The sequence below is a fragment of the Quercus lobata genome, chromosome 2, assembly GCF_001633185.2.
Source record: "Quercus lobata isolate SW786 chromosome 2, ValleyOak3.0 Primary Assembly, whole genome shotgun sequence".
Taxonomy (NCBI): domain Eukaryota; kingdom Viridiplantae; phylum Streptophyta; class Magnoliopsida; order Fagales; family Fagaceae; genus Quercus; species Quercus lobata.
In genome coordinates this window covers 19,961,393-20,083,288 of record NC_044905.1, presented here as the reverse complement: position 1 = coordinate 20,083,288, position 121,896 = coordinate 19,961,393, and the positions used below count along the sequence as shown (strand labels likewise).

The following is a 121,896-nucleotide window of genomic DNA, read 5'->3' as shown; positions in this document are numbered from 1 at the left end:
CTTTTAAGCCTATGGAAGCGAAGCAGTCATACCTGCAGAAGTGCACATGGCTAACCATAGGGTGATGTCATATCAGGATAAGGATAATGAGGAGCAACTCCGTTTGAACCTCGATCTTATAGATGAGGTGAGGGCAGATGCAGAGCACAGGGCATCGAAGTACAAGAACCTCATGGCTAGGCAATATGATGCAATGGTGAAGTTAAGACGTTTTAACATAGGAGATCTCGTCCTGAGGAAGGTCTTTTTGGCAACCAAAAACCTAGCTCATGGGAAATTGGGCCCCAATTGGGAAGGACCCTATAGAGTCATCAACTTTAAAAGGCAAGGATCCTACTACTTGGAGGCCCTGGACCGGAGAAAATTGGAACATCCTTGGAACGTGGAGCACCTGAGAAGGTACTATCAGTAAAAGTGAGCCTGGACGAGTATCACTATGGACGAGATTGGAGCATGCCTTTCTACTTACGTTCTACTTATGTTTAATGTTGTTTGTGTTTGATACTACTGCTTTGTTATTTGTGTTATGGTTATTTGTCGTGATTGTGGACGAAGTTATGGAGTTTGTACTTATTAAATAAAAAGGCATTAGCATGTATGTGCCTTATCTGTAAACGATATTTATGTTATGTACAAAATGTTGTGTAAATTTCACATCTCCATGCTATTCTCGTTCAAAGCTAACCTACAAGGTGGCTAAGAACAAAATTTTTAGTAAGACGAATAAATTCTCTGGACACGGAGATGTAACGTCTAAGCTTTCCTAAGGGTGAAGCAAAATCAAGGCACCCTTGTCCAGAACAAAGGACGATGTAAAGCCAATACCTTGAGCAAGCCTAAGGCGTATTCGTCCATAAGGGTAAAGCAAGATCAAGGCACCCTCGTCCAGATCAAAGGATGAGGTAGAGCTTATAACTTGAGCAAGCCAAGCCCAAGGCATACTCGTCTATATAATGGGCGAAGTAAAGCATAATGCATGTCCAAACTATGGACGATAAAATACATAGACGAGTGTCATAATGCACGTCCAGACCATGGATGATAAAGTCCATAGACGAGTGTTTTGAGCCAAAACCCAGTCCGTGGACGAGCAGGGTGCATGTCATCAAACAAAAATCAGCTTAGTCCAAGGACGAGTAATTACCATTTTATAAACGAATTACATTTGGTGAAATTCCAATAAAAATGGTTAAGTACGTATATGAAATATGGACGAGTCAAGCATGAAATCTTGCATATGAAAATGAAAAGTGTCGTTCATGCATATATGAAAGAAAAATAATTGCATCCATTCAATTGTTTTAAGGGCGGACAACTAACGTCCAAACACCCTTATGAAAGAACAAGTTTAATAACTCGTCCTAAAACCATGGACGAGCTTAATGTATTTGAGTTACATCAAAAGATACAAAACAAAGGATCAAACAGAAAAGGAAAAATACAAAGTTTTGTAAAAACTTGTCCTTAAGCAGGGGGGGCATTGGACGGCTGGGTAGAGGCATCGTCCTCAATGTTAACATCCTCGAAGCTGGTTTGGAGAAGAGAATTGGTAGCAGCATTCAAATTAAGCTTGATGGAGCTGAAGTCTACTTTAGGGAAGTTTTCAACAGCATCCAACCTGAAATCCTCAAAACCTGTTGCGTAGTTGCAATCCAATAAGTCCGTAAATTCTTTGGACGCCTTGAACTCCGCAACGACATCTTCTTTAGCCTTAGAGAGAAGATTACTCAACTCTTCATTCTTCTTTTGAATATGATCAAGACGAGTATCTTTCTCCACTATATCAGCTCTCAACTCCTTGATTAAGTTTTGATGCTCTGTTGCCTTCTCCTTAGCCTCAGCAGCTATCCCAGCCCATTTCTTACTCTCGTCCCTCACATTTTGGATGGTCGTCTCTAGTAAGATCCTCGTCTTGTCCAACTCAGTGGCCTGCCTAGACGCTGCGATGAATTTGGACATGGCCTACAAGAGAAAAATGCTTGGTTAGACAGCCAAAAAATTATGAAATAATAAAGACGAGACGAGAATAAAGTTACCTTAAAGAGATCATGAACACCTGAGTGTTCAAAATCTTTCAGGGACATGTCATAACAGGCATTTATGTCTTCGTCCTTCACAGCTTCCCCGAAGCGTTCCAAAGCCAAATCCTCATTTTCAATAATGTTCGAGGATACCTTCGAAGGAGGCTGAGACGGGACAGATGTGATCGTCCTAGGAGGGGTCTTGGACGAGGTAGTCTCAACAGGAGGAGACACATCCACATCAATTGTTTGGACGGTAGGATTGGACAGAGGAAGGTTAGGCTTGGTTACCTTGGACGATGCATGCTTAACCCTTTTGTCACGACGGTTGGGGGAGACTCCCCAAGTCCAAATTTTTTGGTAGGGACTTCCTCTTGTCCCCAGCAGACGGACGAGTCTGGGATATAATCTCAGGACGAGCGTCCCCAACCTCAGGACGATCCCCCTCACCTGCAACTTCTTTTCCTTTGTTTCCTTTCATTGTTGCCATTCCTAAAAAAAGAAGAAGAAGTTTTTAGAACTAAAGCAAAGAGGAAAGGTGTGTAAGGGACGTTCTAAGTTTAAAACTTACTTCTCCTTACTGTTATCTCGTGTGCAAGTGCCTCTTCTGAAGGACTAGGGCCTAATCCCCACTTAGCAAGTCATCTAAGCGTTACTAAAGAATGAAAATTCTTATCGGCGTGTAGACGAGCTCTATGGACGTGGTCACGGTGAAACTTGCTAAGAGAAGGTCGTCCAACAGCTGTAAAGGAACGAGTTAGAATATAAAAATAATAATAATAATTAAAAAAAAAAAAAATAAAGAAAGAAAGAGAGGGACTTACCCTCAGGACGAAGGTTCCCTAGGTCCCCAGTATAATGGCCAAATGTGTCTCGGTCAACATCTGAAGGATTCCCAGCCCAGGAGCCGGAGATGAAGAAAAACTCTATCTTTCATTTTCTGTCAGACGAGGGTAGGGACCTAATCATTTTACAATCTTTGCCCCTGGCAGTGAACTAGTAAAAGCCAAGGGATTGGTGAATTTCTGAGGGTTTATAGCAGTATAGGAACTCGTCCACCGTAAGAGGACGGTCCCCCCAAACACCTCCCTCCATAGAACTTGCATAGAGATGACTAATCTCCATGCATTTGGATTGAATTGACATACTCCTAAACTTAGCCTAACTAATAATTCCCTAGTGAAAGCATTTAAAGGAAATCTCAAACCCCCTAGAAGATAAGCTTCATAGACACCTATCCCAAAATGAGGATCACAGCACCATTCTCCACTGACGGGCAACCTAGGGTTAAGCTTGTTTGAGATCTGGTACCATGTCCTTAGAATACTTAGTCTTTGCTCGTTTGTTTTAAAATGGATATCTATTGCACAATTGAACACGGTTACCTCCTCCGCGTCCAAAGGGACGGACGAAGGGACGTTGGACGAGGTGCCTGCCTGGGACCCCGAGGCCTTTCTAAGCTCTTGTTGTATGGCCTCTAAGGGAAATCCAGGGACGCCAGAAACGTATTCCTCGTCCGTGGAGTTCTCCCCATCACTACTACTAGAGCCACTAGAACTAGTACTACTTTTGTAGTGATACTCGTCTATGGCTTTCTCTAGACTATCGCTAGACGACATTTTTTGAAAAGATCAAAGACAAACTTAAAAGACGAGAGAAGAAGGAATACCTGGCTCTAAGACAAACGAAGGCTATGGACATGAGGAAATTCCTAGACGAGGAATGTCAAAGAAGAAAAATCTCATAAATGTAAAGGGCAGCGGAGGAATTCCCCTATTTATAGGAGATTAACCTGGGGATATAAAATGACACAACCAATTAGGAGATGACATGTGGCGTTCACCCCCAAAAAATGAATCGACGAGACTCATCGCCAATGAAAAGGTGACACGTGGCACCTCGTCGCACACGCATTCAGGGAAGTGACGCCAAGTCATCCCTCCCTCTTAGACGACCCATATGGACAAGGGGGCAACTGATGTGCAATGAAAATCGTTCTAAGTCTTTTCTCGTCCATAGGCGTCGTCCAAAGAAAAGACAGGAAGAAGGGAGATCCTCGCCTAAGTTCAACCTCGTCCGTCCGTCCTTAAAGGACGAACGAGGTTACTACACTACGAACATGTCTCTACCAAGTGTGAGAGAAAACGTACCGTCGCTAGTCAAGTCCAACCGTTGTGAAATGCAGACTTAAATAATCTAACTTCCACAGCAGTTATGGAAGTTACCTCCGAGCCTCTTGGATTCCTCAACAATAGGAACGGTTACCAAACAAGTAACCGCTCCTCGCATGCTATATAAACGCTCGCCAACGAAAGAGTAAGGCATTCTGATTCTGATTCTGAGACTTCTAATTTACTAGGAATCACAAAAAAGGCTAACTTTACCATCAGAGGGTTCTTGGCCGGCTTCCATCGGTCTCCTTTGATTTTTCTGTTTGTTTTCTCAGGATTCAGTCACAAACTTATCAACGCCCGAGACTTTCAACCCACTGATATCACAGGATTCATCAAAGGGTATTTTGGTCATTTTTTGGGTTTCAGGGGTATTTTGGTCATTTTTTATGTTTCGGGGGTATTTTGGTAATTTTCTGGATTTTGGGAGTATTTTGGTAATTTTTAGGTTTCAGGGATATTTTGGTCATTTTTTGGATTCTTGGGGGTATTTGATCATTTTGTAGGTTTTGTGATATTTTGGTGATTTTTAGGTTTTAGGGGTATTTTGGTCATTTTTTGGATTCTGGGGTATTTGGGTCATTTTTTAGGTTTTGGGGGTATTTTGGTATTTTTGGTTTCGAAGGTATTTTGGTCATTTTTTGGGTTTCAAGGGTATTTTGGTCATTTTAAAGGTTTCAGGGGGTATTTTGGTAAATTTTAGGTTTCGGGGGTATGGTGGTTATTTTTTGGGTTTCTGGGGTATTTTGGTAATTTTCTGGGTTTTGGGAGTATTTTGGTCATTTTTTGGGTTTTGGGGGTATTTTGGTAATTTTTTGGGTTTTGGGGATATTGTAGTCATTTTTTGGGTTTTAAGGGGGTATTTTGGTCATTTTTTTGGTTTTGGGGCTATCTTGGTAATTTTAGATTTTGGGGTATTTAGGTCATTTTCTAAAGATTTTAGAGTACTTTGATCATTTTCACTTCAGTAGCATTTTTGTAATTTTGATAATTTGGGTAATTGGGTGGGTTGGGGTTTACCTATAATAATTGGGTTGGATTGGATTTGGGTTAGAAGCAATTAGTTAAATGAGTTTTAATGGGTAAATGAGTTTTATATACCCAACCCAATTATGCCCATTCCAAACCCACCCATTTGCCACCCCTATTATTCATAGATGGTCTTAATCACAACTTTTATTTTATTTTTATTTTTTTATCATAGTAAGGGAGGGGGAGATGGAATTTGAACCATAAATATAGGACATTTAAAAAAAAATGTTATTATCAATTGGAATATCACTTAAACCCTGTTGTCTCAACCTTTTTGGTACTGAGATTGAGTAATACAAAGAACATATATCTATTAGCATTGAGCACCACTATATATGAGTTTCAGCTAGCTGCTACTTCACAATTGCTCCATTGGCTAGATGATTTTAGAGATTTTACAGTTCACTTCACTAAGAAGTGTCCTATGGTTGGCATTAGCGAACATGACCCTTTTTCTTTTAGGGTGTGTGTGTTGTTGTTTGCTAGTTTTTTTATTATTTGTTTTTCAATTCCCTGTTAAGGGTTATAAGTTTATAATGGCGTCTGCATTTGTTTATTAAACTTCCTAAATAGACTTAACCATGTTTAGTGTTTCAGTCCACAGGTACTATTTCTCAGGCAGGTTACTGGATGTTACCTATTTTTCAGCTAGTAGCTTTAAGGTCACAGAACTCATATGCTAATTGATACTTGAATTAAGAGTATCTATCTATCTTTGAATGTTCTGACAGCCCTTTGTTTGAGTTCCTACTTCCTAGTCCATGGATTGAAATTTGAAACTAGGCAATCGACACGCGTGTTTAGTCAGTGCTAAGCAGATAGCATTTGCTTGCCTTGTTTCAGTCTAGATTTTCATCATAAATGATCTGTGCTCCGAAAAGACCTAGCCCAATTGAGATTCATTGGAGCCCAAATTATATGGAGGATTTAGGGGTGCCATATTCTAGGAGACCAAATTATGTGATTGAATAAATCCTCTATCTGTTGCAAGTTAAGGACTACTTGTTCACCTTCTTCAAACTCCAATTCTCTATTGTTTATAGAGAAATGGGCGAAGTCAATGAAAAGCCACATTGCACCAAAGCTGGAAATAAAACAAGCCATGTTGATTCTAGCATTGTTCAAGCTTGACGCTTTAACATTTCAGCGAATCTCAAGTTAAATCAAGGTTTAAATTCAACATGCTACCTTTTTGATTCATGGCTGTGCTCAAAACCCAACTGGCATTGACCCAACTCCAAAATAGAGGGCAAAAATTGCTGATGTCATTGAGGAGAAAAAAAAAAAAAAAACCATTTTTTGACTTTGCATACCAGGCATGAGTACAGGATTGGTTTATGTCCTGCAAAAATGGAAATTTTGATGCTGAAATTTTTGGTAGGAAAATTTTCAAAATTCTATTTATAATTATATATTAAACATTATGATATCCACAGCATCATGATGAGATTCTTCGAAGTACAGATTTTTTTTTCATAGTGATGTTCTTATCTGAACATATTAATGTACTTGAGGGATTTGCTAGTGACAGATTTCTGCATGGTGATGTTTTTATCTGAACTTATCAATGTACTTTAGGGGTTTGCAAGTGGAAGTCTTGATGCTGGTGCAGCATCCGTGAGATTGTTTGCTGCGCGTGGTATGGAACTCCTGATCGGTCAGTCATACAGTAAAAATCTGGGACAGCAATCAATGTTGTTTGCACGTCATGAGCAGATGCAGCAGCAAGGCGCTATGAACAAAATATCCTATGCTTTGTTCATTTTCTGGTTTATGGTCAATTAGCATTCCCACAAAATATATTCCTGATAAAGATAAACAAAGGCACAACTAGCTCTATATCAAGTCGCTTATGTTATATAACTTTTCCATGTCAAACACATCACTGTACATGCCTGCTGGATGTATCTCTGGTTCAAAACTGCTTAGTCTATGTTATGATGATCTTCCTTAGGATATATCATATCCGTGCAGAGGTGGAATTCTTTTAGTTAGGAAGACATTGGAAGTTAGGATGCATGTTTTGTCTGCACAAACACTAAGAGAAATGGTTGTAAAATCAGTTTATCCCCATCGGGGTTCATCGATGACACTCGAATCATAGAGTCGGTGTAGGTTTTTTTATTAACAATTAATGTAATTATCTGGGTTCTTAAAGCCCATACCTTCTATTATTTGGTGGCTTTTATACTTTGCAAATTGCACCTCTTTCCCAATCTTAGATCGGGCCCTAAAGCCTATCTTTTTTTATTGAATTGATGCATGCATGTTATATTGCGGTGGGAAGTTGCTGGAGCGCAAGATATGACTACTACTTGCATGGCTAACACGCATTTCTAGGCAAAGGATCTAATTAATTAATGATGTGATAGATTGGGCGGACAGGCTTCCATAGTCATGTCTAATCCCACTGATGATTTTGTCAATGACTTTAATTGATCAGGCCCGCTCTTCCTACCGTTGATGTTTGGGTCGAACCTAACAATATCTATGTTAAAAAACTTGAATCCCTCTTCCCCCCACCCCAAAAAATAAAGAAGAAAAAAACTCCAGTATTGATGTCTCTAGTGATGTCTTAATTATTAAAGTTTTCTCTTTATTCTAATGGAAACGAATTTGAATGTTGCATTTAAGTTTTAAGTTTTGACATGGACGTGAATTGACAAGCTCGATATCTCTCCAAAAATCTACATGTGGAGGCATGGTCACAAATGTACAATTTATGGAAAATACCATGAGGAAAACAATGGAAGAACAAATATGGAAGTATAGAGACACGAATTAATTGTTTTCTTTAAGATGATATTTGCCCTCAATCGAATTGAGTTTGAGTTTGCCAATGGGTAATGGGTAATGCGTTGTAGACATATTGCTTATAAATCCATCATTTCACTCTCAAAAAACGATTAGGTCGATTTTCCAAAAAAATTGTCCATTGGAAAAACAAAATGCAACAGCACTAAACAAGTCTAGTAACAGGGGATGGCAAAAGGCATCAATCGATCATATGGCTTTTATGTAAATATTAAATAGTATATTTACCCACATAAATATTTAACACCTTTTCACCAAAGAGAATCAGAAAGCATGAGGATTAAAAATGTTATGCGTAACAAGCAAAGACACCAAATTGAGAGCTCCACATTCGGGTACAATTTTCAGAAGTGTCGCTGTAAGTGCCTAAATTTGAGCAATTTCAGCTTCCCAAGGCCTAAAAAATTCATTGAACACTGACCGTTGGAGTGCTCATCTTTATTAATACTTTTTTTTGAACTACTCAATTCTTAAAGTAGTACCTATTTGGCGATGGATAATTTTTTTTTTTTTTTTTTTGAGTAAAGCAACGGGTAAGTTGATCGGAAGGAAAATATTTAAACACGAAGAAATGTTATGTTTAAAGAACTATTGGTGCTTTGGCTTAATAATAAAGAAAAATTAACGCTATAGCAAATCTTAAAAAAACATGAAAGAAGGTAAAAAAATAGAACTTTTGCATTGCAATATGGAATTACAGTTCATCAACTAAACATCATATTATGGGTGTGGGACCTAGTAAAAAACTCCTAAACCTTTAATACACCTATCTATAACTATAAACAAGAACCAAACCACCAACTAAACCCAATAAAACCTTATTTGATTTTGGAAAATTGCACTAAAATCCTCCAAACTTTTATGTTATTGCACTAAGACCTCTATAACTTTGTTTTTGTTTTTGTTTTTTTTTTTTTTTTTTTTTTTTTTTTTTTTTTTTTTTTTTTTTTTTTTTTTTTTTTTTTGCCAATTTGATACCTGATGTTTGATAGTAAACCAAATATACCCTTTTTTCAATACTTCTGTCCAATTGTAAACAGAGATAATGTGATGTGGCTTTTAAAAAAACAACAAAAACAAATTAATAAAATAAAATACAATTTTTTTTCCTGATATGCTACACTCACTTTCTCTCCTTTGCTGTATTTCTCTCGTTCAGACCAAGCAGCATCCCATCCCTCTATTCTATTGTCTAATAGCAACGGATCCACATAGGCTAGCTCACAATGGCATTGTGGCGGAGAGGTTGTGGCTAGATTTTGGGGCATTGGAGGTTGCCCGGCCGGCCACCACAAGCGCTCAACTCCATAAATCTATAGGTTTGACTTTTGAGGTTAGGTGATGGCTCAACTCCATAAATCTATATGAAATATTCTCAATGAGTCTATATATATATATATATATATATATATATTTTTTTTTTCTCCTCTTGAAATAGGTAGATAGTGGGGAAGGGAGGTGAAGTTTGAATAATAAATATAAAGTATTGCAAAAGATATCATTACTACTAGGCTATCATTTAAACCAATAGTAATTCTATACTCTGATTGTTAATTAATATAATATGAAGTGTTTTGTAATCTCAAAATTTTCCATTTTGATTACAATCTATTGATAAATTTCATGCATTATCAAATTAGCCTTGACTTTAGACCTAGCAAAAGTGGACTTGAACCCGTAAACTTACATGAACCCAAACGAAGAAAATAGGGTATAAGTAACAGGAACAGAAACTTGTTTTAATCTAATAAGTTTTTGACTCTTACCTAATTTTGACTTGACCTTGCCCAACCCACTCATCAAGTCTTTATTATAAAATTTTAATTATAATTTTTGCATTAACTCATTATGTTTGTATGCTAACTTTATATTAAATTTTCTATATTGTTGATGAAAATACCAATAACATTACTCCTCAACTTGACAAACTATTCCCAAATACAAATGTTTTCAATAATATTAGATCTACTATTAACATTTATTATTATTCTTTAACTAACATGTTATATTTTATTCTTAAAATTGTATATATTGCATGAGTTTAGATTTTTTCTCTCTTAATTTTTTAATTTATTTACTTATGTACAACTTTTTAAAAGCCTCACTTTTTGTTAGTGCAACTTTAATTTTGCCAAATTTCAGTAAAAAAAAACTAATTCAAAAGTACAATTAGTTTATGTGTGATTTTATTGTTTCATGTATAAGCTGTATATATATATATTTTCTTTTCTTCTTTTGTTAAATTATTAGACTATTATAATTAATTATTGGACTATAAACTTAAGGATTAATGCATTATTTAAATTTTATCTGTATTTTTAATGGGTTAACATTAAAGTTTTTTTTTTTTTTTAAAGTGAAAAAAAAAAATGAGTTATTTCGAATTGACTTGACTTGTCAAAGATCAGGTAAGGATTATAAGAATAACAACTCACTTTAGTCCACTAAGTGGTCAACCCACCCATTTGTTAGGTCTACTCCTCTATGGTCTTGGATGGTGAGTTTCAGTCTTGGTTTAGACGTGACAGTAGGAGTTTGGTTTTAAATTTGTGTTTGGGTGTCCAGAAAAATTCTACAATTTTTTTATTTTTAAGAGATCACATCTTTGCGAGTAATTGGACAAAACTAAATCTATACATAATAAATCTCGTACAATCAGAAAACTTAAACTAAAAACTAAAGAAAATTACTTTAATACACTTGCTTCAGAGTCATAAACACAAACTTGGCCTTAAAACAAAAACTCAGCCAAGATCGAGACAACTTTTTATTTTCCAGGTACATAATTAATCAATAATCATATATAATACTGTCCTACTATCGGATATCGAATCCTTAAAATCTTCAAACATCATCTTTGTTGACAGCAACAACTGTTTTTTTTTTCATTAAGAAAGTTGGTATAGGAAGTGAAGTCGGAGGTGGTGAGGCTGCAAAGGCTGAAGAACCAGCGTAGAACTCAGCCACACTTTTCAGCCGGGCAAGTTTTTCCTTATTGGCAGTGATAGGTATTTTGGCTGGAGATTTTGGTCCCAACACAGCGTTGGAACTTCTTTTCGGAGCCTTTCGGGAGATCCAAGTCTTTTTGATGAAAGGGTCTTGCATATGTAGAACTAGAGCCATTCGAAAAGTTGTAGAGGATTGTTAAGTTGTATATAGAATGAAGTAGAATCTTGAAGTTGAAGCAGAGAGGATGTCAAGTCGAATGTTGAAGAAGTCGAATGTGCACGTTGGATTTGAAGGAGAGGCGGCAAAACAGCGTCTTTGGATTATAGGATGATGGGCTAATGGCTTTGGATTTATATAGTGATTCATATTCCTTTACTTCCTCGATTTGGAGTCCACAGTGTCTGTCTCTTTTTTTTCTTTTTTTGAGAACAGCCCATGTCTTTCCTACTCAGGTCAAGTCTCAAATTGTTTTCTCAAAAAAAAAAAAAAAAAAAAGTCTCAAGTATCAGTTAGGCAATTATTAATAAAGACAAAACGATAGATGTCACTGTGTCAGCTTCCTAGTCATAAAAACACTCACAAATTCTTAATTAAAAGTTAAAAGTAAAAACACAATTTTTCGTTATAATAATATTAGAGGTATTATAAAACCACCACGCACACTTAACACGATGGTTATTCTACAAGTATAAGGATATATTTGTGAAGTGTGAAGAGCCAAAGACCGAAGTTCAAGTCTTTAAAAAAGAGTTTCACTAGAGTGTCATTAATCACAACAAAGTAATTCAGGTTTTTATTTACTATGTATTTAAAATCCAATGGTCATATTCATCTTCTATACTATTAATAATATGATTATCTTTTTGAGTTTCATCATTTTGCAAACTAAAATATCTCCACACAAATTCTCAAACTCTCTTAATTACCCCTATCTTTAGTTAAATAATTTTAAATTTAAAAACATAAACCAATTAAAAGAGCAATTTACTATTTCTAAATTTTTTTTCTAAATTTTAGATTTTTTTCCTTTCTCATCTCCAATCTGAATTACCGCTTTTTATTTTAAATTCAAATTTTCAAACTTTTATCAACTCTCACGTAGAGATCTTAAAAATTAAGACACTATCTCTATCTCACTTTTAAATATTATTTCACATTATCTTACCTCTTTCTCAAATAAAATTTATATATCTTTTAAAAAGATCACTTCTCCTATTTGAATTCCAATGTCTCTACATGGGAGTTGGAAAAAAAAAATCAAGAGTTTCAATTATCTCTATTTCACTTTTAAACATAATGACACTAAACTAAAATAAAAAATAAAAAAGAGTCACATTGCACGCACAAAGCGCTTGTAAAGAGTCTAGTTGTTGTATATTAGTTTGTAAAGATTAAAATTAAATAGTAAATGTAAGAACTCAATTTGTAACGATCCCAATCTGATATTAGGTTCGAACGTTAAAGGCCCAAACAATAAAATTTGTAGAGCGTGGGCTGAAAGGCTAAACCTTGGTCATCGGACAGTGGTTAGTCAAGATATTCATGGTAGACGCACAGAGGTGAACGAAGTGTATCCATGGACCTTGTCCATTGAGCTTAATGTTCTTATTCTTCCTTTTACTTTCTGGGTACCATGGTTCCAGCCCCTTCCTTTTGGCGCATAAGCCCTTACATTATATAGTCATTCTCAGTTGATCCTGACATTCCATCTGTTGATCAGGCAAGTAATTACTCGAGTATCTGTCCCATCAGTCGCCTCTCACTACTTTTTGTTAATTGCAATAACCGAAACCACACTGTTCAGGAGTCTTTTCCCATCAATGTGGGTAGGACGTTTGTTGGCGCATTTAATGCGGAGGTGACATATTTTCCTTGAACCACTCCCACACTGTACCCCCATGCGAGTCCCATTCTACTTGCCTTTTCTTCTGGGAGCGCTTTGGAGGCTGCCTTTGATGACATGTCGTTCTTCCCTTTTAGGCCTTGGGATGCCGAGGACAGGGTCATTCTTGGTTGCATCTCTAGGCTATTTGGTCTTTCACTACTTGTCCTCGGCAACTACTCTCCTTGACGCGGGCCTTGGGCCCTAATGGAAAGTGGGCCGGGATACAAATTCTCTGGCCCCATAGTAAAATTTGTGATATGTTTAACAATTTTCATTTTAGAAACGGTAATGTGGCTTTTTAAATACTATTTAAATAATTTTTTAATACATAAATGATTTCTTGATGATGTTAATAGTTTCTGTTAAGTGGATGATAGCAATGATGAAATTGAAACTAACTCATAAAACTCAAAGACTAAAATGAATGGGGAAAAAAATCAATGACCAAAATGAAAACACCCCATAAATTAAATATAATGACGAAAAAAAATTCTTTCCCGAAATTGATTATAAGAGCATTTTATTAACAACCCCTTTGTATCCATGGTAGTTGAAAGTCATGGATCATTGTAAGGACAAGGGCTGTTGGGATGGTGGTTGGTGGTGTAGCATAAACATGTGGGCGGAGCTACTTTGTGTCGAGTGGGCATCCAATTGTCCCTACTTGAATTTGGAAAAAATAAAAATAAAAATCCTATTTATGATTTGTAACTTGTAAGAGATTTGTAATTTCATGATATAGATATCCTTTACACCTTTTAAATACCGGGCCCTATCAATTTGGTCTCTTGAATATCAAAATTATTTCTACCTTCGAGTACGATAACATTGACAAGGATGAAAGGCCCAATGTCAACATTTATCATTTATCAACATTTATTTATTTATTTTAATTTAGATTATTCTTAAACTTTTATTCAATTTACACTCTTATAATTCTTGAATCAAAAAATTTTCAAAAAAAAAAATCAAATTAGAGGATTATCCTTTTATAGTTACAAAGAATTGTATCACTTATTCATCAATATAAATTCACATTTATAATACTATTTTTGTTTGATTTTCGTCAAACTTGAAATTTGGTTGTTACAGTTTACACCCCATTTCCTTTTGGTAACTATCAAATTTTTTTCTTTTTTTAAAAAAAAAAAGATTTGTTATGCTTACTAGTTATAGCAAATATTTTAAGTGACCTTGTTTCTTTTCTTTCTCATTTTTAATTCACGTATTCCTTCTTTTTTTGTTAATTTGCAATAACTACACTTCGATGATCATTCACATCTTGTTTTGTATAATTTCTCTATTTTGCTTGTTCAGGAAATTACCTTCTATTTTAATTAACTACTTTTACATCTCATTCTATATTCTTTAACCACATTATTTAAATATTTTTTTTATTATATATTTATACTTTCTTTATTATTTGTTTCATCTTCATCATTCACCCAAAGCAAGCCAATAGCAAAAAACCATCTTACCTACCGTTCAGTCGTTCACTATTCTCCCAAATGGTGAAGTACCATCTTCGACTTCGTCCAAAGCAAATCCAAATAGTAAAAGACAATCTTCATTGTTTATTGTTCTATTTTTTGGCTAAATTCATTGTTTATTGACATTGTTCACCCAAATAGCAAAAGACAATCTTAACTATTCATCCAAAACAAACTCAAATAACAAGAGGCCAAAACAATCAGTGTCTATTCACCCACGCCGCACTCCCACTGAGTCACTGACAACTGATAACTTCACGACAAGGGGCCAAGGGGGGACAATAGCCCCTTGATTTTGAATTTTTTTGAATATTAATTTATATATATAAGATCAAGTGTGCCTATGTACATGTGTATTTTGTTTGACTTTATGTAAACTTCAAAATATGTTTGTTACTTATTTGGATTTTTTATTATTCAAATGAGTCGATGTTAGTTGTTTGGAATTTGGGAAAATTAAGGGTCCGTTTGGTACATATGTTTAAACACATGTTTTCAATTTTTAAATAACATTACACGTATTTTCATATATTTTTTTACCCATATGTATTTCCAAAAAAACTAAAAAATGTTGTTTAAATACATGTATCAAACAAACCTTAAAGGTTTGTTTTGTTTTGTTTTGCTTTTAGTTTTTTTGAAGCCAATACTAAATAATTTTTTAGTTCAAAACATATTTGACATATAGTTAGATGATAAATATGAATTATATTTTATTGGGAAATTATGAAAAAAAAATAGCTCAAATATTTGATTTTTACAAAAGAAAAATGTGAATACTTCAAAAAGTATTATTCACCACGTAAGTGTTAAAAATTATTACCATTTAAAACACAACAAAAAAGCAGTTAAAAAATTTATTTTATATTACCAATGTGTCACCAATCACATCCATTGCCGCATTAGTTAAAAAATATTTATAGTAAAATTAGCAATAGTTTTACTATAATTTATTGATTTACATGCTATTGATGTGACATTAATCATGTCCAGTTCATTGCAACAACATTTTTTAAGATTTTAGTAATAATTAGTAGCAACCTTAACGGAATTCAAGGGATAGCCCATTGGTAAAAGTATTCTTTGTGATGCATTATATTGGTGGTTCAAATTCCACTTGCTCCATTCCGACATTCCCCACTATTTACCTATTTATAAAAATAAAAAAAGGCAGTAAATTTAAATATTAGGTAAATTACACTGACACTCGAGATATAACTTTCAAAAATGACACTCTGCTAAATGATTAAAACGACTGACACTTCACCATTTTCCCACAGCCAATTCTATCAAAATAATAGACATCCTGCTAAAGTAAAATCCTCAGTTTTGTCCCAACCCACTCACGTTATCCAAGTTGTGCCGAGAATGGTAGGCCTGGTGGCAAGGTCGAAATCACTCTCCACCATCTCCGCAACTCAAATCCCGTCTTCTCCCCCTTATCAAGCTCCATCGTTGTTCAATGCTTTCCAATTAGCCAATTAGCGAGCTAGGAGAGAGAGAGTGGGAGAGATATTTAGAAATTTTAATGAGAATGAAAGAAAGTGGCGAATAAAAAAATAAAATAAAATAAGAGAAAAGCTTTGCAAAAGCTATGACAGCCAATTGGGCTAAAAAAAAAAAAAAAAAAGTGATTTTTAGATGTCCGTATGTGAATGCTGTAAACTTACCTTTTGAAGTTAGAACAGACTTTTGTCAGAGGAAAGGAAAGACACAGGAAATGTTCCTTTTTTTTTTTTTTTTTTTCCCTTATCCCCTTTTTATTGAAACTTGAAAGTGATGCCTTGCACATAGGTAATTGGGTTATTAAAACTCATCATGCCACATGACATTGCAGCATAGCATTCGGGACTTTTTCACTCCATGAAAGGACAAAGGTGCAGGTTAAAAAAAAGGAGGTTTTTGATTAATGCAAAATTATGAGTAACATTCTTAGCAATATAACTTGAACGAATAAATATGGATTTTAGAGTCATATATGGAGCTCTAGAGTTTAATACCCCTGGCAAATTTTACAAATCCATACACCCAAAAAAGGAAAAGGATATTAAAAAAAAAAAAGGTTCAAAATCAAATCAGCTAATTAATTAATGTTGTCTAGATGCCCTCATATACACAAGTAATTTTTAGGAACTTAAGAACTGAATTGCTTTAATTTACAAAATGTGACAATCCAATACTCTTCTACTCCAAACAGGTCAACTTCCCTTGGCCATCTTACCAGAGCTTTAAGACAAAACGATCAAGTATACATGTAGTGGCGCGACCGAATTGACCTGGATCTGTGATTTAAGCAATGGAGAACCCCCATAATAATGAAGCACCCTCACCAAATATATGGTTGCCCTGTATCAATGTCCAGAAGGCACTCTTAGTGTTGTGCAGGTGGTGCAGGTCGCGTTACTTGTGAAACTCTTAGTGTGCCACCAAGCTCAATGGGAACAAGAGGAATGAGAGAATGCAAGACGTCTGTTATTAGTGGGCGGTAGCTTGGTTCTGGTTGCACACATAGCACAGCTACTGCAGCAACCTATACACATATCATAGTATCGGGTGCAATAAGTTAAGATGGGATGATCAAAGATCAAGTTAAATCTTGAGAAGAGATGTGCTTAAATAAATAACTTTGTCAAGCTTCTAATTGCAATGCAATCCAAAAACAAGAAATTTTTTTTGAGAAGGGCAAGAACTATCAATCTTAATCCATAGCTCACACCAGATTGTTACTCATTCTGCCAACCAAAAGTTAATTTTAAATGGGCAGAGAAATTAAAACAAATATTGTAAAATCAGACCATGTCAAAAGTTTGTTCTGATCAATCAGCTAGTAAGAGTAAATATTAACAGGGAACTATTTCTTTTTTAGTTCACAAACCTGGTATAAGTGCTTCAAATCCATTGTATCTTTTATCACAGGATCCACGATATTTGGAAGTTTAGATCTGTCAGTGAGCTGGGGCATGGCCTGTACCCATAAATAGCTATAGCATTAAGTTCTGAAAATTAAATTTTTTTCTTTTTTGGGATGCACACCAAATAAATTGGAGTGATGAGGTTTAAAGAGCAAGGAAGGAATACCCATGTGACAATAGATTGGCACTGAGATGGGGCCAGTTTTTCCACAGGCCTTCTTCCGAATAAAAGCTCCAGAAGCACTACTCCGAAAGCATACACATCACTCTTATCTGTCAATTTACCTGCAAAATTAAAAATATTGATTTTATTCCAAGAAGACTAAAATGCAAAAATCACATCCATCTTAGAGATGATACAAACAATGTTAAACAGCATGATTTAGAAAACTATCCGCCTAATATTTTCGTTGATTAAGTGCATTCTACGCCTGGCATCACTAATATGCTTGATGAAAATATCAAGCAAGACGGTTTTTCAGATGTTTTGATCATCCACAATAGGCAGGAAAATTTTTATTAAAACTAAAAAGTTAAACATATTAAATTACGATTTATCCTATGATAAAATCAATATTCCAGTGAGTAACCATTTCTAATGACAAAGACCCATTATCTATATTTTTCTCTTTGCCAACCTTTGTTTTTCCCATGTTACTATTTATTTGTATTTTGTTTTCAAAAGTTGAAAACATACTCTTGTTTGTGGGGAACCATATTAAACAACATTTCCAACCGAATTAAACTTACAAGTCCACTGTCAAATCATCCATAATAATACCTAAAGATCTTTGGCTTACAATTGCTCTTGCACTCCCAACTACACAGCACTGATTTTCCCAGGGAATTAATTCCACTTACACAGTGTGCCCCACCCTCAGTGTCAATTAAACTTCAATCAAAATTTGTTGTTATGAAACCTATTGATTCAAACTACCACGTGAAATGAAAACTAAACATTGATATCCTTACCAAGCGCCAACTTTAGGCACAAGTGTTTGTCTAGGAGAAATTCACAACATGATCGATCAGCCCTAAAGTGGCAGTACATGTGCATGTCCTTAAGATAGCTTAATCAAAAGACACACTGATTTTAAAATGTATATCACACTCATCACAGTCTCATAACATTATTGTAATTGTTAGGATCGAAACAATTTTATTATATTATATAGTTAGCAAAGAAAAATTATATATTGGTAGACATTAGCAACCAGTCAGACTTAAGAATACGGGAAGCAATTATTACAATTTTAGTTGGCATACCATCTAAAAGATACTCTGGGGCTACATAACCCAAAGTTCCTGAAAGCTTAATGTTGTTCCTGTTTTGGGCCCCATTGGACACTGCAAGACCAAAATCTGAAAGCTGATTCCAGACAATGTGAGAAAGAGAGAGAGAGCTTCAGTGAGTTAAATGGAAGATAATTAAAATGTTCAGTAGCAATATATATAAGACAAATTCAAGAATTTTATAGAGGAAATCATAGACTTCAATGTATTTTTTAAATAAATTTTACCTTAGCATTGAAGTCGGAATCCAAAAGTATATTAGATGTTTTCAGATCTCTATGGATCACTTGTGGATTGCAGTGCTCATGTAGATATTCTAATCCTCTGGTCAACAGTTGCAAATATGTTAACATTCAAGTGACAAGCAACAATAAAATAATTCAAAAACTGAGCAAACAAGCCAACCTTGCTGTGTCAAGAGCAACCTTCATCCGCATATGCCAAGTTAAAGCCGATCCATGAGAAGGTCCTATATATTATTAAAATTTGAAAATAAAGATATTAGCATTATTTAATTTCACTCTCTTTTTACCATTCATTTTTCAGTTTTTAAAAGCAAACAATAAGATTAGTATGTTTTACCGTGCAATTGAGTTTCCAAAGATCCAATTTGCATCAATTCATAAACAATAAACCTTGACTCGCAGTGAATGCTGCAACCCAGTAGGGAAATTATATTTGGATGTTGAATTTTGCTTAACAGATCAATCTCATTCTGCAAATCCAAATGACAATTCAAGACCAAAACAATAAACTCATAATGCTTATTTTCAAGAAGCATAAACCCATTTAGAATTCGAAAAAAACATTACCTCGAATTCTCTCTCAGCATCATGATTTTCGCAATTGAGTTTCTTCACAGCAGCATACAAGTTATCATCCAATCGAGCCTTATAAACACATCCAAATCCACCCTCACCCAATACATTACTGTCGCGAAAATTGTCCGTTGCTTTTTCTAGTAGCTTATACTCAATCAATGGAACAGATCCTTTCTTACCAACCATTTTAATGGAGCTGAATTTACTAAAAAATGGAGCTAAGGCAAGTCCCTTCTCAACAGCTTAAAATTTAAAACCCAGCAAAACAAAACAAAGAATCTCAGAGTCAGACCATCTCAAAAAATTGATGCAAATTAATTAATTAAACCTCACAAATGGTTAAGTAAAAGAAGAATTAGGCTTTGTTGCAAAAGGAAGTACCTGAGCTCTGAGCACTTCTTTTGTGGGATTTGTGTGAGAACTTCCAATGATAAATCCACAAAAATAAGAAAGACAAAATAATTACAACAAGAGCAGAAGAAGCAGCAACGAGTGCTATTATCATTTTCTTGTGTGTATCCATGTGATGCTGCTCTTCAATGCCAACTTGAATTCCTGCTTGTATAGTGAAAATATATATATAGAAGTTAGCTATAGCAAAACCGCAATAATCTCATCAATTAAACCATTAGATTTTGTAGAGACCAAGTTTAGAGAAAAAAAAATCAAAAATAGAAAGAAAAAGAGATGTATGATGATAACCATAATGGATAAAATCAACAAAAATAAATTTTCATAGTGACAGTATTAAATATACTAATCAATTTTTCGTTGTCAAAAATTTTGAATTTTGAATTTTGGAAATGATTTTGACCCATGACCCATCTAACTAAAACCAAGTATGGCCATGAAGAACACAACTAGAGAGAGAGAATATAAAGAACCTGGGGAGAAAGCAGCCATTGTTGTGGAAATTGGAGAGGTGGGTGAGACTAAAGGTGAGGAAACAGGAACAAGGGGCTGTTGGGTGGCACCAACCCAAATGGGTTTACTAAGAAAAAGAAGAAACAGCAAAACAGGAACTAGAAGAAGCTTCATTGTTTGTTTTTTTTTTCAAATGTAGTAGGAATAACACATGAAGATAGAGATATGTGGAGGCCTGTATTTGTGGCTTGAAAAGGGACGAGAGAGAAGAAAAAAAAAAGATAGAAAATTTGTTAACAAGTCTATGTGAATGGTATGTATGTTTTGGATCTTTTAGGCCTTGTTTCTTATTATAAGTCTTTTGTTTTATTAATAAGTCTTTTTTGAATCCTCCCTCCCTCTTTCTCTCTCTCTCTCTTATAATTTTCTTTTCTTTTTCTAATTCTTCTTTAACTGTCTCTGTCTTTTTCCCCCACATCAGACGTCTCTGCAATAGTAAAGAGTACAGAAGAAAGGTAGTGCAAAGTTAATTTATAGTGAAGTGGGGACAAGTGCAAAACACTCATGTGGGTAACACAGGGAAAAAAAACACCCCAAAAAGCTGTGAGAATTTTTAGATACTCTCCTTTGGAAAAGGCCTCGATTCTATTGGAAGAGGCAACATTCTCAGTCTCCCTCTTTTTGATGACTTTTTTTCTTTCTTTCTTTCTTTTGATGAAACTAGAGAATAGATTGGGCTGAATTCTTATTTTCTGAAAGGGATTATAGGGAAATTTATAGAGAATATATACTATAAATGCTTTATGTTGTCACATATAATGAGATAAGGATTTATATTTATGAGTAAATATGGAAAAACACAATATATATATATAGGAATGCTTTATTTTGATTTGTTAAATTTTAATACAAATGAACAAAAAGGATAGTACAGTAGTACTAATATTTAGGAATGCTTTTATCATTTGTGAAAATGAAAATGACAGAAATTAGTATTTCTTCATTCCTTGTTTTCAATTTATTAATTAAACCACTTAAAAGTTTTTCTAAATGCGCAAATTGATGTTCATTACAATGACACATTTTCTTTCATTTTTATGGGATGACATAAAAGAAGTATTTTTTAAATATATATAATGCAATTGTTACCACAAATGAAGAATGAATTATATGGATTCCAATTAGCTCAACTAGTAAAGTCTCTGATGGTTGTATAAGAGATCCGGGGTTCAATCTCCGCTTACACCAAAAACTGATTGATGTCTTGGTCTGATGATATAGAGCTATCATCAGGAGCAGACGCCATAGGTTAAAAACTCTCTAAAAAAAGAAAAGAAAAAAAGAATGAATTATTTAAATTTCGAATCTTAATTATTTTTATGAAAAAGACCAAGTAATACTATTAAATTACAAGATTTTTGACATTATATTCTTAATATTTATCAAAAACATACTAACATACCCTTAACCTCCATCAAAAGGGATGGATGTATATTTCCTTGACTATATCATATAAATTGCCATATAGATTGTCACCCAAGAGGTCAAGAACCCAAACTTACGGTTTCCAACTTTACGTCTCCAAAAAGAATGAGAAATCATTGGAGAAATCAATCAAAGTCAAGAGTCATCTGAGATTTTTTTTTTTTTTTAATTAAAAAAGGGGAAAAAAAAATTCTGAGAAGTTTTTTAAGAAAGGCCAAGACAGCTTTTGTGTTACTCCGTGGTTGTTGAGCAAATTTATCTAACTTAATGGAGTATTAAACAGTTTCATTATTACCAACAGCCTTGTAGCTTCCATTGTAATTATTGAATTATCAAAAATATATATTTATAAAAAAAAAATATTATTCACATATCAAAACTATTAACTTGGGAGCAACAAGGTATCTTTAAAATAAGTGTGAGTCTCCCACCCTCTCTTAAAAGTTTTTATAGTTTTTTAGTGGAGTTATTGTGTGCCTTTGTATTAGAACCATTTTTCCTCTTTTTTGTGTTCGTGTGTTTGTTTCTCATAAACACAAGTTTGATTCTTACTAATATATATATCTAAAATTTAGTTAACCTCATAATATTTTGTCCCAAAAACTTTTGATATCTCAAAATTTTACACATCAATATTCTAATATATATATATATATATATATATGAATTTAAATTTTATTATATATTTAAACTCTCAATTAGAATCTTCCCAAAATCATATTTTCTTTTAAGGGGTCATATCACCTGCGCTGTGTTAAGGTACAATTTGTGCAATGTGATCCATCTAGTCTAATTAAAGACTTCCACCTCAATTAAAAATCCAACTCAGTGACAACTCAACTAATTACTAACGGAGAGAGCCCAAAAAAATTTATCTCCCTTTCTATTATCCCTCTCTTTTTGTGTAGCATCGATTTGATTATAGTCGGGCTTCTCCTTACAGTATTCCAAATTTGCAACATCATCAAACACCACACATTGTCGATCATAAAGGACTTAGAGAATCGATTTGGAAAAGGTAAGGTGAGCAACCACACATGACTAAGACCAAACAGGCCTTAAGTTATATAATAATAATAATAATAATAATAATAATAATAAACAATATAAGACATGAGTTTCAATTAGCTTAATTAGTAACGTAAAGAATAATCATCATGAAATAAGTGTTATAATGTCATGACGCTATAGGTTAATATTGATCCCTAAAATTTAACTCGTGGTTTCTTCCTAAAGTTTAGTGAGTTAGTAGTGATCATTTTAGTCCTTGAAATTTAAAATGATCTTTAGTCTTTAAATTATTTTTAAAAAGATTATTTTAGTCCTTAACGTGAGAGATGATTTGTCAATTTATAGTTTGTTCATGTCATCATTTTGTTAAATATATAACAAACGTTGACAACGGAATGACCAAAAAAATCACTTTAAATTTGTTAGGAATTCAAAACATTCATTTTAAATTTTAGAAACTAAAATCCTTTATAGGATTTAAATACAATTTTTTGTTTTGGAAACTGTGAGAGTAAATAATCCGAGCTTATTTTAAGGCCATGGGCCCTATCTGAGGATAATCAAAGATCCACTCATATGTTAACCAAAGTTTAACATGTAAACCAAGTCTGAGGAGAGAAGACGTCAAGGTCATTCAGAAACAGGCTAAAGCTATGAATAAGAGGTCCAAGGAGAAGAAGACAGACTTATCCACTGACCGAGGATCTCGAGGAGCAAATGCACCTCGGGAGTATTTTATATAACTCCCTACATTGAAAAGTAAAGTTTTAGGGAAGACAACAGAGTCGTGCAAGCAACGGAAGGGGGAAATATCAGGGAAGGTGACTACTACCTCCACATTTAATGCACTGCACCAATTGAATTGATTGCATTTATGAGGAAAAAACACCTGAACAGTGACTTCATAACTCACAGCTCTCTCTACCACCTCCAGAAGGGTCCTGATGGGACAAGCATCCAAATTGTTTCCTTGAGACGTACAGATGGAGGGTTGGGCTTTTCTTTTTGAGTCCTTACAGAAACCATAAAATAATGGGTCCCACACTTAAATCTATTATTTAGATGATTTTCTCTAAATATAATTTTCAGAAATTTTTTCCTATTTTTCCTATTCAATACAAAATTTTGAAAATAGCTGAGAGGATATTTTTAAGATACAATTTTTTTAATAGTTTTAAATAAATTGAAAACAGTACACCCATAGATTTATCCAAACTCTTTTTATCCTTTAAATTAAGAAGCTTATTTTTATCACAAAATTTTTTTTCACTCTTCAAATTTGAAGCTTATCATTAAAAAAAGGGTACATAAGTTTTATTCCCTTATCATTATCCCAAAAAAAAAAAAAGTAATCTACACATTACTTAAAAAAAATTTAAAAGAAAAATCTCAAAAGTAGAAATGGTCTTCTAAATATATATATATATATATATATTTTTTTTTTTTTCAATATTTTTAAAATTTTTCTTGAAATTGGGAGCCAAAATCTGAAAACTAGTTTTAGGCTGCATTTGTTTCAACTGAAAACAAATTTCGGAATTACTTTTACACCCTTGTGTGTGTTTGGCTCCAATAGAAAATATGGTCAAATGGAAAATCAATTACATGTTGACTATAAAATCACCCACTTTAGTTGTAAAACCAATGCAACCTTCATTTTACCTTCAAATTAATTCCAGGACTCACAGACAAAGAGAGAGAGAGAGAGCTCGAGCACGAGCACACAGTCCAAAACCCAGATCATGCCTCATCTCAGCCAAGCTTCGGCCAGCCCAGATTGTGTCGCCCCACCACCCAAATCACACTGCCTGACTGCCTAGATCACGCGCCGACCAAGCTTCCTCTTTTTTCTCTCTTCTTCCTCAACGTTGCCGCCATCTAGATCATAGCCTTGCATCTCGTTCTCATCGTCACCACCCAAGACCATTCTCGTTCTCGACCCACCCAAGACCAATCTCGTCGCCACCGCTGAAGATCATAACTGCCGCTAAAGACCGATCTCTCTTTCTCGATCCATCTCTCTTTCCCTCAATCTCTCAATCTTTCTCTCTTTGATCTCTGATTTTTTTGTTGTTGTTGTTGTGGTGGTGTGGGTGGTGGTGTTTTGGTGGTTTTTGTGTTGTGTGGTGGTGGGTTTTGTATGGATAGTGGTGGATTTTTTGATATAAAATTTGTTTGGAAGCTGAGAAAATTGCTGAGAAAATGTGAAAAAATTTGTAGGAAAATAGCATTTTTAGAATGTTACCAAACATTGGAAATCATTTTTCGGACTATTTTTCATTGCACACCCAAACGCTCGGATTTTATTTTCCTTACAGGAATTCATTTTCCCTGCATTCATTTTACACTCGGAATTCGATTTACATTGAATCAAACGCAGCCTTAATTTCAATTTTTTGAAAATTGTTTTCATCATGTTTTGAAAACAAAAACAAAAATTTTCTTACTAAACAGAATCTTTTTTCTTACTAAACAGATTCTCATAAAGATGAAATTTTAAGGGGTAAGAGCATTCCCATCAAGATTTTTAAAATTTTTAGCATTTAGTAACTAAAAAAGTCATTTTATAACATTTAACACATCACTTTACAATACATCCAACATCAAAACATCTATTTTTTTACCACTTCATTTAAATTTTTTTTTTTATTCTTCTCTCTCTCTCTTAATTGAAGTGATAATAAAATATTAAAAAAAAAAGATTTTAGCTACAGTAGGATGTCAAAGATGACATTCTCCTATAGCTAAGATGTTAAATAGCATCCTTAATGTAATGTGCATTTTTAGAATCAAACGTTAAAAAATAGTATATTTAACGTTTAAAACCTTTGATGAAAATACTCTAATAAAGTAGTTTTATCCAAAATAACATTAGTGGCAAAAAAAAAATAATACTGCTTTACTGAAAATGTTGAGAGTAGCTGTACCCAATAGACTATGGAGATGATCCTGTAATTGAGTAAAATGAAGTTGTCAAGTGTTGGGTGAGTGATAGGTTTGAAACAGGGAATTCAGGTCCCAATTCCAATAGTCCAAACACGGCACCGAAACAGATTTTGAGCCCACGTATGATATGTCCCCCGTTTTCTGTCCTTAGTATAGTACTTTTTTGTTTCTGGAAGGCCCCCACGTCAGTACGTCACCGTATGTATTATTAGTATTACTCGCTAATTAAGCGCTAAGGATCATCAAGGAGGCCATGTGACATGAACAACATAGTCAGAGATTTAAGGGTCAGTATTGTGTCATAATCAGACCATCAGATCAGTTTCCACGCAGCAATTCACATTCTTTACCAGTTTTTTTTTTTTTCTTTCTTAAAAAAAAAAATGAAAAAATGAAAAAAAAAAAAATATATATATATATATATATACCAGCTTTCACTTAGGCCATGGTAGTTGCACGTGTTGCAAAGCCAAGCTCAAAGGTTTTGGGTTCTACGACCCAATCCCATAGTAAAGAAATGGCATTTGAGACTGTTCATTTATTGTAGAGTATATAAGTGTTGTTAAGATTCAGTCATATATTTTAATCCCATGAAAAAATAATCATATAGCTGAATTTCAAGAAAGAATTTAAAAAATAGCAGTTAAGTACTGTACCTAAGTTTTATCCAAAAGATTTATATATGTATGAGCTACACATACAATGAGAGAGAGATGTAATTAGATAATCCCATCATAAGATATTTTTTTTTTCTTAATAAAAGTATAAGATTTGTTTATAACATTTAAATACAAAAGACCTCAATTTAGTTGTAGCTAACCTTATGCCTCAATTATGTATAGAGATGGACCTATTGCAAATTTCCCTACGAGTATCTCATCCTTCATTTGGGTAAAATTTTGTCATCATTTTTTATTTTTTGTGCAGGAATCTATTAGAGAGAGAAACACAAATCTGTCCATTGGGCACAAGAATTGCAATGCTTCTTTTGTGTGTAGAAAATCATTGTATTTGTATCATGAGGCAAACATCCAAGAGATTCAAAGTATCACTACAAGAGACAAAATTTATCTGAAGCCTACAATGTAAAATACTAGCCTTGATTTGAAAATTTCTTTTCTGGTTTGTAAGTTTTATATGTTTTTTATTTATTTATTCACACGTTAGAACATATTATATTCTTACAAAACCACAAATAATAACTTAATATACAAAATTCCCAACAGAATGATGAGATATTGGAGAAAGTGGTCCATGGGGGGTGGGGGTGGGGAGCGAGAGAGAGAGAAGTGGTTATGATACTCTTGAATTGCTTTCTTACTGTCTTGTTAAGAAAGTAGAGGAAAAAAAAAGGGGGAAATTGTTTTATTTAGAATATTTGATATTGATGTTTTGTGAGTTAATTTTAGTTGATGTGACTTTTTTTTTCTTCTAAATAAACTAATTAGTCATTAAAAAAATGTAATTAAGCACTTTAATGTGACATGTAAGCATTTCATAAGTCATGTCACCAAATTTTCAAAGCTAGAGGACAATAAGATAAATACTTACAGGTATTTGAAAAGAATAAAAACTAAATTGACACCAAAAAAAAATTATTGAGAACCACAATTAAATTGAATATAAAAATTAAAGATAGAAGTATATTTAGGCTAAGACATTTGGGGTTTAAACTTTAAATCCCCTCCCCATGTAACTATCAAATTAATTTTTATATATATAGCTAAGAAAAAAATTATGAATTCTTGAACATGTATAGTATATGTGGGACATGTTAGAGATGCAATCCTCAACAAAGATGGATATGCAAAATACCCATCACTTTTTAAAGACTTTCAACATATGACTGAAGATTCTTTCAGCTTTATTCAAGACAATTACATCTCTACAACTTTTTTTTATATTATTTTATAAAAACATCATGTTGAGCTCTAATAGTTGGGAGTCATCATATCGTGCTAATCGTTAATCACACTAGCAAATTATATGTGAGACCCAATTATATATATTTAAAGATTATAGGAAGTTTCAATTAATTACAATTTATATGGGTTCTAGCCTCATTAACTTCCTGCCTCAAATTCTTGATGGGTTTAACAACAGTAGGGCCCTATAGCTTTATCAATTATCAGTTGTGTAACTATGTTGACAATTATAGCATTACAAGACAAAGATGTGCGAGTATGTGTTTATTTATATATATATAGTATTCGTGTGGGTTTGAGTTAAAGTGGGGCTTTAAATTTCTACCAACTCCCATGATGAGGAAATTTTTATATAGCTGTTATTTTAGCTATTCTGATTCTTGAGAGAGAGAGAGAGAGAGAGAGAGAGATTGTCATGTGTTAATGCTCTCATATTCTAGCAATAATTCTTCTAAAAAAAAATTATTCTAGCAATAATTAAAACCCTCATCTCAAAGCATGTGAGTATTGGAAAAGTCCATGTCTAAATGATGTCGGAAATTTGATTTATATTAGAGACAATATTGAGTGTTATCTATCACTTATCAGTGCGTAGTTAGCCAACGGTTCCAATATGGATAAAAAGAAAATCTGATTACCATTAAAAAAATAATTTGCACCGACGGATCAAACATTATATTCGCACAAATTATTGTCATATCTTATATATGTTAATGCAATTTGGGTTATTGACGTCTTGGACTCATAGCTATTCTTCTAAATAGTTCATATTCTACAGAAAAATGTCTATTCATAAACGTTTCACTTATATTACATGGAAAAATTGCATATTTATTAGGTGTCTAGCAACCTAACCCTCATTCATTACGTGAGATGTATTTGGATTTGGACATGATATTATAGTAATTAGTTGATAGCAATTTGAATGATAGTTTGGATAAAAAAAGCTTAACTAAAAGCCAATTCAATTCCATTCGACTTGATGGCAACAAATAACAACAAAATAGAGATTCATTTTCTTGATTGAATTTGTAGTCCACGGTGTAAAAATAAAAATAATTAGAACCCATTCATTTTTTTTATCATCTTAACCTTTATCAACCAAAGAGTAATTGCATAGTGTAATAGTTGTGCTATTGCACTGAATCCAAATTTTATTATTCTAGATATAATGTATACAAAATAGATTAATTATTTTTAGATAACTTTATAAATACAATATGATTTGAACATATGATATCCACTTCATAATAACTACTTTTTACATTATACAAAGATACCTATTTGACTAATTTGCCTTATAATTTGGGTGATATTTAAAATCTATACCAATGTATAAGTGTTAGGATAATATTCCAACCTTCAAGTTGAAATGGAATGATAATGGGCCGCCCTAATTAGGCCGAGTCCATAGTCCATGGCTTTAATCTGCGCATTAGTAGTTTATTACTTTATTCTAGGACAAAAACGAAAATCTTAATGTATTCAATCAAATAAAAAAGAAACTACTTAAAATACATTCTTTTTAATTAACTTAACACGAACCGCACTGAATTTATTTAATTCACCCCTATGGGAACATTCTTTTTCCCCTAACATGTTGACAAATTTGGATTCATCGAAACAAGCACATAATTAGGTTTTAAAACACATGTGAGTTGGTTGGAGCTCCCCTCTCATTATTTTCTTTAAGGCTTGTTTGGATTGAGGGGGAGAAGAAGGAGGGGGGAGTAGAGTAGAGTTGGCTGAAAATAGGTTAATTTCTAGCCAATTCTACCCTACTCATTTCCACTCCTCCTCCCTTCTCAATCCAAATAGACCATTAACCTCAATATGAATGGAACCGTTATGGGTAATCATGGGTTAATAGAGTTTAAGGGCCTCATCAGTGATGGTTATCAAATATCACAAGTGAAACTTGATATAAGGGTTCTCAGAAAATATAGGTTTATGCACTTATGTAGTTGCTTTGCTCTAGATCATATTTGGATGGTCTCAAATTGGCTTGAGTTATGACCTCAACATTTCCCATCTTGTTCTTTAATCTAAATCCTAGGTGGCTATTAATAACTTATTATCCAAACACACTTTTGATTTAGGTCTTATTACTCACCCTTCAACAATTGATCATGATATTACTTGGCCTTGTAGTTCTCTTAATTTTTATCACACATGGATGTTGGATTGCATGGAGTATCATTGACTACTCTCCCTGTCACATAAATCAATGTATCTATATATTGACTCAACTAGTAAAGTCTCTGATAGTTGAATAAGAGATTTAGGATTTGTAGGGGCCTTTTTTGTGTGATATGGTATGTTGGGCTGCCTCCTGCGGTAATGGACTTGGCTGCCTCCTGCGGTGATGGGCCCTAATGTTTCTGAGTAAGGGAGTTGGGGTCGGTCCAATTGCAACTCAACTTGGGCCGATTTGTGCACAAACTTATGCCTTGTCTGCCAGGAGCAAATTTACGGCAAGCAGAATTGTTGCAGACGAGTTACGGCAGACAGATATAATAATAACTAAAACAGAGTATTTAGACTTATTTAAATAAACGGCTACGTATTCCCTGCTAATAAAGCACGATTACAGTCATAATGATATCAATCACAGAGAAGAATGAAGAAAATAATACTGGCTAATTTAAATGGTCATAAATTAAGTTTTAGGCTTAGTCTGCTGCGGCAAGGTCAAAGAGGAGAGAACGCCTCTTCTCAATGCAAATAACCTCCCCAGGAAAAGGATCCTGCCGTGGAGATTAATGGCTTTGAGGGAGTCGGTCCTGAATGGTTGTTGCCCAAAAGAAAGAATCCTTGTTTGCGTTTTAGAAGAAAGTAAGATTTGAAGGGGGAGAGAGAGAAATCGATCTATAGGTGCATGCCCTATTGAACCAACTCTCGTTTTTCTTGGTTTTCTTTTCTTTTCTTTTCTGTTTTCTTTCTTATCTTTTTCTTTTCTTCTTGCTCTGTTTTTTTTTCTTTTACTCTCCAAAAATATGCTCTGTTTTTAATCCTCTCCTACAGGGCACGACAAGAGCCTCTTTATAGTGCCTGCCGCGACCAAGGTTTTACTATTTTGCCCCTTAACTGCCTCTGTCTGGTCTGGGCGCATTTGCCGACCACCAGAGGTGTGTGCCACTCACTCTTGCCAGACAGAGGCAGGTTTCAGTTCTCTCCCTCCCGTCGCATTTCTATCCTGCCACGGTATAAATACTCTCTCTCTCCACTCTCAAGGCATGCACTCAATGGTTCCCCCTCAAACTTGCCTCTTTTGGGTGGTCTATCATCCCAGCAGGACGTACCTCCCAAAAGAGACTCGGGTAGGAGCCGCAAATAGATCTTTTCCCCTCTCTCCACCACCAAACCATACCCCCCTTTACCTTTTACCTCTGACCCATGGCCCTACCATGTCCTATATTGGCTCGGTACAGGCTGATAGTGCCTGGGCCTTGCGCGTGCTTCCCTTTTAGATATGTCAAAGAGTCTGCCTGCTACTCATGCGTCTGCCGTGTTTTGGAGACTCTCCGTCTGCGTTTCCTGACCCTTCGTATGGGCTTTTTCTTTGGTTTCCTGCTCCATTCAGGAGCTGGACTTCGTACGATGATGGGCTTTACATTTCTTTGGCCCACCTTTGATTTTCTTTATTGCCTATCACGTTGAATTGTTATTCTTGCCGTAATAATTTAATCCTGCTGGACCTCTTTTTGGGCCAGCCGTTTATCCCTTTTCTCAGTGGCCTATCATGGGCACTGTTTTGCTTTTACTCATCGGCTCCTATGTCCCTTTGGGCTTTTCCTTTGTGCATCCATGGCCCGATTGCTTTCTTTGGGCTTCCTCGGCCCGTTTGCTAATTCTACACTCCCATGAGTTTTTTTACTAACTTCATTGGGCTTCCCCGGCTCAATAACCTTATCCTTATCTTTGGAGTTCATGGGCCTGCCATAAACTCCTTACTCTCTTAGTTTACAATTGCCTTGGGCCTGCGGCGACCCTTTCTCACTTTTCTACCTCATACTCTACCCATGGGATGCTACTTCTTTCTTTCCTGGCTTCCTTGAGCCCGCTTGCCTCTTTAAGACCCATTTATTCATTTATTGGGCTTGTGATCCATTATTTCTGCCGGTTGGGCCTAATGGTTTTTTTTGCTATTTGCCTTGTCAATTCTTTGTGGCCCTCATTATTAGGCTTTTCTTGTTTGCTGGGCTTCCACAAATGGCCCTCAACAGGGTTCAATCCCCGCCTACACCAGAATTTGATTAGTGTCTTGGTCTGATAATAAAAGAGCTATTATTAGTAGCAGACGTCATAGGTTGAAACTCTCAATATATATATTGGCAAATAGTAATGCCATGATCATAACAATTTCCATAATCTTTTTTACTATAGCTAATATGGTAAATTATTATTAAAACAAATCATTTTTACATGGTCCCATTATTGACATTTACTTTTTATTAAAACAAATCATAATATGTTACCTAAACAGTTGTGAAAAAATATTATAATTTTTTTTTTATGTCTCTAGATTAATTGTTAGATAAAAATGGGCAAACAATAAGGATTTTGCAATAAATTGAAAGTTATTTAGTACAAATTTTAAATTACAAGATATATATAAAAGTAAAATTACAAGGATATAAATAAATAAAAAATAATGTATTATAGTTCAAAGTAGAATGAAGCTCATTTTTGCATTCTCAATAACGTATGACTTTAATTTGCGTCGATGTATGCAAGTTCTCTCTCAGCTCTAGGCTTCGCAGGTAATTCTCTACTAGCTGGCTCAACAGCTCTTGTTAGTTCGTCAAATTCAAGTCTTGGTCCAAGGCAACAATTTAAAGAGGCCTATAATGAAAAATTATTAGTTTATTCCAATATCTCAACGATGTTACTCGATGACACTTCTTTGTAAAGTCATAAATTATATATATATATATATATATATATTAACAACTCTAGCCTCAATTGACTTAGTTTCTTTGTACTAATAATACTATAATCATGAAATATTAACCATAATAATGGCATGTTAAATGCATTTCATGCAAAATATGACCATATTGCTATGAAGATTTATCATATGTGTAGTGTATTTTAAATTTTAAAAAAAGGTTTTAAAAATGGTAAATTCTCTAAATAGTGTCATTTTTATTAAATACTTCAATTCAGTGCCAAGCACCATAAATTTTGGAGCCTCTGGCAAGAACTAAGTTGCGTAATTTTATATATTTAAATATTCATTAAAAATAAGTTGTTTATATAAAATCTATTCTACTTTCTCGTTTAGATGCAAAACTACTGATTAAATTTTTGTATTCAATTATCTGTATCTTTTTTTTTTTAAATTGATAATATAGTTAATTCACTTAATCTTTTTAATTAAGATGTTATATTTATTAAATAGTAATTAGATATATATTTATTTGATTTTTTTTTTCACAAAATTTAATTTTTAATTTGTTAAAAACTAGTATTATATAGTATCATGTTAACAAAAGCCCGTAAGACATTTGTTAATGGACTATTTTTGGAAAGTTTTAATAAAATTAGTTACTTTTTTCTTTTCCCTTAAAAAATTTCTAAAAATGTGTTCTGAATCAATTCCCTTAATTAGAGCATTCATTAACGTTTTCTATTATACATATATAAAGCAACACCTACTATCAATTAAAAAAAAAAAGTGAAGTTCGATCTAATTAATAAAAAAAAAAACCAAAGAAAGAATTGTAAACATGACCACTTATATTATAATTAATTTTTTTTTTTTTTTCATAAAACCCATGTTACACAACTCCAAACTAAGCTGAAAAATAGTGACAAAATAACTCCATTTTATCCAAATAAAACATTGGTTTCTTTTTTTTGTCTCCTATGATAATAGAAGCGCTCATTCTAAACTAGCAAGCTCTCTATGTCTATGTCTGTGTGGAATCTTGGACAATGCGTAGAACCGAGACAAGTACCATCAAAGTGGAAGGAGCAAGTGCCACTTGGAAAGGGAAAATAGTCTATAACTGCCAATAGTCTTCGAAAGCCACCTGCGGCCTCAAGTACAGATAGAAGAATCATTTCACACAATCAACAACACAACTCTCCCATTGCAAGCCACTCAATGAAGATTTCTCTTTTGATATTGTATTTTCTTTTCTAGTTGGTAGGCTCCTTGTAAGGTGTTCATGAAGTAGATTGCTTGTATTGTTGCTCTTTCAATTTATGAAGTTCTATTAGATTCATAACAATTTTTTAGTTGTTAGTTCAATAGATCTTTAAATTATCCTCATCGATTTTTAATTTTCTCTTTTTCATTGATATACTCTTGTAATATCATGGTTTGATTCTGAATCATTTAACTCTCCCATACACTCTTGTAGTCCTATATTTTAATCCTTTAGACTATAGCTTCTAATACTTCATTGATAGTTGTTACTTATTTAGTGATCTCATTGATTGTCGCAAAATAGTTTAGTAGTCTTAGCATCGATAACCACACCAGAATGGCTAAAAACAATAATGTGACGACGACTCACATGCTCTCCAAAAGCATTCTCATCCACCCACGTCGCAGCCACTTGTGAAGCTAAAGGAGCATTATAGACTTGTTGGTGTAATGCAGCATCCGATCTTATACAAATTTGATGATTTTCCAATTCAGGTACGTATTCGTAAGAGCACGAAAGAAGGCACAATACAGATTAACCTTCAATATGTCTATTATTTGCGTCGAAATGGACGGATTTAGACAATCTGAATTAGACATCTCATACAAATATAGTTGCAAATAAGATGGATCATTATCTGATGGTAATAAGTCATTTATGTAATGATAAACTTTGACCTTGCACTCTAAATGTGTATATTCCATTGTTTCTTTCACAAAAGTTTTTTTGCTATATTTAACACCGAAGGACGTGCATTATCGCTTACTCCACGGGAATTAGATCCTGTTCAATTATCACGGGATTTTACTATTTAATTTTTGATATATGCTTCATTAAAATTAACAATATTTGTAGTAATGAGTAGCACTTACCAACTTCAAAGATACTAAATGAATTGATTTGATCCTTTCCTTAGTTAGAAAAATCCGTTGTGGTAATGTGGCAGCTTTGATTTTCTAAATATCAAATCACACAGTTTTTTTTTTTTTTTGCCTTATTTATGATCTCCGCTCCTTATATTATCTCAAATTGTCAATAATCACCTGAAATTCGTGCAGAATCTTCATTTATCACTATATCCGACAACTCATTTATTTCGAGAACACTTCTTGAAGGAAAATTATTAGGTATTCCCGGAGTACGCATTTATGGTACTCCAGGAGTACACAATAATTTTCCCTTCTTGAATCAACACTATTGTTGGCACATGCTTCTCTCTTTTTCTTGAGTTTTTCTTTTTTATCCTCACTTATGATAACACATTGCTTCTTTTCCTTCCATGTACACCATTCTCAATACCTTTTTCATCATGACATTCAGTTTGGCTATGAGCATTTCTTACTTTAGAAGTTCCCATGGTTGGTGTCATAACCATCTGTTCATTCCTAATAGCCTTTTTTTTGCAAGGGCCATCTTGTGAACTTACTTCTTTCTTGTGAGCTACCAAATAACATGACTGATGAAATGAATCTGCAACTATAGCATTATCATCAATAATGCTTTGCACTTGGTCAACTCCTGATATAGCTTTCCTTTTTCGGATAGATTTATATATATAGGAATTTCCTAACCGAACTATCATCTATATCCTTAGGCTCCATATAATCTTTAAGTTACTAAGCCAAAAATGAACACCGAAATTAGAAAAGGGGGAAAAATAACCAAAAATTACATAGCAATGAGGAAAAAAAAAACGGAATTTACGTGAATGATAATAATTGGTGTGCAAATATACAAAAAAAAAAAAGACAGAATATATTAAACAACATAAGAGTTTATGATAAACAACAATATCAATGATAAAAAAAAAGAAAAAAAGATGACCAAACAGGCAAGAAACAATACGATTTGGTTTAATAAAAAAGCAAATATATAGTTCGTTAAAATAGGACAAGTAAAAAGGTATTCTAAAGTCAATATACCAAAAACATATAAACAGAGAACTTATGTACAATTTGAAGTAAGTATCAACTACACTTTTTACTTTGAAGCTTTAACGCAGATACCATCTGAAGATTAAAGCATCCAACGAATTGTTTAGAAAGAGGCAAAATGAAATTAAAATTAAGGCAAAAATGTAAAATTGACCCTCTAACTTTCACTGTTTTTCATTTCAGTTCTCTAACTTTCAATTTTTGTCAATTCAAGGATCCGTTATTACTCAGTTAGTGTTGCCGTTAGTTATGCTTGAAACGATGTCATTTTGCTCTTTATTTTATTTTATTTTATAAATTTAGAATTAAAAGAAAATAAGAAGTCTCCTAAAAGAGATTTCTCTCTAAATATTGTATTTTCCTTTTAGTCCCTAGGCTCCTAAGGCGTTTATGCAAGTAAGTAGGTTGCTTGTAAGTTGTAATTGTTGCTCTATCATGTTTATAAAGTTCTATTAGCTTCATAGAAAGTCTTTAGTTGTTAGTTCAGTAGATTTGTAAAGCATCCTCGTCATTTTCAATTTGTCTCATTGATGTGCCCTGATAACATCATAGTTTGATCATGAATCAATTAACTATCCTGCAAATTTGTAGTCCTATTAATCCTTTAGACTATAGCCTTCTATACTTCATCGTTAATTGTTACTTAGTGACGTCCTAGATAATCGACATAGCTTGTTCAGTAGTCTTAGGATTGATAACTCTGAAAATTAAGTCCTCTTAGTTGAGGCACCAAACATCATTTTGAACGCATGGTCAAATTACAAAACCATTACCTTAGAAATGGTCGTTAACGCTTGAGGAAGTTCATAGATACATTTGCAATCGCATCAATCTGTTATAAAGTAAAAATCATCTCAAAAAATTATTATTATTATTATTTTAATTCTGCATTAAGTTTTTGGAGATCTAAAATTGGATTTTTTTCAAAGAGCACTAAAGATTACAACAAAATGTCATATGAAATTGCTCAGAGCGCAGGTTCTGAAATTTGTATCTGAATGTGGAGCTCTCAATTTTGTATCATGCATATTTTAAATCCTCATGCTTTCTAATTGTCTTTGGTTCAAAGGTGTTAAATATATATGCGGGTTTATATACCATTTACTCAAAGAGGTCTCAAAATGGTGTCTTTAGGCATCCCCTTTTCTAGTAGACTTGTTTGGTGCTGTTGCATTTGTTTTACCACTGGACAGATTTTCTGGAAAGCAAACCTAGAATCTTTTCTGAGTGAAATTGTATATTTACAAGCAATGCTTATAAATTTGCTATGAGAATCAAAAGTTTCAACCAGAACTTCCTCTTTCAACAATAGATGTAACAAATTGCCTTAAATTGGACTTGACAATACAAAAATGTCTGACATGCAAAAGCATACTTTATTACAGGATTATTGTCAATCCATTAAGCAACTACATTGAATATTATTAGACTTTGAGATATTCAACTTAGGAATTCAAATCACTTCGCAAAAGGGGAACAAAAATGTTGAATAATAGACTCTCCAAAAATTTTAAAGCTGTGTTTCTCATGTGTGTAGCTAATTATCCATTCATCTCAACTGACATTGTGGAATGAATCAATGATGGCATCCGCAAGGTACTCGCATTTGGCCAAAGATAATCCAGCCAATGATATCCTTCCATCTTTTGTCATGTACACATGCCACTTATTTGTCATATTGTCACTCTGATCAGACAAGAAGATAAAACATTAGAAATACAAAAAACAGTTCTATGCATCATTGAAGTGCAATTTCAGATTACAAACGCAGCCACCAATATACAGTTTCAAGGCATTGGATATTGTAGCTTATTTGAGATTGTGCAGACCAGTCTTAAACTCAAAAATAATGACTTGAAGCAACAATTTGGTCTTGGATTAGGAAAACATTCATGATTAACATGGAAGCAGAAGTGTTGAAAGGAAAATTTTGAAAAAGAAAAAACAATACGATCATATGGAGGGAGAGGCAATGCATGTAAAAATGAAGCTGAAGAGGTACATTCCATAATTTGGGAAATATTCACAAATATTATTATATTTGACTAGCTTTCTACAAGTCCCCACATACACAAGATAAGCTATCAATGTGTCAAATTGGGACAGATGAGTCGCTATATTTCAAAAGTGAGATCTGGAAAAGAAGAAATTTTATGCATGTGAAGTTTATAGGTTTTGATAGAAGTTGAGAAGACACAATTACCTGAGCTTTGTTCAAGCCTGTGAATGAGAACATGCCAATCTGCTTAAGTATAAACGACCAATCCTTTCCACTCTTATCTTTTGCAGTGAGGCTATCATATAGTTTCTGTCTCACGTTCTTTATCCTTCCAGCCATCATTTCCATTTCTGCTTTCCATTCGTTGAAGAGAGTTGGGTCCCCAACAACATTGGCAACAATTTTGGCCCCATGAATAGGAGGATTGGAGTACATCGGTCGAGCAAGCCTTTTCAGTTGGCTCTTTACCCTGAAAATATAAATATAACCATTAGGTGGTTCTTAACCAAAATTTGCCACTTGAAAGTAAGAAATCAACTGGAGCCATGCAGCATGATATTTAGGCATGATTCATCTAAAGGAGCCAGGAGCAGATGTATTATTGAGGCAGTGAATCACAAAAGGGTTAACTGAAAGACACAACTCCGTATCAGCTATTGGAGTGTCAAACAATTCTCAATAGGACAACTGCAACCACTTGATATTTAATTCCATGTTTTACATGATCCTACCTGAGTAATACTCAAGTAATGTGAAGAGATGAGTGTATTATGATTTTCAATGAGAAACTTCCATTAATTACTCCATTACTCTCCTCTTTCTTCTTTGAAATGCAAGCACAAACTCAGGGAACTGTGCTCAACATGGTACATTCATCAATTGTGCATGTCCCTATGCCTACACCTATAGATTCCTGGAGAGTTTTCAAGCTCGTCAATTCATGTCCATGTCAAAAGCAACATTCAACTTAATTTTCCGCAGCCAAGAGCCTTGTAACTCAATGGCATTGCCAGCTCTCTCCTCTATGAGGAGAACCAGGCTTCAAATCCCCTCTCTCCCTTTGTTGTAACTATCAAATTATCCAAAAAGAAAAAAACTTTGTTTCCCACAGAATATGGAGAAAACTTGAATAAATAAGACATCAATAAGGACACAGATACTTTTGAGGGTGGGGTGGGCTGGGGGGGATTCAAGATTTTTAACACAGATATGTCATCCAAAAGGAGATCAAAATATAAACTATGCAGTTTTTAACCAGAAATATATCCAGCAGGCCGTGCAGTGATGTGTTTAACATGGCAAAGATATAGAATATAAGCAGCCTAGAAGAGCTAGTTGTGCACTTGTTCATCTGATCATGCAAGCTTTTTTTTTTTTGTGGAAGTGCTAATTTGCCATAGACCAGAAAATAAACAAAACATAGGACATTTTGATCACAGCACCTTGCTGCTGCATCTGCTGATGTGCAGACAACATTGATTGCTCCAATCCTTTCTGCATAAAGACCCAAATTTTTACTGTATGACTGGGCAACCAGGAGTTCCATCCCACGCGCAGCAAACAATCTCACAGATCCTGCATCAGCATCAAGGCTTCCACTAGCAAATCCCTAAAGTACATTGATAAGTTAGATAAAAACATTATTATACAGAAATCTATCTTTCAAAGAATCTCAACGTTATGCTGTGGATATCAAACTATTTGAAATGCCAATGGAATTTTGAAAATTTTCCTGCCAAAAATATCCATATCAAAATTCCCATTTTAGTGGGATGTAAGCCAATCATGGAATCATACCTGGTATGCAACGTCAAAAAATGGTATATGGTTCTTCTCCTGAATGACATCAGCAATTTTCTCCCACTGTTCAGGTGTTGGATCAATGCCAGTTGGGTTGTGAGCACAGCCATGAAGTAACACAAAAGATCCTTCTGGGGCAGCCTGATAATAGAACAAACAAATTATGGGTAAATTGGTCAAGGAAAGTAAATTTACACTGGCATTGAGACTGTATGGAAGATTAAACATAAGTAAAAAGTTTATTAGTTCAACATGTCCAAATTACTAAAGAATTATGCATGCAATACTTGTGTATCATTCTCGAATACTTTGAAAAACTATAAAATACCAGCTATTTCAGCCGGAAGTGCAAAGAGCCACCATTTATTAAAGTGAAAGCTGTCTAACAGTTTAACTGATAAAAGAAAAACGAGCATAACTAAGCCAGGAAGGAACCTTTATGTCAGCTATCATCCCATCAAAGTCCAAACCAACTGTTTTTGGATCATAGTATCGATATTCGGACCATGGAACTCTAGCATCATTGAAAATATTCTTGTGATTTCCTGCAAGACAATTTTGTTTGCCATGAAAAGTGAGTACCCTTGAGACAAATCTCAAATACAAGTTCAAGTGAATGACAATACACACCCCAAGTTGGAGATGATATTAGAACTTTTGCCCCAGGAAAATATCGTTCGATCATCGCTGCAGCTAGTCGAAGAGAACCAGTTCCTGAAAGACCTTGAACAGTAGCCACCTGAAAAACAGAAATATAAGTTCTATTTTTAGTTAATAAGAATCAAGAGAAAATACAATATTCTTTGAAAAAACTCAGGACCATTTACATTTCACGTACTCTTTGTTCCTTTATTACAGGGTTGCTGGCTCCAAATAACAACTCCGCAGTCGCCTTATTAAATGCAGCCAAGCCTTCGATTGGGAGATACTAGACATTATCATCAGATTATTGTAAGTAATCATAATTGAGAATAATGACACCCATACATTTGAGTAAATAAAGATACCTCTTTGTTTTCTCCCCTTTCCACCATAAGATTCTCCGCCTAGAAAAAAACATTTTTCTAATATGATTAATTTAAACTCAATTTGATTGTCAAAGAAACCAGCACTCAGTTTTATCATTAAGAAGTGAAATTGAAAAATATCTAACAAAGACAACACAAAGAATTTCACTAATGAAACATTTACCATTTGATTGATAAAAAAAGTCTTACCTTCTTAACAACATTCAGCACATAAGGTTGTAGCTCCTCTGTTCGATAGGCCCCAACTCCAAGGTTGAGCTTCTTTTCGTCATTGTCTGCTTTAAAAGCTTCAGAAACTCCAAGAATTGGATCGGGAGGAGCCATCGTTACTCCTTCAAAACGAGAGATCTTAACTGCCGCAACCATAGATATCCGACTGAAAGACTGCATATCAGGAACTACCAATTCTCAGACCAACAACCAAACATAGCAGATAAATTCCTGCCTAAGTGATAGTCAAGTTAAACCAAACACAAAGTGAATGCCTTGATTAAAACAAAAAAAAAAAAAAACAAAGACTAAATCCAATTTAAACACATAAAAGAAAGAAAAAACCTATGCTTAACAGGCTTCAATGGTTCAACCACCTAGTGAATTATTTAACTGTGGGCATGGATGATGGGACATGATACAAAAGCTGGAATCAATGTGATGCATTAGCATGACTAACAAAGCAGGACACACGCACAGATCAACAATTTCGAATAAAGGGCTTAATTAATCCACAGAACACGGGCGTGCGCACACACACACACACACAATTATTATTAATAATGTAGGGAACCCTTCTAAATAAGAGCCCTTTAAACTCGCGTCTAGCTAGTAAAACCTACGGGCAATTGACCCCAATATAGATATACCTTTGTGTTAATAAAGGGATTGGCTTTCTCCTTGTTGAAGCTCAAGCTACCACCTCCAAGCTTCAATCTTCCCTGCTCAAATCCACAACATGGTATTGCATTTGATAAAATTTTGGTCCTTTAATATAACTTGTAATAAATTTTGGGTGTTTCCAGAAAATTAAGGGGAAAGTATTAAAAATAGAAATGGAAAATTAGATTATAAGTAGTACCTTCAGGTTTTCATGAACTGAAAGTGAGGCAGTTGGAGGGGCCGAAGCTAGAGAGAGCATCGTCGAAGTCGAAGTCATCTGAATCAACATTGATAAGATGATTAGATTAAACAATATATAGGAAAAGTCACTTCAAAATCCAAGCACTTTAACTGCGTAATCTATGAGAAAATTTTGAGATTAAAATGAAAGACGAAGAAGAAGAAGATGAAAATACGTGGATTTAATTAGAGAAATTTTGAGCGTGTGAAATCGAAGTTTGATGTGGAAGTGGAAGTGGAACTCACTCTCGGAGTTTAGAAGGATCGTTTCGTTTGTTTATAAAAGTGCTGAATGCTGATGTAGCATTAGTTGGTTGAGATTTTTTAATATTTATAAAAGGGTACGATGGTCATTCTCAATCGTAAAAGCTGTGGTCGCGTCGACTGTTCGTGCTGATTAGGGGGGAAGGGCTGCAATTTCAGTGGGGATGATGAGGCTGTAAAATCTGTACTTACTCTAAATAGATCAAAAGTTCAAAACCAGTTAGAGCATCCGCACCTAGAATTATAAATGCCATATCCTAAGCTTTATTTAGCATTTTTCCCTCAAAAATCTCCCACATCCGGAATGCTATATACCAAATATTGCAAAAAAATTTGCAATACTGCTACAGTGCGATTCTACTTCTGTAGAATCGCACTGTTGCACTGTAGCAGCATTGTAAAAAAAAATATATATATATATATATTCTCACCTAATGCGAAATTTCTCTCTCCTTTCTTTCATTATTTCTGTTCTCTTCCTTCTCTCTTTCTCATCTGCTCTCTCCTCTCTTTAAACCCAAACACCATCCTTCTCCCAACATCAACATCACACATTACAGTGGCTCATTTTTTCTGGTGGGTTGCGATCCGACAGGTTATGTGGTTGTTTTTGTTTTTGTTTTTTCTTTTCATGGGTGACAGCGTGGGTGATGGTGTGGGACATGGCGTGGGTGACAACTGGGTTTTTGTTGGCGTCTGTTGTGAGGTTGTTTGTTGGTTAATGCTAGGTTTCTGTTGGCAAGGCTGTTTGTGGGTTGACGGCTGGGTTTCTGTTGGTGAGTCCAGCATTGGTTGTGGGTTGATGGTGGTGGGTGGTGGTGGGTTGAGTTTGGCTTGGTGGTGATAGCAGTGGGCTGTGTGGGTAATTTATCAAGTAGTATAAATTATATTATTTTATTGTGTAGAAATATTATTTTAATGAGTAGAATAGGAAAATAAAAGTTGAGATGTTGAGAGTGATGTAAAATGGTATGGTATAAATGATAAAGTAGGTTTTAAGATGGTAAAATAGAATAGTTTGAAGAAACTTGATGCGAATGCTCTTAGGACTTTGGACAGCGGATCCAAATCATTAATGTGTGTGTATATATATACATGTGTGTATAATATTCAAATAATATTATTATTCTTACCAAAAAAATAATATTATTATTATTAAGAAGGGGAGGCTCAGCCTAAAGAGGGCAAAAATAACTAGGCATCGGAATTAAGGGTCTATTTGGTAAGAGTGTCGTAGTTTTGGTTTTCAAAATAATGTGAAAATTGTGATTTAAAACGTGTATTAAAATGTGTCTTTTGAGTACTTATAATGCAAAAAAATGTGTTTAATCAAATATTTTTTTAACATTCTTTTAAAATTGAAAACACAAAATTGGATTTTTTTTTTTTTTTTTTCTATAGAAAAAGTGTGCAATGCACTGAAATGAATGGTGTAAAATAATTTATTTGATTGAAGAGAGAGAAAACCCCCTCTTTAATACCAACTGCTACTATAACTTTGTTTGTTCTCTCCTTCCTAGTTCCTACTTCCTCTCATCCCATTTTCCTTCCATCTCCTCATTATGTTCTCTCTTCATTATCGATATATAATATCTTAGGTATAGTGTTTTAGGTGTTGTTTCTTAGGTTCCCTTCTTAAGATTTAGTCATGTGACTACTTAATTAAAAAATATTCTTCCATTCCATGAAAAAAAATTCACATGGCATAATTTTAAGAGAGGAATCTAAGAAACATCACCTAAGTACTGTACATAAGTCTTGCCTATATATATATATAGAGAGAATCATTCCTATAGATGGTCAACTATAATTTAAATTAGGATACAATCTGTCATGATCCATTTATTGGCATGGTGTGATATAATTGTTATTAGGATTAAGAAGATCTGGAGAGTTAGATGGGATATTATAAGGAGAAATGAGTGGTAATTGGAAGTTAAGAGGAAAATTTGAAAGATTAATGTTGATTTGAGAGAAAGCAAAGTGGATTTGAGAGAGTGATAGCAGTGAGATGTTGATTTGGTACAAATTTGAGATGAGCACTTGATGAAGAATTAAGAGCAATAATGAGGCAAATTTCAAAATCCAATGAATCTTGAGAGAGAGAGCTTTGAATTTAATTGATGAAGATGAGTCCAAGAAGGGGAAAAAAAAAGCCATTCTATGAGAGAGAGAGAGAGAGAGAGAGAGAGAAGCAATTTTGTTTTGTCAAATTAATTGAATGTGTGTGGATCCCACAGTTTTCACAATATTTATGGTTATATCATTCAAAGTTGTAACTTAAGTATTGAATACACCTTTTTATGGGGTCTCTAAATACATGCTTTAAGCTACCTATATTGAGTATTGCAATCTATATACCCTTGTAAGAGTTCCCCTACCAAAGAACTCACTCCAAAGTGAGCCCCGCTTTTTTAGCATTTAAATCACCCAAGTCTTCAAATGACATTACTAAACGAGCCCTAATCCATTAACTTCATTAGAGCATCCACACCTAGAATTGTAAATGCCATATGTAAGCTTTATTTAGCATTTTCCCCTCAAAAACCTCCTACATCCAGAATGCTATAGACCAAGTATTGCAAAAAAATTTGCAATACTGCTATAGTGCAATTCTAAAGGTAGAATTGCACTGTAGCGGTATTGTAAAATATATATATATATTTTATTCTACTTTCCCTGAAATTTCTCTCTCCTCTCTCTTGTTATTTATGTTCTCTTCTCTCTCTTCCTTCTCTCTTTCTCATCTGCTCTCACCTCTCTTCAAACCTAAACACCATCCTCCTCCCAACATTAACATCACATATCATAGTAGTTCATTTTTTCTAGTGGGTTGCGATCCGACGGGTTCTGTGGTTTTTTTTTTTTTTGCTGTGAGTGGTGCTTAAAGGAAGAGGTAGGTATGGCTGAAGTGGGTTGTGGGTCACAGAGATCGAAGATCGCCAATGTTTGGGTCCAGTGTTGCTAGGTTTATGGGTTGCTTAGATTGGTGATGGGTTTGGTGGAGATCGGCGTCGGTCACGGCGAGGTTAATGTTTCTGGGTTTTTGCTGTGAGGCTGGGTTTCTGTTGGCAAGTCCGGTGTTGCTGGGTTTTTGTTGTGACGTTGGTTTTTTTTTTTTTAATATGAGATTGTGTTTCGGTGGGATTTTGGTAGGCAATGGGCAGTGGTGGCATGGTGGGCATGGTGGAGGTGCAGTGGTGGTGACTAGGTAGTGGAGGCGTGGTGATAGAGGTTAAAGGAAGGTGGAGGAGAAAATTGAGAAAAAACTAAAAAGGAAAAATATATTTTATTGTGTAGATATATTATTTTAATGAGTAGAATAGGAAAATAAAAGTTGGTGATGGGTTTGGTGGAGATCAACGTGGGTCACGATGAGGTCAATGTTTCTGGGTTTCTGCTGTGAGGCTGGGTTTTTGTTGTGACGTTGGTTTTTTTTTTAATATGGGTTTTTGTTTCGGTGGGATTTTGGTAGGCAGTGGGCAGTGGTGGGCATGGTGGAGGTGCGGTGGTGGTGACTAGGCAGTGGAGGCGCGGTGATAGAGGTTGAAGGAAGGTGGAGGAGAAAATTGGGAAAAAACTAAAAAGGAAAAATATATTTTATTGTGTAGATATATTATTTTAATGAGTAGAATAGAAAAATAAAAGTTGGGATATTAGATGTATTGTAAAATGGTATTGTATAATTGATAAAGTGGATTGTTGAGATGGTAAAATAGGATAGAATAGAATTTCCTAATGCGAATGCTTTTATAAAAGACTCGTTGTAGGATGGAAGAGATGAGTTGGGGTTCCCTAAATTGAAGAGAAAGATGCCTAATGGGCCAAAAAATGAGCAAGTATATTAGCACACATGTGAATCAATAGCTAACAGTGAAAGTTTAATATTCATTTTTAGTCTCTAAGAGCACTAGCAATAGTGGTGCTAAAAAGCTATTTTTAGCACCACTACATATAAAAAGAGTGTTGTAATAGTGGAGCTAAAGGTAAAAATTTTATCTTCATTGCTACAGTGCACATCTATATATGGTTGTGCATTGTAGTTGAGAGCTAAAAAAAAAATCATTTTTTATTCTCCACCCGCTTAAAATAATATTTTTTTTCTCCAACCGTGCCAGCCTTTGAAGACAAAACACTTAACTCCTTCAAACTCACTCTCAACTCCCTCAAACAACTCTCTCAATCTCTCACATCTCTGTCTCACTGCTGCCGGCTCGACTCGATCCTCAACATCACCGACCCACCGAAGCTCGACGTTATTGACCCACCAGCTAACCCACTTCATCGAACTCCCAAGCTAATCCACACCTTAGACCCACGCCTTCGATCCGCCGCCGATCCACACCTCTGACTCATCTCAGCCTTCTTTGATGCTTTCAACTCTCTTAAACTCTCACCTCCCTGTCCCACTATTGCCGCCGCTGATCCACTCCTGCGATCCATGCCTTCAACCCGACTCGCCTTCAGGTGAGTTGTCTCTGTCTTCTTCATCTACATGCTTGAGATTTTTGATTTAGGTAATTGGAATGATAAATTTATAATATTTGTTGAATCTAATAATAAATCGTTAAGGATTGGAATGTATTGAGAATTTTCTGTTTGCAGGAATTTATGTTTTTGTTTTTAAATGTTAGTTTGTGAATTTTTAGCGTGCAAGGAAGGCTACAATTTTTTTTTTGTTTTCGTTTTTGTGGTGGTGGCGGCGGTGGTAGTGGAAGAGTCGGATAGTGGCAGCAGTAGCGGTGGTTGTGATTGTTGTTTATTGTAGTGGATATATTATTTTATTGTAATAGATATATTATTTTATTGTGATGTTTATATTATTTTATTGTATTGAAAGGTAAAATAGATTCACTGCTATTGATGTTTTGTAAAGTAAGTAGATAAAATAGATAAAATAACTTTTTGTAGTGTCAAATAACTAAATTTTTAGTTTCATTACTGTAGATGCTCTAACATTTGGGTCAAAATAACCTTCAATTTTTTAATATAATTTTTTTTTTTCCTTTCTAGTTTTTAACCGTCACACCAACACAGCAATTACACGGTGCAATTATTGCATCAAATTCAAATCCTTTTGGGTTGCAGGCGAATTCAGTCTTTGGCATCCATTTTCACACCAACCAATTGTGATATCTAGATAAGCATCACTTTGTTTACTTAATAGAGAAGAAAATGCTGAATGCACGTTACACACATCAAAATTAGCATCACCATTATAAATCAGTTTCTTGATTTTCAAAACTTGTAATCTATAACATCAATTATATAACAATGTCAATGTATCGCTTCCCTTGTAGTTTGTCACATTTTTATCATTAATGGTAAAACTGTAATAGAAATTGAGGAAAATGACACCTCTTCCTTCACCTTCCCTCTTCGCACATATTTGTTCCGATACATTTTAGCCTATTAATCACCATGTTCATAAATAATAAAGGAGTCTCCCTCCTTTTGTTATGACTCTCACTTCGCTTTCCAACACTAAGGCTTTGTTTAGGAGTTCATAAGAAAATAGAATGGAACGATTACAAAGGAATAGAATAAAATGTATTTAAGAGAAAAGAATGAAAAAGAATGAAATTAAGTAACTTTGATTAGATGTTTTAAAATAAAATGAAAAGGAATAAAAATGAACAGAACGTAAGTAATCTTATTTGAAAGTAACATGGAGGGAATGAAATTGAATAATTTTATGACATTATTATAATATTACTATTAGACCCCTATTTTAAAATAAAAGGGTGAATATATAGGAATATTTTGAGAGTTTTAGTAAAAAAATGATTAAATCTAATTTCATTTTCTCCTATTTCTCCAAATTTTGGGAGGAATAAAAATTTGAGATTTTAAAAGAATAAAGAGAAATGAACGTTCCCTTCTACTCATTTTATTCCCTCCATTAAAACTTCCAAATAAGAAAAGAATATTTTAAAATTATTCTTTTCATTCCTTTCCATTTTATTCCATTCCCTCCTCTCCCTCCTCTCAAACGAGGTGTAAATCTTGATGGAATGCATAAATCTTATTTTCTAGTCCAAAAAAGGAGTACAATCTACTTATTCGCCTCTTAGGTTACTAGCACGTTTGAAAAAGAAGACATGGAAGGAAGACAATAAGGTAGCCAAACTCAATATTCGCCTTCCATCAAGACTCACACTCCTTGGCAGAATGAAACTTAGTTGGAAAAATCGAAAACTAGGCTGTGGCCTTTAATTTGCTCAGTTGCTTCTGATCAGATGGCCTAGCTCCTCAATCCATATTGATTTCTTTCATGACCGAACATTCTACCACCTGAGCCAACCTAAGAGTGGACTTAGGACGACTCAATAGAACTAGACTCACAAAATAAGTGGACTTAGGACGACTCAAAAGAACTAGACTAAAAAAATAAGCCAAGCGACCTTAAGCTAGAAGAGATTCTGTTTTCTTTGGACAAAACATTAACAAGCTTTGTCAATTGAAAGTAACAAAATATCATGTAAATTACATGATGGTCTTAATGTATATCTAATCTAATAAGGCGTGCTGTCCAAAACAGAGTGCAAAAAACCTATATTTGCATGTATTCTGATGGACCAGATAGACCATTAAAGTACCATTCACTGTGATTTACCAAACGCTCAAAATGCTAAATTGTATATTCAGTAATTTACTGCTGCCGTATAAGTTGAGTACATAGGAAAAGGAGAACTTCCCAGATATTAGTGCAAAACAGCTACAACTGCAGATAAGCTCATGAACCATGTAGACCCTTAAAAGAACTATTCACTGTAATTTGCCTAAAGTCCGAAATATTAAAGCTTTTTTCACTTAAAACACTTTATAACAAAAAGCTCTGCAACTAAAGCTCTATATATAAAAGGTTCTACTTCCTATAACAATACCAATCGGACACATAGTCATATATAGCACACACAGAAATGAATTCTATAATTTCTATGAATTCTCTAACTGTGTTAGTACAAACTTCACCCCAAGTTCAGTAAACAAATTCATCAGTCAAACATGATAGTTCCAATTATATAGTAAAAACTCCAAATTCGAAATACTAAACTCTAGTAGATGTGCGTTTTGAAAGGCTCTAAATTGCAAGCAAGAAAGAAGAAACTTGGGTATTGCTCACGTTGATCTTTTGTAAGTATTCTTCACGAAACTGTGACAGGCACACCCTTTCAAAACTGAATAAAAAAGGAACCACACTCTAGTCTCAAATCACATACGTAGACAAAGAGAAACCGCATAAACAGACCTTATAAGTAGCTAGGAATGAGAAACACATAGAAATACATAATTAAGCTCTTCATCAATAATCAATCCAAGAAAATACTTTAATCATATGAAGAAATTAAGATTAACCCACAATTCAATATTAGTCAAAAACAGTAAATAAACGTCTGGGAAGGGACTCGTATGAGTTCCATACAAAATTGGGTTCTGAAGGAAATGGAAAACATGAAAGCTCTAAGGCAAATACATTGTTTTGAAACTTTGCTAAAGAAGCAATGACAATAAAGCAACAAAAACACCTCAGAATCCAAGCTTGGTGCGACGCCAGTGCCTGCGCTTTGCATTGTACCTTAAAATTACACAAAACCAATAGGAAAAATTAGCATCAAGCTGAGAATCAGAGACAGAAATATAGAAACAAAAAGAACTATGGAACAAAGAAGTGGGAAATAGAGAGAACCTGATGGTGTTGTCAGTCCTCATGCGGATCCAGTGAGGGATAGGCCTATTCTGCCTCATCTTCTTCGCCAGCTTCTTCTTAATCATGAAGGTCTTGTGGGACGGCTAAGCATACAATAATAATAATTAACACACAACATTCATTCAGACCCATATCATAAAAGTTACTCAGTTTTCAAAAATGGTGACTAACAACTGAGAGAGAGAGAGAGAGAGAGAGTACCATTTTTGCTGTTGGATGTCGCCGCTACAAAACCTGGGGAAGAGAGGAAACCTGAATTTAGAAGAAGATGATGAAACCCTAGGGTTGGACCTTTTATAGGACACGTGGGATGTATTTCTGGGCCAGACAAAACTTCTAGGTCAGTTGCGCAATATTTGAATTGGGCCTAAACGAATCCATTTATAATTGCTCAACATTGTTCAGGTCCAAAATTTTGTTTCATATGATTAAAAAAGCCCAAGATAGAAACAACACAAATAGAACCAAGGATTTGTAGGAGATGATATGGACGAGCGCGGCAGCCACCCAAGTTGGAAAGGACATCATATGGGCCTTGATCACCAAACCAAAACTGGCACATGGACCAAGTTTATGGGTAAATTTTGGGAAAAAAATTTAGCATATCTTATTAAAATTTCGGCCTTTTCGCAACGGCTCCAAATGACAAAATGCATTTGAATCACAAAACATTAAATACTACTTATTTTGTTGAAAATTGGAAATTTATTATTGAAAATACTGTAATAAAATATTTTTTAAAAGCCAAAACACATTGAGGAACTTGTGAATTGAGACTCAATTGGTTGTGAATTGAGGAACTTGTGTCTAACATGTTTTATTGAAGATAGTCTTGTGAGTCTTTTGAGCCTTATTTGAAAACCTATCAAAGTGGACTTCATGCGTGATGTCAAATGTGGCTATGAGGCAAATTTAAAGCCTTCACCATTCCAGTTTCCAACCTATGAGTACAGACTACAGAGTGCAAATAGAAAAGACATTTTGTGGTATTTCTATTGCCAAAATACATATCAAAGCTAAAATGACAGAGACAGGTGTGTCACTGCGGTAAATCAAATATTCAAGAGATTTTTGAAGTTGGCTGGAGATTTTTGGAGTGAAGCGTAAGTGCATCATCCATGAAGGGGTTCATATAAGGAAGAGTTAGAGGTTCTAAACTATAAAAGGTTTTAGCAATAAGTTAATCTACCAAGCAGAATTTAGGTACAAAGATTCATACTAGATTATCAAACTTCTCTTATTATAGTGGATTGTATTTCTCAGGAAAGTTTCCCTCGTATTGGCTTTTCCTTTGCTCCATGTGTTTTAGCACTTTGTCACCATATGACATATGCTTGTGTTGTTTACTTTATTATTATTGCTTTACATATGGTGATTATTAATCTATGGTAATTAGCATATACTAATATATATTCATAATTAGTTAAATTAAATAGCTGATTAATTTTTCTGTAAAATTAACCAAGGGGTTTAAATGGTTACTTTTCATATTTCCATCCGATCTAGTTTTAAATTTAACATTTTCATAAATTGCAATTTAACTAAATTTGAATAAACTAAAATCAGTTTGGTTCAACTTGTATCAGATCTGAACCAGTTTCGTGGTTTGTTTGTTGACTGCCTGTTAGTCTTTACAATTCACTGCCACGACCATCTACTTAATAGGAATCCATGCGGACCAAAGATCAAAAGATATTGTAATCTTCATATAGTATAAAATTTATGTTCTGTTTATTTCGACACTAAAATTTTGTTGGAAAATGAGTCATTTAAAAAAAAAGTATTTTCTTAATAAGTTTTTCATTGATTAAAGATAGTTTTCTTTTTATTTATTTTTTCTGATACTACCAAATATAGGAAGATGTAGAAAACTATTTTCACATGAAATTTTTTATTGAAATAAATGGATAACATAGATTTAAATGTTTTCCTATTCTTCTAAAAAAAAGAAAAAAAAGGATGTTTGCCTATGACATGTCTTTATTCGAATAGGTCACAACATAACCAAAAAACTTGGGGAAAAAAAAAACCAAATCTGAAAATGTCATTTGCAGGAAGACCGATTAGGCAGATATTGTTGCCTAGTAACTCTCCAAATCGCTCCCAAGTTGGACAAATCTGAAAATGTGAAAATGTGGCATTACTTTTGTTTTAGCAAGTGACCCTTAATTTTCTTCTCAGCGTACAAAAGGAATGAGGAAGTACTCGGCATAGAACAACTGCAGAAACATCACTAATCAGTATGGATTTAAAGAATAAAACTTGCTTGCTTTTAAAATCAAACTTGCACATGAACTCTGATCTTACGTATGAGAAAAAGTTAAGCAACTGGTCTTGTGTTCAGAGAGAGAGAAGTTGGATAACCCCTAGAAGTAAAATCATTACATTTGACTGCAACTTTAATAAAAATAAAATAGAAAAAGGTTTTTTAATTTTTGGTGTGTGTGTGTAAATTGCAATCTTGTTTTTATATAATTTTTGTTATGAAAAAGTGTTAGAACCAACAAAAATTTTGTTTACCTTCCTTGTTTGAATTCGTTCCAACTGTAACCCAGCCTTTAATTTTGTTTTAGTACAAGAGCTAGTAGCCTAGTACGTTATGTAGGATTCCAAATTTTACTTGAAGTCGATTTTAAATAAAAATGCTTATTGTACTAGGAAGCTATAGGCTTGCAATGTTGACCTTGACCTATCACTCTACTATTGGGGGGCTTTGGATGTCTCGCACAAATAAACTAGTCCACTACATTTCCAATAAGTACACAAGCATGCTTTGATTGGTGAGTAATAATAAAAGGTATCACTGAAGGACCCAAGTGAAAATGATGTTATTACAATCGCAACATACCGTGTCCACTATTGTGAAAAAAAGTTCTCCCTAACTCCCTATTACTCATTACTCACAGCATTGGAATTTGGATGAGTCAACTTCACCTTAACTAACAAATTTCTCACATAAAGAAAAGGCATGGAGGTGAATGTAATTGCAATGAGCCGATGACTTTGAAATGAAGAATTTACTTTGCAGTTGTCATTACTGCCATTTAAATGTATTTAACCAAAACAAAAGATTGCAGTACTTACCAAAAACGGAAACTGATATATAATCACTCACCTTCCATATGAACATGTAAAAAGAAGTCACTGAGGCTTTACTGGCAAGATCAACTGATTGAGCTTGAACCAAGAGGGAAGAAGCAAGTGCCAAGTGTCCTAATATCTGCATCAACAAATGTTAATAAATGGACATACAACTGCAAAATTAGTTGCCAAGGTACACTTACATACCGTAACTAGCTTGCTTGGAAGGAATGAAGAAGAAGCACCTATCACCACAGCAGCCCCATATGCCAATGTTAACATATTAACACAAAGCCAAAATACCTATCAGGAATATCACAGTACATATAAGGCAATATTTCAAATCTTGCTTTTGAAACACCATAATTAGTTGGGTTGCATGCTTGTTAACATAGCAAAAATCTTTTGTCTTCTACATCCTCTGCTAGGCAACCAAACAAAGTAAGGAAAATACTTTAAGCAATATTGATATACAGACCCTTTCTTGACCAAGTCTAACGCTGAATGATTGAATTCCAAACTCTTTATCACCATCCACATCCGGTATGTCCTGTTAGAATGACAATAAGATGTGAATTAATAACCATTAAATATATGCAGCATGATGACATGCACAAGTGATTTGAAATTTCTAGAAAAAAAAAAAAAAAAAAAAAAAAAACTGCAGCAAAATGGATAAATGAACTGTGGACGGTTAAAGATTCAGGAAAATAGGATAATTCCATTTTATATTCCATGACATTTGAAAGCACAATTCCATGCCCTTTAGTGGAGCCATTCATCACTGAATTTGCATACATCATTGCAAATTACTGTACGAATCAGGAACTGCATCTCATGTAATTGTGTCAATGATCCCTTGTAATTTATATTCTTCCTTTTTGCACTAGGTACGATGACCTTAATTTTCCTCTAGCATCCAATGGATAAGCATTACTTGGCTTTCAAACCATAAATGTTTTGGAATATTTTGACTTTATACTCCTATCATCAGGTACATAAATGGTCTATATTATGTAATGCCTTTTCAAGCTCTCCAAATCAACACTTCACTATTAGGAGCAATACTTAAAGCAACTAAAACTGTAAATAAATTACCTGGTTAAATTACAGTTCTTACCTTGAATAATGCAATGACAGCAGAGAAGAAGCACATGAAAGCCGCAGCAAATACCAATGATTTTGTTATCATGACTGGTCTACCAAGCACATAGTTCTTCAGTTATAGTCACCATTTTTGTAGAAAGCAGAAAATGAGGAACACCAAATTAGAATGTAAAATAAAAGTCTCTTCATCAAATGTAGTAAGAGTGCTATTTGTCTTGCATACCAAGTCCCCTACAAATTTTAGGAGTTGTATATACCTGCGTGTGTAAAAAGTAAGCGAGTTGAACAACAACAGCCCTCACAATGAGGATGCAAGTTGCGGCAAGAACTGCGTTTCTCTTCCACCTGAGAAAGGGTAGCTATAACACAGACAGAGACAAACTTTAATCAAATTATCCACTACTGCAATACACAAGTTACAGTTGCACACACTGACACACGCTTATATTAAAAGGGTAATTTTGCCCAAACAAATAAACAATCCAATGTTGTGTAAGGTCAACAATGCTAAACCATGTATTTTAGGATATGAATTTTGGACACATTTGGCATTCCAACATTAAGGCAATATAGCTGCAATCAAACTTCAAGTGAAAAATGTTCAAAAGTAGCACAACTATGAACAATATGACACTGAATTGCCAGCCACAAAGCTGTTGAGAGAGAGAGAGAGAGAGGTTTGCCAAAAGGGGGACTAATAGGTTTAAGAATTCATAAGGCCTACATTGCATATTCTTCCGATGTGCCAAAATTTGTTTTCAGTTCAATTTACAAATAGCACTTAGATACTAATTTTTGTTTTCTTTTAAAGTGTCTTCTAGACTTCCAGTTATATTGGAAGATTAGGTTATTGATTATATTAATTACTTTGCTTTTCTTGAACTAATGTCAACAAACACAGAATATATAAGCATTAGGAAACTTACATCAATGGAATATGCACTTCCAAGCAGAAAACCCACTAGAAGTGAAGCAAAAAGTGGTGGTGATTTAAAAATGATTCCCATAGCAAAACTCTGTAAAATAACACCAGAAAGATTGATGTGAGAAAATTTTGGAAGGCATATATAATCTACACTACTACTGGTACCTGAGAAGAGGATATTTGTGTCAGTTTGAACATCAATTGCTTACGAAATTGGAAAATTCAGCCGGACAAAAATAACCTTCAACATAATTTACAAAAGGTAAAATATGTACAAATTTGAAAAATGTAGTTTTAGTTTATTTCTCAAAAGACTGATTGAAAATGTTCTAGTTTGCGTCCTCCCAAACTGGAATAAAAAATTTGAAAGAGCATAATTTTGCAACTTCCAAACAGTTCAATAATCTATCTAACTGTCAGTATAATCAGAACATGAAGGATCATGCCTCCCAACATACCATCAATAAAGATGCAGTAACAATTGTGATTCCAGTACTCATTGAGAAGGCACCAGAAGCCACAGGGAGATCAGGTTTGTTAACCTGTAAGCATGTACAACAACAAGCTTTAATCCCAAGTATATGAAGTGCATTTCAGTGGGGCAATCATGCATTGTATCTAAGAAATTGAAATATGATACATATCTTGTACATTTTAAAATTTACTCTAAAGTATATAATGATTTACCTTGTCTATTTCAACATCGAACAATTGATTCAAACCGACAATGTAAATGTTCATCAATATGGAGGGTACCAATGCCTGACAATAGGAAAACAAAAATGTTAATTTAGTACTAGTATGCAAGTTCATCTCTACCTGACCAAAATTTACCTTCAATAAACCCATAAAAAATGTAGGAGTCAGATCAGCAACGGTTTCTACTGGAAGAAGAGAAACTGATACTATCCCTATAACCTGATTAAAAGAAGTAACACAAAATATATCATAGTCAAATTCATGTTATCTCTCAGCCAAAAGAAAGATGCTGTCAAATTGTTTTTTCTCAGGTAACTAAAGATATGTAACTCACGGTGCCAATTACAGTGTGAGGACGTGAAAACAAGTAGAAAGCTTCTAATTGCTTAGATAGAACATTAAGAAAGCTCGTCGAATAATCATCCTCAGGTTTAGATGCATATTCATGTTTATATGTGGCACCAAGTTGGTATTTCTTGGTTATGACATGACTTCTGATGGTTGTTATACTCTCATGGTTTTTACTATCATCTGTCAAAGAAGAAAATCTTGTGGAAGAACATCTGAAACATTTCTTCTGTTGGCATATGATGGATTTGCTTCTTAGTTGCTTCACTGATACCACCTGAAGAGGAATAACACAACCTGAACAAGTTTTAAGACAATTAAGATCATTAACATAAATAGTATTCACTTCTGGAATATAACAAATTCTGGTATGTGTTGTTTGGACTTCGTACACCAGTAAATTGGCAAAGCAAATGGATGTGTTCAGAATCACCTTGCCTACTTGATTAAATAATATATTTTTTTAATTATTATCAAACTTGTTTCTCAATTTCTGACTTATCATGAGGATATCGCTACGGAAAAGTAATTTCAAATAGCTAATCTAAATAAAAGAATAAACATAAATATTTAATGCGCTTAAAACTAAATAAATATTTACATAAATCTCATGTGTATAAAAGCCTATGAAGCGGGTGCATTTCCGGATTCGGGTGCGGGTGCGGGACTCGGCAATTTTTAAAAAAGTAGGGTGCGGTGCGGTGATTAAAAAATTATTAATTTTTTTTATATAGTGAATTTAATATTTTTTATATAAAAAAATTCAAATAAAGGGTAGAGTTTATTATTAAAAAACAATAATTTATGATTTGTTTTTAATAAAATCAATATTTTTGGTAATTGTAAACAAAAAACCACCTTTCAAGAAGGTTCCTTTACTCATTTTCCAATTCTTAAGCCCATCCGCATGAAACAATTGACTTTCCCACCTACTTAATTTATATTCTTTTGTTATATACATTTATTCTTCGTCCAACCATTTTTTTTTTTTTTTTTTGTGTCTTCTCATCTTCTTCTTCCTTCTCATTGTTTTTTTTTTTTTTTCCTTTCACAAGGCCACATGAAGTAGAAGAATGGCGGCCAGTTGCCCATTTCAGCCTATTTCGGCAGCCGTATCGGTCGAAATCGGACCGATTTTGCCGTTTCGGCTCCCATTTCCCCCAAAATCAAGCCAAATCAGCACTAATTGAAAAAAAAAAAGGGGCGAGTCGGATGTCGGATGCTGCGTCGGGACGAGTCCAGTGCGAGTGCGGCGACCTTGGAGCTGCACCCTTGCTTTCTTGATAAAAACTCTTATGCTCATCTCATTAACTAATTATATTTTAGTTTTCTTGGAAATAATTTTACGCATCCTTATACACCCTTGACTTTTTTCCCCATTGAAATAATTTGAAAACTTCTATGTTCCCAAACGTATTGAATTCTCCAATTTAAACAAATTAAATCACTTGATATCAATTTAGTGTTTGATTGGGTATCCGCAATTTTTGGTAACTTATTTACATAATATTAATAAAATAAAATAAAACAAATTTTGGTAATTTTTATATTAAATGTATGACAAAAAGCCAAAAATAAAAAGCTTTTTAGACACATTTGGGACATTCTCACTCCCTTTATTTTATCATTAAAATTTCATATGAGTGAATTTTACATTTTTACTTAATTATCTCCCTTCATACACACTCTTTTAAAGTATTAATGTCATTTTTTTTAAGGAAAATTATATTTTACCACCCTAAATTATACCCCAGATTATACTTTACACTCTAAAATTTTCGAATGCAAATTTTGCACCATAAACTACGATCCATATTACACTTTGTACTCCGACATTAAGTTTGCTGTTAATGTTAACTTGGATAGAAACATATGACATCACGTGAAAAGACTTAATTCCTCCTATTCTCAATACTTTAAAAACAAAAAATAAATTATACTTTACCACCCTAAATTATATTCCTGATTACACTTTGTCCCTTAAACTTTGAATTTTCATCCAAGTTAACAGCAAACTTAATGTTAGGGTATAAAATGTAATAATGGTCATAATTTAGGGTGCAAAATGTGCATTCAAAAAGTTTAGGATGGTAAAGTGTAAATTTTTTTATTTTTTTATTTTATAATATTCACCTCCTTTTTTCATACATAACTCAAAGATTTTATTAGCATTTAAAAGTATGTTCATAAAAGAATATATAAATAAGCGAATCATTTTCTTAAAGGTTCTTTTTCTTTTCCCAAAAAAAAAAAAAAAAAAACTCATTTTTATTTGCATTTAGAGAGTTAGGGATGTGGGATGCAAGAAATTATTATTTTTTCGCTAGAATAGAAGATGCTGAGATTTTTATGGTTAAAAATTTGGGACATGTTCTGCTTTGTCATCCATAAAATTTTTTTTTTCTCTCTCTCTCTATATATATATATTACATTGCACATAAGAATGACATTTATCATTTAATTTATCTAATTTTTTTAAATTTATATACCTATTTATTCTTTTTTAAAAACTATTGCTATACTTAAATGTGTATTCTTTAATTTATTTGAAAAAAAATTTTAAAAATTTAAAAACTATTAATTATAATTAATATAATTTAAAGGATAATTACACATGATTTAATGAAAGAAAATGTTTTCCTTGAATTACATAAAATTGATTTGATAAAAAATTATATACATGAAACTAATATATATATATATATATATATATATGTAAAATAAATCATATTGAAGTCTTTTTTAAAAAAAAAATAAATTCTATATATAATGTAAATATAAAAAATTATCTATACTATTGATAGCAGGATTCCTTGTTTGGTTTTCAACATTTTGGCTACTAAAATACCCTCACACAAATTTTTAAACTCTTTAAAATACCCCTATCTTTAAGTTAAATAATTTTAAATTAAAAAACAAAAACGGGTTAAAAGAGTGATTTACAGTTCCTAAGTTTTAGGATTTTTCCTTTATCTTCTCCCTTCGGCCTAAAACTTAGGACATTATCTTTATTTTATTTTTAAATATTATTCTGCGTTATCTTACCTCTTTCTTTAAAAAAAAAAAAAAAAATACACACGATTATTTATATATCACTTTTAAATATTATAACACTAAACCAAAAAAGCAAAAAAAAAAAGTATCATTGCACGTGTCTAGTATTATATAATGTGTTTTGTGGATTTAAACATTATTGATATATATAGTTTAGGCCCCTTAGAAAAATTCAGACTTGCCATTACAGCATTACCTATTACAAAATATGAATGACACTATGGAACTCAATGCATGCCTACTATGTTCGAATCATTTATTATTAGAATTTAATATACATGCATTAAAGAAATGTACCAACCAGCTTGATCATGTTCACTTTTGGCCTGGGTCTCTAATTATAAACTATATATATATATATATATATATATATATTTATATATCCACCTGAAGAAAAGATTTACTTTTAAAGTTGTCAATTTGTTATTTGAATGGATTACCGAACTACTAACTGACCCTAAAAATATTCAACCACTAGAATTTGGCTGGATGTTTTTTAAATTACAGCTGGCGTATGTTAGTAATATCAGGAGATTTGAGGGCGTAAATCCTGCAACTATGGAAAATCGTTCAAAAAAATCAAAACTACTTTGCCAATAAAAAGTACCAAAAAGAAAAAAAGAAAAAAAAAAAAAAGGAAGTAAAAAGTAAAAACTCTCCCCTTAAAAACCTTGTTCATACTTTACATCCTTTGAGTATTTGTTAGAATACTTTACATACTTTTGGTGCGATGATCACTCCACAAGTATAAGTGCTTCTTCGAGGAGGGGGGAAGGGCTGAGATTCAAGTATTTAAGAAGAAGTTTTACACATATATACACTTAGATTAGACTAGAATAAAATTTCTATCTTATATTAAAAAAAACAAATTCAATGAAAAATATTTCCTAATAGCCTTTTGACATTAAATAATTGTTAATTAGCTTATAGAATAAATTTGAGATCGGATTCTAGCCTTTGGCATACAACATAAAAATAAATCTCTTTAGAAAGGACATTAAGTACTGTTAAGTAGCTTAAATAGCATAAATTTGATATCAAATTATGACAAAATTACGACAATAGATTGAAACATAAGAAATGATTACATATATAATAAAAAAATGATTCTCATCACATAGATAGTTCGACGAAATAAGTGAGGAAGAATGTTAGAATAAAGACTACATAATTAATCTCATCAAAAAAAAGAAAAGAAAAAAGACTACATAATTAAAAGTGTAAGATAAAGTCCAAGAATTAGTTCAAGTCAAGTTTGGAATCTCGACTACATCTCAATCAACTTTCAATCAATTGAAATCTAGTTGTTGATCGACTTTTGACTGAATCTTGATTGATCGAGAATTAGGGTTTATTTCTATTGTAAACTTCAATTCCAAATAGTGTTTAGTGTATGCACTTAAAGACTGAAAACATGTGTGAAAATACATATGAGTAAAAAGTGTGTGTGGAAATATATGTAGTATTGTTTAAAAACTGAAAACATGTGTTTGAGTGAGTGTAACAAACGGGATTGAAATTTTCCATGGTAGGTGATATCCTTAGGAGTTTTTTTTTTTTTTTTTTTTTTTTTTTCATTTGAACGTGTCTATAGGTTTTTCACTTTGTTAATAAATCACTGTATTCTTTACATTATATTACTTTGTGATTTGTTGTTGAGGCATTTTAGTTGGAAACCCATTGACCATTATAAATGGTCAACTTAATAAGTTGAATTATTTTTGTTAAAATAAAACAATGGGGCTAAACTTCTAAGTCTCTAACTTAAAAAAAAAAGAAAAAAGAAAAAAAAAGGATTAATTTATTTCTTTATTTTCATATCATTACTAGAACTGGCTAATCTGAATTCGAGAATAATCCTCTCCAATCATCTTATGTTTGGAACAAAGAGATTAAGGAAAAGAAGATCAGCATAGAGGGGAAGGTAACTAAACTAGTATTAAATTTAGTTCATTTCGGTCACCTTTCCTTCTCCTCTCTACTCATCTCCAAATTAAACTACAAATTCAACCTGAGATTAACTAAACGTTACCCAAAAGAAGAAAAAAAAAAAAATTCTCCCACTACGAGGATAAGCACTGATCAACTGAAAATCTTTCAAAAATTCAAAATTTGATTGAGTGAAAAAGTAATAGTTTGCTTACCTCTTGTTTGGGTTTTCGAGGACCATATTTTTCTCTGCAGCACATCTGTTAAAATTAAGTATAACGCAACTTGAATTTGGCTATTCCCTTGAAGAAAATAACAAATGAGAATGAATATTCACGGAAAGAAGAGAACATATCTACCTTGTTCTAAAATTGGGTATTGCGAAGCAGTGAAACAAGAAGATGCATTAGTGCGAATCATGCTTCTCTCTCTCTCTCTCACTGCAATGGGATCACCAAAAACTTCTCGAGCCAATTGCGTTTATAATTGAAAGATGCTAAGCAGGTGGCAATGAAGGATGAGTTTCCTTGGTTACCAATGGTTTGAGGACATATTCAACTCTGGCTAAATTCTTTACCAGAAAGGAAATTGCTTAGCTATATACTGAAATTGCATTAAAACTTGTCTAAAAATACAGATGCTTCACATGGAAATAGAGTTAGCTGTTTTCTTTACCATATTGATGTCATAATAGCAATTTTTAAGAGTTGGCTTAGAAGTTTTTTTTTTTTTTTTTTTTTTTTTTTTTACAAGATAGAATTTTACTCTAACCTAATCTAAGGCTCCGTTTGGAAGTTCATAAGGGAATGAAATGGAATGATCATAAGGGAATGGAAAGGAATGGAATGGAATGGAATGTATTTAAGCAAGAGAAAGGAATGGAAAAGAATGGAATGTAATAGAATTAAGTAACCTTGATTGGATGTTTTAAAATGAAGGAATGGAAAGGAATGGAATGTAAGTAATTTTGTTTGGGAGCAACATGAAGGGAATGGAATAGATTCATTTTATAAAAATATTACTATTAGACCCTTATTTTAAAATAAATAATTGAATATACAGGGGTATTTTGGGAGTTTTAGTAAAAAAATCATTAAATCTAATTTCATTCCCTCCCATTCCTCCCAATTTCAGGGGGAATGAAAATTTGAGATTTTAAGGGAATAGAGAGGAATGAGTGTTCCCTCCTACTCATTCCATTCCCTTCTACTTAAACTCCCAAACAAGGGAATGAGCTTTCCATTCCCTTCATTAAAACTCCCAAACAAGGGGAAGGGAAGAATATTCTAAAATTATTCTTTTTATTCCTTTCCATTCCATTCCATTCCCTCCTCCCAAACGAGGCCTAAGGCTCCGCTTGGGAGAAGAGAATGGAATGGAATGGAATGGAAATGAATAAAAAGAATCATTTTAGAATATTCTTCCCTTACCTTGTTTGGGAGTTTTAATGGAGGGAATGGAAAGTTCATTCCTTTGTTTGGAAGTTTAAGTAGGAGGGAATGAAATGAGTAGGAGGGAACACTCATTCCTCTTTATTCCCTTGAAATCTCAAATTTTCATTTCCCCCGAAATTGAGAGGAATGTGAGGGAATGAAATTAGATTTAATGTTTTTTTTACTAAAACTCCCAAAATACCCCTGTATATTCAATTTTTTATTTTAAAATAGGGGTCTAATAGTAATATTGTCATAAAATGATTCCATTCCATTCCCTCCATGTTGCTCCCAAACAAGATTACTTACATTTCATTCATTTTCATTCCTTTCCATTCATTTATTTTAAAACATCCAATCAAGGTTACTTTAATTCCATTCAATTCTTTTCCATTCCTTTCCCTTACTTAAAGACATTCCATTCCATTCTATTCTCTTATGATCATTCCATTCCCTTCCCTTATGAACTCTCAAGCGGAGCCTAAGTGTATATGTGTGTGAAGCTCCTTCCTAGAAACTTGAACCTCGGCCCTTCTCCCCCATACCTCATAAACATTTATACTTGTGGAGTGATCATCGCACTAAGGGTGTGCAGTGGTGACTTAGTAGTTTCTAAAATCTTATAATAGGTTCAAAACCTCTTACCGAGATCTTGGAGCCATTCTTAGGATATTTTTCTCTATAATAACTTTTTTTTTTTTTTTTGTGAGAAAATTTTCTATAATAACCTAGTGAGTGTATGATGGGGAAATACATATATTTGAAATGCTTGTAGATTTCTGAACATAGACGTTACTAACAAAAAAATCTTAATAAGCGGCTATTATTATTATTATTGTAAATTTGTAACAATGAAAAGAGAGATATCACTTGACTACACTTTGTATTGATTATGTGAAAGAATATATACAAAAATAAAATAGGCTTACATAATCTGAAAATTTTGAAGTGCACATCTCAAGCAAATAGACATTGAATTAAGAAGATGGACTCTTTATATATATTGTAGGGACAGGATTTTTAACGACCCATGAACGACGTTGGGCTCGCATGCAAAAGGTCCCGACAATATGATTTGTAAAGAGTGGACTTGAAAGGTATGATCTTGGGCATAGGTTAACGATTTAGTCGCAGTTCCTACGGGAATTTCTGTATGGACGGGCTTGGCTTCACTAGCTAAACCCTCCATTAGCATGGGTTGTGAGACCCCGCTTCTTGCTTTGTTTTCTTCTCCTTTTATACTGGTGATCCATTTCCCTTTTTGCGTTCACGTGTCAATTTTACTTTTGGGGTGCAGGCCTGTCCAGTCGACCCATACCTAGAGTGGTTGGGGGTTGCTGGAAAAGCGCATGGGCATGGGCATGGGCATGGGTTTGAGTATGGGCTTGTCAGACGCAGAATTCCGTGTTACTGTGCTGGCGGCTTTTCCCTTGCCCTGCCCCTACACTCGATTTGCTCCTTTCTTTGGGCATTTAGTGAAGTGCCGAACAGGAGGTCGTCCTCAGCAGTGGCTCTCCTCAGCTTGGGCCGTGGACCCTAAGATAAACTGGGCCTGGGCCAGGGCCACAATTTCTTTGGCCCCACATATATGTATATGATTTAAATTTGTATCGTTCAATTCATAATGATTACTTTTCATTATTTGTTGATGTAATATTTTATTTTTAATATTATTATTTTTTGTGTAGGAGAGGTTCCATCGCAACTTCCTTATTGGACAACAATTTTTATTTATTTATTTATTTATAATTTGACCAAACAAAAAATCACAATAACATTGACATAATCTAAAAAAGAAATCCTACAAATAATGCTTCAATTTTTATTCTAGTCTAGGGAATGTTAATAACAAGGCTGTGTATTCATTTGGCCTATTTGGTATTTCGAAGACCAAAAGGTCGAAAAACATACTGTCCATATAGCTACATGATCAGTTTTTTTTTTTTGAGAAACTACATGAAAGTTAGATTGTATTACCACATTGGTAATACTCTAGTTATGTAATGTATTATAAACCCGGTTTAAAACATTATTATTATTATTATTATTATTTTCGTATGTGTTCTAATAAGTATTACTGTTTACTCAAAAAAGAAAAAGAAAAAGAAAATAGAGATGTTTATCCCACATTGGTTGTTGTGTTTAGTGTCCGCTGTTTATAACCACAGTGTACAACTAGAAATGTTAGGCTCGGTTATGTAATGTATTATAAACCCGGTTTAAAACACTATTATTATTATTATTATTATTATTATTATTATTTTCATGTGTGTTTTAATAATTATTACTGTTTACCAAAAAAAAAAAAAAAAAAAAAAAAAAAAAAAAAAAAAAGGTGGTTAGATTGTCTTACCAAGAATCGACGTATTTTCAGATCGAGCTTATGATCCATAACGCTTGATCTTCTCACAAGATGGCCTATAGCTCATGTCTTCTTTACCGCGCATAACAAGTTCATAGCTCATAAAATGGACTTAAAACCAAAATAGTGTTACTTCACGAGATGGGCTTGAAGCTCAAATCTTGGCACTACATAAATTGGGCTCACAACCCACGATGTTACCCACATCACATGTTCAACTCATTTCTCTCTTATCTTATGAATTGGGCTTAAAGCACGTCTTTCTCCTTGGTTCTATGATGGACTCCCTATAAAACACATTTTTTTTTTTACACAAAATGAGTCTTATTCTTCATTTGTTTTGACAAAAAAAACCTTTCTTAATAATAGTTCTTTGAGCTTTCTAGTGTTTTGTAGCATTAAAAAAATATGGGTCATAGGAAACTAAAAATTGGTCAACGAAAAAACCTCAATAAATTTTTTTCTTATTTTCAAGAGGTGGTTTTCTGCTTTTATTTTTTTTAAAACGATGTTATTCTCATAATTTCCCTTTCATGTTTTGAAATATACAAGAAATGTTAATTTGTTGCTTGTATCAAACATCATAAAACATTTTCATTTTCATTTTCAAGGTCGCTATGAGACACACAAAAAATGAGATAGTTTCCAAAAAAAAATGTTTTTAGGATACTCATTTTCCAGAATATGTTTGCCTTAGAAATTGTGAAACTCATACATTTATCTTGAAGACCCAAAGCCTTAGTTCCATTTGAATAAAAGGGTGGCCCGACTCCTGAAACCCAACTTAGTTATTAGCATTATAAAAGAAAGAAAGAAAGAAAGAAAGAAGAAATGACATTTCTTAATTTTTCTTTGCACAATTGAGTATTGACACGAAGGGGATCTATAATCTATTCTATATTTAGTTCCCGGCAATGTATAAGAAGATGTCAAATCGCTGCATAATTTTCCATATGGTTGTTCAATGTTTAAGCTATTGAACCACATGCGTGACTGCCTTATTAATACTCCCTCAATGCATGCAATTCTCACAAGTTAACTAAACATGTGCTTTAGCTTGACTTTTGCGGGGGTCAATTATGGATACTAAATTAGTTTTTGCTTCAAAAACAGAGTCTCTTTTTGAAGTTGGTAAAGTGCGAAGTTAAATTCATACTATTACCAACTTCAGAAGTAAAAAATAACAAATGAATCTCTACAGTCTACACTCTATGTACACAGAGGTTTAGCCTTCAATTTTTTTTTTAAGGAAAATTCTATGTTTACATTAATACTTGCAAATTGCAATGTAAATTTACATTGTAAACATACAAAAAGTGGTAAATATTATATACAAATTTGCCAAAAAAAAAGTACAATTCTTACCATTTTTTGCAAATGTATACAACAATTGTTACTTTTTGCAAATGTCTTTTTTTTTTTCCTTTTAAATTCTAGTATGTGGATTTTTGTTATTTATTTTTTGAGAAGATAGTATGTGGATTAATTCCTAATTTTTCTGCACTTTCCTTGCCCTAAATTATCTCTAGAAATTTCGCTTTCTCTTCGCAAAGGTCTAACTTTATACTATTTTTCTTATGTCTTATGCGAGACAAAACAGGGACATGCACATGGAGACGTATACATCATTTCCTTTTCATGTCAATTTCTTGTGTCTATGTTCAAAATTCAAAGGAACAGCCTGGGCAAAATCCCACGGACTGCGGGGTGACTTGGAGTACAGACATTTCTATCACATCAAACTAAAATACAAAATTTTTCTTGCTTAGCAGCGAAACCGCGTAAAGAAAAATGAAGTGTGTTAAGAATTAAAAATCTCTCCATGGTAAGATAATACAAATTGAAGAAGAAAAACGGAGAAAGAAAAGAATAAATAAATGAGTCGAATCCACCAGTGGTGCTTTATTTTGTCCAAGTTTAGCTTGTTAAAAAATTATACTAGATTGAGACAGAATTGACTGCATTTCGAACGTTAAAACTTGAGTTTGAGCTTGACATGGTCTAAGTTAATTGAGTGGCAGCCTACAAGTGCTTAATGAAAAACAATTATGAGATAAACACCTATCATATCAGTAGTTTGTAAAAATGTTTTTTGGTTTAGCATTTTTAATAGTATTATACTAATAGACTTTACAAACTAACTTCTACGTATTCTAACCAACTGTAACTATCTAAGTAACTCTAACTATATTGGATTTAATCACCAATGTTGTGACTTGTGAGGTGGGCATTTGTTTCGATAGTAAGAACTAAGAAGAGAAATTGTGAGGAAGAGAAGCCTTTGGTAAAAATCTTTACTAACTAATCAGAAGTAGAGACAAACTAACGTTCAAATCTTTGTAGGGGACACATTCTCGAACAAAATGAAAATAAACTTCAATATGTTTGATGTGAGTATGAAAGACAGAATTAGAGGCAATGTCAAGAGCCAAATATTGTCACACCAAATTTGAGGCATATGATGAAGGAAAACACCCAAATCTTTAAGAATGATGCAAAACCAATAAAGTTTAGCTACAGTAGAAGCTAAGGAATGATACTCAGCATCATTAAAAAAGCGAGAGACAGTAGATTTTTTCTTGGCTAACCAAGTGATATGGTTGGACTTGGATCCAAGGAAGACAATAAAACCAGATGTAGAGTTGCTATCAAAGAGGTCACCAATCCAATCAGCATCTGCATAGGCAGACAAATAAGTGATAGGACCAGGCTTGAAGAGAACCAGAATACCATAATCAATGGACCCCTCAAGGTAATGCAAGATCAGTTTGACAATAGCAAAATGAATATCATTTGGGGGCATACATAAACTAATAGATCCGATTAACAGAAAATGCAATATCAAATTTGGTAAAGGTGAGGTATATTGTAGGGCTCCAACAAGGCTGTGATAGGAGGAGGGATCAGATAAAAGGGTACCATCTTGCTTCATGCTTATTAAGGCATTATGTGGGGTGCAAAGAGTCTTGTAAGGCTTGCACTCAAGCATATATATGATGAACGAAGAAATAAATTAGAGTAATATTTGGACTAATGAACAAACAGAGCAGAGGTTGTGAATCTAGCTAGGAGCTGAAGAAGCAATAAAAGAATCCAATATCCTTAAGCTCATATGCATTGAATCGAGGAAGGAGGGATTATTGTTAGTTAGAGTAATGTATATATCATCAACATAGAGAAGCAGTAAAATAACAAAGGAGCAATTACAATAGAAAAAAGAAGAAGAGATAAATCAACATATTGGATGCAAAAAACCAATCTTTCAACTAATCAACCAAGTGACAAAGGCACAATTTATTTTGGAATTCAAGGAGGAAATTTATGGATAATTTGAGGAGATGAGCTGAAGTACCCTAGGAATGAAGGCTCAAATGCAAAGGCCCTCCACCAGTGTCATTTTGACAAGAGACATGCAGGCATGGTTGTCAAAATCGCGATTTGGATTGTAGAATCGTATGATTTTACGATTCCACCTCACCAAAATGTTTAGGATCGCACTAGGATCGTAAAAATGGTAGGATCGTATGTAGGATTGTATAGGATCATATAGGATCCGACCAATCCTACCAAAAACATAAATTTTTGGTTTTTTATTTTTATTTTTTTATGGAATAAATTTTTTGTTTTGATGAAGTTTCAAGGGTTTTTATTTTTTTTCATATTGTGATGGTATGACTTTTTATTTTTTATTTTATAAAATTATGTTAACCTAGGAAAATGTTTTCTAGTTTCTAGTTCACTTGTAATCAAAATGAAGGAATACTTCATCCTTTCTAAATGAAGAATTTGATGTTGGGTTTGCTGCCTTTTAAGTTATAATGTTGTTAAATTTGTTTGATCAATATGCTAATTTGTGTTCTAATATTACTAAAATATTTTTTTTTATATATAGTTTTAGCAATTATGCTTGTATTTGTATATTGATTGATTGATTTTTTTGAGCATGCTCTCTAATTGTTGTTAAGCGGTATAACTTGAATAGTTGAGTATGAAATTGTATTTTGATGTCTTTTGCAGCTCTAGTATACAAATATATAATATTTACATAGATGATGAAATGGATGATGATAATTAGGAATTTAGGATGGTGGTTATAAGAACCTTAGAATGAGAATAATTAAATGTTCACTTCACCTTAATATTCATCTTACTTTTGGATTTCATATTGTAGTTAGCTAATTTCCATTTGCTAACTTATTTTGGATTTCAAACTTGGAACTTAGAACTTGGAAAATATTTTCCATATGTTTTGATAAATATTTTGGTATTTGGTTGCTAATTAAACATGTATTGCAATACATTGGGTCAAAACTTAAATATATTTGCTTCTTTAGTATAGACTTAGTGATGTATGACATGCAAATATCATTATATGATGCAAATCTAAGTTTTTTTATGGATGAATTTATAATTTACATGATTATTCAACATACAAAACCATTATCAACTTTTTTTTTTTGAATTAAATATGAAAATATGTAGAATCTTACGATTCACGATCCGATCCTACAATCTACGATTTCACCTACCTTCAACGATCCTATGTAGGATCCCGATTTTGACAACTTTATGTGTAGGTAGTTATAACATTAAAAACCCTAATTTAATTTTTCACACTTCATTGCATTAGATTTATCTATCATGAGGTGGTACAATGACATGGGATAGAATGAATGGTGAAAATGTGTCCTTAGACTAGGGCTCAAATCTGTTAACATGTTGTTCATAAAAATCTAATTCGAATGATGTATATGATAATTAAAATTTTATTTGATTTATGATAATGTGAAATGATGGATAATAAAAATCTTTTTTTTTTTTTTTGGGGTATTCAAATACTGACATGCTTGATCAAATACACATATGTTATAATCTAAAATTTAAGTGATTAATGCACATGAAATTATAGAGTCATCATACGCTAAAATATGATTTTTTGTTGAATGATGACATGACATAACAAATTTGATTTTTGCATGTTTATACGATTATATGTTGATTTTTGTGAACCTTATCATGTTCATATGCTTAAACCCATGATCACATTTGACTAATTTTACGCTTAAATTTAAAACATCACATGTTTAGACTGCTATAACACGTTTGATTGCTTGAAAGTTACATGACATGAATATTGGACATTATCTCCTAGAAGACCAATTTAGGTCGAGCGGAATGAGTGCCTAATATATTTCCATTTTGTAACTTAGTCCTGAGTTACTTGGATCATTGGTTCTTTATAGTAACTTATCCAATATAATTTTGCATCTTTTAGAATGTAACTAGGAACCAAAGTTGTGTACTTTTCTTAAATTATAACAAGAAACTAAAGTTTTATAACTTCTATTTGTCATTAAAATCATGTAATTTGAATAATTTTCAATGAGATAAAGATATAATTCATTACTCTTTTTTTTTTTTGTTTGTTTTCGACCATAAATAAATTATTCATGACTCCAATAATGTAAAAATATCGATCTAGGAGGTACAATATGATTGGTTGGGTGATCACATTGAGAATCATCATAAACCCCCGTCCCCTATACCTTGCTCAAGTCGTGGTTTCTCACAACACAGCTTACTATAAAACAAACCTTACCAAATTTATAAAATGCTGGTATAGCCCAAACGGACCTATGCTAATGCTTTAGAGACCTATTGTAGTGTTTTTGAAATGCTAGTGTAAATCTTCTTTTTTTTTTCTTTTTTTCTTTTTTTTTTTTTTGGTAGTGAAGAGGCATTAAGAACAACATGTCACAATAAAATAATAACACTAAACCAACAAAACCTAGCGTTGAAAGAGAATTACAAGTGTCGACATATTTTGTTTAAGTGTTTGTACAACAAGAAGAATATACTATAGAGCCTACATAACAAGGTGATATATTTGAACCATGTGTAGTAAATTTAATTCAACCTGTTGAAGACAAAAATATGTTGCTTGTCATGAAGAAGAAAGATTTCTAACTACATGATGAGGATAAAGTTCAACAAAAAGCAAAAATTGAGGATATACCTGATGTGAAAAGTGAATTTGATGCTTATGGCACTTGTCAAACTTCTATGGTGCATGATTTGACAAATACCATATTTGGATGGGACTACACCCCCTTCACCACAAGCCACCACTATTGCAACAGATAGTGATACCTAGATTCTCCAAAATCCAGAGTTCCACCACAAGCATCTATAGGATCAGATGATTCTTAGTGCAATCCTCATCTCTATTTGAGAAAATCCTTGCTCATGTGGTTAAATATCTCACTTCCCCTGATGTTTGGTAGGCTTTGGAATGCATGTTTACCTCATAATCTCATGCTCGAACAATGCAGATTTACTATTAGCTCACCACATTAAAGAAAGGCAACTCTTCAATTGCTAATTACTTTCAACAGTTTACTAATCTAGTTGATACTCTCGTGTAGACAGCACATTTTTTACCCCTTTCGACTCGGCCTCTATTCCCCAATGATGTTGGAACTTTAAGGCCCAAGGTTGGTTTAGAGCCCAATCAGATGAAAATTGAGTTAAGGAAAGTGTTTATGGAAAATATAATAATTTTTTGGAACATAAAATTATTTTTGGAAAGAAAGGCAACAAAAATCCAAAGGCGTGCCACACATACACGCATATGTGTATGCACACTCAAGCTCTACGTATGCATGCTCACTGCATGTGTGCATATACACAGGCATGTGCACGCATGTTAGGGTTTTAGAAACTATGAAAGACAAATTTTTTGCATTAAAACTTGGTTTGGAATGAATCCCACATTATTTGGGAGCCGCCCCAAACTCCTATTTTTCGACTATATAAAGCCATAATAGTTACTTTTCAAGGAGGACGAATTCTAGTGGTAAAACACATAAGATTCGTTAGAAAATAGTGAATTCAAGAGGGAATTTTTTACAAAACATCCTCAAGTCAAAATTTGCTTGATTGGGACCTTTTTTGGTCTTTATCTTTGAGTTCTAAGTTTACTAACTCACTTATGATTTGGTTGAGAATAGATTGATTGAGGATAATGGTCAAAATCAAGCTTTAGAGAGTTCTAATGTTGAGGTAAAGTTTCTAACTTTGGCTTTTCACTTTCCTTGCTTTTCCTTTGTTTTTATGTTTATATATATATATATATATGTTTGAAGTGCTTTGATATGTTTGTTTAGCTTAGGTTCTTTTCATGTTTATATTAGAAGCATGCTAGATTTTTAGTTTCCTTGTTTTTTGCTTTGTTTCCTTTGTTTTCTTTTTTGCTTTTCTAGGTTTAGGGTTTTGGGTGTGTATATGTGCGCACACATACTCGAAGTATGCGTACGCATGCCCTATGTATGCACTCGCATACTCTTGCTCAAAAATCTTAATTTATTTTCTGTTTGTCTTTCCTTTGTTTTATTTATATGCTTAGGCTCTGTTTAACCTAGTTTTCACATTTGTAAACATCTGTTTATATCATTTTGTTTTGTTTTATCCCTTTTATGTTTATTAGGGTTTTACTTGTTTGAATGCTATAAACATGTATATGAATATGATCATGCATTGATGCATAAGTACTTGAAGGGTGGGGTTGGGTCCCCCTTCCTATCCTCATACCTAAACTCCGAACACGTGCTCTGGTAAAGATCAGTCCTTGAAGGGCATTATATTTGTAGTTCCTAGACCTAAACTAGGCAGTGACTCCATTTACACCCTCCGCCATGGTCCACTTTAGGCCAAGGCGTATTCATCCAAAGGGAGGATGACTCGTCGCTGGCACTTGCACCCACCCCTTGCAGCCATCAACCAATGATTGAATGATTTTGAGTTTGTCTCCTTCCTTTTGGCTAGTCTTGTGTCTATGATTCTTTTGTTACTTATGTGACTACACATGTTAACCCACTCTTTCTTGAGGATTTATATGGGCACTTACTAGCCTATGAAATGCATGTTGAACAAAACTAACCTAATGTGGATCTCTCTCTTGCTGGGGCAAATTTTACAAATACAGGAAACTCCTCATGTGGTGGAAATGGTGGTCACCATAACTTTCACCTTAATCTAGTCATGGTTCTCCATCCATAAATCAGAAAAATTATAGAGGCAAGGAGCGTGGTCGTGGCTCTACAAAATCTTCCTCCAACAATTGTTCATTATGCCAAGTTTGCAACAAACCTAGTCATGTAGCTCTCTCTTGCTACCATTGTTTGACAATTCTTATTCTACTAAATTGAATTCAAATATGCACCATTCATCATGGACCTTCTAATCTCAATTGTTATCCAAATTCTGGAACTACTCACCATCTCACTATTGATCTTGCCAATCTGAATGTGTGAGTTGAGGACTATCCTGGCTCCAACCAAATTTGCATTGGCAATGGTATTGGACTATCAGTGAAACATATTTTCTCTACCAAACTTTCTACCCCTTCATCATCCTTTGTTCTAAATAATGATTTACATGTTCATAAAATTACCAAAAATTTAATTTATGCCCATAAGTTTACCCATGAGAGAGAGAGAGAGAGAGAGAGACATAAATAGGAAGAGAGAGAAAGAAAAGAGAGACAATAAAAAATTATTTAAAAAAATACAATCTTGCAACAATAATTCTTACATTTAAGAGTTTATTGTTCGCAATTGCTAAAATTCCTTTACCAATACCCACTTGCGTAAAGCTCAATTTGAGCATGTGTAGTTGTAAATAGCAATTTGTAGGGGGGGGGGGTTGTTACACCCCCAATGCTAATGCTCTTAGGGCATCCTACATTTAATATTGTTTCTCATGTTATTTCTAGATTTTGTATACCTATAATTGTAAATAATAGTGAATCAATTTCCTGCTTGTTTTAGTACTAAAATGGTCATAAATATTATGTTTCATTTTTAGATGCCTTCAATTGATCTACCTGGCTTTATCCAATAACTTGTAAAAATGATGCACTCCCAATTTTCATTAAATTTCAGAAGTATGTTGAATGCAATTTTAATCTCAAAATTGTGGTTGCTCAATCTAATTGGGGTGGTGATCAATATTGCTCTCTTTTCAATTTTTTTTTTTTTTTTTTGAAAATTGTGGGATTTTTCATCGTGTTTCTTGTCCCCATACCCATCAACAAAATGAGACTATTGAGAGAAAACATCGTCATTTAGTGAAAACTAGCCTTGCCTTACTTTATTATGCCCGCGTTCCTTTTCATTGTTGGGGCTTTGTATTCCTACGAAGAAAAGTTTATAATGAATATAATTTCAATTGAATTTTTTTCTTCTTCTATGGCTTGGTTTTGTCTCCATCCTATGTTAATTCTTAAGTTTTCTTCTCTCTTTTATTAGGATCAAGTTCCTTTTTTTTAGAAAGATTGTTTTCATCTTCATCTTCTTGTTTAATGATTGTGGGTACAACGTGTGGTCGGTGCTGCTTTTGGGGAGTACGCCTTGGCCAAGTGGACTGGGGCGGAGAAAAAGGAGTCACCACCTAGTTTTATGGTCTAGGAACCATGAATGTAGCGCCCTTATGTGGAAGGACTGATCTTACTACCAAAGTATGGGTTCGAAGTTTAGGTACGATTTTGAGAAGGTGTTAGGCACAAAAAATGGCCCGACCCGTGGGCCAGCTTCCACTCATTATGTCTTATGTCTTAATCTTATTAAAGGAATGTTCAACATTGTATTCTATACTCTCTCTCTCTCTCTCACACACACACTCACACACACGCACGCACAAACATGCATCTAACAATCAACATGGCATCAAATGTACCACAACCTTAACATACATCTACATCTCATATTAAACCTAGCATACATCTATCCAAAGCATCAAAAAAACATAGCAAAAATAGACTTGGCAGCAAGTTATTGACATCAAACGTAACCCAAACATATAAGCATAGTATCCAAACAACAAACAAACATATTTGTTATGTTCATCACCCAAAATGTATGTTCATGTGAATTCATAACTTACCTTACTGCATTACAACACCTATGACATCAATGCATGATCATATTAATGCATGTTCATGGTATCAAAGTAAGAAATAAAGAGGAAACCCTAATCTAGTATGTTAAATGCAAACAAATAATCAAATAGAGAAATAGGGACTTAAAGACAAAAAAGGGGTCAAAATAGAAGCATATTATGTAAAAGAAACAAAGAAATAGAAGCAAAAAATTTAGATTTAGGGTTTCTGGGCACGAGTATGCATGCGCATACATAGGCCTGTATATGTAGGCTAGTTGTATGTGTACGCATACTTCGAGCCTGCATATGTATGCAAGAAGCATGCACACACAGACACGCTTTAAACCCTAACTCAGAAACATAGAAACGCGGAAAAACAGAGTAGAACTTAAATCTAACAACCTAACATGCATAAAATCATAAAGCAAAGAAAACCTAAGCTAAACAAACATGTTATAATATGAAGAAACAATAGAAACAAGGAAAACAGAAAGATTAAAGCAAGAAAAAGTAAAGAAATGAACAAGAAATGCTTAGAACTCAATACCTCAAAGAAGAAGCTTTTGAAACTTGATTTTGATTGTTCCCCTTAGTCAATCTATTCACAATCAAACAAAGAAGTGACTAGTAATCTTAAAACTCAAAGATCAAGGCCAAAAAAGACCCTAATCAGAAAATATTGACTTGAGGATGTTTTGTGAAAAACTCTTTTGATTTATTATTTTTAGTGAATCTTAGGTTTTCCCTTAGGATTTGTTTTTGAAATATACCATGTAAGGCTTTATATAGTTGAAAAATGGGGGTTTGGAACTGTGAGCGCAACGCGCGGTGTGAGCCATTTTGGGAAGTACGCCTCAGCTGAATGGACTGAGGCAGAGGAAAAATAAGGAGTTGCCACCTAATTTTATGGTTTAGGAACCATAAATATAGCGTCCTTATATGGGAGGACTAGGCTTACTGCTAGAGTCTGAGTTCAGAGTTTAGTTATGGTTTTGAGAAAGTGTTAGGCACCCAAAACCGCCTGATCCATGGGTTGGCTTCCACTCATTGTGTCCTATGTCTTAATCATATTAAAGGCATATTTAACATTGCATCTAAACACACACACACACACACACACACACACACACACACACACACACTAGCATACATCTAAGCATACAACATGACATTTCATCCCAAACCTAACATTCTTCTATCATGCTTATCAATCAACTCTAGCATTCATCTATCATGACATCTCATGTTATCTCATCTAAGGCAGCAAACAAATTATGGCAAAAAGGTAGGCATGGCAACAAAGTGTTAAGCATCAAATATATATATATATAAATCAAACTTTTGGATATGAAAAAAACCATCAAGCAAGCATATTTATCACTAAAATACATGTCTTACCTTACTTATCTCACTGCATCACAACACCTATGACACTAATGCATGGACATGTAAATGCATATGCATGGTGTCAAAGCAAGGAGAAGAAAAAAAAAAAAACCTAATCTAGCATGTTAAAGCAAACAAACATACAAACAAAGAAACAGAGACTGGAAAACATATGAGAAGGTCAAAATAGAGGCATATTGTGTAAAAGAAACAAAGAAACAAAAGCAGAAATACTCAGATTAAGGTTTCTGGGCACGAGTATGCGTGCGCATACATATGCTTGCATATGTAGGCCAGTTGTATGCGTACGCATACTTTGAGCCTGCGTACGCATGCAAAAGCATGCGCACGCAGACATGCCCTGAAGAACCCTAACCCAGAAAACAAGAACATAACAATAAAAAACAACAAATCTAGCAACCTAGCATGCTTTAAAACAGAAAACAACTAAAACCTAAACTTAAACAAACATGTTAACACACAAACAAAACAAAGAAACATGAATAAAAGCAAGATTAAAAGAAAAAAATGAAAGAAAAGAGGTTAGAACATATACCTAAAAAACAAAAGCACTTTTAACTTGATTTTGACTATTCATCTCTTTCAAATCTATTCACAACCAAACAAAAATGATTAGTAAATTTCAAAACTCGGGGATCAAGACCAGAAAAGATCCCAATCAAAATAAAATCGATTTTATGGATGTGTTGTGAAAAACTCCCTCTTTAATTCACTATTTCTAGTGAATATTAGGTTTTTTCTTAGGATTTTCTGTTTGTTTTGAAAATGTGGCATGTATGGCTTTATATAGTAAGAAAATAGGGGTTTGGAATGGCTCCTAGACGATGTGGGATTTGTTCCAAACCTCAACATTAATGCGGAAAAATTGCCTTTTATAGGATTATAAAACCCTAGTTACGTGTCCGTGCCTGCGTGCGCATCGAACCTGCGTGCGCATCGGAGGTTCTAACCTGCATACGCAGTGCAAGGGTTTTCTTGGCCTTTTCTTTTTCAAAAATAGATTTATTTGCTCATAAGAAGTTATATTTTCCATTTTAACATTTTTCAAGTCAATTTAGAATCTGATTGACCCTAAACCAATCTTAAGTTTTAGAATTTCAGCATCATTGGAGAACAGGAACTCGAATTGTAAAGGGTACAAAAAGCAGTGCCTACAGGAACAACTCCCAGATGATGTGGAATTCATTACAAACCTTAGTCTTTAATACATAAAATTTGCCCTTCATAGGTTTCTGGAACCTTAGGTGAGAGGTTCGTGCCTGCGTATGCATGCATCAGACTTGCGTACGCAGGCCGAGGGTTTATTGACCTTTATTTTCCAAAAAATAAATTTATTTGCTCATAAAAAATTATAATTTCTATTTTAACATTTTTCAAGTCAATTTGGAATCTGATTAGGCCTTAAACCAACTTTAGGTTTTAAAATTTCAGTATTATTGGAAAACGAGAACTCGAGTCGTAAGGGGTACAAAATGCAGTGTCTAAAATGATGTTTCCAAAACTCATCTATATCTTGTTTGGTATCATGGATTTGACTTGGGGAATACCGTTCGTCTTCAAAACAATTCTCAAATGGAGTGTTAATTGTTAATGCATTGTATGAGGAAGAACCAAAATGGAGAGAACGTGCACAATGTCGTGTGTTGACAAGGATATCCCATGTTCTTATCCCTGAACACCATTCCAATCCTCTATCGTTATTCGTTAAATCCATTGTATTGCTATATTAAAAAAACAAAAACAAAAATCCAAAGTATTGCGTTTGCATGTGACTTTGGAACGTGTAGTGGGCACGAAACCATGGGAGGTTTCATACAGTTGCACATAAACCGGACAGTTTGCTATCATCACCCATGTTAGATTTTGGGACCCACTTCACGCGTTCTATGTGGGCCCTATGCATTAGATTATGTACTGGACATTAGATTATCTTCTTTTTGACCTTCCTGTTGATTTCAGGCTATTTGGTTAGCTGTAATCCAAAAATGTGACAAAAGAACTCTCAATCTTTCCATTAAATGCTGTTTGTTCGATTGTCCATTTGTCCTCTTTTTCTCCTTCCATCTTACTCTCTAGTTTCAAATTATATATAGTTTAATCGTAATTTTTTTATGATGAAATTCCTCATAAACTTTTTCTTCGTTAAGCTTCCACATTTTGATATTTTGGATTCTTTGGGCTGGTTTTGTATGATTGTATATTGGGGTTCAATGCCCCTCCCTTTTAGGAATAAAATAGGCGTTTGTTAAAAATTGAAAAGGACAAATTACATTTTTCCACCTTAATTTTTCACCCCTCCTTTAATGTTTGTCATGCCTGTCTGTTTTGGTATTAAGCATGACAATTCCTTTCTCAAACACATATACAAAATAGGTAAATTAGTCTTTCAGTGTTAAATTTAGTCCGACTAAACAATAAAACAAACATAAAAGATTAAGGGGATGTTTGGTACATGTATTTGAAAACATGTGTTTTGTTGTTTGAAAACATGTGTGGAAATATGTATGGGTGAAAAAGTGTGTAAAAATAAGTGTAATGTTATTTAAAAACTGAAAACATGTGTTTAAACAAGTCTACCAAACAGACCCTAAGTATAACATATTTTTAAAACTGAGGGGTTCATTTTGCATTTCAATAATTCAGATAGTTAAGTGTAATCAAAGTGATAGTTTAAGGTAAAAAAGTATAATTTATTATAATGAAAGAAAAAGAAAAGAAAAGTTATTCTTAAACCTGTTCAATCTTTTATTGTCTGCAATCTTCTAGTTTTTTTGTCCTGATTGTCAAATCCAAGATTGTTAGTTCGACTTAGCATATAACATGTTTTGAGTCTTGACTATTTTAGGGTGAAAAATTTCTTGGCTCTTTTCCTTGCACCGTAGACATGGCATGCACGAAAGAGATCTAATTGATATTCAATTACGAGGAACCCGGATCCTCCGTTAGTTTATGTTGAACTGGTAGTTGCCGTAAGTAAGACTATGAGATGAGAGCGTTCAACGAAAGAGAGTACAAAGTGTTTATCATGCTCATGTTGGAGTTTGACACAGTCAGAAATAGCTGCTGAATAATTAAAGGCTATGCTTATCTCTCACCACACACCATATGATTGTGTTTAAAACAAACTTGTACTGAGGAAGACACAGAAATTTGTTTCGCTGTCTCTCTCTCTCTCTCTCTCAATATGGGGCGTCATTCTAGGCACGTGGGTGAACAATGAATCTATGGTGGTGCATTGCATAAACCATCCAAATTTAAACATGAAAGTGTGGAACACAGCTTCTCTGTCTCTTCTACGTACTATGTAGCATATGACTACATATGCTAATGTTTCCAATTTTTAACTCCATGCTATGACTATGAGCTTTTAGACACTTGGTTCACAACAAAATCTGCAATACAAACAAAAACCCTCACTGCATTATGGCATCAGTTATCTTATAGAAGTTGCATGAAAATGAAAGCTCCAAAACAAATATCACCTTGCAAGCTAGCCCACCTTTTTTGTTTTTTTTTTTGGAACAAAGATCTAGCCTACCATGTAGCTTCATCAGCATATTTTTTCAATTTATGAAAAATAATTCTCATTTATAAATAAATAAAAAATAAATAAAACACTACCCTCCAATTGATATATATATATATGAAAAACATCAGGACATTGTTGCTCGTGAGTGCAGATTGATCCTATAATAGTACAAAAGGTATGATCAAATGATTTGAATTGTTAGGATAATTATTACGGTCCAAGAATCTTTTAATCAATGTGTCCCAACGCAAAATTGACTCAATCATGTTGGTAACAGTTGATGCATAGAGCTCTCGCTCCCTAGGGACCATATTATAACGTATAATAATTCATCACTCAACTCATAAAAAACAAAAAAACAAAATATTATTATTATTCATCCTTCCAATATGCAATATGTTATCTTGATTTTGGTATTTTGGTCGTCTAGTATGATATGTTCAAAGATTTTTTATTGATCAGCTAGAAGCAAAAATAAAAATATTTTATTCTCCTTATTTTTTTTTATTATCTTTAATAATAATGAACTTGATTGAGTCATTGTATTTGTCTATTCTAAAATGAACCAAACTCACATGAGAAGAATCTATGAGACTATGACCTTAGATTTCCTTGAAGAAAGAATGGGCAAAAGCCAAAAAGGCAAGAGAACAGTAGCATGATATTTTCGATATAATAGCTTGTTTCATAAAAGCAAAAAAGAAATCATGTGAACTGAATTTGGTCACAGTTTGAAATTCTCCACCTATTTATTCAATAATCGTTGCCACAGACCAACTGGTAACTAATGGACACAGAAAAAAGAAGTTTAGACCTCAAAAGCTCCAGTGGGACCCAATTCCCCAAATTGGTTGCCAGAGAAGCCATAGAAAAAGAGCCTCCAGTTGCATCTATATCTGTCAACAAACCCAACTACAAAAACCCCCCTCTCCCCCTCCCTCACTTGGCACAACTTTCCTACCTCATTTCTCTCATTCAGGCATTTTCACAAACACCTTCTCAAGAAACGTTTCTTTTTCTTCATAATGGCCCGACCGCAACAGCGATACAGAGGCGTCCGGCAGAGGCACTGGGGCTCTTGGGTCTCCGAAATTCGCCACCCTATATTGTACGTAGACCTAATTAGTTACTGAAACCTAAATACGTGTGTTTCTTTTTTTTGTTTTTTTCATGCGAGTTTGTTTTCCTTGGTTGCGTACTAAACGAAACGTTTCAATTGCAGGAAGACTAGAATTTGGCTGGGAACATTTGAAACGGCCGAAGACGCGGCACGAGCCTATGATGAAGCAGCAAGGCTTATGTGTGGTCCAAGAGCTAGAACCAACTTCCCTTACAACCCAAATGCATCTCAGTCATCTTCATCCAAGCTTCTTTCAGCAACTTTGACAGCTAAACTCCACAAATGCTACATGGCTTCACTGCAAATGACCAAACCATTGGCTCCAGAGCCTAAAAAAGAACCATCACCACATCTCATTGCCTCCAATGCCTTTGCTGGAAAAACTTTTGAAATGGGTATGTGGTTCCCAGAAAAAGGACCAGAACTAGAGCCCAATTGGGTCGTGAAGAAAGTTAAAGTGGAAAGCAGCCAGCAACAGTTCAAGCCTCTTGAGGATGATCATATTGAGCAAATGATAGAGGAACTGCTTCACTATGGATCTGTTGAGCTTTGCTCTGTTGTACCACCTCAGGCTCTTTAATGTTGTCAGCTTCAAACATCATCCTAAACAACCTTAATTAATTCTTTCTCTACCTATAATCTGGTATATGTATATCATTTCTGCTAATGCCACTCATTCAGCTAATGTTTTAGACTTCTTTTTAATCAGCCTACCCAATGCCTTCTATTTCTTGGACCTAATAGTTCAGTCCTGTTCATAGTTTTCTCCATGTAACCATTTGAATGCTCCCATATGCCATATGCGACATCAAACATTTTATAATTGTAATAATTCTCCTGATATCAGTTTATGCACTAGTTTTGACTTTTGATCATCAATTATGTGCAAGAATTACGTTTTTTTATTCAAGTTTCTTTTGTAGTAACTGGTAAGCATGTTTGGAATTTGGCTAACGGTAAAAAATTACTTGGACCATACCTCATTGAAGAACGGCTCTAGCACAGTACTTTTATTCTTCTTTTTTTTCTTATATGAAATAACTAAAATTTATATAAAATACTAGGAGGGAAAATTTTTAATTTACATTGTACTACTAATATATCTTTTACATTGTAAACTAAACAGATGTATACAAAGTTGTATACATTTGCAAAAAATATATAATATAAAAATATCTATCAATCAGTTTAAGTTCAGCCATATAACTCTTTCCTCTTTTTTTCTTCTAACTTTTCTTGTATTCATGTTAATGGATTTGTGGAAACCCAAATTCAACATTGATATTAAGAAGTAACGAAGAAATATCATATTATTGTACCCGGAAAATAAGTTGTAATTTCCAGTTACTTTTATTTTTTTCCCATATAAAATAACTAAAATTTAATAAGAATACAATCTATTCAACAACGTAGCCCCCACCCCCGCCCCCGCACCCCTCATTTTTTCAACTTTTGTGATATCCATGTCAATGATATTTTGAAAAACCTAAATTCAATATTGAAATTACGAAGAAATGACAAAGAAATACCATATTATTGTACTTCGAAAGTAAATGGTAATTTTGCCTGATATGACAATGCAATTGATCTTGCTTACAAAGGGAAAGTATGTTCCCTCCAATTTGAGCGTTAATCACGGGCAAAATGGGAATGTGCTAGACCTAAAAGATATACAAAATTACAAATATTAGCCCTCCTTGGACATGGTCATATCTCTGGCTTGTGTTTATGATTTTTTTTTTGTTTATGATTGGTATAAATTCCAGCCAGTCATTTTGCGCCACCTCATGTAATTGAAAACGGAAGCGTTTGTTTAAAGTTTAAACTAGTAAAAAGACAAATACCATATAGAATCTGATTTTTTTTCCCCTTTTAGAAACAGAATATTCTGTTTTCATTAGAAAAAGAAAAATAAGAAAAACAAAATGGAAGAAGAAAGGAAGAAATGTGTTCAAAAAAAGAAGAAGTTTTATATAAAGCAATTATATAGTCTCGTAGCATTCCTTAAAGTATTGGCATCAAATATACTAAATGCTAAAATTTTAATATTTAACACACCAATCACCAAAATTTAACCTTATTAAATGTGCTAATTTTTTTATAAAAAAAATTAACACAGCTAAAATGCATTTCTACTTTCTAAAACTCTAAATCTTAAATAAAAATAAAAATAAAAATCATAGTCTAATCACCCCAAACCCATGTCATCGCACCAATTAAAAAAAGCAATTAAAATAAAATAAGATTCACTCAAAAATCAATCTATATTAGATTCACTTAACATATTTGAGGCAACCAAGATCTTTTTGGCCTCATTTACTTATAACTGTTCTTGTCCAGCCTTGGAAAAGTGTGTTGTCACTGGATTTTGGCTAAATCTAGTTGCAAAGCAAAGATCAAGATTTTTGTTTGTTTATGACTCATTCCCATTTTTTCTGCCTTCTGATTAGATTGAATCCTCCCCTATATGTATCCAACCCATTATTTCAAGATTTGATATCAATTGTACTTATAATTCTAAGGGCTTTGTTAGGAATTTGAGAGATTTTAACGTTAGTATTAGCTTTTAGGTTTCATTTGATTGCGGTTTTTGAATGTCGGTTCTAAATTCTTTAAATTGATCGCACAAACATTTAATTAAAACCGCTGATTGACGATTTAAATGCCTAATACGATGAGAGTATTATCCTTGAAGGATTTATTAAGTTTTTATATTTTTAGGGTTATGGTTTATGCACAAATTAGGTATTTTTGTATTTTGGATATTAACCCGTGAAATCGAATGTTTAAGAAAGAAATTAAGATTCAAATTAAAATTAAAAACTCCGAAGTAGGTGTTAAGGTGCTATAACAAGAGTGGTTCTTCTGGTATCATATTTATAACAACTTTTCAATCTAGTACTAGCACTTTTATAACCAAATAGGCTACAATAATATGTAATTGGATCATCTAATTCAGTTTTTGTTAGTTTAATTGAGTGAAACTATAATAGACCTACGAGTAATAGGACTTAGGCTAGATTTGAGGCTTTTGATGATTCAAGAACAAAAATGGGTTTTTGCCCCTTTCGCCTAAAATATGATGCAAAATGCCCCATGTTCTGAAACTATCTAGCAAAATACCCTTATTTTAAAACTTGATTTTCTAAAAATCGAGTTTTACATTGAAACTCAATTTTTAGAAAATCGAGTTACAGGCAATCAAACTTAAAATAATAAAATAAAATAAAATAAAATTATGGAACTCGAGTTCATGGAACTTGAGTTCCATGTGAATTTTTCCAAATAATTCGATTTTCATTAAATCGAGTTTTACATTGAAACTTGATTTTCATTAAATCGAGTTTCAAAATAGGGGCATTTTGCTACATCTTTTGGGCGAAATAGGCAAATGCCCATTTTGGCTATGATTCAAGTGTTTTGATCTCAAAATGAAGATTTCTACATGAAACTAAGGTACCCGATTACTGGTTTGATTGTTTAATTTGGTGGTCAAAAAATTGTGATTGATTAATGATGATGTGTAAATCATCAGTCCTATAGGTTCATCTAGATGGAGCTGAATCCTCGTCAAAATTCCTACAAATGTAGAACAAAGGCTCTCTTAAGTTGGTCACTGGTGTGGTGCCTGCCACAACAACTCCGATGCCAAAGTTAGCGTATAGAAGCTTTTCGAGAAAAATAAGAAAGTTTTGAATATCAGAGTTATTTGTATAAGAGTATATTTAGGTGAAAATTATGTACCTTCTTTGCCTCTGATGAGTGTGTATATATAGCTTCATAGTTTCTAGCTATTGGTGCATTAAATTTGGTTTTAGTGCTCTTCTTGTAACGCCTTAGGGCTTATTAATACGAGTTTTGATGAGGCTCCAACGGTTTGATAGCTAATTGGTAACTATCTGAGGTATTGAATTGTCTTATTAATGACTTGCCTGCCTTCATCCATGCCATGTTGAGGTGGACGAATGTATTTAATGAGATCGTCCAAGGAAAAAGGGCTCGTCAATCCCATCAACTGCCCCCTTAGGTTCTGTGGTCATCGTGGTGTGTCAAGACGATCATCGAAAGATGAAAGGTTTTCTAACTAGACATGGTTCTTGGGGTTTTGTTCCACATTTAATGCGTAGTGGCGATGCCACACACATCGTGGCCACGTGGCGTGTTCTGACCAGTGGAGTTAATGCTCCATTTGTGTGACTCTTGGGTTTCCCGCTAAATTTCAGTTTTTTGTGCCTAGTTTTTAAACTTCCTTTCTTTCCTCTTTCCCCTTCACTTTTTCCAACTCTCAATCAGTGCTTTGTGCTTCTTCTTCTCCAATCTGTTCTTGTGATTTTCTTCAAGCTTTCGCATTTTATGGTTGAGCTTTTGCATTCTGTGGTTGCTTCCTTTGAGGTATGTCTCTCTTTCCCCTTTTTCTTTGATTTTTTATGGCATAGATAGATTGTGCTTGGTTTTTGATTTCTTTTCTATTTTGGGGCTTTTAGGATTATCTTCTCTCTTCCTTTGTTTTTTGGTTTTCCATGGTTAGTAGCACTAAAGTTAGGATAGCATGCCCCTCGATTTTATTCCTCTTTGCGCTTTTGGGGGCTTCTATAGGTGTTTCTCATACCTTTCTCCCTTTAGTTGAAAACTTTGTCTTTGAGGGTAGTAGTTTAGGCGTTGTGTTGGCTGATTTGGTCCCCTTGCTTTGTCAGTCAATTGATTGGTTTAAGGGTTTAGTGAGTGAGCGAGGAGCAATGTTTGAGGTGAGATCGAGTGAGCTTGAGATCGAGTTGTCGTTTAGCGACGACCCTGTAGAGGTGGAGGAAGACACTGCAGTCTCCGTCCCTCGGGAGGTTAGGGCTTTCCATGCCCTTAGGGAGCTAGTCTAGATGATGAGACGCTCTCCAGGTTCAAGGGTAGGTTCCAATTTCCTGATAAGGTTAGGGTTTGTCTTCCTTATGGGGAAGAACGAGCTTGTCACTTCTAGCCTAGGGAGGTATGCTTCTACAAGGCTACTTTCCTGAACGGGCTTAGATTCCCCGTCCACTCTTTTATTATGGAGCTTCTAGGCCATTTCGACATTGCTCCCAGGCAATTTATGCCCAATTCGTGGAGGATAGTGGTCAGCTGTATGGAGATATGGCTGGCTGCTATTGAAGGAGATATGATTAAGGTGAACGAGCTTGTTTATTTGTATCATTTAAAGGAATCCAAGGAACATGGGTACTACGAATTGGTGCCTTAGGAGAGGAAGACTAGGATTGTCCGGGACTTGCCCTCGTCATTCAGATACTGGAAGTCCCGATTCATTTTTGTGTTCGGGGATGACTGGGAGACTCCCTTTGACGAGGTTTGGGGTGATCTCCCTAGGTTGCTTCGTCGGTGGAGAACCCCGAGTCTAGGTGCGTCGTTATTTCTACCAGTCCTTTGTCCTTCATTCTTTTCGTGTTCATTCTGTTATTACTAATTCTTCTGTTCTTTGTCTCGTGTAGTTAAGAGACGACCCAAACTTAAGAGCAGGTACAAGCAATGTGTTGAGGTTGCTATTGAGTATGTGAAGTCAATTGACGACTTTGACGATTTGGTCGATCCTTGCACTTTGGCTTTTATCAGCATTGGCCCGAAGCCTTCCACTTTCGTCCTGCACACTAATGAGATTGAAGAGAAGAAAAGTAAGTATTTTATTTAGTTCGTCATTGATTCTGTCTTCTTCTTCTTCTTTTTATTTTTATTTTTTATCAAGTGTTTCCTTTTTGCAGGAATGACAACGAAATTTAACCAGGACATGTATGTGAAAATAAGGTCCAAGAAAAAAGAGCCACTGTCCAATCTTGGGAAGAGGATAGTGCACGTTGTAGAGAAGGGAGTCTCCGTCACTCCAGTTGCCCCTAGCACTGAGACGACGAGGACAGCTTCTCCAGCTACCTCGGTTGAAGAGATTACTCCCATCTAGAAGAAGTCACGTGTGGTCAACAAGGGGAAGGAGAAGGCTGATTCCCGCTCGACCAGTGTTTGGGACGACGCTGGACTCGTAATGGCGAGGGCACATGAGGTCGTCACTGCTGAGGAATTGAAGGTCTTCTCTGGTATGCCCTCCAACGAGGTTGTGGGTCATCATATCCACAAACTCGTCTAGGTAATGTACATGTGCGATCTTATCCTTTTCTTTCTCTTCTTTTTGCCTCGTCCTGAAAACTTTAATTTTCTTTTCAGGTGCTGGGGAAGAGTCTTCATATCACCTCAGAGTATCTTACTCAGGAGGCAGAGATCCCGTCTGCGATGTCTAGGATGAAGGCTTTGGGGGTGGAGAACTCCAAACTAAAGAAGGACTCGATTGTTGCCATGGACGAGGCCAACACCATCAAGGAAAAGGCTAAAACCTTGGGGGACGACCTCAAAGCTGAGCGGCAACTGACTCTAGAAAAGGACGAGCAACTTCTAGCTGCGAAGGAGAAAATCAAGACCGTTGCTGCCAAGGCCGTTGAAGCTTTCCAGTAGACTGAGGAGTACAACACAATGCTCTTCAATTGGTACTATAAAAGATTTGAGCTTCTAAGGCAATACTTCTTCAAGCACCCTACCAGAGTGGATCTAGAGAACTTGGATCTGGAAGAGGTGGACAAAGAAATGGCAGCTAACGAAGCCTCCCAGTCCACAACTCCTAAGGGTGCTGCTCTTGAGAGTGCTCTTCCGCCTCCCGTTGGTGGTGACACAGCTGCTGATGCTTGAACTTGCTTATGTCTATCTACTTTTTCTTTGTAATCTCCCCTTTTTTTTTGGGTGCCCAGTGTCTTTTGGGCTTTTTGATTCTACTTCTAGAACAATGTTTTTACTCTAATTTTAGAACATTGTTTTTAGCCCAGTGTTTATGGGCTTTTAATTATAATGTTGAAACAATGTTGTTTGCCCGTTGTTTTTGGGCCTTCAATTATAATAGTAGTTTTATACTTACTTGTTTATTTTCCTGCCTTGCATGATACTCTATGATTGCATATAATCCCCGTCTGCTTTGTTTTTGTTTTTGTTTTTGTTTTTGTTTTTGTTTTTTTTTTTTTGTTTTTTTGTTTTTTGTTTTTTGTTTTTTTGTTTTTTGCGTCAGTAACTTGCATTCGTCTATGCGAGTTATTGTTACTTAGTAAAAAATTTTGTTGTGACTCATACCCATTAAAGGAATCTTGTCATCCTTGGATTCGTCAGTAACTTACATCTGTTTAGGCAGAATCCTATTACTTAGCTAATTTTTGTGACTTGCACCCATTAAAGAAGTCTTGTCATCTTTGGCTTCATCAGTAACTTACATCTGTCTAGGCGGAATCTTGTTACTTAGTCAATTTTTATGACTTACACCCATTGAAGGGATTTTGTCATTTTTGGCTTCGTTAGTAACTTACATCCATCTAGGCAGAATCTTGTTACTTAGCCAATTTTTATGACTTACACCCATTGAAGGGATCTTGTCATTTTTGGCTTTCTCAGTAACTTACATCTGTTTAGGCAAAATCTTGTTACTTAGCCAATTTTTATGACTTACACCCATTGAAGGGATCTTGTCATTTTTGGCTTTGTTAGCAACTTACATCCGTCTAGGCAGAATCTTGTTACTTAGCATTTTTTTTTTTTACATACATCACACTGGCTGAATAGTTCTTTTATTGCTTTATTTCAAACATGAATACATTTGTCCACTACATCTATTGATGGTATTGCTTCAAATGCTCAATATTCCACGATCGTGGTAGTTTCCTCCCGTCCAATGTCTCCATGTGATAGTTGCCTTGTTGGGAATAATGGGTGACTCTATAGGGACCTTCCCAGGTTGGACCGAGCTTCCCCTGAGTTGGGTTCTTGGTGGCAGGCGTGACCTTGCATAGGATGAGGTCTCCAATATTAAGTCGTCTGAGCTTTACCCTTTTATTGTAGTACTCGGACATCTTCTGCTGGTATTTCGCCATCTTGCGGGATGTTCTGTCTTTGGATTCGTCCAAGCAATCCAGGTTAACTCTCAATTGATCGTCATTGCTGCCTTCATGGAAAGCTTCTTGTCTCAGGCTGGTGATTCCTACCTCGACTGGAATTACTGCTTCGATGCAATAGGTGAGATTGAAGGGGGTATCTCTTGTTGGGGTTCTCGTTGTAAACCTATATGCCTATAGAACATTGGGCAGTTCTTCGGCCATGCGCCCTTTACCTCTTCCAGCTGAGATTTGATGATCTTAAGCAGGGTTTGATTTGTCACTTCCGTCTAGCCGTTAGCTTAGGGGTGACCAGGGGATGAGAATTGGTTCTTGATTCCTAGCCTTGAGCAGAATTCCCTAAAACCTTGACTATCAAACTGCCGCCCGTTGTTTGATATGATCATCCGTGGTATCCCGAATTGGCAGACTATGTTCTTCCACACAAAGTTCTGGACTTTCGCCTCCGTTATGGTTGACTGCTTTAACCCATTTTGTGAAATAATCAATGGCAACTAGTTAAAATCTTACCTATCTTTTACCTTGGGACAATGGGCCGACGATATCAAGTCCCCACTGAGCAAACGACCATGGTGAGGATATTATCGTCAATTTTTCGGATGGGATGCGTTGGAACTTTTCAAACCTCTGGCATTTATTGCACCTCTTGACGAACTCCTTTGCATCCTTCTGCAGGGTAGGCTAAAAGTAACCCGTTCAGATAACTTTGCTAATCAGGGATCTCAGGCCTACATGATCTCCACAAATTCCTTCGTAGATCTCCTCTAAAACATATTCGGCTTCCTCCTCGCCGACACACCTCCAGTAGGTCATGGAAAAGCCTCTCTTGTACAAGGTATCGTTCAAGATCGTGAACCTTGATGCCCTCTTCTTGACCTTCCTTGCTTCTTCAACATCCTGTACGAGCCGTCCGCCTTGAAGGAAGGATAAGATTGGGGTCATCCAGCTGCTTTCGCTCTGGATTATGAAGGTGTGGCCTTCTTCAATGTTAGGGCATCTATGGACTTCAATCTCTAGGTCTTCACTCGTTGGTCCTGCTTCTGATGATGATTGTTTTACCAACTCGTCTGCCCCCATAGTCTAGCTTCTGGGGATCTATGTGAACTCTACTTGATCAAACTCTTGTGTCAAAAGTTTCGTCAACTTTAGGTATTTTTGCATCCTCTCCTCCTTTGCTTCGAATTCCCCATTTATTTGGCCTATGACGAGCTTTGAATCGCTCTGGAGGAGCAAGCTTTTGATTCCTAGTGCTTTACCAACCCTTAGTCCTGTCAGTACTCCATCGTATTCAGCTTCATTGTTTGTGGTTGGGAATGCTAGCTAAACTCCGTATTTGAGCATCTCTCTTTCGGGGCTAATGATTGGGGTCATCCAGCTGCTTTCGCTCTGGATTATGAAGGTGTGGCCTTCTTCAATGTTAGGGCATCTATGGACTTCAATCTCTAGGTCTTCACTCGTTGGTCCTGCTTCTGATGATGATTGTTTTACCAACTCGTCTGCCCCCATATTCTAGCTTCTGGGGATCTATGTGAACTCTACTTGATCAAACTCTTGTGTCAAAAGTTTCGTCAACTTTAGGTATTTTTGCATCCTCTCCTCCTTTGCTTCGAATTCCCCATTTATTTGGCCTATGACGAGCTTTGAATCGCTCTGGAGGAGCAAGCTTTTGATTCCTAGTGCTTTACCAACCCTTAGTCCTGTCAGTACTCCATCGTATTCAGCTTCATTGTTTGTGGTTGGGAATGCTAGCTAAACTCCGTATTTGAGCATCTCTCTTTCGAGGCTAATGATAATGACCCCTACTCCGCCCCTCTTTTGGACTAACGAACTATCAGTCTAAATTTTCCATCTTTCTGCCCTGTCTGTATCTCCCTCCTCGTCGAGGATTGTAAATTCAGCAATGAAATTTGCTAGCGCCTGTGCCTTAATAGCTATCCTAGGGTGGTATTCTATGTCGAATTGGCTGAGCTCTATAGCCCACTGGATCATTCTTCCTGCAGCCTTAGGCTTGTTCATTGCATTTTTTATAGGTTGGTCCGTCATTACCAAGATAGGATTCGCCTGGAAATAAGGGCGCAACTTGCGTGAAGCGACAATCAAAGTGAATGCAATCTTCTCTATCCGTGGGTGTTTGGCTTCTACCCCTTGGAAGGCCTGGCTAACATAGTAGATTGGGAGCTGTCTTCTGTCCTCTTCTCGAATTAATATAGCACTCACAACTGTAGCTGACACTACCAAGTATTAATACAAGTTTTCTTCCTCCTTGGATAGACTCAGGAGGGGTGGATTGCTCAAGTATTGCTTGAGTTCTTGGAAGGCTTTCTCACATTCGTCTGTCCAAACGAAGGCTTGCTTTAGTGTCTTGAAGAAGGGCAGGCATTTGTCCGTTGCTTTCAAGATGAACTTGTTAAGCGCAGCTATCCTACCTGTGAGCTTCTGGACTTCCTTCACGATCTTAGGTGACGCCATCTCTAGTATGGCTCGTACCTTCTCTAGGTTTGCTTCTATTTCCCTTTGGGACACCATGAACCCTAAGAACTTATCTGACGCCACCCCAAAGGCGCACTTGCTGGGGTTTAACTTCATTTGATATCGTCTAAAAGTTGTGAATGTCTCTTGGAGGTTGTCCACGTACACTTTCATGTTCCTCCCGATCTGTTTACTGAACATCTTGTTTACTAACCTCTGGTAGGTTACTCCTGCATTTTTTATCCTGAAGGGCATCACCTGTGGAAGTAGAGCCCTTGGCTTGTGATGAAGGCAGTTTTCTCTTGGTCTTCCTCTGCCAGCTTTATCTGGTTGTACTCGAAGAATGCATCTATAAAAGTCAGGAGCTTGTGCCCTGCTATGGAGTCCACCATTTGATTTATCCTTGGTAGGGGGAAGCTGTCCTTTGGGCAGGCCTTGTTTAAGTCTGTGAAGTCCGTGCACATCCTCCATTTTCCGTTAACTTTCTTTACGAGGACAACGTTGGCCAGTTAGTTTGGGTAGTAGACTTCACAGATGAAGGCTACTGCCAGTAGTTTATTTACTTCCTCTATGATCGCCTGGTTTCATTCTCAAGCAAACACTCATCGTTTTTGCTGGACGGGCTTTTTCTTTGGATCCATATCTAACTTGTGTTGGATAATCTTCGGGGATATGCCTGGCATGTCTTCGTGGCTCCAAGCGAAATTGTTCAGGTTCTCCTTAAGGAATTGGACTAGCTTCTTCTTCGTGTCTGAATTCATGGTTGTCCCTACTCTGGTAGTCTTCATTGGCTCCTCGTCTACTAGCTCCACAGTTTTCAAGGCTTCCACCTTCTCCTCTTCTTTTTCCTCGATCATCCACGTATGGATTTCCTTGGCTGCCAACATTACTTGGTAGCACTCCCTAGCCAGCACTTAATCTCCTTTTACTTCACCTACACTGTTCTCTGTTGGGACTTTCACCTTCAAGCAATAAGTGGATGTGGCTACTTTCCAGCGGTTGAGTGTGGGCCTCCCGATGATCACATTGTATGAAGAGGGACAATCTACCACCAGGAAATCCAATTGACGAGTCAGCTGCTGCGGATATGATCCTATTGTGACTGTTAATGTCACTATGCCTTTGGGATATATCCTGTCCCCACTGAAGCTGACGAGGGGGGACTCAAAAGGGCGCAGTCTTCCTGGGTCTAGCTTCAACTGTTGGAAAGCAGAGAGATAGATGATGTCCATGGAGCTTTCATTATCCATGAGGATTTTCCTGATGTTGAATCCGTCTATAGTGAGCATTATGACCAAGGGGTCATCATGAGGTTGCTTCACTCCTCTGGCATCTTTTTCGGAGAAAAACATGTCCCTATCTATTCGTTTCTGCTTCAAGGGGGGTATTCTGTGGACACTGTTCACCTACCTCTAGTATGATTTCTTGAGGGATCTAAACGACCCTCCTGTGGATGGCCTACCTGTGATCGTCTTTATAGCCCTGATCACACTTAACAGACATTAGGATATATGGTCCTCGTCCTTTGGTAAGGCTTCGTGCTTGTCCTTGTCATCGTCCTTGGACCTACTAGGTTCTCCCTTCTTCACAAACCTCTACAGTTTCCCTTTTTGTATGATTTCCTTTTTTTTCTCCTTTAGGTTTCTACAATCCTTTATGTAATGGCTGTGATCCTTGAGGAAACGGCAATACTTTTTCTTATCACTCACGTTAGGTGACGAATGTAATGACCTAGGCCATTTGAGTTAGTGCTCATCTTTAACCTACGCCAAAATTTTGTCAACATGCATAACTAAAAGAGTGAATTTTTTCGTTCGAGAAGCTTTTTCGTCTTTCCTTTTACCTTTATCGTTAGTTTGACAATCCGAGCGCTCCCTTTTTGTCCTCTTTGGTTGTCTTCTTTCCTTCCTTTTTCACTGGTTTTCTCTACGTCTTTTATCGTGGTTAAGGCGTCTTCAGCGTTCATGTAATTCTGTGCCTTCAAGAGCATCTCTGCCATCGTTTTTGGAGGATTCTTCGCGAGTGAGACCACGAACTCCTTGGACTTCAATCCAGCTTTAAAGGTTTTTAGCTGCACCTTGTCATCAGCTTCGTCTACCTCTAAACTTTTCCAAGTGAAACGCTTCACGTACGACCTCAGAGTCTCCTTCTCTCCTTGTTTGATGATGAGTAGGTGGTCTATTGGCCTCCTCGGGTGCTTTCCTCCGACGAAGTGATGTAGAAAAGAACTGCTCAACTGCTCGAAGCTGTCGACGAACGATGTTGGTAACTTCGTAAACCATTCCCTTATAGCTCTTTTAAGAGTGGTGGGGAAAGAGCGACACAGTATTTCGTCAAGGGGCTATTGGAGACCTAGTGTCATCTTGAAAGTGTTGAGGTGGTCCAAGGGATCCTTAAGTTTGTTAAACGGTTCAAGCTGGGGCAGGTGAAACTTTGACGGCACTGGGCATTCCAAAACTATCGCCGTAAAGGGGGAATCCGTCATCCTGACCATTCTATCCAGGTTTCGATCTGTTTTCCCTTTAATGGCATTCCTTAGTTTGTCCATCTCCTTTTTTATTTCCCAAAGAAGATTTGTTTTCCCTTTGACTACCTCTCTCGTCTTCCTAATTGATCCTGGACCGGTTCCCCTTTTGTTGAAGTCTCAACCTCATCTCCTAGTTCTGTCTGGTGAGTTCTTCCACACTAGCTGTAAATGTCTAGATTTGCAGGGCTAATGTTGCGGAATCTTGGTTGGACTCCTTCTGAATTTGGGAATTGATTGGAACTACGCTTTTGAACCTAAGTGCGAAAATGTTGTTCCCACAGATGGCGCCAAATTGATGATGTGTAAATCGTCAATCTTGTAAGTTTATCCAGATGGAGCTAAATCCTCGTCACAATTCCTGCAAATGTAGAACAAAGGCTCTCCTAAGGTGGTCACCGGTATGGTGCCTTCCACAACGTCTCTGATGCCAAAGTTAGCGTATAGAAGCTTTTCGAGAGAAATAAGAAAGTTCTAAATATCAGAGTTATCTGTATAAGAGTATATTTGGGTGAAAATTATTTACCTTCTTTGCCTCTAATGAGTGAGTATATATAGCTTTATAGTTTCTAGCCGTTAAGGCCTTAAATGTGGTTTTAGTGCTCTTCCTGTAACTCCTTAGGGCTTATTAATATGAGTTTTGATGAGGCTCCAATGGTCTAACAGCTAGTTGGTAATTGTCCGAGGTATTGAATCCTCTTATTAATGACTTGCCTGCCTTCGTCCATGTCGTGTCAAGGTGGACGAATGTATTTGATAAGGTCGTCCAAGGAAAAAGGGCTCGTCAGTCCCATCAATTAAATTTTAGGTTTGTAATAATAAAAAAAAAAAAAAAGGTTTTCTTTTAAATTGGAATTTTTGTATATCTACGCTTGATTTCAAAATGAACCTTGATGGCCCTAGTTGACTTTAGGCATATTGAATTATCGCTGGATAAAATTTATGTTAGGTTTAATTTAAAATTCTTAGTAGTTACAAGTAGAAAAAAAATTATAATATAGTGGGATTTTGGAGTTAAAGACATTTTCACGTAAAGTGATAGTGTAGGTGTGAGGTTAAACATATTTTTATTCAAATATTATATTTATTTGGTGGGCAAGACTTAGGTACAGTGCCTTAGATACTGTTCTTTAGGTTCCTATCTTAAAATTCAGTCATGTAGCAACTTAACTAAAAAATATACTTCCATTCCATAAGAAAAAATCCACATAACAAAATCTTAAAAGAGGAACCTAAAGAATAGCACCTAAGTACCGCACCTAAGTTTTGCTCTTATTTGGTGAAGGCCCCATGAATCTTGGTAACAAACCTTTTATTTTTTATTTTATTTTATTTTGAGAATCTTGGTTACAACCTAGTTACAAGTGATTTCACTTCATTAGTTGAACTTATAACACATCACTATGTTCTTGTTCTTGATACTTGTATATTTGAACAATCATTAACATCTGTAATTATTCTTATATCATAAGTAATCATTTTAAACATGTTAGAGCATTCACATCTAGCTTTTCAAACTAACTTAGCAAAAAAATTACCAAAAAAAAATCTCTCATACCCAATTAGGCATAATAGTTCAAAAATTTGCAAAAAATTACTTTACTCATAGAGTATTGTGACAAAAAAAAAAAAAAAACATATAGAGTATTGTAGCTTTTTTGTAAATATTTTATCTTTTTTTTATTCACTCTATTGCCCTCAAAATCTCTCTCCCTAATGGTGGCCGATTTGGTTGTGGGGAGCTACGATGGTCGTAGACGTGCACCAATCTGGCATCGAGGATGTTGGTTTAGGTTGTTGGGTTGGGGGTGTGGGTTGTTGGCATGAAGCGTTCCTTTTAAGGTTAGATAATTGTGCGGTGCTAACATGGTCCTTGGTCAATTTGTCTTCGTGAACTTTAGTTGTGGTTACAAGGACCAAAATTGGAAATTAACACTGTTTTTCAAACAATATAATTAGTAGGCACTGTTTTCAAATTATATTTTTTACTAACATCTCGAGTCTTAGAGACTCAATTTAGGCTTATAAATCGAGTTTTAAAGACTCGATTTTCATGGTCTAATTACGTCTGATGTGGCATTATTTCCATGTGACATCCACCTGGAAATCGAGTTTTTAAGACTCGATTTATAAGTCTTACATTTAATATTATTCAAACATTATCAGTGTATTGGAGGGCATGTACCAACGGACACATTAATTGTTTGAAGGGATGGGTGTAATGATGATATTCTTTTTTTTTTTCTTTGTCTTGAGTGTCAGGCTAGTATGTATAGCCCTGGAGCACATCTAAACCCTTATTTACACCTTTGTACTTTTATTTCATTATTTTAATTCAAATTCTACCTTTTCAGTCAAACCAAAAAAAAAAATATATATATATATATATATATTTGTACAGCACAAATATGCATGTCTCTTTTCTCCTAGACATCTCTCCTTACCTTAGTCCTCTCTCCCTTCTTTAACCATGTCTACTCTCTCTTCTTTCAGGAGCACAGACCAAAGATGTTGTGTTACTAGGTGGCGGCGATGACATGGATAGGTGGTGGCATGGAGGGTATAGGTTTGTGGGGATCGGCGTGGTGGAGGGTGTGGGTTTGTGGAGATCAGCGTCTGTGGTGGACATCGGCGTTTGTGTTCGAGGTTGAGGTGTGGGTTACGGTGGTTGCTTCGTTGTGGAATCGATGAATTGATGGTTGGGTTATGGAAATCGGTGACTGGGTTGTGGGATTGATGACTGGGTTGTGGAGTCGGTGATTGGGTTGTCAGTATCGGTGACTAGGTTGTGGGAAACGGTGAGTGGGTTGTGGGTTGTATGGGTTTGGGTTTTGGTGGGTCATTAGGTGGTGGAGTCCAGTCTGTTTGGGTTTGTGGGTATGGATTTGGCGTTGATGGTGTTGTTGGATTTTAGGTGGTGGTGGTGGCTGCTGTGCTATGGGTGAGTTTTTTTTTTTTTTCCTTTCTCTCTCTCTCTCTCTCTCTCTCTCTCTTCTCGGTTCATTGTGCTGGGATTGTTGTGTTTCTAGGATTTCTTAAATTTTTTTTTGGGTATTTTTGGGAATGGCTTGTACATGAGAGACTTAGACTTAAAATTTTTTTTGGCTTATAAATCGAGTCTTAGAGACTCGATTTTCAAGTGGACACCACGTGGAAAATACGCCACATCAGACGTGATCAGAACTGAGACTCGATTTATAAGCCCTAAATTGAGTCTTTTAAACTCAAGATATTAGTAAAAAATATAATTTGAAAACAGTGCCTACTAATTATATTGTTTGAAAAACAGTGTTAATTTCCAATTTTGACCTGGTTACAAGTGAGAAGGGGATTGGAAAAAAAAAATTTATTTTAGAATATTTTTATAAAATGTATTGTAAAATAGAGAGTGAGATGTATGGTATATTACAAAAGTGGACAGTTAAAGTAAAAAGTGACTTTTTGAAGTCATTATATAACCAAAGAATGCAAAACTGGATGTGAATACTCTTATGGTCTTTCTTGAGTATGTTTAATTCTACATGTAGTTTATGGACTAGGACCCGCCCATGCGACCGATGCTTGGGTTGTGAATATGATTACATTAGTCTTATATATGGTGTTGTGAAGATGTGGTGGTGGTAAGTGACTAGGGCGTTGCTCTTACTTGTGGGGTCCAATGCACAAGACATGATGCTATTTTTTGGGAGTAATTATCAGGTGATCCTAAAGCATGATAATGTGGTGCTCCATTTTCTCATATTCATGATAGATCTTACTAATTAAATTCATGGTAAGATCTATCATAAATATGAAAAAAAAAAAAAAAAAAATCATATTATCGTATTTCTGGAGCACCCAATAATTTTCCTTTAAAAAAAAAAAAAAAAAAAAATCTTGAACCTGACTTTTATTATGATTCATTGTGTTGATGTATAAATTATATGCAATTTGGATACTTGATGAGTTGTTAGTTCATTTTACACTAATTTTAAAAAGCTCAACTTATCATTTATTGCTTGCACTATCATCATGCATTGTTGTTTTAAATTGCTACAATTTAGCTAAAAACCTTGTAGTTTAACTAGTTAACACATTCTGGTGTTTTCAATAGAGATATCTAGAATTCAAATCCCTCTACACATCCACGCTCAACTATTGAATTATCAAGAAAAGAAATAGTAACAATTTAATTACATAAGCATAAAAATTAGCTACCGTTATGATTAGTAGCTAGCACGTTCCTGATTTGTAATAGGGTGTTGCAATAAAACTTTGTTGGTGCCGGAATTTCACAAAATCCAAATCCAAGATGTGACTCAACTAGGTCTCGTTCTCTATTTTCAAAACATTTATCGAACATTAACATTAGTTACTTGTTCTCGAGGAATGACAGCAGCACTCTAGTCTTTGCCTCATAACTGAAATTCTTGTTTGAATGATTAGATCAAGAAAACATTTCTTTTGTTGGAAAAAGAGGTGATTGAAAGAGGTCACACAGTTTTGATGCTGGTGGTTGGATCAGGTTACAATGGAGGACTTTGGAGATTCCTATCGATTAATCAAGCTATTCGACATTATTGCAGGGAATTGTAGCTATTCGATACTATTGTATTTTGATTTACCAAGAAGATCTCTCTTTGTGGATTCTAATTAACTCAACTAGTAAAGTTTCTGATGGTTGTATAAGAGATCATGTGTTCAATTCCTGCCTACACCAAAAACTGATTAGTGTCTTAGTCTGATAGTAAAGAGCTATCATCAGGAGCGGACACCATATGTTAAAATTCTCTCAAAAAAAAGAAAAAAAGAAGACCTCTCTCTCTGGCTATTTGGGCCGGGTAAAATGTGATTTCTATGTTGGGCCTGAGTTATTGTTTTCATTACTAGCCATTCGGTTAGCTCTTTTGGGTTTTACCCAACTATGAGTCCTAGTTACCACATGGTAACAAGAGATACATAATGATTTTTTTTTGGGTGAGAAGATACAAAATGAGATTGAACTATGTAAAATGACAATGGATAGGGTTTGCTTCCAAATTGGTTGGAAGAAATTTTCTACAACCTACAACGTGATGATTATAAACTTAAAATGAATATTCACATGTATTTTTAGTTACTTGACATGTTTAATCGTTATGTGACTTTTTTAAATGATTTAATTAATCGTGACTTAATATATTTTAACGGTAGTATGAACCATTACATAATATCCTCAAACTTGATTTTAAGAAAATCTTTATCCATTGACAATGAGACTATTTTGATAGGTTTCCTAACCTATTCCAGTCTTAATAGAATGAGTTTGAAATTTCTTAAAAAGACATTGGGACTAATTTAGGACGGGTTGGGTTATTTTTCTCATAAACCTAATATTATAACCCTAAACACAATATTTGATAATAAAAAATAAAATAAAAAAACTTACTTGAATTGAACTATTAACATTGTTAAAAAATTTCCTCTAAAAAAAAATATTGTTAAAATTTAGTTAGTAGTTTTATGATTTAGTAATATTGTATATTTCTTCTATGGTGAAAAATTCGGGTCTGAATTCTCCCTGTCATCACTTTTTGTAAGAGAAAAAAAAATGTTAAAGTTTGTGTGAGGACTCAATATCGCAAATCTATAGTATTTCATAAACGCTTGAATGTGGTTAAATAATTTTTAGAAGTTAAGATTAAATAATATGAGATTCATCCTACCTAAAATTCAATAAATATAACTGATAAGTTTGGAATGGATTGTTGATATAATATTTTACAAGAATGAAAGGTATACGGAGAAAATGTAGTCCAATGGTTGATTTGTAACAATATTCTTTCAATAAAAAATAATTGTGGTGTAATATTGTTTAGAGTTATACCATGTATAACTTGAACATAACCAAGTTAAACTCGTTATAACTTTAAGCAATACTACACAATTGTATAACTTTTCCTTAACAGAGTATTGAAACTACAGAATAGATTTTCCAGCTGGACTCGTTACCATTCTTAAGCAATAGAGGCCAATATGTTATGGTTTTGTCTACTTGCGACTCACTAGCAACGGTTTTAGACACAAGGGGTTAATTCGATTAACATCTCAGTGGTCTCATCCTCTATCATATGAAGAATCTTGAAGAAAGCCTACAACTACAGTCTACTTCAACGCAGAAACAATAAGATTTGGGTGAAGAAACACAGACAAAAAGGACCGTTTTTCTATTCAATTCCCTGAAAACCCCTTAAAAAAAAAATCAAAACAAAACAAAACATTTAACAGTAATTAAAGTGACTAAAATAGTGACCAATATAGACCATGTTAATGCCCGAAACTCGAACTATATAAATAAGAAGATACAGTAACAGAGACCCAACAATTTGAAAAATAAAATAAACAGTCAATCATAAGAAGATCTTGAGAATTGAGATAACACTCTTATGCAAAGATTTTCGTGACAAAACTCAAAAGGTATCATGGTCATGTGAATTAAATTAGGTAACTTTTACATTATATTATATATATGGAATAATTATTATTGGTCACTTGTAAATTTGTGAAAAAAAAAAAAGCCAAAAGATAAAGGAGGCAAGACATAAAACCCTTATGGGACCCATCGCTAATTGGTTGCCAGAAGGCCAATAAAAGAGAGTCAAGCAATGACCCATCGTTTGTCCACAAATCCAACTACATAAATCCCCCTTCCCCAACTCCTCACTTAAGGGCCACTCTGTTTGCCTCTCATATTCTCATTCAGGCACATCACAAACACCTTTCCATTTCTTTTTAGACTAACAACATGGCCAGACCACAACAGCGATATCGAGGCGTTCGCCAAAGGCATTGGGGCTCTTGGGTCTCCGAGATTCGTCACCCTTTACTGTAAGTTTACTTCACTATTAGCCTATTAATATCAAAATCAAATATCAACTGTGACACTTCATTGACGATGTTCAAATCCTCCCTCTCCCAAATATTGACTTACTAAAAAAAAATGTCGTAATCTACTAGTGAGTCCTAAACGTTTGGAATTGTGCAGGAAGACTAGGATTTGGCTAGGAACATTTGAAACTGCTGAAGACGCGGCACGAGCCTATGATGAAGCAGCAAGGCTAATGTGTGGTGCAAGAGCTAGGACCAACTTCCCTTACAACCCAAATGCACCTCAGTCATCATCCTCAAAGCTTCTCTCAGCTACTCTGACAGCTAAACTGCATAGGTGCTACATGGCTTCACTTCAAATGACCAAACCATCACTTCAAGAGCCTCAAAAAGCGCCATTGTTGCGTGCTAACACAACCAGTGGCATTACTGGGAAGAACATTAATGAAATGGGTACCCAGTTTCCGGATAAGACATTGACGCTAGATCAAGAAACTGAGGCCAATTGGGTTGTCAAGAAAGTTCAAGTGGAAAGCACCCAGCAGTTCAAGCCTCTTGAAGATGATCACATAGAGCAGATGATTCAGGAGTTGGTTCATTATGGGTCTATTGAGCTTCGCTCTGTTGTGCCACCTCAGGCTCTGTAACTTGGGCTCAACACATTTCCATCTCCTCCTCAGCCTGTACTTCTATTCTGCCAATGCCACTAATTGTAACCCATTCTTCTCAGCCCTTTTAGACCCTCTTTTAATGTTTTAGATCCTCTCTAGGTCCTAGAACTAGCTTCTAAGTGACCCAATTGAAGATGCTACTGCTATGTGTACAGTCATTTCCGTTATAATGTATGACATTAGTCTATGCATAATGCATGGTGTCTTTGTTCTAAGATTTTCCCAGATTTTTACATTTGCAATGTCAAGATGTTGAGTCTCTCATGTGAAATAAATGATATTTTAGGTACACTCAAAAAGGAGCTCAAAAAGTAAAACCTTAAAAACCTTGCTACTATTTCCTTCATGCCAAACCATATATAATTAAAAACCTATAATGCACTGAATTTGGGATTCTCAGAACAAAATTTCCCCCTAATTTTCAAAATAAAATAGCCACTATAAACCATCATTTTCGAAGTGCACTTATGCTAATTAGATTTGATGAGAAGAAGAGTAGCACTTCTCTTTAAAATCCAACATTTCCAGTCCTAGGTGAATGGATGTAATTGTTTAGTTCCATCAATGTCAAAGAAACTGACAGAAGGGCACTTGCTTATTGAATCATTACTTTTTTTCACCTTTTATGGTTAAAAATAAAGTACTCCTATGTTCCTTGTTGCTTGCAGTTGTATAACACCCCCCTTGGACTTTAATTTATTTAACCACAAGTCCTGGGGCATCAAATATTATATTCAACTACTTCTATTCATTTTTTGCTAAAATTATTGACAAATATTAACTACATAAGAATAATTGAACACTATTATTATTATATGAGATGTGACAAGAGTTAATGTGAACAAGTCAGTGAGATGACTTATATCTTATGGGATTAATAAATTTAACCAAAAGTGAATGGAAATAGTCTATTGGAAGAGTCGGACACCATTGGAGGTATGATTAAAAAAAAAAACTTGGAAACCTAGGAATAGGAGGTGTTAACAGAACTGCATCAAATCACATGGAGTATAGATGTATTTTATTATATATATTTTTATTTTATTCTTTCACAAAGCAAATCATTTGTGAAATAACTTGCTTTGTAAAAATATAAAAGCTTCATCTTTTTCTTGTTTTTCAAGTTTAATTTTCACAGAATTATTCGATGAAAGATAAAGTATTGTGATTTGTGAATGAGATGCTACATGCAACAAAAACGCTAGATATATTTTCCTAAATGAACAGATGAACTGGTGCAGGTTTAACTATGGATTTCCATGAAATAATGGTACTTCATAAAAAAATTACGAGACATTTTAGGGTAAATAGAATGTCCGAATTATAATATTTGAATATGTACTACATCAAATAGACACGGTAGAAATGACTAAAGAAGAGCAAAAGAATTGACTCATCTAAGATTTCCATGGATGTGTGGAAGTGGAACAGTTCATATAATGATTTATCTACCAGAAAAAGATTGTTGGCTGGTGGTGTTTAGAAAATAAAGAAACTTTATGAATTGTTGGGTCACAAAGGGATTTGGATCCATTTCAACTAATGGCAGGCATTTGTTTGGGATTGCCGCTGTTAAAGAAAGGGGACACTGAATGTGATTGAGTGAGTGGAGTTCTAATGATTTTGGAGGCCATCTTTTCTCTCTGTCTCTCACTCAACAACCACCTCGGCCCACGCGGGATCTGTTTGCTAATTTCTAAAGTATAGGCGGGACGTTGCTAATACTTGCTTTTGCTATACAACTTCGTGTTTTTCTAGTTCATGGGATTGGATAAATTTTCGATTATTCCAAAAGTTTAATGGGAGGTAGAGTTGAAATAGAGATTGAATTTAGAAGCTCATGTTTTGATACCATGATAAATATATGATTGTCTCAAAAAATTAAAAGCTTTTTTTTTTTTTTTTTTTTTTTTGAGAAACAATTAAAAGCATTCACATCAACATCAACTTAAGGTTAAAAGTACAGCTAAAAACCCAAAAAAAAGAGTCCACGCATCAATATGAATAAACTATAAAAAAAAAAATTTAACATTCAATTTTACCTCACTACAACTACAACTAGTGAAACACTATTCTCGCTACTACTAATAAAATCATTTTATATTCTCTCTCTCTCTCTCTCATCAACATCAATCGGTGGTTGGTGCCAATTTGGGTTTTAGCAAAGTTTTGGTTGGGTTCGATGGTGGCTGGGTTTTGGCTAGGTGATTGGCTGGGTTTAGATTAGCATGGATGGGTGGTTGCATGAGGTTTTGGGTTTTTGTGGGGTGGTTGCTGGGTTTTGTGGGTTAAGGTGGTGGTGACAGCTAGCATTGTGGTGGTTCAGTTGTTGTAGGTTGTGTTGGGTTTTGTTGGGTTGTGCTGCCTAGGTGTGTGGTTGTGATGGGTGATGGTGGATTCTAGGATTAAAACCAAACTGGGTGGTGGTGTGGTTGTGATGAGTGGTGGTGCAGTGATGATGGGTGGTGGTAGTGTTGTAATGGTTGGGATTTATGGATTGTGCTAGGCTGTTGTGGGTTGTGCTTGGTTTTGTTGGGTTATGTTGCCTGGGTGTGTGGTTATGATGGGTGGTGGTGGATTTTGGGGTTAAAAATGTGAATACAAAGAAATAATATTTAATTGAAAAAGTGATGTAGTATTGAGGTTGATGTATGACTATAAAAAATATAGATAGCTAAACTAGAAAAATTCAAGTTTTTTATTTTATTAATTTAGCTAAACATTTGAGAAGATTGATGTAAATGCTCTTAAGCTGTCGAGAAATTGTGAATTTAATCACTTAACCATAATTCTAACAATATTAGAGAGCATTGGTATCAATTACCCAAACATATGATAGGGGAGCAATTTAGGGAGAAAAATTTTAAAAAAAAAAAAAAAAAAAAAAAAAAAAAAAAACACCCCACAACCTCCCTATTTGTTCCCCATTTTTGAATTGTGCATATAGGAAAGCACTATTCATTTCCCAAACCATTATCTTAATCTTAATCTTGGTTTTGTCCCTGTCATTGTGGTTAGTATAATTTATCATCGTTATCCTTAAAATATTCTCACTATTTTAGGATAACAAACTACTCTTCCTATTTTAACTAACCACTTTCAAAAATAAGATTTATAACTAACTTTTCAACTTAGTCTCCTATTACAAAAGAACTCAACCTTAGTTTGAACCCTAAGAAGTAGCAATAAATTTTTCTACAAGTCCCTTGCAATATACAAAATCAAAGAGAACTTTAGAAAATCATCTACTATTTTGTTGTGGAATCTAGTTTTGACAATATTAATGACTAGAAAAGACAAATATTGTAGTTGGGTTTCCTTAAAATTTAAAATGATTTAACATATACACACACATACACATACACATACACATATATACTTAAAAAAAAAATTGAAATCTCATGGCCCCCTTAGTCTACAAATTGGCTTTGTCCCTGCAAGATGGTAACAGAACTTCAGGGTTTGAGGGATGAATTCAACCTAGTGAATAGTGTGGACATCCACAAATCATCGATTCGTTATAGAAATATATGACAAATTTGTATTGGATATCCTTGAATTAGTTAGGGTTGTTCATCAATTGACCAAAATCAATGGAGCTAACCATCACTAAGCCAAACTAGCCACCACAGGAAACTATTGTAGGTTTTGGTATAGTTATTTGTATCATTTTTAAGAACCCATGTTGGTTGGCATCATTTTGATTTTTAAGATTTATACAACGCCGTTTAAGCCCATTCGTTATATTTTTTCACTTCTTTTTCTCTCAGCCACACAATCTTCTACATTTTATCCTCTCTCTCTCTCTCTCTCTCTCTCTCTCTCTCTCAACTAGTCCTCCCTTCCTCTCCTGATCTCATTAAATCTCCTCCTCTCATCTCTCCTCTCTCTCACTATTATTCTTTGGAAGTTTCTAAAGAAGATTTTGATACTTATATCGCCCTCCCTATGCTCCTTCTTGTTTTGATCTCTACCAAGTTTGTTCATGTGTTTTGTTTTCAAAGGTTTTACCCCTTTTTTGGGGTTATGTTTTTGATGTGGTTCAGATGTATTGGTTGCAGTGTGTTTGCTTTGTGAGTTTGATACATTCAATGGGCATTAAATACTTTCTTTTCATTGAAGACTTTTCTTTGAAACTCAAGTAGACCATAATATATGTTAGGATATTAGGATATTAAAGACCTTGTTTGCATTGAAGACTTGATTTTGAAGGTTCTGTTAAAATATGTTAGGATATTATATTTTTGGATATTCCTATAAATAAGTAGACCATAATTTTATAAAATATAATGAGTTATTGTTAGGGGTGTTTATCCACCAATCGTCATCAACGAAACTGACCAACACTGAGCTGGCCACACCGCTATAGAAGCCTACCGACAATCACCAATCCTATGGTTGAAACACCATTCCAACCATCAGCTATTGCAGTGGGCGGTAACAAACCTAGGATTTTGGCAATTGCACCACACCACCCATATATCTCGTTCTGCATCTTAGATTTGTATAAAATCAACTTAGATATGTCTTCCTCCATCTTAGATTGAAGGTGAGAAATCCAAAATTGAAAATCTTGTCTCTCTTTTTGTCTTTGATTTGGTGTTGTTGTTGCTATTTAGATTTTAGGGTTTGATGTGGTGTTGTTTGGTTTTGAATGGTTGTTTCATTCTCTCAAACTTTCGATCTATGGGTCAAAAACCTCTCCAAAATTGCCCCGCTTGAAACTGTGTTCACCCCTCGTTTGGTTTTGTAACGCCATGGAATATTGTAATTTTAGAGTTACCACAATTTAGTATATTCCTATTGTCGAACCGTGTGCCTTACCGATCCATCCAACGACCAATTGGTAAAGGATGAGGGGGCACAAATCTTTTATAGCATTCAATCGCAGACAAAGCCTATTGGTATTAGAGCGAATTGTGAAATCCCTCACAATCTCTCCCTTACAATGCAGCTCCAATGACCCGAACCTATGACCGGGCTCTGATACCACTTGTCGGACCGTGTGCCTTACCGATCCATCCAACGACCAATTGGTGAAAGATGAGGGGGCACAAATCTTTTATAGCATTCGATCGCAGACCAAGCCCATTGGTATTGGAGCGAATTGTGAAATCCCTCACACCTATGTATACCCTTTATTGAATACTTTGTAAAATCAATCCAATAGAATAAAGATGTAGCGGTTAAGAATTTTCTATTGTAAATATTGGTTATCAGGCTCAACCACATAAATCCTTAATTAGTTTCAGTTTCCTCTTTTTCTCTCTCAACATAATTTTGTTTTCTTCTTTTTATTTTAACACTACTAATAGTTATAGAAGTAAAGATTTTTCCAATGTTTACTGACCGTACTATCATTGGGCTATAAATAGAGCAGAAAATTTTCACTTTTTAATCTTACCTCAAGTAAGCTTAAAAGTGTGACACTACAATGAAAGAGAAAATTCAACAGATGATTAGAACCGTGTGATTGTTCATGAATCATGATCTCATGTTTTGCAAAAGCAAATATCTCCTTTCAAATGATGTTGCGTTATGTAGCTATTACAGATCATGCAGCTACCTTCTTGTATCTTTTTTATTTGCTACTTCTGTTTGTCTCAATTTTCCTTTTAGAGAATGCTCTTAATGCATTGTGCCTTTTAGGATAGAAATTCATTTTTCATGTCATTTTCGTATCCAACTCAGGGTCTTATCAAGTTAAACACAATAACTTGACAATTCAGTAGTTTGCAGCTATCATACATTGAACCTGAAAGAAAAAGGATCCTCTCTGTTTGCTTTGAAATAGAAAGGTATTTTTTTTTAAATAGGAAAAAGGATCATTTTTGATGTTAAAGATCTGGTGGTTAACAACTCTAAAAGTGAATATAGTTGTCTCAAGTCATTTAAAATATAATATTATCCCCTATTTGGTGAAATAGAATTTTTCATAATTTAATTCGATATACATGCTCGCCTTAATGAAAAATAAATTTGAATCACGAAATGTATCCTGTCCATTTTGCGGCAAAGTAGACATGTTTCAAACTCTATTAAGGTGGCTTATAGCTCGAACAGTAGGAGAATTCATAATTGTATTCTCTCTAATTTTTACATTTTCGCTCAACTGAGTCTCCCATGAATGTTCCGCAAAGTTGCTGCCTTAATTTCATTTCAAAAATGCAATCACGTGCCATATCGCTTGAAACTACTACAATTTCACTCAGACCGTAATCCTATTTTGTACAAATCCAATTTTAGCAGTTGTACCTCAACCCATATATAAATAAACCCACAAAATACACATTACAAAGTAATTTGATGTTTAATTACAAGAAAATTTTGGCCCAAGAAAATTGTCATGTCAAAAAATTTGGCTTCCAATATTTGAGAGAAAGCCCACACATTGAACTAAGCAGGAAAGATAAACATGTTGAACATTCCATTACGATAAAAAAAAGTTAAGCTATTTAGTACTAGTAGCGTAAATTTCAATCAATTTTTTTGAATAAATAGTAATACTTATTAGAACACATACAAAAATAGTAATACTAGTGTTTTAAATCGGATTTATAATACATTATATAACCAGAGTACAACTATAAAATGCCTTAATTTCCATCAACTTTGATGACAAAATGGTTCAATTCATATTGTTGGTCTGGATATTTAACATATACATAATGAGAAGGAATATAATTTGATTAATGTAAGGGTCATATTTTTATGTATTGACACATCCGAGATCAAAATACATTTTTTATCGGCCAATAGAATATGTCTTCTTCTTCTTCTCTTTTCTATTTTGCCCTAATTGAGATACCTTAACTTCTTTTTTTTTTTTTTTTTTTTTGGGTGCAATATTATAAAACATATGTTCTATTTTAGGGGGTCGCTACTCGCCTTCCATTTGGAAGCCTTAGGCCATTGCCTGAATTATATAATGGTTGAACTGCCCCTATGCATGTGCAATGGCAAACTACAGTCTATAGATTATAGAAATATTGACATTTTCCCTGCATTCCTTCTATTTCTAGTGCTTTTCTTGTAGCTATTTCTATTCATCTTAAATCTTAAGCCCGCCATTATATGTTATTTGATATCGTAGGCCTGGAAATCTTTTATCTTTTGGTCGATTTTAAAGTATATCCTTTCTTTTTGTCTTTTGGTGTCCCGTCTTTGTCAATGAAAGTTCATGATTGTTCACCTGTTTGGGAATTGATTTTGTTCCCCACAACCATCAAAAACTAAAGTTGCTTAGTCTCATAATTCTGTTTTACTTTTGATTCACCAAAGGTGTATAAATCATGGCATGTTATTGAGTTTACCATCATTAATAGTTTGAACTTCATGACTTTGGGGACGCTTGAAATTTAACCTGAACAACCACTTTCTCATCTCAGCAAACAAATAGCAAGTTCATCAATCACAAGACTGGTTAATTTGAGAGAGAGAGGATATTTTTTCCCCTCCCATGTAAGAGTGAAAGGGGTTAAATGCTTTATGGAATATTTTTGATTTCTATGAAACCCTTTAAGCTAGTGAGGTTACTAGTGAATGAACTGATAACTTGATAAGATATTCAATTGGACGCATTTTGGCTCTCGACTTATCATGATTACGATTTTTGTTTTCTTTGCTTTGGAATATAAAACTTAGCATTTATTGGGAAGAAGTGGGGCAGCTTAGATCAACAAAATTTCAAGAAATTCATCACTGTACCTTAATGGTTACACTTTATTTTCCCATCATTTCCCAAATCTTCTTATTTCTAGTGTTTTTTTCTCCACATTTGTCATTTGTGTTTTTTTTTTTTTTTCTTATGATCGAGTTGTAATTAAAGTCTCAAACTGATTTCCTCTAAATTCTTTGCATTATGGTTGGCATGATGACTGCCCACAAGGCGCTCCTGAGTCTAATAAAGAGCTAATAAGTTCATGGGTAAACTATCTATAATATGTTATAAACCTAATCTTTTTTTCTATCTTTTTTTTGAGACAATTATAAACCTAATCTTAGTTTTGGATCACATTGTCATTGTCTCCTATGCAGGTTATTGATATAATCATATAATTATTCATATTCGTTGAGTGAATGATAATTTGGTCTGACTGATCACTGATGGACTATCTCTTGTTTTAAGAAAGCCAAGTGAGGGGAAAAAGAGAAACAACCACCAATGTGCCCCCCAATAAAGAAAAACTCCAGTTTTTTATTTTTTTTTAAGTAATAAAAATCCAGAAGTTAGTAACATCAATTGTAAAAAATTCTTAAAAAAAAACAAAATCATTGTACATATAACATCTCCTTCTGCCTATATATATATATATATATATATAAATATATATATATATATTGTTCTGCTATTAATAAAATGAAAACAAATTAATTTTTTAAAATTTAAAATCAGGGATATAAACTAGGAATGACAACTATGGCATGCAACTGCCCAACTCTTTAAGAGATAGAGCTACCAATCCTAGGACAAATCAAGTGCGAGTAAATCAATGGCAATCTGCAAAAGTTTTTATACTAACATATATTCTGCAGAATGTTTTGTACTGCTCGAATTTGTAAAAAGTATGCAGAGAATATTTTGCGAGGTGTAGGCGTTGAAGCAATAGTTATCAACCTAGGATGAATTTTTTTTTTAACGAAAATGCTTTTTACAGAATTACTTTTTCACAAGGACATCCTTGGATTGGATTGCACTCCCCAGTGGAAAAGGAGACAGTAAGACTCTGAGAGTCAAAGGAGAGATCTTCCTAAGAAGAAAAAGCAGTCAAAACCAATGATAGTGTATCCAATCATGGTGTATGGAATCTCATGAGGAAATGTAGTGAGAAAAAGAATCATATGGTCTCTAGCTTTTTTATAAACCTATAAAAGCAGAAATGTTGCAATATTCTTCTTAATGGGGCTTATCATTTGTTTTAGATGCCTTGGATCAAGTGAGTAATGCAAAAATACAAAAGGCAAAGAGCTTTGTTTGGGAGTGAAAGATAATGTTGGTGGCCTACTCCCTGAAAAGCCAAAATACTTTTCTACCTGATTTGATGCACTAAAATCTTTTTTAATATGTTCAGTGGAAGTGTGGTTTTTTTGTTTTTGTAGGGTCTAATATTAGACAAGACCTGAACCAGATTGTTTCTATCTCATTAGGTTTAGGGTTACATGTTATGTCTCATTTATTTTCCTTCCTTCCCTTCATTCACATGGATGAACATGCACTTGTTAAAATCCCACATGACCCTAACTACCCCCTTCACCTTCACAGTGTTGAAAAGAGACAAACAAGGAATGGGACCCATATCAGACCCATCTTCAACCAAGTAATTTTGCTTTCAATTTATACTGGTACCTGTGCCTTTAAGTGACCTACCTACCAGTTAGTGCGCTTCCTAAATTCTCTGAAAAGATAGCTTTCATCAACGCCCCTTACCAATATCAGTAGCCTTATAATTGTAAAAGTTGAGGTTTTTAGGTTTAGCCCTCTATAGATTTAGAATTTGCATGGTTATTAAGTATATTTTTTGAATTGGGAATTTGAGGTTGTTACTCTTTATGAATACTGAATGTAAGATTTATAGGAAAAAGTACCAAGAACACTAGACCAGCAGTCATGATCAGTAAGCACAATGAGATTCAGAAAATGACAAAGGAAACGTTTGGATATCATCTCAATGTTCACTGAATTCATATTCAACCACTCTTTGCTTCGATTCCAATTGTTCTGAAATGGGCATGTCAACGTTAGTGATTAATGTAAGAACCACAAAACAAGACGGGTAGGATGTGGGGACTGTGCACACCTGGTCTTGCAGGTGTCTAATTCATGCAACAAAGTTCAAGCATTACAGCTCAAATTAGGTAACAAACATGTGGCATCATTTTGTTTTGGTTTGGTGTGGAAGAGTCGGATGATGGAGAAAGATGAAGAGATAATGAAAGAAATATTGATATTTTCTCTTATTAAGGGTCCGTTTGGATACAGCTGAAAACTGAAAACTGAAACTGAAAACTGAAAAACACTGTAGCAAAATAATTTTTAAATGTGTAAATAGTATCGTGGGACCCATTTTTAATATTTTTTTCTGAATAAAGTGATTGTGGGTCCCATGAACAGTGCTCAAACAGTGCACAAACAGTAAAATTTGTCTCCCGCACAGTACATGAACAGTATTTTTACTGTTCATTCGCTGGAAAAAAAAAAAAAAAAAAAATCTTAAACGCAAACGTGCGTTTGGGAAGCGCAAAACGCGCTCTAAGTATGATAGAGTTTCGATGACACTTTTTTCACACACCGTATGTCTATTTGGAAACAATTTATTTAACTATTTACTGAAAATATTCATTTATTTTTTCAATCATCATTTATATTATTTTTTTTAAGAAAAAACTTGAAGCTGTGATTGGACGGCAAAAGAGGATTTTTCCTCATAAATCTTGGTTTTGATGGGAAACTTTGCAAGTGGGCTTGGGTATTTGTTCACCCCACTAACCCATTAATAGTTCAACTTGCATAAAAGGCATACACAAGAGACCCTTTACAATTGCTTCTTTTTTTTTTTTTTGGGAGAAGACCCTTTACATTTGCTACATATATTTCACACTACTCAATCACATAGCCTCCAAAAATGCTAGCTCATCATCATTTAATGTTGATTTTCACTATCTAGCAAACTTAGCAGGTCATGGGGCCGGGTTGCATGTTCCTTGAAGGAACAAACGAGATGGGATTGAGTCAACCAAATTGTGTCAAAAACAGCATAAAACTAGAACATCCCAATTTTTTATGAGATTCCATTGCTCAAGGTTCTAGCTTGATTTTGTTTTTTTTTCCCCCTATAAAAAAATTAAAAAAAAAAAAAAAAAAAAAAAAAAAAAAAAAAAGGTTCTAACTTGACCAAATACCCTCCAATCAAAGTGGTCTTTTTTCTTGAGAAAATATCTTGGCAATACCCTTACTAATTGCAAAAGTCAAAGAAGGCCCTAGGCTTAAAAGGAGGAGAACCAACATTATATTAGTTACTCTTAACTCTTTTTTTAACAAAGACGATAGAGATTATTAGTTACTCTTAACTCTTAAACTAAAAGTTTATGTCCAATAATACCAAAATTAGTTTTCACTTTTCACTCTCCATGTTGATGCAAGTAACCGATTTGACTTCTGCAACTTGAAACCGAGTCCAAAAGCCAAGCTAATCAAAGTGTGAGACATGACAAGGCAAAAAAAATAACCCAAAAAGGTATAAAATTGAAAGGATCGAGGTTAAAAAGAAAAAGAAAGAGATTATTTTCTATGCAAGGACTGAGGCCACCATTTTTAATCTTTCTAAATTGAAGGAAAATGGGAAAAAAATTAAGTATCTTATATAGATTAATACAACGTGCTTTGTTCTTTCTTCACTTTTCTATCTTTCATATTAAACATTTATAATGAAAAACATTAATTTGTAGTATTTTTTTAATCTTTTTTCATCATTTTTATATATTTTTTCCCTCTCTCCCTACTAAACAAAGTCTAAAATAAAGCCTCTCAACACCAAGTTGTGAGTAGGCATAATATCCAAAAACGGGTTAAGAATCTTGTAATTTAGTGGCATTATTTACTTTTCTTTTCAATGAGAACATAAGTTTGAATCCCTTGCCCCACTATATTGATTATCCAATTATTAAAAAAAAAAAAAAAAAAGCACCAAAAATTGAGCATTAAAAATAATAAATGTTTAATTAGGTATTTAGTCCTTAACATTAGTCCTATATTTAAAATAGTTCCTTCTTTTAAAAAATGTTTCAATATAATTTTTTTTTTTTATATACATTCAATATAGTCTTTTAACTTATTAAATATGTGTAAAAGAGGTGATTATTGTCTATTGGATGAAAAAAATATATAATGTGGCAAACAAAAATGCTAAAATCAAGCATTGATGTCGAAGTAGAATCAGTAGTTGATGATGGCTAAAATGCTTTTTATTTAACTCAATGTTGATGTCAGAAAGATGTTAGTGTATTCTTTTTATAGATACTAGTGTCTTTTCGTTTTTAAATAATAAAAAATAAAAAATAAAACCTGGAACCTAGACTCCATGTTAGCATCAATGCTTGATTTTAGAGTTTCCGTTCGTCACGTAATACTTTTTCATCTAATAATTTTGACATAATGACATTCTTGACACACATTTAAAAGGCTAAGAATTAAACTGAAATAGTTGAAAGGATGAATATTAATTTGAAATGTGGTGTACAGATTGAGTAACAAGTATGTAATTAAAATAAATAAATAGATAAAAATATTTTACTAGCACATCCAAAAGTGGGTCAAGCTTGGTTGTTTCGAGCCTAAGAATAGAATTTTGACTAGCACTGGGCCTTAATTGCGTTGTAAGTTCCAACTTGGCGGTGTCACTCTTTTTGCGGTTTAATCTCACATTATGCATGTGATTTTTTGGACCTTGAATTCAACCTTTTTTTTTGTGTGTGTGTGTGTGTGTGTGTGTGTGTGGATAAGACCAAGAATTCAACTTCTTGATCAGCCTGATCGATCTGTAGGATAAGGGTAGTACGAATGTACGATATATGACTTTGTCCAATCCACTTTGATGCTGGTCGATAGGCCCAATATAAAGTGATCCTTGTTGTTTGTTACAAGCCCACCTAAGGAATAATTATAGATCAAAATAGGATTTTGATCCCTAAACAACTTGTTACTTTTTTTTGCAACCCTGTCCACAAACTATAATTGGATTCTTTGATATTGTTTGGATCATTCTTCAAACAACGACCATGCCCACAGTTTCTAAGCACTGACTCTTCTTTCTATTTTAGTTTGGTGAAAAACTTTTTAGAGAAAATTTAGGACCACAATTTTTGGTGCCATAATTTTGTCACAATTTTAATATGTCATGCTTTGAATGATGGAGAAAAAATAATGGGTCCATATGAAAGTGATGAGCAGTAAGTCACAGTCTGTCACATAAGATAATTGTGAAAAATGATGATATAAAAGTTATGTTCCTAAAATAACTCATTTCTTGTTACTTGTCATTTTCTTCATCTTCTTTTGACTAAAATGATAGACAATTTATATATTGGCTTGAATAAAACGTTGGCATTTAAGTAAGGGTGTTTTTTTTTTTTTTTTTTTTTTTTTTTTTTTTTTTTTTTCTGTACTAATTTACTCTCGACCCAATAAATTTAGATCAATATTATCCAAATCAAATGTTCAATTCACAAAACAACCATTTTTCAAGTTTTACCAAACTTTAAATTGACATTTTAAAAATCTCTTTTCTAAAATATACATTTTGAAATCACTATTTTAAAAAATATACTTTTATAAACAAGTAAGCCAAACCAACACTAAGTATTCAAGTTTCTCGATCCATCATACATTACATTCATACTAGTAGGAATTAGGAGTGCTCATGAGTCATAAGTTTGATTTTATTATGGACATTATGAAGTCAAAATTTGCAGAGTGAAAAACTCATATTGTTTTCCCTTCCAATCTAGACCACTGTGAAGTCTATTATTATTAAGCTATACCTAAAAATCATTCTGGACTATTGAGAGCAAAATTTACAATGTTAACTTTCTCCTTAACCCTATCCAATAAAATAAAAAGTTAAAAACCTAAAAAATCATCCTTTTTTTTTCATCTGATCAAACGATTGAGAAGAAAAGTTAGAATTTTTTTTCCAAATAACCTTAAAACTCAAGTCTTATAGACTCGAGTTCTATGTGGCTAAATCGGTACACAGCCGAAGTAGAAATACTCTCAAACTCGAGTTCCATCATCGATCTCGAGTTTTCAAAACTCGAGATGCTAGTTTTCAGTTTTCTTTCCAACGTATGTTAACTTATCATATATTTTCCCTTCACTATGCTAATCTGCAAAATCCCTCAGAAAAGTCATCTCAAATTCTCGGCCATCGATATTGCACCCTATCCAAATGCAATGCTGGGCCTTGAAGTCTATTGAAGGAAGATCCACTAGGATGGGAAGATGGCCCGGTCTTCATGTTCCTGAGTCTCAGAATTTGGGCTTTATGCCCCAACTCAATTAGCGAGCCCACAGGAATAGGACTACCTTGTGGGCCTCGGCCATGAACAAGCAGACCCGGCGAATGAAGGACTCTACTGCCTAGGACAGTAGGACTTGGCCAGCTATTGTATCTTACAAAAGATATTGCGGTTCGCAGCTTTTTTTTTTTTTTTTTTTTTTTTTTTTTTTTTTTTTTTTTTTTTTAAGTGTATATGTGTTTGAAGTTTCCTCTTAAAAATTTAAATCCGACCCTTACCTCTCACAATCACAAGTATTTATATTTTTGGAGTGACCATCACATCAAAATTGCGTGATAGTATTTCGTAGTTTTATTTCCAAATTGATTATCTTTTTTTTTTTTTTTTTTTTTTTTTTTTTTTTTAAGACTATCCATCTTTTGAATCTCACTTTCTTACTTTTCAATTTTCAAAGCAATTTTCTAAACTAGTATTCAATTGTCAACTAAACGAGTAAACTCAAGCAATCACGACTTTTTATTACTCCCCCTTTGCCCTGATTTCACGTTAGTTTAGGACAATAATGCATGAAACTTTGAAAGACTGCATCGATTATTGAAGAGAAACTTTGAATAAAAAAAAAAAAAAAATAGCAAACAACGAGGAGATATAATCCCAATTTCCAAGGATTCTAGATTTTACTACAAAGTCTTTTTTACGGTCACAACAAAAATCTTACACAACGAGCTAATGTGTTAGCCCACCATAGATCAATATAAAGAAAATTATACAGAGACCCATTACATCTCAAAACAAAAGTGTTTTAAAATGTTGTGTAACTTGTAAGCGTAAAATTTGTATTGATTTCAACATTTTTCTGTTGAAAGTTTGTAACAAACTTCTTTATTCGGTGTGGATAATTTGATGATTACAGAATCAACTTGGATTTCGGATATGATGTTGAAAACACGATAAGGTGCGAAACAGTACTACGGTGCTTTGCTTGTGGTTGGCCAAGTTGGCAAGTTGTAACTAATCCATTAGACAGAAGAACAGGAAAAGGAAGAATACATCAGACTGTCAAAAAATGGTAGACCGAGGACCATAAGATGTTGATGACTTTTCATGAGTAAGGCTTTGTTTGGTAGCTTGGCTGTCATCAACTGTTAGGACAATAGACTTCATGCAGAGCATTATGTTCAGGGAATATAGGCACATGGTGGGGTTCATTCATTTATGTTTGATCTAGATTTTGAGTTTAATTAATTGGTCACCTCTTGAAAATGTTTTGGGTAACTTATCTGTTTCGCATAAAAGAAGGGAGAATCATGACCATTTCCGTTTGATTTGTGGGCCATTCTAATTCAGTACACCCACCTTTGGTTCTATCCACCATCTATGTTCTACAGCTCAAATGTAGCAATCAATATAAATGATTGTCTGAAATTCTTAATTAGAATCTGTTTATAGATATATGTTGTCCAAAATAAATATTTTATTTATTTAAATGAACTGTTTACACAAACAAATTAAGTCGGCACAGAGCACTATATCAAAGTGTTTAGAGTTATCAAGTCCTGAACAAAACTACAAAATAGGGACATTTGTTATATTCTACTACATTGCTCTCTTGTTTTCGACCCCGTTTTGTCAGACCATCTGCACAACTATTTGCTTCACTGAAAACATGCTCCAGGTGCACGATCCATTCTCGATTCATCAAGCTTCTGCAATCATAAACTAAAATAACAATATTCGATGCAAGTACACAATTAGGTGCTAGCCAAGTAATAACTAGTTGATGAGAAGAAATTTGAACTTGGATGTCACCTTAAAAATACGAAAATGTGTCTCAATTGAATTATAAAGTTTTTGTTAAAAAAAAAAAAAAATCAGTGCATCAAACATTTAAACTTACTAATATTTGGTTTAACAATTTGGCATTTTGATATGAGGCTGACTACGCCCTTTGTTTTAGTTGCCCTTTATTTGTTTGTCTTTTTGCTAAAGTATTTATTTATTTTTTTATGAAACGCTAAAGTTTGTTTTTTTTAAAGTGATATTTGTTATGAATAGATGCTTTTTCATAAAGCAATTTGATATGGAAACAAAGAAGAATTCCTATCTTGAAACATCCAATAAGTCCAACAACGCATGCGAAGAATCAATCCGTGAACTTCTTGAATTCAACAGAAAGAAATAATGATCTTTCAACCATGCTACTTTTTTTTGGTAAATGTATGTATAGTTGGACCAAGTCTGAGTCTTCAAGTCATAACGATAGTCGATAGTCCACTTATTTCTTCAATTTTTTGTCCATTGCCATTTACTATGTCTAGTTGTCTTCTATTATTTGCTACAATTCTACGAAGACTTCAACCGCTCCACCTTCCCTGCTAATTATATAGCCTTGTTAACGGTGCACAAAATTTAAGGAATATAATATTTATTTTAAGTTCTAAGTTTCTAATATAAGAGGAATGGTCTGTTTAGATACTACTTATTGTTGAAAACTGAAAATACTATAACAAAATAATTTTTAAATGTGTAAATAGTACCGTAAGACTCAAATTTATATTAAAATCTGTGTTTAGATGACTTTTGTGGGTCCGTAAACAATGCCGTGAGACCCACCATTTTTCAACAAAACGCATAAATGCACATTCTCAGTGCTATTCAAACTCACACGAAGACCCTATTATCGGTGTATGTTTCCTCCCCTCATAACTGATAGGATCCATTCAACTGTGAATGGAAGGAAACGTATACCGGTAACAGGGTATAATTTTCACTAATGTAGGCCTTATAAAGTGTAAAATAGTTATGTCAATTATTCACAGATTGTGTAGGCATAGATTTTTTTCTTTTTGGTATATATATATATATGCTTTAATTTTTAAAAGAGGTTTAAAAAATAAAACATTAAGTGCACGTTAACAATTTTTTTTATTTAGAATCCGTGCACGTTAACATTAGAACAATCATTCTCTCAAAAGAAAACATTAGAACAACCGTTAACAAAATCCAATTATATAATATAAAAGTAGTGAATGAAATTAAAAGAAATTTTCTATGGTTTTGCATGCCATAGATTGACATTTTCCAATATGGCAACAACCATATAGTCCATTCCTCAAGACTAACAATTGCATACGCCCAAGTTTGCGTACAACTAATAATTAAACATATTTATGAGTTTTATTTTTTAAAAATTGTATTTGTGTGTTTACTGCTACACTTTCCAAACAAAATGAAGTTTTATTATTAATTATTATTTTTAAGTGAGAGTTTTTGCGACGTTTGTCTGGCCACATTTGACGCTACAACAAACAGAAATATTATATATATATATATATATAATGAAAAAAAGGCTTTCTTTTTAATTATAAAAAGGGGTTGTATTATTTATAATATAGAGAGTTCGTACAATAAAAGGCATATTAACCTACCAAGAGACAAAGTCTATTAGTCCCTATTTGCCTTACATCCCGTACAGAACAGCTGGATAAACAAAAGGATATATTTCCTAAGGGCTATGCTGTTCTCGAGTCTCGACCCCGTTTTGCTAATACATCCACACATCTATTTGCTTCATGATATGTATGAAGTAGATGGACAGTATGTAATCGAGCGATGAGGTTTTTGCAATAAAAAATCATGAGAGCGCGCGACAGCCAGTGGGCAAACACCATCAGTTATAAATAAAAAAATATAAAAATAAAAATAAGGCTTTAGTTGTAAAAAAGGCTTTATTTGTTGTAATGGTGGCTGCAAGATTTATATATCCAAACTTAAAAAATAAGAAAAATAAAAGAAAGAAGAAGAAGAAGAAGAAGAAGAAGCTAGCTGGGAAAGTGGTAATAAATAAACTAGCAATCAAAACAAAGTTATTGTGAGCACTCAGAAGTCAGAACTATGGAACACTACTAAATGCCTAAATGCAATGCCAAAAGGAGAAATTGTCTTCTCTGTTCAAATTTGAATCAAAAGTAGACAGGAGAAATGGAACGCTACTCTAGTCTTTTCATCTATCCTAGGCGCCGGTGCATTAACCAAGCTGTGACTTGTGAGTGACGTAGGCTTCTCGTTCATAATCATAACGTTCAAGGTGGAAGTCCACAACATTTATACCACTATGTAGGTTGAAATTGAGTTGCAGATTTTTTATTCAACTATAAAATATTTTATCAATTGAATTAACTGGAATTCACTAATCATTTTTTAAGTTAAAATACCTTTGAATCATAAATTTATTCATACCTCTTTTTTTAAAATTTTTTTATTCTGGTACTTTGATTTATCAAAATATAAAAATGATGAAAAATCAAAAACTCTGTTACCATAAAATGTTTTTTTTTTCTTACTTTAAAATTATATACAAAATATGAGTTATGAAATTATGAATTAAATAAAGAAATGTTTGTCTAATTGTCGGATTTTTCAAAATATTACTATTATAAAAAAAATATAAATTAATGTAATATCACAAAGTTTTACAATTTTGACCCCAAAAAACAAAACAAAAAAATCTACTCGCGTCGTGAGAGTTTTTTTTTTTTTTTTTGGACAATGCGAGTTAAAACTTTGCCTTGCCCTTAATCCTTATATTCCCATACAAATTAGATACAGGCTCATTTTCAAAAAAATAAGGCGAAACTACAATGTTAGTCTTTCAAGTTTATTTTATATGCGCAATTGGTCCCTTAAGTTTCAAATGAGCACAATTAGTCCCTCAAGTTTTATTTACGTGGCTAACGAAATAATAACTTGACATTTTTTAATGATGTGGCATTTTTTATTTAAAAAACTACAATGATTAGTTTCCATGTCAGATCAAATCTAAATCAAACTAGCTCAGTTTAAATCAAATCTAAAATCACAACCCAATTACAAATAAAATCACATACATTTGTGATTTTGGATTCACAAACGCACAATGGCATGAGAGAGAAGGGGGAGAAAGAGACTGAGCGGACCATAGCCGTCGCCGACAACGCCTCTACCCTCCATTGGAGACGGTGGCATCCTGACTCCAGGCGACGCCAACCACTAGTGTGTCTTCTTGCTCGCACAGCCACCGACACCGCACCGCTCCTCCTCCCCTCTTCGAAAAGCCTCACAGATATTGCTCTTTTCTCTCGTGTTGTTATGCTCTTAATTTAAACAAATAAGCGTTTCTATTTCTTAATAATTTTGAATGGATATTATCATTCCACTTGAAATTGGGTTTGGAATGTTCAATTATTCTTTGTTGGTTGGGTATTTTTTTAATTAAAAAAAATCTGGACAACGGTGTCGCAGTGACTCACAGCTGAGGACAATATCATACCTTTAAAATGGTTTGTACTTACCTTAGTTCTATTTGAATGGTGAAGGACATTTTGGACTTCAATATAAACAAACTTTTCTCAAAGAGAGTATAGACACAAGAAATTTTGGTAGCAGTTTGGTATATGCTAACTCAGCGATTTTTTTTTTTTTTTTTTGATTGGAAAAGTCTGCACTCGTTCAACTGAAAATGAAAGTCACCAAGGTCCATATACAAAGCTGGCACAGAGCTGATACAAAAATCTCTCTCTTCCCTCTCTCTGTCTCGTCGTTGTGTGTTTATTAAACAAGAATAAGATTTGTTTTTAATTGGGTCAGTATGATTTAGATTTGATTTCAACCGGTTAAGTTTGCTTTAGATTTAATCTGACGTGGAAACTCATTATTTTAATTTTTTTAATTAAAAAATGTCACGTTTTTAAAAAATGTCAAGTTATTATTTTGTTAGCCACGTAAGTAACGTCGCTAACAGCAGTTAGTAAAATGACTAATACAACTCATTTTTTAAACTTAAGGGACCAATTGTGCTCAGTTGAAATTTGAGGGGCTAATTGTGCACACAGGATAAACTTGAGGGACTAATATTGTAGTTTCGCCAAAAAATAAAAAGGGGGCGGGGTGTTGACTTAGTTTAATTTTTCTTTTTTTTAGTTAGTTTACAATTTTTTTTCCCATAAAGAGTTAGTTTACAATTCAAACATTGGATGCTTTGACTTTATAATTTTCTAGTTGCCTAATAATTTCCGTTCGTTTATTGTTATAAGCGCGGTACTGCATGTGTATGTGGAAAAATGTAAAGAAAAATTTCAGAGCCATTACTTTTTTTTATTATTATTTTTTTCATTTGCACAAACGAGCACATGCCGAAACAACGATTTTTCAAAGGACATGAAATACCATTGCTTTTTTAACCATCTATTTATAGATTTGAACTATTTATATATATGGATTTTAGTTAGCTCAACTGATAAAATTTCTGATAGTTGAATTATTAGAAACAGATGCCAAAAGTTGAAACTCTTTCTCTTTCTCGAAAAATAAACTCTCTATACACAGGTTTATTTTTAAAATATATATAATTTGATAATTATCCTAGTTATTAGTAGGAATTATTACTGTTGCGTTTTTATATAAAATTATTTATTGGTGGCAATATCTAAGATTTAAAATTCAATAAGGATCCGGTGTAAACTCATATGTTTTACACCCACCAATAATGTCTTGCCACAACATATTTTTTCATTTGAAAGCGTAGGGTGGTGCTGTGAAGGAATGGATGCTAGAAAAGCCATCAGGCCGGCGAGAGGTTGAGTAGATTTGTATCTTTTAGAGAAAAAATATCCCACATAGAATGAATTGAAGATAAAATAAATAAATAAAAACAAAAACAAAAAACAACACTATATCAGAGGATTTATTACTCATTTGTAATTAAAATTTTTTAATTTAAACATTCTCTCTAATATATCAATGGCGTGAGGCATGGTCTCTCAAAATTATGATTCTTATAATCTTTTCCCTTTAAAGAGGATCATTGGACGAAAGGCCGACT

General features: G+C 34.2%; 6 protein-coding genes across 8 annotated transcripts; 2 read left to right on the top strand and 4 right to left on the bottom strand.

Moving 5' to 3' along the window:
• Window positions 1-16,274: 16,274 nt before the first annotated feature.
• On the bottom strand, window positions 16,275-20,631 carry LOC115974885 (probable receptor-like protein kinase At1g80640). The gene is made up of 10 exons (XM_031095433.1): window positions 20,273-20,631; window positions 19,770-19,943; window positions 19,380-19,630; window positions 19,150-19,282; window positions 18,973-19,036; window positions 18,795-18,891; window positions 18,541-18,643; window positions 17,441-17,559; window positions 17,238-17,327; window positions 16,275-16,892 (listed from the first exon to the last, which is right to left on the bottom strand). Exons 1-10 carry the CDS (start codon window positions 20,424-20,426, stop codon window positions 16,734-16,736), a joined length of 1,344 nt encoding a protein of 447 aa, XP_030951293.1. The 5' UTR covers window positions 20,427-20,631; the 3' UTR covers window positions 16,275-16,733.
• A 16,359-nt stretch (window positions 20,632-36,990) lies between these two features.
• Window positions 36,991-42,040, bottom strand: LOC115974884 (aspartate aminotransferase, chloroplastic). 2 transcript variants are annotated; one of them, XM_031095430.1, is made up of 12 exons: window positions 41,828-42,040; window positions 41,611-41,688; window positions 41,399-41,470; window positions 40,728-40,922; window positions 40,518-40,556; window positions 40,349-40,438; window positions 40,141-40,249; window positions 39,946-40,055; window positions 39,508-39,651; window positions 39,153-39,319; window positions 37,915-38,179; window positions 36,991-37,397 (listed from the first exon to the last, which is right to left on the bottom strand). In XM_031095430.1, exons 2-12 carry the CDS (start codon window positions 41,686-41,688, stop codon window positions 37,266-37,268), a joined length of 1,401 nt encoding a protein of 466 aa, XP_030951290.1. In that variant the 5' UTR covers window positions 41,828-42,040; the 3' UTR covers window positions 36,991-37,265. The 2 variants fall into 2 exon arrangements, with proteins under 2 accessions (XP_030951290.1, XP_030951291.1); XM_031095431.1 differs by having other exon boundaries at window positions 41,898-42,040.
• Window positions 42,041-49,225: 7,185 nt separating this feature from the next.
• On the bottom strand, window positions 49,226-49,934 carry LOC115977775 (60S ribosomal protein L39-3). The gene is made up of 3 exons (XM_031099793.1): window positions 49,828-49,934; window positions 49,606-49,709; window positions 49,226-49,494 (listed from the first exon to the last, which is right to left on the bottom strand). The coding sequence occupies exons 1-3, from the start codon at window positions 49,828-49,830 to the stop codon at window positions 49,446-49,448; spliced, it is 156 nt and encodes a 51-aa protein (XP_030955653.1). The 5' UTR covers window positions 49,831-49,934; the 3' UTR covers window positions 49,226-49,445.
• A 1,660-nt stretch (window positions 49,935-51,594) lies between these two features.
• On the bottom strand, window positions 51,595-61,338 carry LOC115978355 (homogentisate phytyltransferase 1, chloroplastic-like). 2 transcript variants are annotated; one of them, XM_031100375.1, is made up of 13 exons: window positions 61,129-61,338; window positions 60,985-61,029; window positions 55,773-56,083; window positions 55,574-55,657; window positions 55,427-55,501; window positions 55,198-55,281; window positions 54,741-54,830; window positions 54,072-54,173; window positions 53,828-53,923; window positions 53,186-53,257; window positions 52,915-53,010; window positions 52,742-52,846; window positions 51,595-51,845 (listed from the first exon to the last, which is right to left on the bottom strand). In XM_031100375.1, the coding sequence occupies exons 1-13, from the start codon at window positions 61,187-61,189 to the stop codon at window positions 51,804-51,806; spliced, it is 1,263 nt and encodes a 420-aa protein (XP_030956235.1). In that variant the 5' UTR covers window positions 61,190-61,338; the 3' UTR covers window positions 51,595-51,803. The 2 variants fall into 2 exon arrangements, with proteins under 2 accessions (XP_030956235.1, XP_030956236.1); XM_031100376.1 differs by lacking the exon at window positions 51,595-51,845 and having other exon boundaries at window positions 52,757-52,846; window positions 52,915-52,952.
• An 18,885-nt stretch (window positions 61,339-80,223) lies between these two features.
• On the top strand, window positions 80,224-81,438 carry LOC115977757 (ethylene-responsive transcription factor ERF003-like). The gene is made up of 2 exons (XM_031099775.1): window positions 80,224-80,547; window positions 80,662-81,438. The coding sequence occupies exons 1-2, from the start codon at window positions 80,465-80,467 to the stop codon at window positions 81,137-81,139; spliced, it is 561 nt and encodes a 186-aa protein (XP_030955635.1). The 5' UTR covers window positions 80,224-80,464; the 3' UTR covers window positions 81,140-81,438.
• Window positions 81,439-100,161: 18,723 nt separating this feature from the next.
• LOC115977958 (protein PPLZ02-like) lies at window positions 100,162-101,239 on the top strand. The gene is made up of 2 exons (XM_031099995.1): window positions 100,162-100,353; window positions 100,511-101,239. The coding sequence occupies exons 1-2, from the start codon at window positions 100,271-100,273 to the stop codon at window positions 100,998-101,000; spliced, it is 573 nt and encodes a 190-aa protein (XP_030955855.1). The 5' UTR covers window positions 100,162-100,270; the 3' UTR covers window positions 101,001-101,239.
• The last annotated feature ends 20,657 nt before the right edge of the window (window positions 101,240-121,896 follow it).

Excerpts from the sequence above, each read along its gene's own strand:
- LOC115977775 (XM_031099793.1), bottom strand. Across the intron at positions 49,495-49,605 it reads AGGACTGACAACACCATCAG|GTACAATGCAAAGCGCAGGC; the intron begins GTTCTCTCTATT and ends TGTAATTTTAAG.
- LOC115974884 (XM_031095430.1), bottom strand. The coding sequence starts at position 41,688 with ATGACTTCGACTTCGACGATGCTCTCTCTAGCTTCGGCCCCTCCAACT. Across the intron at positions 40,923-41,398 it reads ATCCCTTTATTAACACAAAG|TCTTTCAGTCGGATATCTAT; the intron begins GTATATCTATAT and ends CCTGATATGCAG. Across the intron at positions 37,398-37,914 it reads CAGGCTTGAACAAAGCTCAG|AGTGACAATATGACAAATAA; the intron begins GTAATTGTGTCT and ends TTGTCTGATCAG.
- LOC115974885 (XM_031095433.1), bottom strand. The coding sequence starts at position 20,426 with ATGAAGCTTCTTCTAGTTCCTGTTTTGCTGTTTCTTCTTTTTCTTAGT. Across the intron at positions 19,283-19,379 it reads ATGCTGAGAGAGAATTCGAG|AATGAGATTGATCTGTTAAG; the intron begins GTAATGTTTTTT and ends TTGGATTTGCAG. Across the intron at positions 18,644-18,794 it reads ATTCCGACTTCAATGCTAAG|CTTTCAGATTTTGGTCTTGC; the intron begins GTAAAATTTATT and ends GTCTGGAATCAG.
- LOC115977958 (XM_031099995.1), top strand. The coding sequence starts at position 100,271 with ATGGCCAGACCACAACAGCGATATCGAGGCGTTCGCCAAAGGCATTGG. Across the intron at positions 100,354-100,510 it reads GAGATTCGTCACCCTTTACT|GAAGACTAGGATTTGGCTAG; the intron begins GTAAGTTTACTT and ends GGAATTGTGCAG.
- LOC115978355 (XM_031100375.1), bottom strand. The coding sequence starts at position 61,189 with ATGATTCGCACTAATGCATCTTCTTGTTTCACTGCTTCGCAATACCCA. Across the intron at positions 61,030-61,128 it reads ATACCCAATTTTAGAACAAG|ATGTGCTGCAGAGAAAAATA; the intron begins GTAGATATGTTC and ends TAATTTTAACAG. Across the intron at positions 55,658-55,772 it reads CTCACACTGTAATTGGCACC|GTTATAGGGATAGTATCAGT; the intron begins GTGAGTTACATA and ends TCTTTTAATCAG.
- LOC115977757 (XM_031099775.1), top strand. The coding sequence starts at position 80,465 with ATGGCCCGACCGCAACAGCGATACAGAGGCGTCCGGCAGAGGCACTGG. Across the intron at positions 80,548-80,661 it reads GAAATTCGCCACCCTATATT|GAAGACTAGAATTTGGCTGG; the intron begins GTACGTAGACCT and ends TTTCAATTGCAG.